This window comes from Ipomoea triloba, chromosome 7 (genome assembly GCF_003576645.1).
Source record: "Ipomoea triloba cultivar NCNSP0323 chromosome 7, ASM357664v1".
In the NCBI taxonomy this organism is placed as follows: Eukaryota; Viridiplantae; Streptophyta; class Magnoliopsida; order Solanales; family Convolvulaceae; genus Ipomoea; species Ipomoea triloba.
The window spans coordinates 1,959,460-2,100,427 of NC_044922.1; the positions used below are offsets into that span (position 1 = coordinate 1,959,460).

At 34.6% G+C, this 140,968-nt stretch overlaps 15 protein-coding genes, 1 long non-coding RNA gene and 4 other non-coding genes across 29 annotated transcripts in view; 9 read left to right on the top strand and 11 right to left on the bottom strand.

Annotated features, from left to right (window-relative positions):
* Positions 1–136: 136 nt before the first annotated feature.
* LOC116025627 (serine/arginine-rich SC35-like splicing factor SCL30A) lies at positions 137–3,982 on the bottom strand. 2 transcript variants are annotated; one of them, XM_031266929.1, is made up of 6 exons: positions 3,885–3,982; positions 2,389–2,554; positions 2,111–2,188; positions 1,105–1,266; positions 795–851; positions 137–637 (listed from the first exon to the last, which is right to left on the bottom strand). In XM_031266929.1, the coding sequence occupies exons 2-6, from the start codon at positions 2,532–2,534 to the stop codon at positions 352–354; spliced, it is 729 nt and encodes a 242-aa protein (XP_031122789.1). In that variant the 5' UTR covers positions 2,535–2,554; positions 3,885–3,982; the 3' UTR covers positions 137–351. The 2 variants fall into 2 exon arrangements, with proteins under 2 accessions (XP_031122789.1, XP_031122788.1); XM_031266928.1 differs by having other exon boundaries at positions 795–932.
* Positions 2,816–2,895, bottom strand: LOC116026373. Its single transcript, XR_004099841.1, has one exon. It is a non-coding gene; the product is annotated as a small nucleolar RNA Z102/R77 (small nucleolar RNA).
* Positions 3,983–5,750: 1,768 nt separating the features above from the next.
* LOC116025779 (protein pleiotropic regulatory locus 1-like) lies at positions 5,751–9,811 on the bottom strand. The gene is made up of 17 exons (XM_031267115.1): positions 9,491–9,811; positions 9,376–9,400; positions 9,140–9,260; positions 8,843–8,921; positions 8,566–8,628; positions 8,275–8,359; positions 7,952–8,044; positions 7,775–7,838; positions 7,555–7,640; positions 7,360–7,461; positions 7,148–7,231; positions 6,907–6,967; positions 6,746–6,812; positions 6,565–6,642; positions 6,403–6,467; positions 6,188–6,265; positions 5,751–6,091 (listed from the first exon to the last, which is right to left on the bottom strand). The coding sequence occupies exons 1-17, from the start codon at positions 9,607–9,609 to the stop codon at positions 5,919–5,921; spliced, it is 1,443 nt and encodes a 480-aa protein (XP_031122975.1). The 5' UTR covers positions 9,610–9,811; the 3' UTR covers positions 5,751–5,918.
* Positions 9,812–28,398: 18,587 nt separating this feature from the next.
* On the top strand, positions 28,399–32,004 carry LOC116024962 (IQ domain-containing protein IQM2). The gene is made up of 8 exons (XM_031266005.1): positions 28,399–28,548; positions 29,226–29,827; positions 29,917–29,982; positions 30,091–30,179; positions 30,267–30,357; positions 30,448–30,684; positions 30,812–30,913; positions 31,006–32,004. Exons 2-8 carry the CDS (start codon positions 29,270–29,272, stop codon positions 31,789–31,791), a joined length of 1,929 nt encoding a protein of 642 aa, XP_031121865.1. The 5' UTR covers positions 28,399–28,548; positions 29,226–29,269; the 3' UTR covers positions 31,792–32,004.
* A 5,589-nt stretch (positions 32,005–37,593) lies between these two features.
* On the bottom strand, positions 37,594–37,666 carry TRNAE-CUC. Its single transcript has one exon. It is a non-coding gene; the product is annotated as a tRNA-Glu (tRNA).
* A 982-nt stretch (positions 37,667–38,648) lies between these two features.
* On the bottom strand, positions 38,649–38,721 carry TRNAE-CUC. Its single transcript has one exon. It is a non-coding gene; the product is annotated as a tRNA-Glu (tRNA).
* A 2,191-nt stretch (positions 38,722–40,912) lies between these two features.
* LOC116024920 (importin-5-like) lies at positions 40,913–49,733 on the top strand. The gene is made up of 20 exons (XM_031265956.1): positions 40,913–42,142; positions 42,562–42,765; positions 44,190–44,294; positions 44,374–44,439; positions 44,532–44,696; positions 45,010–45,084; positions 45,196–45,350; positions 45,703–45,838; positions 45,919–45,988; positions 46,089–46,216; positions 46,298–46,354; positions 47,023–47,208; positions 47,312–47,404; positions 47,553–47,638; positions 47,724–47,790; positions 47,874–47,940; positions 48,079–48,215; positions 48,624–48,715; positions 48,889–48,955; positions 49,079–49,733. Exons 1-20 carry the CDS (start codon positions 40,913–40,915, stop codon positions 49,241–49,243), a joined length of 3,351 nt encoding a protein of 1,116 aa, XP_031121816.1. The 3' UTR covers positions 49,244–49,733.
* Positions 49,734–53,309: 3,576 nt separating this feature from the next.
* On the top strand, positions 53,310–54,218 carry LOC116025429 (ethylene-responsive transcription factor RAP2-11-like). The gene has a single exon (XM_031266654.1). It carries the CDS (start codon positions 53,310–53,312, stop codon positions 54,216–54,218), a length of 909 nt encoding a protein of 302 aa, XP_031122514.1.
* Positions 54,219–56,764: 2,546 nt separating this feature from the next.
* Positions 56,765–61,343, top strand: LOC116024707. 2 transcript variants are annotated; one of them, XM_031265680.1, is made up of 8 exons: positions 56,765–57,049; positions 58,435–58,572; positions 58,793–58,898; positions 59,244–59,426; positions 59,658–60,251; positions 60,346–60,417; positions 60,496–60,564; positions 60,956–61,343. In XM_031265680.1, the coding sequence occupies exons 2-7, from the start codon at positions 58,522–58,524 to the stop codon at positions 60,555–60,557; spliced, it is 1,068 nt and encodes a 355-aa protein (XP_031121540.1). In that variant the 5' UTR covers positions 56,765–57,049; positions 58,435–58,521; the 3' UTR covers positions 60,558–60,564; positions 60,956–61,343. The 2 variants fall into 2 exon arrangements, with proteins under 2 accessions (XP_031121540.1, XP_031121541.1); XM_031265681.1 differs by having other exon boundaries at positions 58,444–58,572.
* A 4,660-nt stretch (positions 61,344–66,003) lies between these two features.
* LOC116024008 (mitochondrial dicarboxylate/tricarboxylate transporter DTC-like) lies at positions 66,004–69,572 on the top strand. 2 transcript variants are annotated; one of them, XM_031264894.1, is made up of 7 exons: positions 66,004–66,230; positions 66,639–66,722; positions 67,087–67,148; positions 67,978–68,339; positions 68,833–69,047; positions 69,130–69,259; positions 69,292–69,572. In XM_031264894.1, exons 1-6 carry the CDS (start codon positions 66,111–66,113, stop codon positions 69,184–69,186), a joined length of 900 nt encoding a protein of 299 aa, XP_031120754.1. In that variant the 5' UTR covers positions 66,004–66,110; the 3' UTR covers positions 69,187–69,259; positions 69,292–69,572. The 2 variants fall into 2 exon arrangements, with proteins under 2 accessions (XP_031120754.1, XP_031120755.1); XM_031264895.1 differs by having other exon boundaries at positions 69,130–69,248; positions 69,280–69,572.
* Positions 69,573–70,933: 1,361 nt separating this feature from the next.
* LOC116025948 (mediator of RNA polymerase II transcription subunit 13) lies at positions 70,934–87,135 on the top strand. Of its 5 annotated transcripts, none has more exons than XM_031267350.1 (23): positions 70,934–71,073; positions 72,708–72,852; positions 73,515–73,588; positions 73,734–73,873; positions 73,953–74,039; positions 74,253–74,340; positions 74,413–74,496; positions 74,633–74,710; positions 74,804–74,883; positions 75,905–75,983; positions 76,186–76,506; positions 77,431–77,490; positions 77,583–77,817; positions 79,295–79,543; positions 80,147–81,520; positions 82,161–82,434; positions 82,513–82,642; positions 82,944–83,031; positions 83,187–83,265; positions 83,778–84,067; positions 84,435–85,488; positions 85,586–85,957; positions 86,117–87,135. In XM_031267350.1, exons 2-23 carry the CDS (start codon positions 72,829–72,831, stop codon positions 86,731–86,733), a joined length of 5,877 nt encoding a protein of 1,958 aa, XP_031123210.1. In that variant the 5' UTR covers positions 70,934–71,073; positions 72,708–72,828; the 3' UTR covers positions 86,734–87,135. The 5 variants fall into 5 exon arrangements, with proteins under 5 accessions (XP_031123210.1, XP_031123214.1, XP_031123211.1 ...); XM_031267354.1 differs by having other exon boundaries at positions 82,161–82,338; XM_031267351.1 differs by having other exon boundaries at positions 79,298–79,543.
* An 8,059-nt stretch (positions 87,136–95,194) lies between these two features.
* Positions 95,195–95,265, top strand: TRNAG-GCC. The gene has a single exon. It is a non-coding gene; the product is annotated as a tRNA-Gly (tRNA).
* Positions 95,266–98,593: 3,328 nt separating this feature from the next.
* On the top strand, positions 98,594–99,126 carry LOC116024922. The gene is made up of 3 exons (XR_004099541.1): positions 98,594–98,832; positions 98,936–98,985; positions 99,096–99,126. It is a non-coding gene; the product is annotated as an uncharacterized LOC116024922 (long non-coding RNA).
* Positions 99,127–99,135: 9 nt separating this feature from the next.
* Positions 99,136–101,505, top strand: LOC116024923. Its single transcript, XM_031265957.1, has 4 exons — positions 99,136–99,331; positions 100,162–100,444; positions 100,560–100,637; positions 101,219–101,505. Exons 1-4 carry the CDS (start codon positions 99,156–99,158, stop codon positions 101,267–101,269), a joined length of 588 nt encoding a protein of 195 aa, XP_031121817.1. The 5' UTR covers positions 99,136–99,155; the 3' UTR covers positions 101,270–101,505.
* A 3,882-nt stretch (positions 101,506–105,387) lies between these two features.
* LOC116026023 lies at positions 105,388–109,088 on the bottom strand. The gene is made up of 7 exons (XM_031267463.1): positions 108,515–109,088; positions 108,215–108,301; positions 107,849–108,106; positions 107,069–107,233; positions 106,909–106,962; positions 106,665–106,811; positions 105,388–106,328 (listed from the first exon to the last, which is right to left on the bottom strand). The coding sequence occupies exons 1-7, from the start codon at positions 108,701–108,703 to the stop codon at positions 105,951–105,953; spliced, it is 1,278 nt and encodes a 425-aa protein (XP_031123323.1). The 5' UTR covers positions 108,704–109,088; the 3' UTR covers positions 105,388–105,950.
* Positions 109,089–123,130: 14,042 nt separating this feature from the next.
* On the bottom strand, positions 123,131–123,796 carry LOC116025867. The gene has a single exon (XM_031267237.1). The coding sequence runs from the start codon at positions 123,570–123,572 to the stop codon at positions 123,255–123,257; it is 318 nt and encodes a 105-aa protein (XP_031123097.1). The 5' UTR covers positions 123,573–123,796; the 3' UTR covers positions 123,131–123,254.
* A 655-nt stretch (positions 123,797–124,451) lies between these two features.
* LOC116025574 (receptor-like protein 46) lies at positions 124,452–127,938 on the bottom strand. Its single transcript, XM_031266845.1, has one exon. It carries the CDS (start codon positions 127,357–127,359, stop codon positions 124,888–124,890), a length of 2,472 nt encoding a protein of 823 aa, XP_031122705.1. The 5' UTR covers positions 127,360–127,938; the 3' UTR covers positions 124,452–124,887.
* Positions 127,939–128,034: 96 nt separating this feature from the next.
* Positions 128,035–130,414, bottom strand: LOC116025575 (protein MET1, chloroplastic). The gene is made up of 7 exons (XM_031266846.1): positions 129,937–130,414; positions 129,660–129,766; positions 129,315–129,412; positions 129,131–129,207; positions 128,791–128,911; positions 128,573–128,632; positions 128,035–128,438 (listed from the first exon to the last, which is right to left on the bottom strand). The coding sequence occupies exons 1-7, from the start codon at positions 130,314–130,316 to the stop codon at positions 128,298–128,300; spliced, it is 984 nt and encodes a 327-aa protein (XP_031122706.1). The 5' UTR covers positions 130,317–130,414; the 3' UTR covers positions 128,035–128,297.
* A 355-nt stretch (positions 130,415–130,769) lies between these two features.
* Positions 130,770–135,732, bottom strand: LOC116025350 (ruBisCO large subunit-binding protein subunit beta, chloroplastic). Of its 3 annotated transcripts, none has more exons than XM_031266558.1 (15): positions 135,587–135,732; positions 134,636–134,881; positions 134,391–134,516; positions 133,918–134,055; positions 133,729–133,824; positions 133,313–133,555; positions 132,981–133,215; positions 132,718–132,887; positions 132,552–132,629; positions 132,388–132,459; positions 132,177–132,281; positions 131,966–132,058; positions 131,749–131,841; positions 131,187–131,310; positions 130,770–131,060 (listed from the first exon to the last, which is right to left on the bottom strand). In XM_031266558.1, the coding sequence occupies exons 2-15, from the start codon at positions 134,873–134,875 to the stop codon at positions 131,047–131,049; spliced, it is 1,827 nt and encodes a 608-aa protein (XP_031122418.1). In that variant the 5' UTR covers positions 134,876–134,881; positions 135,587–135,732; the 3' UTR covers positions 130,770–131,046. The 3 variants fall into 3 exon arrangements, with proteins under 3 accessions (XP_031122418.1, XP_031122417.1, XP_031122419.1); XM_031266557.1 differs by having other exon boundaries at positions 135,576–135,703; XM_031266559.1 differs by having other exon boundaries at positions 135,560–135,692.
* Positions 135,733–137,037: 1,305 nt separating this feature from the next.
* The window catches only part of LOC116026154 (probable serine/threonine-protein kinase PBL16), a 4,512-nt gene continuing 581 nt past the window's right edge, over positions 137,038–140,968 (bottom strand). The window contains exons 2-6 of the mRNA XM_031267616.1: positions 139,637–139,944; positions 139,133–139,268; positions 138,241–138,377; positions 137,668–137,791; positions 137,038–137,532 (exon numbers count right to left, since the gene is read on the bottom strand). Of these exons, the coding sequence (XP_031123476.1) occupies positions 137,144–137,532; positions 137,668–137,791; positions 138,241–138,377; positions 139,133–139,268; positions 139,637–139,944 (1,094 nt within the window). The 3' untranslated portion in view covers positions 137,038–137,143. The remainder of the gene's footprint in view (positions 137,533–137,667; positions 137,792–138,240; positions 138,378–139,132; positions 139,269–139,636; positions 139,945–140,968) is intronic.

Here is a 140,968-nt window from a genome sequence, read left to right on the forward strand (position 1 = left end):
ATTGACTCAAATAAAGAAGACAAATAAGACCACTCCCATACTAATAACTTGCCTGGCCACTAGGAAGAAGGAACATTGGTTGTCACATCCACCATTTTGGTGAAAAAACATAACAAAATGATGCAGAAGATTATAGTGTCAGCAAAATAGAAATAAAGGCGGATGTTTTGCACAACAAAGTTTTCACAAAACAATCCATATATCCTTTGTGCATATAACTAGTCAGATCACACACAAAACATTGTATTCTAGAGTAGAGAATCCTTGACGACATCAAAGTACAACGTCACTACAGAATCAAAATATAGCTCGAAAGACAACCATGCTACTACAAAGAGTCTAATAAAGAGTTCAGTTTCTTGGAGACCCATCCCTCTCTGGGCCAGCCCTTGGATAATCCTGTTGATCAAAGTGTCTACCCCTGCCTCCATTGTTAGGGCTCCTGCTTCTGCTTTGGGGAGAATGCCCCCGCCTAACAGGACTTCTGCTGCGACTCCTCGAGTATGGTGGTGATTGCTCCCTAACTGGGGTTTGGCTACGGCTCCTTGACCCATTGTAAGGTGGAGAGCGTTCTCTCACTGGAGAACGGGAGAATGACCTCTCCCGGCTGTACCTCCTCTCCTCGGGCGAGGCAGACCTGGAACAATTGTTAGTCAGCATAAAGGAAATGAGTAAACAAAGGGGGTGGAAGTATTTAGACATTTGCTGGGATGTTGTATGATTCTGGGCACCCCAAACCCACAGGCAGAATAGTAGTAGTAAATACAAAATCAAGAAAATGTTTTACGACATACCTTGAGTATCCCTTTCTCTTAGGGGAGTAGTACTCGCGGCTGCGTGATCTTGCATACCTGGATGGTGGAGAGCGTGAGTAGCGAGGGGAGTAAGAATAGCGAGGAGGAGAACGTCTCCGGTCATAATTACGTCCACCCCTATATAGATTGTGGCAATCAAGAAAATGAGACTAAACAACACAGTAAAAACCAATTTTTGAATTGTTACAATTATCTGAGCATTAAATTTTACATTAGAATTTCACATCATACTATTAAACACAGTTGAGTGGAACGGAGATATGGTAACACAAAACTATGAAAAACAAACCTGTGCTCCCTAGCTCTCATTTCATTAGGCTTCTTCCTGTTCTCCTCAGCAAAAACAACTGTCAGCTGCCGACCTTGAAGAATCTGGCCATCCATCTGATACTTAGCTTCAGCAGCATCGTCAGGTTCCATGTATTGGACAAAACCAAAGCCACGTGGGTCACTGCAAAATAGAAGATGGCAAGGGAAGTAGGAATGAAGAAGACAGTCAGTAAAGAGATCCTATGATATGCCACAAAGGAGTAATCTAAAAGAGCAACAGCTAGAATATTGGGTGCTGTTTGACAGGTCAGGAGGTCCTTGGTCAATACATCAGCCTGAGAACTCTTTAGTTTAGGTGTGAACCTAAATCTAGAACCACAAATTAAGAGTAGAAAGTGAATTTTAGAAAGCCAACAATGCAATCAAGCTATGAATGGTGAAAGCAGTTCACTGATTAAAAGCCTAACAACGACACCTAAGAAAATTTTACAAATATTGACTGAAAATAAAATGAAATGAAATAATAATAATATAATCCCAATGAAATGGAAGGCCATCGTAAGTGCATAAGCAAGCACATGGCTGCTGACCTTGGAAGTATCAGTTTTAAGATGACTTGAAATTCTTCAAGACTTCAAATCTTGAAATCTTCACATTGTATTCATTTCCAAATTTGTTCCAACCTTCACTACCATTAACATCACCTTGAACTCTTACTACTGATTGATGTCAACAGAACTCTTACTCTACTTGATATCAACAGAACTCTTAATACTTGATTGATGCCTTCAAAACTCTTTTTCACTGCTAAATCTCAACAATTTTAATAAAACAAACCTAACTTAAATATCAGATGAGTAAAGATGAACCCACCATCATATAAGCATCCACATTACCAGACTTGAATAGTATAGAGTTTACACTTATTTCCTGAAAATGTATGACTAACCATTTTTTTTCAAAAAAAAAAAAGAAAATCCACGAAGGCAAGAAGATGAATACAATGAGAATCAATGCAAGCTCACCCAGTGTAGTAATCTCTTGGCAAATATATGTCCTTAAGAGGGCCAAACTGCCCAAATGGCCTCCGCAGATCTTCAGGCCTGCACCAAATATCAGACGGAAATATGCATTCATGTTCATGAAGACAAACTATTGAACAAAGGCATTACAAAAGGGCAGGATAAAGCACACAAAACAAAAGGAATGGCATGAAATTTTATCAGCCCAAATCAAAAAGTTGTTAACTAATAAAATGTGAACACTAAATGAGATATGAAATGAATTGGGTTATAATGCATACCGACAATCACGGCGAAGATTACGAACTAAAAGACTAGTTGGGCCATCTCTGGCACGTCCACCATAGCGACCTCTGGGACTAGGGCTCCTTCCCCTTCTGCCATAGCCACCTCTAGGTGGTGATGGGGTGTAGCTTCTTCCCCTCATTTTGTAGATTTATGTAAGACCTAACAAGGTGAAACAGACAAAATGAATAAATTAAACAAACACACAAATGATTAGCCAAACACCCAAAAAAATTATATTTCCATCATCTTTGCATACAATGAACTGCCTTGAATAAGTTCCCTTTTTATTTAAATCTGAATTATTATTAGTTAGTAACTATTACTGGAGCATAGTTCTTTACTAAAAATAAAAATTTTAAAAAAAAACATAAGTTGCAGACCTCAGATGGTCTTAACGCACTACATACAGTGGGCAAAAGAGAGTGATCAGCTAGAGCTAATACATGATAAAATGCTATCATTTCAGCTGTCAATATGATTGAATATTCATCATTTCAATCTCTAAGGCCCACAAAAATACAGTGCAAATGAGTTTGAAGTTAAGAGCCACACTTGTAGAAGTTTTTCAAAAAAACCAAAAACTAATCAGCAGCTTATCAAAAAATAATACTGAATAATAACAGTACTAATAGCTAATCAGCTGCACCTTGAAAGTAATAAAGAGAATGATCAGCCAGTACGAATACATGATAATTGCTATCATATCAGCTATCAATATATTAGATTAATCATCATCCCATCCTCTAAATCTTAGAAATTCAAGGTGAAGTGTACATAATGGCAAGTAAATGTAGCCCAAGAACTTGCAAACAAAAAACCATATACTAATGGAGAAAAAGAAAAGAAACCTATTTGTATGCATTTGTCAATACAAGTGACCAGCCAATAATACCAGCTTGCATCAAGGTGGCATGGTGCAGAAACCAAACAATAATTCATGTAGCAATATATTGGTAAGCAAATACAATTGTATTACCACCACATGAACGCACAATAAGAGTATAATTGTTCCAGCATTTACATATAATAGTTATGTACAGTTTCTAAAAAAGCAGACAAATTAATTTAAAAAATGAATGCAACTCATATGACAATATCTGTGTGATGGGTGAAAAATAGGTTCAAGAATCATGAAAATATGAATAAAACAACAAAAAGTGAATGATGGATGCATTCAATTAGCCGCCAGGTGAGCTTTCAAACTGTTACAAAGTTCCATAAATCCAATTTCATCCTCGAAAACCAAGTTTCGTCTAAAAGAGAAAAAAAAAAATTAACAGCTTTAAACCTAATTTGATGCGGGTTTGTCCACCTTAAACAAAACGAGAAAGCTAATCCCTAATTAAGAGCTTCGAAGCAGAAAACAGCAAACAATTTATAGAAACGCAACGATAACTTCTAACCCTAACTTCTACACAGAATCACGGATATGTATAACACCATACGCTAAAGGAGGTTCCGATTAGAGAGTTGAAGGCAAAGGAATTACCTGAAAGCGAAGAACGACGAGATTGAAAACGCTGGCGAGAGAGAGGGAGACGGCGATAGGAGATTGAGAGCAAAAGACGGGTCTGATTTAGGGCAAACGACATGTTTATATAATTGCAGGAAGGAACTCGTGTGGCGTTAAATGCACTTTGACCCCTCTAATTTTCCAATATTGCACCATCACTCCTTTACCTTTGTATAAATTATTTTCTCCCCCTTTCTTTTGAACCATAAGCCGCAATTCGTATATATGATTCGTTAACTGGTCAACACGATAATGACACAAACAAATAAAACTAAGCATGAACATGATACGTTAAGGTTGACGGGTTGATATTCTTAACACGAACACGATTTGTAAACAAATTGACACAATAAATATATTGTGTTAATAGGTTTCGGATCGTTTTGACATGATACGACATGAAACCCGTTTAAATTCGATAGACATATTAATATTTTAAAAAATAAAATAAAATTTGAAGTAAAGTTATATTAAATCAAATCATAACATTAATAAAATGATACAATAACATTAAAAAATCATAATTGTAAAACTCTATCTAAATTATCGTGATCGTGAGAGATTCTTAGAGAGTAACCATAAGAACACAACTTTTAAAGTCTTTATGGATGTTTAGTTTTTAACTTTTTTTGTGTGAACAGGTTAACACAATAATATTAATTGGTCAAACAAGTTATTAAAATGTTGAATGAGTTGACCCTTTAAAACACAAAACATACGAGTTCTTAACAACTTGTAGAGTCATCAAAACGAGCTTAGCCCGTCGGTTTAACCCGTCCCGCCCTGCAAAAAGGACGAAACGGACTTTGATAGTTTGGACCCGTATTTTAAAGGGCTTTCTAGCCCGCCCCTACCTAACCTGCGAGCTTGACGTGACGGACTTGGCAGGCCGACAGAGGGCCACCGAGCCATATATATGAATTTTGGTTTACAGTTTACGAACTACAAACCAAAATTCTTTTATATATATACATAATTAAAACATTTTTTAGATATTAAATTAAATACAACAATGTAAAACTTCGAGCCCAACCCAATCTTTATATCGTATATCCTAATCCAAAGATATAGTTTGCATGCTCAACCCATCTTAGCCGGCATGGGGCTTCTCATGGCGGGTTGGTATGCCGTGGAAAGATGGACATGTGTCTACATTCATATGCACTATACTTTACATTCACATACACTATACTCTACATTCACAATTTGTAAACTCCATATTCACACATTACAGGATTATATGTTTACTAACTATACTCTACATTCACATACACTATACTCTACATTCACAATTTGTAAACTCCACATTCACACATTCAAAACTCTATATTCACAGGTCCTATACTCCACATTCACAACTTGAGAATTCCACATTCACACATTACAAGGCTACAAGTTGCTAGAACTTTTTAACTCTATTACAGATTCACACATGCATAACTCTACATTCACGATTTCTATACTCCATATTCACAATTTGAAACCTTCACATTCACACATTTCTGGGCAACTCTACATTCACGATTTTTATACTCTACCTTCACACATTTTTGGATAACTCTATATTCAACAATATGTTTACTAATTAAAAAAAAAAAAAAAGAAGCCAAAAATAACGTAGTTTTGGACCCAAGTCCACCTGGGTCCACAACATAATTTGCCTCTCATGGCATCCCCTCCATTTAATTTGGGCCAATCAGATTGGTAGATTACTTATATTTTTTGAATATAAGAAATTTATTGTTTAAATTATGATAATTTAAAAAAAAAAATTGATCTCAAAATTTCTTATAAAGAGTTTCACACTTTTGTGATGAAGTTAAAAGGTAAAATATATACTACTTCACTTTAATTCGCATATCATTAGTTCTTAATTTTGTTGGATAATGATCCATCATGAATATCATACAACTACCTTGATTTTTTTTTAAAAAAATGCACATAAAAAGCTAAGAATATATACAATGTTTTGGATTGTGCTTTTCTGTGGAGTATATTGTTATCATCGGATCAGAAGCGACGCATATCTCTGGGAGGCTTAAAATGAAGAGGGTGAGTTTCTGGGGTGGCATTTTTATCCTCTTTCCACATCTTGATGGTCTTGTCAGCCTCACAAGTGATAAGCCTGGTACCAGTAACATCATAGCTGAGTGCATAAATGCCCGCTTCACTTTCCAGTGACCCTGTAATAATCACAACATAGAAGGAGCAGCAAATCAATCAATACTGTATTTTGTTTAAAAATCTTGATCAGAGCCTCGGGTAGGCCGGGGACATACCTGGTTGAACAATAGTTTGCGCTTGCTGGAAATTGTGGCCGCTCTTCCAATCCCAAAACCACAAGCTTCCATTATCACCTTCATACAGTAAAAGAGAAATTGAAGGAATGAATTTCATGACAAAGAATAGAAATGGGGCAGTACTCGAGTTCAACAACCCCCCTTTTGGAAATTTTAACATCATGCAACTCAAATGCAAAGTTCAAATTTCTTACCTCCTGTAGCCATAACACCCTCATTATTAACAGCCATGGCATTGATGATTGTTTTCTGCTGAGAACTGTAACAAGATAATGTCGTATTAGAAAACAATAATTGCTTCCAAGTTCCAAAGACCACATAGATGAAAATTAGGGTGGGTATGCCACAAATCTTACAGCATGTTGTGCAAAAATTCTCCTTTGGGGAGGTTGAATTTTTTTATGTTGTCAGCAGAGGCAGACGCAAAAACATCCCTAGACCAGAGAAATGGATATCAGTCATATGTGAGCCCAGAAATGAGGAACAAAAGAGCAAGTTTGCAGAAAGGCTAATGAAAAAAAAAGTGCATATACATACTCCTTTGGATGCCAAGCCATCGCCCTCACAGATTTCTTGTGGTGTGTGAGTGTTGCCATAGCCTTACCTGCCAAGCACACACAATCATCACCATTAACCACAAAAGTGAGCAACAAAGTTACTTATCAAGTTAGATGGTGTCAATATCCATAAAATAGTACCATATCTAAGGTCCCATAATTTTATAGTTGAATCGTGTGAACCGGTGATGACCTGAGGATCCTGAAAAGGCATAGTTAAAATGTTAGATTAATTAATGTTAACCCGCAGATAAACCAATTAGAAAGAGTGAAAGCATGGCAATAATTATACAATTATTTGACCTAGTCTCAAGCCTTAAACGTGACTAAGCACAACTAAATGCCTCAACAAAAGAAACAGATGAAGAAAAAAAAAACTTGCCAGTTTTCGAGTAAAAACAGAGCAGACAGTGTTCTCATGCCCCGACAAAGCATGTATTTGCATCTTGGTTCTGCTGTCCCAGACCTGGAAAATCATCAAAATAAGCAACACAGAATTTTATGACCAAATTTATAGAAATTAAAGTGGCTCAAATATCAATTACAGAGCAAAAATTAGGACACTGGATGACAATCTTTAAAGAGACAACATACCCGACAGACTGAATCACGACCCCCAGTGAACAAGACATCCATGGCGGGATGAAGAGCTAAGCAGTAGACACCACTTAAATGTCCATGATAAGACCGAATCACCTACAACACAAAAAGTGTGACTATTATGTAATCACATTCTTGACCATGATTTATACCAGAATGACTTGATTCATTTCTTAAATCTTAACTAACCTTATTTTGTTCTAGATCCCAGCATTTTACTTGTTTATCATCACCGGCAGAGAACAGGCATGTATTGCTATTGCTAACAGCAAGGCCTGTAAAAAACGATAGTTGTTAATGCACTGCTGGAATTTTCTGTTCTCATTTTTGCCATGTCCAGTTAACACAAAAAAACAATTAAGTATCAACCACAAATATTCCAGAATACAACAGAATTTGTAAGACAAACCTCTTATTTGTTCAATATGACCAGTAAGAGTCAGCTTTAGCGTTCCAGTTGCTAAATCCCACATCTTGCACCAGAATAGAGGAACCAAATAAATTTTTTGTTAGCATGTCTAATCCAGTCTCTGCCTGGCCCATATCAAAAACAAAAAACAATATTTTGAGTTTTTGAGTTTCCTACCTTAATAGTTCGATCAGCTGACCCTGTACAAAACCATGAATTAGCGGGGTCCACTGCAACAGACCGCACCCAACCCAAATGCCCACTGATCACCTATACAAACATGAAACATCCATCAATTGCCAATCATACATGAAAAGCTGACAACCTAAAAAAAGAACATAATAATGATAGGCTAAGTTACACAGGCAGACTGGGGGAAGGGGTGTCATACTGCTCAATCTACTGAATATGAGTGCAAACAATCATACTTTTCAGTAATTAATGGGAGAAAGTAAGTTGCTGACCCCCACCTCCCTAAGAAAGGAGCTCAAGTTACTTACCCTGTAATTCTTCCAGGGAGAATGCCACACAGGGCGTGGCCATTTACTTGGTATTCTTTCCATTATTGCAGCAGTTGAAAGATTCCTGAAAGAAGAACAAAATAGTATTTTTTTTAAGTATATATAGGATATGGCCTATATCATTTTAACCCAATGCCTGAAAAAAACCCAGCAAAATTCACAGAGAAGGTTGAACATAAAATTCAGAATACAACAAATTAGGCTAGTGCCTGATAATCCATCTAGTATAAGGAAAATACTGTAGAGAATATAAGGAAATATAACTGAGACCTTTCAGACGAGGTGTGTTGTGATGGAATAACTGCAATACTTCTACTTGATAACCCATCTGTTCTGTAAATGAAAAGGCAACAGATGAAAAGTGAATGTGAATCATTAAAATCGTATGACTTGTTTCCCATTTCATATTGAAAGCAGACATGAGACAATATCAACCTTGTTAGGAGGTATATCCAATGAAATTTAATACAAAGAACATGACTCTGGAACTAGAACAAAAGAACGAACATGGAATACCAAAAATAAAGGCAAAAAAAGGATAACATACGTGCTATTTGGTTGCAAAGATGGACCAACAGCCTCATTTTTAGGCACCCCCTTCGGTGGGTCTCTTGCATTTTCTGGACCTGCCAGGAGAAGCCAAATGCAAATTAAACAACAGAACTACCTTACTCATTTTAATAATACAGTTCGAAATTCTCTATGATAAACGGATCAACCCTGCCAAATCTTAATGATTGATGTAGAAAGGGTAAACTTTCTTTGTATATCATTCAACACATTCAAAACAAGCACCATCGCAATACCAAGTAAAAATCTACCAAATCAAACAGGGACACTATACCTGGAAGAGAAAGGGCATTTGAAGGAGCAGAAGCCTTTTGTGCTTGATTTTGGGCAGCCGCATTTGAATTAGAATGAGGTTGAACTCCTTTGCTTGCTATATCTCCATACTCAATATTCAGCTTAATAAAAAAAACACACACACATTAAAATCCTCCGTAAAACTGCAGCACGATTTTGCACAAAGGCCATAGAAACTCAACCAAAAATAAATAAATATCAGCATTATCAACTTACCTTATGAGTAATTCGAATCTTCTTGCTGCGATCAAAATAAACAAATAAACGAATGAATATCACAATTATGGTTACAGAGAGAAATATGTGTATTGTATTAAGTTTGAAGGCGTACCTTTCCGGCGCGGGAGGGGGAAAGTGGCCGTGGAGAGGAGAGAAGACATCCATAGCTCGCTTCGTTGATCGAAATGTGAGTTTCCTTAGAGATTGCGGTTCTGGTAACTCCAACGCCATCTGTGCGAGCAAAAGGTCGGTGCGAGAAGAAGATGGTTTGCGCGGGTTGAGCTGGTAGAGACCAGAGAGTAAGGACCAAGGACGTAGGGCTTATGAATTGAGTAATACGTTCAATTACAGCGTAAGTCTTTGTTTATTCGAATTACAATATTTGATTAGAGAGAATTTGTAACGGAAACCTAACTCTTACGCTCGGGGCAAATTATAGAACATTAAAAGGGAAAGGGCATCCGTTATTCTAGGTTGGAGGTCTTTATATAGTTTCTCAATTGGTCATCTCTTCTTTAATCTTCTAATTCGATTTGGATAATTTGATTATCTAGTTGTTCCATTTAATGGATATGGTGCTCTAGCCCAATTTACTTGGGTCATTTTAACAATGCATAAGCCCAGCATTTGGGCCTTTCCTTGTACAAAGCGTTGGGTTGTTGGATCTTACAATCTTATGTGTCCATATAAGTTTGCATATAATTATGTTATTGCTGGGAATAATATTTCAAAAAAATATTATTGTTAAGAGTAAGGGTTAAATAAATCATTGAGTTATATGTGAAATTGTAATTGATCTTTAAATAATTTATAATTATGTAATTAAATTAAAAGTGACATATACTCTCGGTTGTAAGCTGATGTGGCCAAGTCCACACAAATACATATTTTTCAACCGTATTTGTGTGGCCAAGTGTTCGGGTCTTAATTATTTAAGTGTCAAAATGCTCTTCAATCCAAATTTGTAATTCAAATATATATGAAGTTTGAGTAGGTTATGTGTTATATATCTCACTTTTTTTTCTTTTTCTTTTTTTTTTTTGTTTTGGGGTTCGTAAGTCAAAAAATTTGTTTATTTGATTAACAATCATATCCTAATAATGAATTGTTGTGTTCGTCCATCTTGCCAACCAGCCAGCTAATTATTGGATTTAATTTTAAGTGTATGATCGTAGCATATAGTGAGCAAATGTATCAAGCCATTGAAGTTCTTATACAAGGTTCATATCCTCTCCACCAATTATTCCTATTCATGCAATTTCATAAGTAAAATAATGCATACCTACATATACATACACACGCATGCATATACACACACACTGTGTGTGTATGTATGTACTACATAGTACATTTTGCCATGCCACCATGAAAAGTCATAAATTGTGTTTATTTCAATTCCCAAAAGGGAGAGGGTGACTGAGTGGGTGGAACTTTGGAACATGACTTTTGTGTTAAAAGTTTACGAGTTCGATTATTGTCAATATCATATTGGTTGACCCTATTGTAGAAGGATTTTTTAATACAATTTACCTCTCATGTGTGATTTGCATATTATATTACACAGTAGTGGAGTTTAGTTAGTCTACACTTTTGGGTAGTGCGATTATCTCTCTTGTGTAGTTTTGAGACTATTACAGTGTAACCGAGTTTCTCTCGTGGCACATAGTAGTTTGGTATCTCATTATCATCCAAAAAAAACTGTTTTTTCAACTTATAGAAATGTATAAATAAATATGTTGGATTACAAGTGACTAATAAAATTAATAGGCTTTTATACTTTTGACTTAATTTCAACTAAAATGAAGTAGTCAATGTTCAAGGCGGTGCATAAGTCAACCACCAAGCTAGCTATGGGAATCATGGGGAAGTTATTTAATTCACAACTTGAAAAATAATTACTTCTCAAGTTGTCGAGTAATACTAGATACATTTTCGAAAGAAAAATTGTCGTCAAACGTAACGTATTCTAATTGGTTAAATTATGGAATAATTTATTCAATAAATATTCAAAGGTAATGCATTTTGATCGATCAACTGTCAAGTAAGCGAAAACCAATAAATCAAAAATGTAATACATCATATGAGATTTATATTGTCGGAAGTATCTTGATCAGGTATACTATATTGTCTATTGATGAATGGTCATTCACGTGAGGCAATGAGTTGCATGGTTTGACTTTTGATGTAATTGTTAATAAATCACAATTTGGGCCTAATTAATTAAGGTGATTAGTGCTAATGACACACCAAACCGTGGGTTGGTACTGTCACAAGCCTACCTAGCTCAGGTAGGGTTGGGGCAGCTTGTCACCTCATGTGTATAACCCTAAAGAAATAATGAAGTAATTAATCTTTAATCACACAAAAAAGTTGCATGCTGCATGTGGTTCCAACAACCTAACCTTAAATCTTATCCATTTAGATGGTTTAATAATGTTTTAGGACAATAATTTGGGTGGTTAAGGTTACACATTAAGACCCATTGTGGGGTTGGTAAAATGCCCCATTACGTAGCACACAGTTAACCGAGACTCTATGTATTTCTATATATACACGCATAATTGTGGGCAATTTAAATTGAATTGGTCAGACAGTTAACTTGTTACGTTAATCACAATATTTCAAATTTGATTTCTTGTAAGTTTACACATCGACTTTCTAGATTTGAGAAAATAATGTAATTGAACATAATTGCATGCATTCGCACACTAAAATTTAACTGCTCAAATTATTGAAAAGATATGCACAAGCTGATTATGCATTTAACTTTACTTTCTAACTAATAATTCATCGATAAATTAAAATAATTATGAATTATTTAATTTACTCACAATTATAAGCTTTATCATGAATTTGTTTTTATTTTATTTTAAGCTAATAATTCTTAATAAAGTTATAAATAACTATATCTGATTTATTTAACTTTATAATCACAAAATTTAAATGTGTGTATATATATTTTCAAAAAAAAAAAAATGTGTGTATATATTTATAGAAACTAGGTTTTACCTAGTCTAGTTCACCCAATCCATCAATATTGGCTAATCAGGCCTAACGGCATGACCCATTAAATGAAGTACCACATCCTCTAAGACAAAGACATCTCTTAATTATTTTTACAGATATACGATACGTGTCTTATTCTCAAACTCTATTTATGACCTGTTTATAAATTAACTACCATACAAACAAATTAAATACCCAATTTTCAAAAAAAAAAAAATAAATAAATACCCTGCATTGACTAAGCATGTCACGCCCACCGAGTTTGACTAATATGATTTTCGCTTAAGCTACTATACACTTGTAATAAAGTTTTAACTCTTATAATGAAAGACCTACATACTTTAATGTTCTTTAATCAAACTCTTATAAGGAAAGGCCTACTTTAATGTTCTTTAATTTGACATATACGCGTAATAATCAATCTTATAACAGTTTGTACTTATAGTTACATTAACATTTCATCTACGTACCTATATTGTTGGAACTATTGCTAGTGTATATGTATTACTTGGTTTATAAGATTTACAAAATATAGAACACACACCCAAAAGTCCACACGGCCTTTGCACCATTTTTTCTTGACGGCACTTCGCTGCAGTATTTGAAGGTAGATGTTGACAAATGGTCCCAACAACTTGTTGCACAAGCTCTTTTGAATTGGTTTCCGATGACCCCTTCCAGCTTGGTTGACAAGTTATTGTATTTATGCCTTCTTTAATACTTAAGTCAAGCAATATTTTGAATTGTAAATTTCGTCACTACAATAACTTGTCTAAACTGATAGTTGAATTGCATATTTATGTTTATATATTATATATATGCTTAACATGTCCCCTCACGTGTGCGAGCCGATTACTTTTGATGGGCTCCAAGCAAAACGTATGACCATAATTCTTATTATGTACATTATGAACATGAATTTATACGTTATGAAGTCAAATTCTGTATATTAAAGCTGTAAACCCTGATCTATAATATAACGATTGAGCATATAAACCACCCTCTATATCTCCTAATTCCTCGGCCTTTCAAGAATTTACGAATAATTTTTCAAGAACTCACCAATGATCTTGCTCTAAGTATGATGTGAAAGTCAATCCGGAGCCTTACAAAAACCGTCCCTTTCCGCCTAGTTTATAAAAATGGACGGTGATGCCGACGGTTGTTGGCCACACTGGGGGGTCCATAATAAGATTCTAAAGACATTTTGCTAGGCCTTTAATCGCACGGTTGGATTTGATTCTTCAAAACACATCGGTGGGGCATGTCGTCACCAGTCTGGCCCACAACACGGGAACAAGAATTACCCTTTTCATTGACTTCTTCGATTCTCCTCGTTTTCCGACAAAATCATGAATTACTACGGTTAAGGCATTGACCCAGCCAAATCAAATCTTTTAAACACTCGATCAAACAACAAAACCCAATCTTTATCTAGATTTGAATTGATCAAACGCAGATTAAAATGTTAAAATAAGTTAATAATAATAATAATAATAATAATAATAATAATAAGTCCCTAAAGCATTGGTTTAGTTCATACAAAAGTCGGTCGCAATTGAAATTTTGTTAAGTGACATACTAGGAGTTCGATTTTGATTATACTCCTTATACGTAGAAGTGTATAGATTGCTGTTGAGTCTAGTCAGGATTCAAATTAGACTCCTCTTGCGCATAAATGTACAGTTTGAGAATGAGTCTAGTAGAGATACCTCTTTTATTTTATTTTATTTTTGCTGGGCCATTGGTTTAATGAATAAGAAAAATCACTTAAAACTTGATTCTAACGATACGGTAATAGTTCAATTGATATGTGTGCTCAATATTTGCATAAGTGTACAATTTAATATTGAGTCTAATCGTAAAAAATGTTTTAATGGAGGCCAGGTTCCAAAACCCCTCTAATAATCAGATTTTAATATGAAAAGGTTGGATCATAATTAAATCCCACAAATAATATGAGTAGTTTTTAATATCGAATTTGCTTTTCCATAAAGTTAAGGGAGAAAGGCAAAAGTTATGCATGAACAGTTTTATTTGTTTGTTTTCTAATAAAAACAAAATATGCAGTTGCTTAAAAAAATTAAAAAATGCAGAGCAAGGAAGATGGCAAGCTGGGTGTTTCAGCCTCTTCGCGGATCTCGCAATCGGAGGCTCCGACCAATCTGTTCAGGTTGAGAGCTAGGTGGTGTTGTTCCGGTGGCTTGAGACTACTTCGCGATTTGCAAAGATGAAATAGGTGGATGAAGAAGTCAAAATTCCATTTTTGCCCTCATTTTTTACGACCAACTAACGGAATACCATTTTGGCTTGATTTTCAATAGTTGGAGGACCACATTGGATGCAATTGAAAGTCGAGTTACTAAATTGAGAAAAGACCATAGTCTGAGGACTATTTTGGGAATTAACTCTTTTTCTTTTTAACAATTAAACATATATCATAATTACAAGTAATTTCCACCACAAAAGGTGGGAAAACAACAACACTTCACTTTCTATGTGGAGTGGACACACAATTCACAGCTGGAACTTGAAGCCATGAGATCTAGGGGTTGTAAATTAATTTTAAAGATTCAAAATTTAATTTAATTGCCAAAAAGAAAAACGTAAAAGAGAAGAGAGATAAAATTTGTTGGTAGAGACCAGAGATCTCGAAAACATTTCCTTCAAAAAAAAAAAAAAAAAAAAAAAAGATCTCGAAAACCCACAAAGGTCAACACGAATTAACGTTGAATTTTACATGTAATGTAGAGCTGACTTGTCGTGGTACGATGCTGTACAGCTGGATATATACAGTATATGTATGGTACTGCATCTGCAATTCTGCATTAATACTGACATATATATAGTATTTTCCTTTTTTTTTATTATTATTATTATACCTACGTTATACGCCATAACATACTGTTTTGCTTACGCTATATTCTCACTAATTAATTAAGCCTCAGACTATAAATAATATATATCTGTAGGGTTGAAGTAATTAAGAATATTCACTCGGATAAAAATTTAAAGGATTAGTTTAATGTATCTGTTTGATAAATTAATAGTTGAGAGTTTTTGAAAAATAAACACAAATAAAGCGGGCCAATTTTATAAATATTATAAATTAAAAAGTTTACAATAATTATAAAATTAATTCATTTTTTTCACTAAAACTCTAAACAACGGATGAATCTTGATGGATGATTATAAACATTCCTCACTTTTTTTTATAGGAAGGCTATGTTCACATTTGAACTATACAGATGCACACACACAATGATTATATGAGAACATGTGTACTAATCTCATTCGTCTATATAAGATGATCAAGTGTTGAAAATTAAGCAACAAATGCAATCATATTTCTTTAATTACGACGATACATGAATTGGTCGATTCCAAACAAATTACTAAATATGTTATGAAACTTGTGCAACAATTCTTTTATTATAATGATAATAATACATCCTTAGAGTTAGAGTATCAATAGTTTTGACACATTAACAATATCACACACGTCTCTTCACTAGTGTTGCTTGTTAAGCTCACGCTTCGTCGCTACGTACTCATATATCTGTTATCTCTTGATTAATTAGTTTACCATCTCGTAAAATGTAGATATCGTTATAATATTAAAAAAATAAAAATAAACATATCATGACTCGACTTATTTTACCTAAGATTTTAAATGTTATTTTAATTTTTTAAAATAATAAAAAACATAACTACAATCGTTATTGAGAGTGCACAATAGATAAACTTCGTCACCCATAATAGTCTACCAGATAACGGTGGTTTGGGAAAGCGTCGGTGCATATATGGCTATGGGGATAGAGGTAGCGCGTTTTGGTTTGGAGTTGGAACAACATAGATGACGGCAAAAGAGCTGTCAACATTTATTGTGCCATCCAACTATACAATCTCTTTCTCTAATATAAATTATTCTCTATTGACTTCATCAATTGCATACCATATTTTCCTGTTTTTTTTTTTTAAGGTAGTAAATGTTGAGGATGCAACTTACTTAACTAAATCAATCTATCTGCTCAACAGCTAGCTAGGCTTATGGGCTACAAGTTACCTAACATAATTCCATCATTATAAAATGAATGTCCTACCTAAAAAAGTATGACTATTTCAACTCTATACATTATGTTAAGAGCAACAATAGTGATAAGAATTTTACAAGTATTTTTCAAGATATACAAAACACTTAAATAGTATAAGAAATGAAAAAAAAATTAATTAAGATGATTCTCAGTGGGTGATCATGATAATTAATCATCTCAATGGGCACGCGTAGGGCATGCACTCATCGGGCAAAGTTGGTGCACGCAATGCACACCATCATTTCTTTTTTAAGTGTCTCAAAACTTGAATAAACATTCAAACTAACACTAAACCATTATCCGTTGATCCACCCCGGCAAAATAAGACTAATATTTATTCTTTTTATTTTTTAAGAATAAAGGATTAATTCATTAAATCACGTAGAAGAATGTCTACAAGAAAAGAAGGAGGAATGTCAAACCATTCCCCGCAATCTGACTCAGAAAAGGCCTCCCGTGCAACAGAATGAGCAGCACAATTCGTAGATCGCTTTACAAAATAGAAAACAACATCATTAATCTCGGATGCTATTTCTCTAATATCATCAATCAAATATCCGAAAGCAGAATTAAAAGAAAAAGAAAAAAGGACTTAATCATTTCTCATTTTGAATATGTGCCAGCAACTGTTTGGGACAATCTCAAATTTTCATTGATCTATTTAATTTATATTTTAAAGAAGCATTAATTATATGATCCAAAATATATATGGGTCTCCCTCTGTGTTGCTTTCAATAATTTGTTTAGAGTAAAAAAAGAAAATTATTGGTTTCTTTTGGGTGGCACACCTGCACAACTTGGAATATTTTTACTTGTAATTAAAGGTATTGTTCGATCTGTTAACCCAATAAATAATGAACCATAAATTTAAAAATTTTGCAACTTTCCCTCCGTACTACGAAACAAACTAAATATTGAATTCACCTTAAATAAATGACTTAAGGATGAAACATGATTCTTATACTAAAACGTCACGAATTTTATTCTTTCCAATAATTTTTTACTCATGCTCGTCACACTTAATCTTCCTAATACAATTTATCTTTCGTGTGTAATTTGCAAGTTATTACATAATAACAACTTTTACTCAGTGCATATATTCAAATGGTGATTGAAGTTTTTGGTTGTCATTAAAAAGAAAAAAGAAAACTAAATCTTGAATCGGTCATCGCTTTACAACGAACATATGTGTCACATAATAATGAGAAAATAGTTATAGATTAAGATCCGATTTAAAGTAAGTTATTAATAAAATCTTAATCTTAGTCTTCTACTTAATAAGGATGAAACGTGTTACATGGTGCTGTATTACCATAAATAAAAATTTAGATAATAACGTAACCAATCAAGTTGATCGGGTAATTGATTTAGTAATCATAAAGTTTCAAGTTTATCTTTCGTGGGAGTTATCTATTGACTTGTTTAATTATATTTGAACCCGTCAATTAAAATTAAAGGGCGAATTTCACTCATAACGCACATTCAGATAGTAGCTACCAATTTTCCCATAAATAATTTAAAAAATTAGAGGCTTAATTAGAGTTAAGTAACGATATTGTTTTGTTTTTTGTTTTTTTTTTGTTTTTTTTTTTTTTGGAGTACAAGTAACGATATTGTTAATTATATTGTTTTGTTGTTTTAATTTTTTTCGTACACACAATGTAAGGTTCTACAATATATATATATATATAGATAAATGGGTTTTCATGCGGTTGACCTTCTCAAGTGCAGTTGTGCGGTTGCTAAGGTACATGATTTGCTTTCTTAATGTGCGTAGTTTGTGTACGGTGCGTCGGCTTAAAACTTTAGGTACACATGGTTTGTGTTCTAAAAGTGTTTTGTTTGTGTGCTTAAAGTGTGTCATTTTAATGCTTAAAGTGCGTCAATCACACAACCGCACAGTAAGTCATCTCTGGACCAGAACCCTCCACACACACACATATATATGTGTGTGTGTGTGTGTATGTATATATATATATATATATAATATAACTAATAAATTGTGATTAGTCTTGTGAGATGATGAAGTAGATACACAATATTCACCTAACCACATTTGTAGCATCATGTCTGCACCATATACATATAACATATATATAATATATAGCAATATATTTCCCTGTGTCCAACTTTAAAGGGAGAGATTCATATACAGATGTGGCACTCTCTCAACCATGGCACATAACATTACTTCTTTCACATGCCAATCCAAACTATACTTCTTTAATTATTCTCCATTATTACAGACCAAAAACTGATTAAATTAAGGAAAACCGAGATTATGTGAGGAACCAACAACGTGAAGATATATTATTATGGGTTAGAGTTGTCCTGTGTGTGAACACATGACATTTTTACGACACACCAAACACGACCACGTGGTTAAACCTGGTAACAACACGTGGAGTCTCATGATGTCAGAACCTGCTGCTTGTACGGTACAACGTACCCATCATTCTACATGTATGTTCCATCGAGAAACATCAATAATTATAAGCTGTATGGTGAAAGGTGAGATTTGATTTTTAACACGAATAATTACAAGTAGGTTAAGGATTTAATTTTTGTTACGAATATAGGAGTTTATGTTTGGATTAAAAGCATTTTGTATTTTAAGTATGTATTTTGGTGATAACTCTCGAAATTAAATTTGCTTGATTTATCTTCTTATAAACTTAATTATGAATGAAAATAATTATTTTAAAAAATGACCAGACTAATAACTTGGTAGTCGAACTGACAAAAAAATTTTAATTTTTAATTAGTTATCGATTATTAGATTGAAAAAATATCAATTGTTCGATGAATCAATTATTAGTCGATTATGGACATTTAAAAATCACATCAACAAATAACCGATAATATATATGTTATTCAAAGTCTAGTTGAATTTATGTAATTTGAATTCGAATAATTGAAATGGAATAATTTAGATGAATTATAACATTCAATATTTTAGTAATCATATAACCAATTAAAATCTGAATTCTAATTTCTCAATCTGTTATATCGGTTATGAAGATTAAAAAATTGATATAAGTTATTCAATTTTGTATCAATTACTTCGACCATTGTTTGCTCTTAGGTTTTAGGGTGGATTCATGCAATCTAACGAAGTCGAAAAATCGAAATTAAAAAAAAAAAAAATTATAAGCAGTAGATACATATAGACAAACACGTATATGTATATAATTGCAGAGATTATATTTTTAAAAAATAAAAATTGGGAGTTAGGTTTGCATGGAGATCTGCAAAGTGACAGTTGGACATGACGATGCAACATACTTTTGAGATTTCTTTGGTTTTTGTCAGATCTTTAAAGAAAATGTTGTTTTTTTGGTGAAAGCCTACAAGTCTCAAATCTATGGAAACAAATAGACAAAATGTAGGCTAGGTTATTAGGAAAGAGTTTGACTTTAAAAACATAATATATGACAAGTTAATGTTATTTATAAATTATAACACATACCTATAAAAAGTTTTAGTTATTATTTACTTGTCTGACAAGTAAATGTTATTTATAAAATAATTATTTTATAAAAATATTTATTAAGTACACAATTAATTGTTTTCAAAATAAAAAAGTACAAAATTAATTGTTTGTTATTGGCTGCGGGTGGTGGCCTTCTTTGTCTTGATAAGAATGGTAAATTGTTGTGTGATTTTGTTTTGAAGTTGGCTTATCATGCATTTAGTTTGATAACGAAGTTGCGAGTGATACTTTGATTTGGAGATATATAAATGTATATATAAACTGTAAGATTTAATTTCCTCATATAATATATGTTATATATTAAAACTCTTAATTATGTGATGTAAGTTGATTAGGCTTATTAAGTAGTTTGAATGATCTGAATGACTAGAAGTTGTTGGTCAATCAACATGCTTAATATAAAGCATATAACACATGAATTAGATAATACATTCCGTTTATGGTACCTTAATGCTCTGAATAATCTCATCACAACATCTAAAGTTCTAATCAAGTATGAGACAAAGCGTCTAACCTTTTTACCCGCAGTTCTACTGTTAAAGAGACAACACGACTAAGTAGACACCAACTATGGCACGAGTTTAGGTTTATTCTAATTTAGATTTTGTTAAATAATCAATGTTTAGATTATAATTATACCTACTATAAACTAGATGACTACAGATTTTGGAGGTGCTTAGTTTGGCCTTCATGAGTTCAATCGTTTCTATTGCAAGATTCTGTTAGGGTGATTAAAAAAAATTTGTGTAATGAAAGAAACTCACTGCCATTATTCGAATATGCACATTATATAAACTGAAATACTCAACCAAGATGAGATTTAGGTGGGCGGGTTAGAGAGATAATTGTGGCGGCGCGTAGGATAGATACATGGCCGGAAAACGCCGGATATCCAAACAGGACACCGACAGCGTTGTATTCAAATGTCGTGAGCTAAAAATGTGCGTGTTACGTTGTGAAAGCTAATAATAGTATTTGAACATGCATGCTGCTCAAATAATTGTTATTATTATACTTTATACTTTATACAACATTTTCCAAGCTCCAACTCATAGCAAGTACAAGTGCAATGTGACACAAGTCAAAGGATTTTTTTTCCCACAAAATAACAAGTATGCAATAAAAAAAAAAAGTTAGGGTATCTATATTTTTATCACTTAGACTAGATCTTGAGATTGACCAAAAAAAATTTGAAGAATATAATTACAAGTAGCATAAATTGGTTCAAAGCAAACCAAACACTAAACTGAGACCTACAAATAACAATTAAATTTCGTTCTGCAAATTTTAAGTGCTAAACAGATTGACTCTGTGTGTTTCAATAGGTTGATAAAATAGTTATGAACAGATATTGCATTGTAACAAAGTTAATAGTACTAAAAAAAATGTTAAATAGCAATAATAATAATAATAATAATTTTCAAAAAATAAAAAATAAAAATAATAATAATAATAATGAAATTGGCCCAAAAGGGGTAGATGCGAGTAGGTAGTAGTGCTCTCACAACTGGAGTTCAATCAGAAGTAATAAAGATGCCATCACACTACGTACTACGTAATAGTTGACAAATTTAATTTTCTTACTTGGCTATTATCTTGCAACTATAAACTCTTATCCCTACCTTTTTTTTTTCTTTTTTTTTTTTGGTTTGAGTTTAGTTCAAGGTTTTTAGTTAATTGAAGTAGATATTCTGATGCATTAATCAATAAAGAAAAAAAAAATTGGCGTTGAAATTATTAAATACAATATAATTGCTTAAGTCATATTACAATATCGATTTTTTAAGATAATTGCAGACAACCGAGTCATATATTATTCAATTAATTGGTGATATTTTTGCACTAATTTTATAATAAAAAAATATTAACTTTCAAATATTAAAATTATTTATAATTTCATCTTTAATTTTATCATCTAAATAATAAATATATAATAATAAAATTTTATTCCGTGCATCAGACAAGTAATTTACTAGTACAAAAATTATTTAGATATAATTAGTTATTATAGTGAGCAAATATTTGGCTTTTGTTATTATACCTTTGACTTAAATATATGGTAGGTGATATAAGTGTTAACGTGTGTAATTTAAAAAAAAAAAAAATTTGAATGCCAACTCAATAGTGTTAGGCCATTGTCTCAAAATACACATGTTTGTTATTTTGTTATCAAAATTATATTTAAAGATGAAAATATAATTATTGTCATGTTAAATGTCAAAAATTTTCTCTCCAATAATTTCATACATTTTTTATATCGAATCCTATAAGACAAAGTTATAGATTTCTTATCATAGTGTCATGTTGAATTTCACTATGTGACCGATAGTATGTGTACATTTTTCATGTATAGTCAATAAAATTGTTACAAAAGTAAAGTTAAATTAAATTATTATATAATAACTATATAATTAAATTAATAAAATATATATAAATCACCAGAAAATGACACATAACCTAAGTAGTGACGCATTTATATACTAATCATGTATTTTAATATAAAATTATAAATATATTTATCTAATTTGATTTTTCAATAACTAATTAATTACGTGTATTTCCACGATGATGATGATATCCAACAACAATTGCACGCCAGAATATTCTTCTTTTTGACAATTAAGCTTAACCAGATGCACCTTATTGCCACCATACTTATGTTGTTCTACGGTTTCCCGCCGGCTAATTAACTTCTAAATATAATATTAAAATATATCTGATAGTATAGTTGTGTGAGTAGAGCGTGATTTTCGTACCAGAATATCTCAAGTTAGTTCGATTATGGTTAACGATCTCTCAGTCAAGCACGTCACATAGAGTCTGCCTAGTATGGTTTACATGTCATATGTAGTTTGCAGACTATCACATAGGATGCAAGTCATCGAATACTGGTTGTGAGTTTTTCCTGTCATCAAATATGATTTATCTCTCATGTGTTATTTGCAGACTATTACACATAATTGTGATTTACACAATGCAGGTTACGAGTTTCCATCATCATAAAAAGCCAATTCAAATTGTGGTTTAACTCTTTTGTGTGATTTGCGCACTATTACTTAGGCGAAAGGTTTATTTAGTCTGGTAACTACGAATTTCCTTCTTCATTCATAGAAAATTTTAATTGAAATATATTTGATAATTAATCAATAATTTGGGATGTTATAAATGATGATTATGCACAAAATACATTATAATATATGATAATATAATAATAATATAAGAAAATGTCTCCTTTATATGCACCGTATGTTTGTAGTTCGCAGGCTTTTATGTACACCACTTTCCGACACAAAACGTTAGTTTTTAATTAGGTTTAGAATTGAAAATCTGTTGGTTTGCTTTTCTGGAAAATCGGTGTTTTTGTTTAAGGAATTGGGCACATAATGTTTGGTTGTGAAGTGTAAAGTGCGTTGAGAGTAACTCCATCGTTGCTCGTTCACACTCTCCATAAGAATTTTGGTCGACAAATGTGGAAACTTTTTTCTTTGGAATAGCAAATTTCATTTTGTTCTTTATTTTGAATTGGGTTTTTATCGAAACGAGGAAGAGACTATGAAATAATTGGATTAAATTTAATAAAATAATTTGTTTGGATTGAAAAGGAATGGGTTGTCCGTTTTTATTTTATTTTGTTTTTCTTTAATAATGACAGTAAAATAGTTACCAGAATAATTATAGAAAGTAATTGAACTTTAATTGTTAAGAATCTCAGTACAAAGTATTCAACGTGTTTGTCTTATAAATAAAATCTCCTACTTATATTAGTGCCTCCAACGTTTTTCTGCTCAAATAACGATTATAGTAATAAGGAGTATGTATAATAATTGTCTCCTCTTGAATATATATGTCGGTGTTGGATTAAATGTCTCTGTCACGTGACCGTTTGCCTTCTTTGTTACGTGCATGCCGATTGCCTTCAGGTGGTTTCGAGTTAAGTGCCTATCCAATTATCTTGTCAGATACGAAAATCATACTCTACTCACTTGACAATCATTTTTAGAGCAAGTAAATAAAACTCTTAAAAAAACTCATGATGATATCAGTCAATTATAAATGAATCATTGCAAATGGACAAAAATTTATCATGATGATGTCATCTAATGTGATATTATAAATATATTCTACCTTTTAACGCCAAGATGAGTAAGGTAATTCATAATAACCAATGAATAATAGAGTTTTATTACCACGTCGAGGGTAACAAATATGGAGAGAAATTCTGGTCAGTATAGCTTGATCCATTATGCATATATAGCTAATGAATATAATGAATTTTACTATCACATTAAGAAGTAATAAAATTGGAAAAAAAAAACATTTTTCATGTATTAATTAGAGATTGGATCACCTTATTATTAATGATGATCATATTATAAAAATTTTATTACGGCATGTGAATACAAAGATTTGTTGTTTCAAAAAGTGTATATATAAATTGATGAACTATTTATATGTCGGCTCCAAATTAATGTAGTTTAATTTATGTTGGATCTATATATGGAGGTGGAATTTTATAGAAAGGAGGAAAATAAAATAATGGAAATCGAAGAAGAATATAAGTAAATATTAATTTACATTTTCAAATTTATTTTTATTTTGTTATCTTGAAATTAATGGTTGGTCAATTCAAACACAATCTTTGGAAAAAGTAATAGCCGAGTCCCAAGCCTATCCGGGCAAGGCACCACTCAACACCATGTTGGAAGAAATAAAGCTTTTACTTTGGGCAAGACCATTCTACCCTTGCAACCCCCCTCCCCCCTCTCAGCTTTGGGCGCACACACATAAATATATTGATTAATATCCAATTTAGTCATCGATTATAGTATTTTTCTTTTAATTTAGTCCTAACCAATTTTTTTGTGCATAATTAGATCCTAGATTTTGATGATTTTGTCCAATTGAGTTATCGACTATTAGAAGGGTAGTTGCTAAGGGGATCGCCCAATGCTACCACTATGCAATGCACACGCACCCGCATACTAAGGCTGCAAATGAGTCGAGCCGCTCGGTCAAAGTTTGGCTCGAGCTCGGTCAACTTCAAGCTCGAGCCAACTCGTTATGTAATCGAGCCGAGCTCGAGGTCAAATATTTAAGATTTGTGGTTCGTTGAGCCGCTTGCGAGAAAGAAATAAATAAATAAACATTATATAATATTTTATAATATTATATATACCCTAATATACTTAAAGTTCAAATTCGTGCCGATCTCCAGCTCGAGCTCGAACAGTTGAGCCAAACGAGCTGCTCAAAAAATTTTCGAGCCAAGATCGAGCATCATTTTTCAAGCTCGACTTGTTTACCCCCTTACCGCACACCATGTCCTTCTTCTTTTTTTTTTTTCTTTTTATGTTTTTTTTTTGTAACTTTTCTGAAATATACTGATTTTTTTTAATTTGTAAATGAATCCTCTCTCCTCTCTCTTTTACCTAAGAAAAAAAAACACGCAAATCCTTGTTTTTTTTTTTAAAGAAAGCTACCTCTATGCAGTTAATTATTTAAGTGAAAGTTGATAAAAATATGCCATTAAAATATTTTGTTACTGTAAATTATTGAAATTATTGTATAAAAGTATACATTGAGTAAACTCGCTTTTGTCGAACTCATAATTTTCTAATACAAAAATTGTGCTCAATTATCTGCTCTAATTAGCCTTTTCAAAGTGTTAAAACAACCATTTTAAAGGATATTAATGACTACATTTATAACACCAACCTGTACTTTAGTCACTAATTAAACTCACAAAACACTATTAATCTATGAATTAAAAATGCCTTTTTCCCCTTTATACTATAGGTATATATGCATGTATCTATATATAGACACCCCACAAAAAGGGGTTGGAATTATGTTTGTAGAATGAAATAAAATATCTGTCTTTTTGGACACATATAAACATCCTTGTGTTGGCATTAACTCATCACCAATATTTTATGGGATTTTCCAGTCAACTGGTGGGTCACACTGAAGAATGCATGGAAGTTTCAAATACCTTTAAGCTATCACTTTTCCCTGAATATTCAAAGCATTACATAAAGAAGGAAACAAGAATTGATCACCAACCCTAATTAATTTACCAAACCTAAGCAAATACATCATCCAGACCAATCAACACTTTACATGACCTTATCTTCCTTATCTAGGTGTTGTTATTAGAGATAATGTCTCTAGTAACCACACAATTAATAATAATAAAAATTTTCTATATATGGTACTGGTCAATAATATAACCATATAGAGCATTTCAAATACAGACTAGTTGAGGTGTATCTCGTGATTTACCTCTTACACCAATCTTCAGGGCAGGAACAGTGAGTGATTCTTAAGTTCGGAATTACATTCGAACTTATAGATGGTACTATTTATACTAGTACTTATAATACTTAGTACATATATAATAAAAAATACAATTCTTGTGGGAGTTCGAATCCTACTGGAAACGTAGGTATTCATCGGAGGACTTTGGCCAATTAGTAGTAATGGCAACGACCTCGTGTGCAAAATCATACAATGTGCGGAGAATTTGGAATTAATTGAAGAACTCGTAATTTACCATTTTCGTGGGCGTTGAATCAAGTTCATGAGGGTTCAGAATATAATTTGACAAAGTTGAAAAGTTTGATTTATCAAAAAAATTACATATCTAGCTATACTATTTAAAAATGACTTTAATTTACTAACAATTTAACCTTACACCCTAAAATACCTAGATCCTCTAATTAAATCTCATCATTATGTTGTAACATTTATTACTACAATCATTGAATTATAAATCTATGCATAGAATTAATTTACACTGAAAAATTAACACCTAAAGTCAAGATTTTCTATAACATCAATTGACACAAGTAATAATAATAATATACTTAGTACACTTAAGTTATCAACAATTTTTAACGCACCTAGCGAACACTTGAAATGCACGTGCTTGTTGGGCATGCACGTTGCATGCACGAATACGCAAGTTGTCATATGATTGTTTTACTCTAAAAATCATGCTAAAATCAAATTAATTGAGTAATCCCACTCACTTTTTTCTTCTTTTTTATCTCATCTACCCCATAAAAACTCTGATAAAAACAAAATAATAATAATAATAATAATAATAATCAACGGATGCAATTAACTTTTAAAGCTTTTTCAATACACTCTTGAATTGTACTAGATGCAAAAAAAATACAAACATTGGTCAAGAGTCAAGACATTAGAATTTTTAATAAAATAATAAAGAAATATTGGGTTGCATACTAGTAAAAAGCTTGGAGGCTAAGCCAAGTTAGAGTTAGCCATGACATAGGGGGTTAGTGAAGGTTGGGAAAGTGCAATAATTACATCAGCGGTGGCGATATCAAAGTTTAAGGTAGTCAAATGTCAATACTCACTACCTAGGGAGGGTTAATGTTTGTCTGCTTCAACACACTACAAATTGACTTCAACATAAAATACACTGAATTTGAATATTCTTAACTACTCCTTTAATTTTCCCTGTTTTTTCCAACACACACACACACACACACATATTTCTTCCAATTTTAAAGGAAAATTTCAATTATTTTAAGATATATTTATGCCCAAATGTATTTTATTTAATTTCATGTAATTAAAGCAACTTTCATAACCTATCTTTAGTATTTTATTAATATGCATAGTTATTTGAATCAGTCGATTATGTTTCATTGTTAGTCAATATTAAGATGAAGTCGTGTTATTTAAAACAAGTCGCAGTCAAGATAAGTAATATTATCTTAAGTTAATTATATAATAACTTAATTATTTTACGATAAACAACTCATGACGAAGTGAATTTCTGCATTTGATATCCTATTTGACACGAACATGATTATATATAGAATCGGGTTCAATAATTCGGTTAGAACGTGTAGACTACTCTCATACGCCAACCTATGATGGTCAATGACTAGAAATTAAAGAAAATGTAAAAATGTGATGATATTTTTGTAATTACAGTGGTGCATTTGAAAACACCTGATAGTGCATCTGCAGATAACTAATAATACACTTATATACACACATGATCGTAATTACATAAATATCATTACTTTTTTTTTTAAATTTTCAATCTGAACTAATGAGATTAATTTACACGTTATCATAGAACTACTCATTCTCATCTGATTATATATAAATGTATAGTTGCTTAACATAAACTCATTTGGGTAATTTCATCCCAATTTAAAAGAAATGACAAAGAATGTAAAGTGTCATAATAATTCCAATTTGTATATAATTTCGTCGCTAAAAGTCCAATCCACGTGCCACCCCGCCCCCCAACCCCACCCACCCTGGCCTCCGCAGCCTCTATGCCCTCACCACTAACATAACTTCTTCATCCTTTGTGTATGTGTATATATAGGAACATGTATCTCTCTACAACTCCTCGTAAAGGAAGCTAGGAAAGCAACGTGTATACCTTCAAGCGAGAAGAAGAACTCTCAGAAAAGGAAAGAAACCCAGAATAGGAAGTGAAAGAGAAAAGGCATATCAGATTGCTGTGGGAATTTCTTTATCCAATCCCATTGTATTTTTGTTGGTTCCCAAGATTTTACTGCGGAAAAGGTAAAGCTTTTATCTTTTTTTGCTATTTGGTCTCCTTTTTCATGTCTTGTTAGCTTTTCATCTATCTATGCCACTTTCTGTCCTGGCCTCATGGGCACACTGTGGTGGTGATTAGTGAATTTGGATGAAATCATGAAATGATTTCTGGGTTTGTATTTTTTTTTTCTGGAAATCTTGTTGTTTTGGATAGTTCTCTGAGAAATGGGTTTCTGGGTGCTGAAAATGGGTGTTTTTGAATGGCTGTGATTTGATAGTTTTGGTTGTTTAGATTGGAGTTTTGGTGACAATTCTGTTCATATAGAGATTGTTTTATTCAGTGGAATAGTTATTTGATCCAATGGTTATTTCAGGATGTTGAAGCCTATTGTTTGTTTTCTACCATTGATTCTGCCTTGTATAGTTTATGCAATGCCCTGTTACGTTGTTCTTAACTGTGAGACCTTCATCCAAAAGATTTTTTTTTTTTTCTTTTTCTTGTTGGGTCTGACTGTTTTCTGGTGATTAGTTCATGGCCAAAGAATCAAGACATTGGAGAATATTGGTTTTAGGTTTTAGGCTTTTAGCATATGACTGAATATTTGAATGTTCTTGATAGGGATATATGTTAGAGGTTCCTAGTTTGACACTTTCAATGGTTATGTTCAAGTAAAAGTCTAAAAAGCTTTGATCTTTGACAGGTTCCCAGGTATCAGAAACTGATTGAGATCTGTTCTGAAATCGTATGGGGTTATTGTTTTCGTGTCCATTCGCCGCTTACAATGACATAGAGAATGGCCTCCAATCTGTCATTGTAAAGTCCATAAACTTTGGAGGAGATGAGCAGAAGACTGTATTGCGATCTGTTAGCTTTAAAGGCCAAAACTCGGAGCCAACAATATTGCAATCGGATGGCTCTGGCAAGATGTTGGTAGAGAAGACGGTTAGCTTTAACGCTAGAGATGGCTTGATGATAAGCAATGTGTGTGTTAAACCTCGATTGGAGGATGAATTCAAGTCTGTGGCAATTGGGGTGGAGAAGAACACTGAGATGGGGACTCCAAAATCGCCCGTTGTGTATACGAGCAACCCCAAGCACGAGGCTGCAATAAAGTTGCAGAAAGTGTACAAGAGCTTTCGAACGAGGAGAAAGCTAGCGGATTGTGCAGTGCTGATCGAGCAGAGCTGGTGGAAGCTATTGGACTTTGCAGAGCTCAAGCATAGCTCGATTTCGTTTTTTGATCTCGAGAAACATGAGTCTGCCATTTCTCGTTGGTCACGAGCAAGAACTAGAGCTGCCAAGGTATATTATAGCTTTATTTCGATGTATTATTGCCTCCATTGTGATTGATTTTTCGATGTTTTGTAACGAGCTATTGCTTATTTATGCAGGTGGGTAAAGGCTTATCGAAAAATGGCAAAGCCCAGAAACTCGCGTTACAACATTGGCTCGAAGCTGTAAGTCTTTTCTGCATCTTAATTTCGTGCCTTCCTTCCCTGTTCCCGCTAGAATATATGTATTGTTGGATTTGTTTCTGATTTGAAGAATTTTTTCTTGTTAAACAGATTGACCCGAGACATCGTTATGGACACAACCTCCATTTCTATTATGTCCAGTGGTTGCATTCTCAGAGCAACGAGCCCTTCTTCTACTGGTAAATATCTCGATAGCATTAAGATTTTCACTTCTTTGTGAGAAAAGAACATAAAAACTGATTTCCCATTTTTCTCCACCGATGCAGGTTAGATATAGGCGAGGGGAAGGAAGTTAATCTCGTTGATAAATGCCCGCGGTGGAAGCTTCAGCAACAGTGCATTAAGTACCTCGGGCCGGTATGTATCAGTTTCACCAATTTTATTTTTGCTAAGATAAGATGCATTTGTAGCCACAAAAACGTTACTTATTGATAAGTTCTTTATTAGATGGAGCGAAAGGCGTATGAAGTTGTAGTGGAAGACGGGAAGTTCTTGTACAAGCAAACGGGAGAGCTTCTCGACACGGGTGATTTAAAAGGCGCGAAGTGGATCTTTGTCCTCAGTACCTCAAGAACCATGTACGTGGGGAAGAAAAAGAAAGGCTCGTTTCAGCACTCGAGCTTCTTGGCTGGAGGAGCTACACTGGCTGCTGGGAGGATAGTTGTCGAAGATGGAACATTGAAGGTATTGTTATTATACAAATCGAGAAATCGAGACCTCCTTTTTTCAATTTGGACGTTTTCAGTGAAATAACTATCATTCGTTTCAACTTATAGCTGACAAATATGTTTCTTTGGCTAATTTCCAACAGGCTGTTTGGCCACATAGCGGGCATTATCGTCCCACACCAGAAAATTTCCAAGACTTCATCTCGTTCCTCAAGGAAAACAATGTCGATCTCACTGATGTTAAGGTAGGCCAGAAACTAAATAGATATGATTATATCCCTTTATTGCTTCGATTCTAGCTGAATAGTTACTAATTTTCGCGTTTTTATAAATTCAGCTCGACTGTACTGATGAGGAAGAATCCATTGTCATGAAGAGTGGAGGACACTCGAGAAAAATCTCCTCCGGAGATGATCTTCCCGAAAACGGTTGTTTAGAAACCGAAGAGATTGATGTTGAAGACTCGACTTTAGTGCAAAACGAGGCGAAAGAAAAAGAAAGTGCTGCTGCAGTAGAGTTGCCTAAATCAAGTGTGCCACCCGGTTTTAGTCACAAATTGACGAATCTTGAAATTCCCAGCAAGGACGATTTCTTGGAGAAGCTAAAGAGTGAAAGTCTCACTAGGCCTAATTCAAACGCCTTATTGGAATCGCCCTTGGATGGATACGAATCAACAGAAGAAGTGTTTCCTTTCGAGCAAGACCACGGGGAGCTAAACGTCTTCGTTGGTGAAGAAAGCAAGGAAGAAACAATCCCGGAAGAGTCAATTCTGCAAAGGATTAACTCACACAAAGAAGCAAAATCGTATCAGCTAGGAAACCAACTCTCGTGCAAATGGAGCACCGGGGCAGGACCGAGAATAGGTTGCGTGAGGGACTACCCCTCACAGCTGCAATCCCACGCTCTCGAGGAAGTTAGCTTGTCTCCTAGAAGCGCTCACCGCTTAAGGCGGGAATTCCCTTCAAGGGCATCTACTCCTACGAGTTTAAACCGAGAAATGCAGCTGCCTTGTAGCCTATCTCCTCTCGAGACGAGGAATCGGCCTCAGAAATTGCAATGCCTCTCCAGAAGGCATTCCTCCCCATTGCGTAAAGAGGCGCTAGTAACTCAAAGCGCTTCGTGATCTATGAAACGCGTTTTTTTGATTAGTTCATTCTTTTGTGTGAATAGAAAAAATGACATTGAAATTCTGACATTCTTTTCTATAGGGGAATTCTTTGATTGTTTTTTCTATTCCTTCTGTACATAGCTTTTGTCACAGATGAAAGTTGTAAAATTTTGCTAGCTTTAGCACCCATGAAAAGGGGAAAGAAATGAAAATTTCCACATTTTTTAATTGAAATTATTTTTTCCTCAGTTTCTGTTCTTGCAATGGTGTGCACAGGAAGTTTGGATCTTTACTTCCGCAAAACTCTATCTGTTGTCTGTTTTTTCAAGTGTTCTTTGCAACCTAGTTTAAGATGACTTCTTAGGATTATTAGTTTATGATTTGGTCTGTTTAACATTGGATAAGCATGACATTGACTACTTTTATTAATTACAAATCCAATATTAGTCTTTTTCTTAATTTTTTTTTGGATGGTGATGGAATATGTAGCAATTATCCAATGGTGTGCACTAGGTAAATTTGCTCTACTATCCAATGGTGTGCACTATGTAAATTTGCTCCAGTGTAATAACTCACAAACCACACATGAGAGATAAACCACAATAGGAAGACCATGTACGACTGGCTCGACTAAGAGGCTAATGTCGTAATGACAAAAATCAAACTCGTGATTGAGAATCTTTTGCTTAATCTACTTGTTATATTTCCAAATGTTATCATCTTCTGTAAAAATAAAATATATTATGGTAGCTGATACCTTAACCAAGTTGGTTGGGCGCGGTTGACTTGATAACCACAAGGTTCTAAGTTCGACTACCGAAATTGTCAATTGGTTTTTTCGGTTTGGGCCGATCAGCTATGAACAACTTAGGATGATTTACCTTCACGTGTATGTAGCCCTCTGCTGGCTAGGGTCACAAGGGGCGTATTGGAGTTTCCTTCATCACCTAAATAAAATTAAATATGCTTCGAAAAAGAATGACGGGGTGAGTAAAGCATGGTTGTTATGCAAGGTCACATTCTTGTCAACACCAATCCGTCACATAGGTAAGGTAATTCAATTCCTTCTGGAGCAAGATTCTAAAACCGAGTAATGGACTGAGTCTGATTTATAATAATTCTCTATGGAGTCATAGGAAAGTTGCCAATACAGATTGGATAAGCATAAACCATAAACTATACTGCAAAATTTACATGTTACAAATTCTTGGTTTCATGACTTTTACAGATCAAAAGTTTTCATCACTATTCAATAAGATGCAATTAAGGTTCTTCTCATGTATGTTTCAGAAACCACCATTTGCCAACATGTTTGAAACATGGTATGCACATGTGAAGCTGGATCAAGATTCACAAGAACAGGTTAATAATTCCACAATGCTGTGGATGATTTCTGCTGTTTCTCACCTTTGAAGCAATCAGATGTTAAAAAGTCTGACATGAGGAAAAGTGGGTACATGTTGGATTAAGGAATTGTACCATGTTGTACTATGTTGTATTTAAATTGTACTGCTTATCTATTTTTTAAATGAATTTAATAGTTTAAGACAATTGGTAAGCATGTCACTAATATAACTGTTACTAAAAAGTAAAAGCACACAAACATATATAAAAGCTCGAGCTACCGTGAAAATCACACTTAGGTGAGAACCTGCGAACTAGTGTATGAGTGCACACAATTTACTACAGTACATGAATACACCGCAACTACCCTTAGACATATTTAGATGGTTCATTTGTATGGTTGATTGTGTGCACTCATGCAGTTATCATGTTCCCACTTAAGGCATAATTTTCATATCAACGTTAGTGTGTATATATATATATATATATATATATATATATATTATGATTGATCCAAACTCTTCCAAGTGGTTCCAATAATTCCTGTTTCATTGTAAGGGCAACATCATGTTCTGTTTCTTTGTTTTCACCATTTATTTATTGGATTCTGATTATTTGTTTTTTTTGTATATTTTTGCCTTGCTGGCCTGTAAAGTTCATGTTTTCTTGGAATTGCAAACCTATTAGCGCCCATAATTGGTTGCATTTCTTGAATTTCTTTAACCTCCAATTGCATTATTTTTTTTAAATACCAATTCGGAAAAAAATAAAGAAATTAAAACCCCATACTTTTGCACAAAATGGGGTCCAAACAACTCCATTAATGTCAACCAATCAAAAAAAATGCAGTTTATCTCTCTTATATAATTTGCAAATTATGACTTATCATATGTATACTCTTAAATAATGATTGAGAATTTTTCTTATCATCAAAAATAAACAAAAGAAAATGGATTCCATTAAGCATAACAAAACAAAATGTGAAATCGTAGTTAACTAGTTTCAGGTTGCCAAAATGATTCACCATCTAATTTATAAAAAATAAAAAAATAAAAAAGTATTAATAGTATCAAATACAACCACATACTCACATATAATATTTCTTGTTGCAGAGTTTACTATTGAAATCACATCAATACTCAAATTAATAATATCTGAAATATTCTATACATAATTGTACGCATCTAGTAATATTTACATCATAGAAAAATTCATATTTTTAGTTTTTTTTAATAGAATCATTAATTGATATGATTTGTGAGTGTCATTTACCCATTGGGTGAGTAAGATTCTTGTGCATACAACATTGGGCACATAAGATTGATTCATATAATTTGCAGTGAGCCTTACAAACATTAATGGTCTTGATCTGTCAAATATTTTAGATCCAATCTAATCAAAGAAGTGTGCAAATATGACATTTGTACACTTAGGGTTGTGTTCCAGCTCAGTAGAGTTGCAATGTTCAAGAAATTGTCTTACTGTTACTTTAAGAAAGAGTATAAAATCTTAAATTTTTAATATCATATCTAGAAGTGGATATAATGATAGGTGAATCATCAATAAACTATAGTTGGAGAATCTAGCTAGGAAGATTTTATTTCTATTTAAATTTTGATTAGTTTTTCTATTGTATTGTTTTGTGTATGGACTAGGAGAAAAACTCGTAATCACTATTTGATGGTATATATCAAGTAAATCATGTTTATGTGTAATAGCCCACAAATGACACATAAAGGTAAATTACATTGGGACGACCTTGTCTGCCAGCTCAACCGAGAGAGTATTAGAAAGTATTGTGTGTTATTTATTTACTTTTAGTAAAAAAATAAAAAGCTTTGCATTATAAAAATATCTGTCTCACCCCACTGAGACTCAAACTCATAACCTCTGATTTAGAAGAGTCACTTTATGACACTTAACCACAAGGTCTTTAACAAATATTATAAATATAGAATCTTTAAATGTAAAAACTTCGTGTGTTGAATCTATTATTATTATTATTATTATTATTTTATTTATTTATTTTTGACGTAGTACCAATAATTTGGAGGACAACAAATGCAAAAAGAAAACGCAAATTATATCGTGGACCGTGGTCCACAATGCATTGTGGACCGCGGTCCCAAAACGACGTCGTTTTGATTAATGAAAACAGACGGATGAATTCGCGTCACTCACTTTCTTTTCATATATACTGCACTTTCTTTTCATATATACTGCAATTACATTTCAACACAACTGCAGTTACCTTTCAACACAACTGCAGTTACTTTTTTATATAACTACAGTTTCATTCGATAATATAAAAACACAAAAGTGAAACTGTTATTCAGTATCTGTTCATATACACTGCAGTTACATTTCAACACAACTACAGTTACATTTTGATATAACTACAGTTCCATTCGATAATATCAAACACAAATGTGAAACTGTTATTCAGTATCTTTTCATAGACACTGCAGTTACATTTCAACACAACTACAGTTACTTTTTGATATAACTACAGTTTCATTCGATGATATCAAAACAAATGTAAGGCAATATCTTTTGGAATGAACTGTAGTGTCAATTACGGGGCTCCGTCTCCCACTTACTAAAACGACGTCGTTTTGGGACCGCGGTCCACAATGCATTGTGGACCGCGGTCCACGATATAAGAATTGAAAAGAAAACAGCTGTTTGATTGTCATTCATCCACATCTTAATCCTATACTTTCTTTATGTTTAGGGGACTGTGCATAACATCATCAACAACAACATTAAAATTTCAAAATTATTTGGTATGAACAATATAAAATAGTACTTGATCATGAACAAAAATAAAATATGGTGTTCCAGTGAAGGGAGAGCTGGCATTGATAGATCAATTAGTGTGCAACTTTTTGAATATAATCTGATTTGAAGTTTGCTCGTGTGCGGATTTGGCCACCAACTTCTGGATTTTCTTGAAAGATCAGATTGGACTTTCACAATCCAAATCCTATGAACTTAATTCAATTATTATTTTTTAATTAATTCTTTGTTTAGAGAGAAACCAGCGGTTCTTCGAATATGGTGGTTTCACCACGTTTAGTCATAAATTTCAAATTGATCATTCGTGTTCTTCTGACTTAAGGACTAAATGTTGTGAAACCACTGTACTCGGAGGATCTCATATGATATTAATTCTTATTTAAGGGTATGTACTGGTAAATTTGTTCGGGTGTAATAGTCTACAAACTACATATGATAGGTAAAGCGCACTAAAAAGATCTTGTGTAGTTGTGTGATTGACTCGACAAAGAGAACCATACAAAAGAGGTAAGTTGCATTGGGAAGGTACGAAGTGGGCTCAAATGTTAGACAAAAATCAAAAAAACTTTTAGTAAGGAAACCCCACACTCCCCTATCACCACCTCCAAAAGTATAAGTCAAAAAAATCAATTTGCACCACACATGCATATGAAGTACGTAGCATTCTAGAGTTATATTCATAATCCCATTACAGAATCTCTCCATTTGCACCAAAAACTTCCAAGAAAAGATCAAGGGTGAGCCCAATTTTCCAATAATGGATCATGGTTGATGGGGGTGATGGGCTAGTACAAGGCCCAGTAAGGAAATGGGCTTGTTCCAAACCCAATACCAAGTGAGCCTGGGAAGGGGCGCGATTTAAGAAATAGATGATTTTGTGCAATCATTATACCGTAAATCATTGACTGACATAATATTCATTTTTAATATATTGAGCATTCACTTTTAGTATATTGAATGTTCAATTTTAGACATACTATTTAAAAATAAACATTCAATATCTAAAAAAATAAACATTTATTAGTGACCCACGCTACAATGGGATCAAATCATCAATGCCTTTTGCCTCATCTAGTGAATGGAAACTGGAAATCTATAATCCTCTGCTAATGATTTGTTCCTGTTTGTCTGCCGATATAGAAATGTACAAATCTGACAAGACTAAACAAGACTGTTAAGGGTACAGGAAGTAACAACCTTAAACTTCTTGTCCTAAGACACATGTAAGAATATGAAGAAGTCACCATTCTTTAGCAGAAACACTGAAATGTCTGATTAACTGTCTGAACAATTGGGTTTAAAGCTTTTCATAGCACCCCTTTGGTGGAAAGTATTGTTTACAGAGAAAAGCTGCAAATAATTGCTAAACTGCAGTCCACAGTTTAGGGTACAATACCACAAACATAACAAGTTTTCACTCATTCTGTAGCTAATCTTTCAAAAGTATTATTGTATACAAATAGATCTCATGTTTAAGCGACTCAAACCCTTCTCACTTGAACTAACGTCTTATAGTTGTACTAACCATTTTAGTTTAGCTCCACCAAAATGTGAAGCTATTCATACAAAAGCTAATCAAATTAATCAAGTCCGAAGCTTAATTCAATATTCTTGCGAAGAAAATAAGTAATATTAGTCCGGTAAGAATCCTATTGAAATAGTGAAAAAATGAAATTCCGTTGCCGGGAATCGAACCCGGGTCTTTCGGGTGAGAGCCGAATATCCTAACCGACTAGACTACAACGGAATCCTGAATATTTACGCTGATCTAAGATATTTATTAATGAATAACTCCTTTTCTTCATGTGTTTAGTTTTTTTCTTTTATTTTTTCCGTTTTGATTTAGTATTTTTACTTTTTACAGAAGAGAGAACATTATGGGGACAGTAGTCGTTGAATATTAGCTCAACAAAGACATTTGTTAGGTGTCTTGTGTTTTGCTAATTAACCACCCTCTCTCCACCATGCTTACAACTTGATTATGAATTTGTGTGTGTTTATATATACACGAATGATCATTTTTTTCACAAGTGAAACTTGATAGCTAAATTATCAAACTTAATTTTAATCTTTTACGAGATAAATTTTTGCAATCACAGTCAAGACAATAAAATATTTAGAGAATAATTGATAAAATAACACCTAAATAACAATGCAAAATAAACAGTAAATACAAATAATTGAAGACCATCTCAATTTGCTTATTCAAAGAGGGATCAAAATCTGAAAAATGGTAGATCTTATACTCCTCCTCCTTCATTATTGTATTTTAGAACTCTCAATCTTGTAAGAATTTTAAATATTATATTCAAGTTTGGACTTGAGATATTTCAATGTGAATTTTAATTGCATGTTTGGTTCACAGAATAAGTTGTAACAAAATAATCATTTATAAGAATATGCATATTCTAGTTTTTTATAGTATTTGATAAGTTATTTTATTTTTTAGACCCGATAATAAGTTATTCTCCTTGGCAATGAAATAATTATTCCGGAAGACAATATTATACTATTTTTTGAGTTTTCATTAATATATTATTTTGGTTATACTTAATTTATTTTACCATATAATAATAATCATCATATTATTATTATTATTATGCTATTATGCAATAGGCGTCCTGGAGCATATGCATGATAAAAAAATTGAAGCGGGAAACCCATTTTTTGGGGAAAGAAGGCGGGCCAGGCGGCGACAGAACTCAGAATGAGCTGAAGAAATGCAAAAATTCCGTTGCCGGGAATCGAACCCGGGTCTTTCGGGTGAGAGCCGAATATCCTAACCGACTAGACTACAACGGATTTACGTTGGGTTTGCTGTTTTAGCATTTTTAATATGTGGTTATATATAAATATATTTGTTTTTATTTTTTAAATAAATATATTTGTTTTTATTTTTTAAATAAATATATTTGTTTTTATTTTTTAAATAAATATATTTGTTTTTATTTTTTAAATAAATATATTTGTTTTTATTTTTTAAATAAATATATTTGTTTTTATTTTTTAAATAAATATATTTGTTTTTATTTTTTAAATAAATATATTTGTTTTTATTTTTTAAATAAATATATTTGTTTTTATTTTTTAAATAAATATATTTGTTTTTATTTTTTAAATAAATATATTTGTTTTTATTTTTTAAATAAATATATTTGTTTTTATTTTTTAAATAAATATATTTGTTTTTATTTTTTAAATAAATATATTTGTTTTTATTTTTTAAATAAATATATTTGTTTTTATTTTTTAAATAAATATATTTGTTTTTATTTTTTAAATAAATATATTTGTTTTTATTTTTTAAATAAATATATTTGTTTTTATTTTTTAAATAAATATATTTGTTTTTATTTTTTAAATAAATATATTTGTTTTTATTTTTTAAATAAATATATTTGTTTTTATTTTTTAAATAAATATATTTGTTTTTATTTTTTAAATAAATATATTTGTTTTTATTTTTTAAATAAATATATTTGTTTTTATTTTTTAAATAAATATATTTGTTTTTATTTTTTAAATAAATATATTTGTTTTTATTTTTTAAATAAATATATTTGTTATTTATTTGGGTGGTAAAATATAAAAACCAATTTCAGTAATTGTACTGTACTACTCTGCAAATAATATTCCACCGGCACCCCCGCATCACAGCTAATCAAGTAATCATTCATTTCCTACCTTTTCCCTAATTTGCCCCACCACTACCAATAACAACTTTACCATTATTATCATTATTTTTTTTTTTACATAACCTTTGTATTCTCACCAATAAAAATAAAAATAATAATTTGAATGTTACAAGTTTGATTATTACTAACACCGTCTTAGTCGAATTCATATCATATAATATTTGTAGCGACGTTTATCTCTCTTGTGTCGTTTGTGAGTTTTCATTGTCAAAAAAAAATCACAAATACAAATATCTACGATATCAATAATACTTTATACAATTAGATATATCATATATGATTATATCAATAGTCCCTATGATGATAATAATACGTTGTACAACTAGGCATAACGTATTTAATTATACAAGATACAATTGATAATATTAAATAAAACAAGAATCAATATTTACATAAAAATGATGCTAAAATCTAGTAGATTAGTCGATAGGTTTTGATAAATTAGTTATTAAAATGTTACTTCTTCATTGATTATCCCTGAATTGATTAATCCATCACGAGTTAATAAAGAGTTTGCACAAGGATCAAGTATATACAGATAAAATAGAATAATTACATATTTCATAGTAAATAACTAAATATTATGTGATAATTTTTGTAGGAGAGCATAGCAATATAGAGTTCCATTAAAAACAGGGTTATGTATATTTATAGAGGTAATAAACGTAATTTTATCTATGACATATAATGATAAACGTATAGAAGTTATCTATAACTAAGGTAATTGAGTCTGAATCTATTTAGACTTCAAGTTATCGTATTCTATAACAAAAATAAATATGAAATAAATTTTGTTGTCCAACTATAATGCATAAAAATTCAATAAATAAAAAAATACAAACTCAATATTCAATTATAAAAAAAGTTACTTGTGCTACTCACGATTTATCACATTCAGTTACTATAGAACGCGAAGTTTTAGAATTTAAGATTAGTCAGATGTAAAGTAATTACTATAAGATGATATAGTAATTACTGAATAAAATTTGTTATGTGTAATTGCTTGCCATTCAAACTTGAATTACAAATTGAGAAATTGATAATTGATAAATAGTACAAAAAAATTTGCTAAACCCTGCGATTTGTGTTCCCACTTTTATAGAGTGTGCGCCCGCCCTCCCGCCCGCGTGCAAACCGCTATAAATTCATAGCGAAACACACACGAAACGGTGATTGTGTGTGTGAGAGAGAAAAACCGGAACCCGACGCCATCACCAATTCCCCCCATCTCTCTCTCTCTCTCTGTCTAATCATCTTCTTCTTCTCCGCGAAACCCTAGTTCTAGTTCTTCTGTCGCCATGGATGCCGGGTCGGCTCAGTTACAGCAAGCTCAACTCGCCGCAATCATGGGGCCGGACCCGGGGCCGTTCGAAACCCTAATCTCTCACCTCATGTCCTCCGCCAACGAGCAGAGATCCCAGGCCGAGTCTATCTTCAACCTCATCAAGCAGAACGATCCGAACTCGCTCGTGCTTAAGCTCGCCCATGTTCTCAGCTCCTCCGTGCACGTTGAAGCCCGCGCCATGGCGGCTATACTCCTCCGGAAGCTCCTCACCAGGGACGATTCCTACATCTGGCCGCGGCTATCCGCGTCGACTCAGTCCGGCATCAAATCCATGCTTCTAACCTGCATCCAGAAGGAGGAGGTTAAAACTATAATTAAGAAGCTCTGCGATACTATATCGGAGCTTGCCTCCTCGATTCTCCCTGAGAATCAGTGGCCTGAAATTCTACCGTTTATGTTCCAATGCGTAACCTCCGATTCGCCGAAGCTACAGGAGTCCGCGTTCCTGATTTTCGCTCAATTGGCACAGTACATAGGCGAGACTCTGGTCCCTTACATAAAGGATTTGCACTCGGTGTTTTTGCAGACACTGAATAATTCCCCCAGTTCGGATGTTAGGATCGCAGCTTTGAGTGCTGTCATCAATTTCATTCAGTGTTTAACGAGCTCCACTGATAGGGACCGGTTTCAGGATCTGTTGCCATCTATGATGAGGACGTTGACTGAGGCGCTGAATAGCAGCCAGGAGGCCACAGCACAGGAAGCTTTAGAATTGCTGATTGAATTGGCAGGGACTGAACCAAGGTTCTTGAGGAGGCAGCTGGTGGATGTTGTGGGCGCAATGCTTCAGATAGCTGAGGCTGATACTTTGGAGGAAGGGACTCGGCATCTGGCTATTGAGTTCGTAATTACTCTGGCAGAAGCAAGGGAGAGGGCCCCTGGGATGATGAGGAAGTTGCCTCAGTTCATTAGCAGACTGTTTGCAATTTTATTGAAGATGCTGCTAGATATTGATGATGAGCCTGCCTGGCATTCCGCAGAGGCTGAAGATGAGGATGCTGGTGAAACCAGTAATTACAGTGTTGGGCAGGAGTGTCTAGACCGTTTGTCCATAGCTCTAGGTGGGAATACCATTGTTCCTGTGGCCTCAGAGCAACTTCCTGCCTACTTGGCTGCCCCAGAGTGGCAGAAGCACCATGCAGCCCTCATTGCACTTGCCCAGATTGCTGAAGGCTGCTCAAAGGTAATATCATATGCTAATACATTTTATTGAACTGTTGAATTGCCAATTAGGTTTATTCAACATGCAATTTCTTCCATCAATGCCTCTACAGTATACTAATATACACTACTCATGTTCTCTAATTCTTGTTCTTAATGTAATTGCATATATATCTTCTAGCAAATTGTATTTACTTATTGAAAAAACGTGTTCTTTATTTCTGCTGGGCATCAAATTGTTACTTTTAATTAGAACAGTAATCAATGTATTCCTTATTGTCCTTAAATTGAATTTGATTTCAGCTAAGTATCAAACTGCAATGTTTTTATTAGAACCAGTTGGCCATTGGTCTATCCATGAATAGAATATTGGCCTTTTTTTGAGATTTGGTCTGCTTCTAGATAATTAAACTGAACACCACTACTGCTTTGCTTCTACAGGTGATGATTAAGAATTTGGAGCAAATAGTGACCATGGTTCTGAGTTCATTTCAAGATCCTCACCCACGAGTTAGATGGGCTGCTATCAATGCAATTGGTCAATTGTCTACTGACTTGGGTCCAGATTTGCAAGTTCAGTACCATAACCGAGTGTTGCCCTCACTAGCTGCATCTATGGATGACTTTCAGAATCCACGAGTACAGGTTTGTCCTTGTTAACCTTGGCCTATAATAACTATGTGGTTGTCTAAAGATGTACTCACTCTATCTATTCCCGATCAAAACCTTCTATTTTTTTTGCCCATTTAGGAAAGTCAAATTTTTTTTAAAAGCATCAATGCATGCAGTCAATCACTTCATTGACTTGTACCTTTTGTTATTATAATTTCAAATCCTTATCACACAAGCATCATAGATGGATGACATTGTAACATAAAATATCTCACTTTTTCTTATGTTGCAGTGCAAAGTTTAGGGTCTTCATTTTAATGATTTAATTTAATTTATTGTCAGTTTTTACTGTTTGTTACTCTTTGATATTAATATTACTGTTTTACTGTTAGATGGCTATTGTGCTAAGGGTGTGTTTGTGCTTATATTTAGAGCATTTTAGTGTTCATTGTGATCCTTGATCCTTCCAGGGTCTAATAGGATGTTGAGTTTAGGGTTTTAGGTAGAGTTTGGGAAGACACTTGGTAGCCATGTCTTTGCATCTATTCATGCTATTTCTACTTTTATTTTTTTGGTGGTTGAGTTATCAATCCATTTTCTTCAATCTATGTTTCTTGCTGGCTGGTTGCTGCTTTGCCATAATAGCTTTTCTGTGGAGATAATATAATGTAATATGATGCATACTGCTGCAGACTCCCCCCTCCCTTCCCTCCTTGTTTTCTTGGAATAAGATTCTTATTGAAAGGTAAAAAGGGTAGTGGGGTACCACCTGTCAACCAATGAGGGAGCATAATTAGGGAACTCCCCTTGTAACCACAGGTAAATGGTATGAGGTGTAGGTTTGTAAGTCTCTGAAATAGGCTTCTGCACCCCTTTGTATGAACATTGATCTCTCTCCTTCTGTCTTTCCAAATCACCTATAGGAGGCATATAGAAACCAAGTTCCATTCTTTGTTGCTATTTTGTATTGCTAAAATTCGTCCACCCAATAAGCCCATTTACAGTGAATAACCAAATGGAGGATTCCCAAGGACAGGATAAGATACCAACATTGTATTGTCTAGTTGCAATGAATAAGCTGTGGTTAGTTGTTTTCTTTTTACTGAGAGTTAAAGGACATTGCTAACATTTATGGTTTCCTTCCCCTCAAATTGTTACCTGTTAAAATTTCTTTGCTTATGGTGCTGCAGACTTTATTTACCCCTTTTTTTTTTTTAATAAAATAATGTTTTTCAATTTTATTGATAATTTTTCTGTGGTTAACTTTTGATAGTGCTACACTTGCCTATTTATCCCCGTATTTTGTTTCTTTTGCCTTTCTGATACTACATTCTACTGCCCGAAAAGTAGTTTGCTTTCATCTAAAAGTGGTGTAGAGTTTACTTAAACCAACAGGACCTGAAAATTTTTCATTTGCATTTAATTTACCTGGTCATTTGTTCACTCTTACTGCACAGGCACATGCTGCATCAGCTGTCCTTAACTTCAGTGAGAACTGCACTCCTGAAATTTTGACACCTTACTTGGATGGAATTGTCAGCAAACTGCTTGTACTTCTGCAGGTATTAAACTAGAAAATTGATCCATTTGGCTTGTTATTAATGATAGATAAAATAAACTGATTACTTCCTGACAATATAGAATGGCAAACAAATGGTGCAAGAAGGAGCGTTAACTGCATTGGCTTCTGTTGCTGATTCATCCCAGGTATCACAATGTTGGATTATATATTTATTCTTGATTATTATTGTTCAGAATTTTGGTTTGGATAATAATGTTAATAAACAATGTTCCAACAGGAGCACTTCCAAAAATATTATGATGCTGTAATGCCCTACTTGAAAACCATCCTTGTTAATGCAACTGACAAAGCCAATCGCATGCTTCGGGCCAAAGCCATGGAATGCATCAGCTTGGTTGGGATGGCTGTTGGAAAAGAGAAATTCAGGGATGATGCTAAGCAGGTATTCTGTGGATTCACTAATCTCTATATTCTCTGTATTCTGTCTGACACTGTACTCTGGAATTTGTTTATTAATTTATTTTAATCATGCATGCATGTTAATGTATCATTTCTATGTGAAAGGCTTTATCTGTATTCAGTAGATTAATACTCATGCCTATGGACTACTTGCATGTTCTATTTTCCTCCATTGACTTCTCACTTCCTGTTCAGCAGAAGTGGACATCCCTTTTATCTTGACTTTGTGTTGGTGCCAGAATGACATTTGCCAAAATGTACTAACCATCCATGTTTTTCTGTCTGTCTTTATTAAGGTCATGGAAGTGCTTATGTCATTACAAGGATCACAATTGGATAGCGACGACCCTACTACTAGCTACATGCTCCAAGTACTCTTTTATACCTTTGCTAAGAATTTTCTGTTGTTTCATAGGAGTTCTAACTTTATTGTATATTTTTCCTAATTTGCAATGGCTGTTAATTGTCTTAACCTTTATTAGGCATGGGCGAGGCTCTGCAAGTGCCTGGGACAAGATTTCCTTCCTTATATGAGTGTAGTCATGCCTCCTCTGCTTCAGTCTGCTCAACTTAAACCTGATGTGACTATAACCTCAGCTGATTCAGACAATGAAATTGATGATTCAGATGATGACAGGTCTGCTTCTAGTCTTGATGATTGTTCTGAACCCATGAGGTTTGGTCTGAATATATCAAAAGTCAAGCTAAACTTTAATGACTTTCAATGCTGATTTTTGTTGTGTATTTATGGCACTGTATCTTGCTTTAAATGTCAAACCATTTTCATTTCCAGTAGAAGCTGTCTCATATGTTGTCTGGAATAGTACATTGTATGGTTCTTTTGAAGTTATTGAACTCTTATCTTATATACATCCATTTGAATCTGAACATTTGTTAATGTTCTTGATCTCATTCTGTAAATCTGTAATAAACTTTTATATAACGTAGTGAAGTTTTTGTGATTGTACTAAGATTGTTAAATGCTACAGCATGGAGACAATCACTCTTGGGGATAAGAGAATAGGGATAAAAACAAGTGTTCTTGAGGAAAAAGCTACCGCCTGTAATATGCTATGTTGTTACGCTGATGAGTTGAAGGAAGGCTTTTACCCATGGATTGATCAGGTCAGTATTAATCCATCAATTGCCAATTTCTGATTTGTATGTTTTTTCAGTTTAATAAGAATTTCTGAAACATGGAACAGGTTGCTCCAACTTTAGTTCCACTTCTGAAATTCTACTTCCACGAGGAAGTTAGGAAAGCTGCCGTTTCAGGTGGGATCTGTAATCTTTTTGAAAAATATTACTCCACACCTTCTCTTTCCTCTATAATGCACCTGTTTGATACCATAACTGAATTGCTGTCTGTTTATAGCCATGCCACAGTTGTTACATTCTGCGAAGTTAGCAGTTGAGAAAGGGCTTGCTCAAGGCCGTAATGAGGCTTATGTCAAGCAGTTGTCAGACTATGTAGTACCAGCTCTTGTTGAAGCTTTGCATAAGGTGATGTTCAACTGTAGTTGCGTATAAGTTTAGAATTGCTTAAGCTTTAGATACTGATATTTTACTTGCAATTGCTTCCAGGAACCTGATACAGAAATATGTGCAAACATGTTGGACTCGTTGAATGAATGCTTGCAGGTTGGTCTACATCACAGAGATACTCTGGTTACTTTTCAAAAAAGGCTTACCATAATATGATATTGGTTATAGTATATAATTTTTTTTCGAATGTTATAATTAAATGCCCCTGTTGAGTTTGATTGCCAGTAAATGACGCCCTTACACATCCAAACTATATTTTGTGTGTTATGTTTTAAAACTTGAAGCTTTTTAAACTTGTGTTTTACGAATGCGCTAAGAGGTGTATGCAAGTGCCTTCTTTTACTCCTTAGAGTAGTATATTTTGCTTTTAAAAAAATGCTACGTATGCTATCACTCCAGTCTTTAATTTCTGATATTTAAAAATAGTTGGCAAATGGGATTATTCTTGGAAGTTTATGTTTTACATTGGTTGTATTCTCTAAAGAAATTAGAGTTTAACTTAGCCTAATAGTATGCTCTAGTTAGATCATTGTTTTTCTTTTTGTGGGGTTTTATTTGGACGAAGAGGATTCTTGTGATTTCTTCTTCCCCAACCGTTGTTCTTGTGAAAAAAGGGAAGATGACCCTTCATTTAAGCTGTTGATGCTAGTGTTCCTGCTTTTTCCTTGTAGGTAGCCGTCAATTGTTGTAGGTCTGGCATTCTTCTGCATTTATTGGCTTTTGATGACTTCATTTCAGTAACTCTTTTGGTTGTTTATTTCCAGATCTCTGGACCTCTCCTGGATGAAGCTCAGGTCCGAAGCATTGTGGATGAAATTAAGCAGGTTATAACTGCCAGTTCAAGTAGAAAAAGAGAGCGGGCAGAGAGAGAGAAAGCTGAAGATTTTGATGCAGAGGAGAGTGAATTGCTTAAAGAGGAAAATGAGCAAGAAGAAGAAGTTTTTGACCAAGTATGTTTAATGTGGTTTAACGTATAGTGACACATTATTATCAATACTTGCTGAAAGCTCTAGTGTCTACTTTTCTTAACTTCAATACATATTTTGGCACTAGGTTGGTGAAATCTTGGGTACATTGATCAAGACATTCAAGGCTGCTTTCTTGCCATTCTTTGATGAACTGTCATCTTATATAATGCCTATGTGGGTAAGTTGACCCAACAATAATGCATGCTAACTTTTTATTGTACATTAGAATTATTGTGACAGAAGTTACATAAGATGCATTAAGATCTCAAAGGTAATGGGACAATTTTCTCTATATCTGCTTATTTGTTTGCTTGCTAATAATGTAGGGCAAAGATAAAACTGCTGAAGAGAGACGCATAGCAATTTGCATCTTTGATGATGTTGCAGAGCAGTGTCGTGAAGCAGCTTTGAAGTATACATTCTATGCATATTTGTGTGATTTTGCTTGATCTAATGATAGTTACCCAAACGTAACAGCTTGTTTGTGTGTGATCCAGATACTATGATACATATCTCCCTTTTCTTTTGGAAGCATGCAATGATCAGAGTCCAGATGTCAGACAGGTTCGCAGAAGGCAATTCACTCAAATTCTTTAATGAGATTCTATATCATAGTTGGTTGTTAACACAAAAAATGCTATTTTCAGGCTGCGGTTTATGGACTTGGTGTGTGCGCGGAATTTGGTGGTTCAGTTTTCAAACCTCTTGTTGGAGGTACAATATAAAGATATTCTCACACATATGGTGATGGGAATCTATTTACCTTGTGTTGTGTTTCTTATATCTCTTTGGGGGTGGGAAAAATTGACATATGCTTTCTTAACATTTGGTTTGTGTTGTGTGCTAATGTAGAATCTCTGTCAAGACTTAATGCTGTGATAAAACATCCAAACGCTCTTCAACCTGAGAATGTAATGGCATACGACAATGCGGTCTCCGCACTGGGAAAGATATGCCAATTCCATCGTGAAAGTATTGACTCAGCTCAGGTAAATCATTTTGTCGTAATTTCAATGAATCATATATCTGGTTATTGGCTGCACTTTTAGGAATTGATTTAGGTCTTCTGAAGTTAATGTACTGATTTGTTGAATTGTTATTGAGCACAATACATGCTATAACAACCTGCTTTTGAATTTGACTGAACTTTCACGACAGGGCTTCACAGCTCATATTTCTCTATATGCTCTTATCCAAAATTCTTTAGATACTTTAAAATTTTAGAATAACATTATAATATGTGACTGCTGTGGAAGACATCCAGGTGTATAAGTTCTAGTGTCAAAGTGAGGGAGATGGGACAGTTTAGCTTTACTGTTATCATTGTGATCTGTTGTCCCTTTTGATGATATATTAGCTTATATTTATTGTTATCTTTTTGCTATCTGTTTTTCCAGGTTGTTCCAGCTTGGTTGCATTGCTTACCTATAAAAGGTGACTTGATTGAAGCAAAAGTTGTACATGACCAGCTGTGTTCAATGGTTGAAAGGTAATAGATTAGTCTCCATATTTTATCTGGAATGTCCTTGACTCAACACATACCTAGTGTTTCGTGTTACATTAAGTGACTATTATTCTAGTTTCTACTAGGTTCATTGTAGTAATAAATTGTGACTCAAATGTTACTAGTGCCTTCTTGTCTAAACAAAATCTCTCTTGCAGGTCTGATAGAGAGCTGTTGGGGCCCAACAATCAGTACCTTCCTAAGATTGTTTCAGTTTTTGCTGAGGTTTGTTCTCTTCCCGGTTACTAGCACATTTAGTTATTCTAAAGAGGTAGAAAATTTAGTTCCAACCCATAATTTTGAATCATCAACCTGCCATTCATCATTGGAAAATTTCTGCTTCTGTAGGTTTTATGTGCCGGTAAGGATCTTGCAACAGAGCAAACAGCCGGCCGAATGGTTAATCTGTTGAGGCAGCTTCAACAGACACTACCACCGGCAACCCTGGCATCAACATGGTCGTCCTTGCAGCCCCAGCAACAGATGGCACTGCAATCCATTCTATCATCATAAGTTTGTTATCGGAAGTGGGAACGAAGACCGGCTCTTCTCCACAGTGATGGCTGTGCCCCCTGTAGCTTGAGGTGAATCAATCAAATATTTGAAACATATTCTTTCTCATAAATGCCATTCGTTTGCACATGAGGTCTTGCACCATCAGCCTGGCTTCCGTTTTAAGCTTGAAAAGAATGCGAGCAAAAGATGTATACCTATTTTTGGTTGAATGTGTATATTTAAGAGTCGAGCCCTTGAGGAACATTGTGGTCTTGTGAGATTTATTTATTTTGCCCTTGTATTTTTGTCGAGGCTATGGGTTGTCAGGGAGGCAACTCTTGCCGCAGTTTTGTCCCGTCGGTCTTGTTCTTTTACATTTTGATTGTGACAGAACAAGGATTATAATTACTTCTTTTCTTTGTCATATTGGTTGTGATCTTTCGGGAACGTTACAAGTTGTTAGAGACATCTATTTTTCTTCAAATATATTATTATATATGTTTGTCAACGCTTTCCATTTCTTTTCTAAAAGTACAAGGCATGAATGGAGAAAATATTAAATGATTGAGAGTAAAACTATGGTCGTGTTAAGGTCCTATGTGCAATTTAAGTTATTTTTATCTTTGTGGTCTTTTGTTCAGAGAGTCACAAATCTGGTTTAACTCATTTTTTTTTTACTCACAGTGGTTAAGATTATTATTATTATTATTATTATTATTATATTTTGTAAATTAAAGAGTATTACTATTATTTGTGTTTTGTTCGAGATGATTATAACAATGTATACTTTTAGGTGGTTAATATATGAATAAATAAGATATTCATTTTGTTTTTATTATTTATAAGAATGTATGTTAAGGAGTATTGTTTTAGTATTATTTTATATAATATAATATTCAGTATTATTATAATTTGAAGTGTTTCATAAAAGAATATTTTCATTAAATGGTTAAATTTTTTTTACTAAAGTTACTTTTAACGAGATTTGAACTATTTGTCTAAAGTCATGTGATTTGTTACATGATTAAAACAACCGCAACATTGTTATTATTATCTTTTGGGGGGTTTATAGTGACAAGTAGGAAAGAAAAGAGGAAAAAAGAGGGTGAAAAAAAAAAGGTTGAAACAATTTTTTTTAAACAAAAAAACCTTACGTGCCCAGCTGGCAACTTTAGATTAATATATGATTTTTTTGTGAAGTAAAATAATGCTATAGTTTGTTATAACTTAGAATTATACAAAATAATTATTTATTTTGAATCATCTAAAGTCTGATAAAACTATTAATTCACAATTTCATTTTAGTTTTGTAGAGCAGATTGGGTAGAATGAATTATAAAAAACAATAATTTTATGATATTGGTTAAGTATAATCATGCATAATATATCTAATAAGTAATAACTGTACCAGATAAATTAGTATATTAATGATGATTCTCTTAATCAATATACTGTAAAAAATTTAAAATAAGATACTTTCGTAAGTTAGTAGCTGAATGCCTAAATTTTATCATATTTACAAATAAATAGAAAATATTCCGCCATTTGAGGGCATCTTTCAGCTAGACTAGCTTATCAGTTGGCTTACTAATCCAACAACCTTAACTGAAAGCTACTTGTCTAGTGAATTATGTCATATTTTGTCTTTGGTTGATTAATCAATGAGAGAGATTAGGTGGCCTATGTGAGTAGGGTTCTTATGAAAAGCAGCCTGCTTTTATAAGATTCTTTTCTTGAAAATTTTGTTTAATTTATCAGTTTTAGTGAGGTCTGATATGTCTCCAGGTGGCACAAGTATGGAGAAGAACTAACACACAAACAAAAGTGTTAATTATATTGATGAGAAAAAACAAAGAAAAAAATGCAGGCCTTCGTGATTACAACTTAGTTTTGTTGATATTAGAGCAACCCAATCGAGTTGGTCAAGTGACTTGATAATGACAGTTATGGGTAACTTAAACCAGTTTATTTCTTTACAATTGGATCCGTTAAGGTCTCGACTTAACCCAGAGTTAGCATAATGCACATTCAAGTAGTGGCTGCGAATTTTCATGTAAATCAATGTTTTATTGATATTGATGACAAGAGAAATATGTAGCTACTACCAAAGAGTTTGTACTGGGTAAACTCTGTTTCTGTGTAACTTGCAAATCACACACGAGAGGTATATCATATTTGGAAGATCCTGTGCGATGGGCTCGACCAAGAATTGAATTTGTAACATTTTTGTATAAGAATTGTGTTTTATTCACTTAGTAATCCTTTTATAACTGCAACTTAATTTTATGGTTGACCAAGTGGTGGAGCATTACAACTGTGATGCCTAGTAATCCCCACAAATAATTGACATTCTTTAATATGTAAAATAATAATAATGTTGATCTGGACTACATTTGACTTTTGTTAATTGGTCTCACTGCTAATAGAATTTGTGCTTTACCACCATTCTTTGTTTGTTTCATCATGTATTGGCTTGCATGTTTGTCAATTATTTGGTTTATTTTTCTCTGTTTTAATTTTTATTTTTTGATTGGATGATTATTATTATAATTCTTGATTCGGTGAATATATCAGTGTAAGAATTTTTGTTAATCTTAATCTCACGCGTTTTATAATATTCTTATTATTGGTATATGCATGACTATGAAATTTGCCACTATAGGTGCACGATATTTTTTTTTTCACTACTTTTGATCTTTTCGGTGAAGTCCTACTAAACTTTATCACATGATGACTTGTGAGTGACCAAAGTATATAGACAAAAATGTCCCACGAATATTGTATCGAGCTTCTATTATACCTACAAATAGATATACTTTTTAGAATTCTTGAACAATAGTAAGTAACTAATTCCTCCTTTTTTTTTTTTTTTTTTTTGAAGCGGAATAGCGCAAACATGTTTTCGGGGATACCTGTCACGTCTCACTTTATACGAAAGTATGTCATGTGAATTGACATTTTTGTCCAAAATATGTGGTTGCTCACACGTCACAAAATCTAATGAATTTCACTGAATTTTCACTAAAAAGGCTAAAAGCGGGAGAAAAAAGGTGACTCACAAGTCGACAACCTGAATTATCACACACAAAAAAGGAGAAAAAAAAGTAACAATTTTTGTCTCTAATTTATATGAAATAGTGATTTCAGTCTCTGATCTCAATTATTGACATGAGCATTATTACCCTGTTAATTCTTTTATAATGTGGTAGTTTTGGTTCCTTTTCCATGAAATGACGATTTTGTCTTCTTGATTTGTTAACAAAGACTTTAATGGTTTAGGATCACGTACGAATTTTAATTGACGTTCTAATTTGATATCTCTACATGTGCAATATATACAAAAGTGATAGGCTTTAACGGTTTTTATTGGCGAGAGATCAAAATCATCATCTTATGAAAAATTAGAAGGTCAATAATACATTAATACTCACTTAAACAATTAAGTGACTGAAATCACTAATTCATATAAATATAACGCGAACAACATTATTTTTCTTATTTTAAAAAAATGAAAAAGAAAGAAGAAAAATGAGAGGAGTCAGTAAGTGATTAAGCATGCCGTGCAGATATGCAACATTTGACAACAAACACAAATAAACAACTTTCCTAATATTGAGGTTGTATTGTTGATTACTTAATGATAACCAGTCATATGTCTCATGAAATGGTCCCATAAACCACTTTGATAATTCAGCCAACCACAAACAATCCAACAGAAATTTCAACTCACTCTTAGTCAAGTCTGTCACATGCACGGATCATCTTAATACACTTTACTTCTTGTTATGTGATTTGTGGACTATTACATAAAAATGAAATAATTACTCAATGTACAGTCTTAAGTAGTGATTGCATGTTTTCTTTGTAAAAGAAAAATAAAACTCAAATGTTTAACATTACAACCCAACAACTAAGCCACAAGACAAGCCTCCCATGAAGCTCTTAATTAGCTTTTTGACTATAAATAATGCCCTAATTGTCTCTCAATGCATTTATTTGAAGAAGATCAATCCAACTCTCACACAGCTCACTCTTCCACACCCTTAGCTTTACCTCTTTGCTCCATTCATCTCAATCCTCTGCCATGGACATCCATCTCGAGAAGCGGCGAAAGGGAGAGGGCAACGGAGCTACAAACACAAAGAGAAAGTTTGCAGAACCGGAGACCACTGAGACACATCCTCCAATTTATTCTCCTGCCAAGGCTGTAAGGCAAGTCAAAGATCTCGGCTTTGGAGTGCAAGCCTTCAAGAAGAGGAAGTCTAGGGAAACATTTCCACCAATTCACTCATCCCCCAACACGACTCTAGGGAAAACACAGGTGGGAGCGCTCGGGCCCGGGGTGCAGACCGTCAAGAAGAGGAAGTTCGTAGGGGTAAGGCAGAGGCCGTCGGGGAAATGGGTGGCGGAGATCAAGAACACAACACAAAAGATCAGAATGTGGTTGGGGACTTTTGACACAGCTGAGGAAGCTGCACAAGCCTATGATGAAGCTGCTTGTCTCCTCAGAGGATCCAACACAAGAACCAACTTCCTCAACCATATCCCTCCAAACCCAGCACTCTCCTTAAAGATCAGAAACCTCCTCACCCAAAAACAACAAAACCTTAACAAAACCAAAACCCCCAACAACCTTAACAAAACCCCAAAACCCCCTACTAATCCCCAAACTTTCCCCTCTCAGATCCTTGGAGATAATAATGCATACAAGCCTAACTTCATCCTAGGAGAATTGGGATATGATCATCACCCACAAACACCATTCCTCACGGATTTCGACACGTTTCTCGTGACCCAACACCAATCATCCTCCAGTACATATGAGACCCGCAGTCTGCAGATTCCTGAGCTAGAACAGATGAAGGTGGAGAGGCAGATATGTGGAGGATCAGTGTATGGCGCCATTAATGGAGTGAATGAGTATTGGGAGAATTCTTTAAGTGATGCTTTCTTGGATCTTCCCATGATATGTCAAATGTTTTGCCCAACTTAATTGACAAGTTTGTATATGGGATGAATTAGTTATCTAATTTCAAAAAATATGCAGATATCAGTGTATAGTAGTATGAAGGAAAAAAAGAGTAATATTCATGAAAATCACCTGACCAAGTATCAGGTCCATTAGTTCATTTTGGAGTTTGGACTAAGAGAGGTAGATATTTATGTAGTCTGAAAAAAAAAAAAAAAAAAAAAGAAAAGAAGAAGAAGGTAATTTTATGAAAATTAGGGGCACATGCCCTTCAATTAGATTTTAAGCTCTTTGAAGATAATGCACCCAGGTCATGGGTTCACTACTTATGAATCTTTTGCTATATAAGTCTCTTTTTTATTTATTTATTGATATATGGTATAATATTATAAAATTTAATTGAACTTGACGACTTTGTCGGGACCACGTCCACCATAAATTGAATATCGAAGTACAAGACGGGGTAGAAAAGTGTATGAGTTAGAGGTTAGGACCACAAGCCACTGGACTATGGAGGATTGAGTGAACCAAGGAATGATGTCTTAAGGAGGGAATAAGGGTGCCTATTTATAGTGCGGAGGGCTTTGCGGATGGTTGACAAATGTAACGACATCAGCTAGTCTTCAACCTTGCTCATGCACGTGTCCCCACTACCTGGATGTCATTGATCATCACACCTAAGTAGATGCACGTGTCCCCACTACCTAGATGTCATTGATAAGCACAACTAAGTAGAACATCCTGCCTTTTAATATATGAAATTTGAGTAGTTTGGGTGGTTGGTGTTTGTATTATTGAGTGGGAGGTTGTGGTTTGATGCCCCTGTAACACCTTTTATAATATTTTGCTCCAAAATTTTTTTTTCATCTCATTAGCAAGACTTATCCAATAAAATGACTCCTGGGGTCCCATGACCCCATCAAAACTAACAATGGGAAGTTGGGTTGGAAGTAAAAATGAAAGATTCAGTTATCTTAATATGATTCTCATATCATAAGATATTCATAGGAGTAAAATTTTCCTGGTACATATCATGGGTCTACTTAATCTCATGTCTCCCCCACTTCTGATTAAAAAAAATATTTAAATAAAAAAAAAACAACAAAAAGGTAATAATCTCAAGGCTGCATCCATTGACAATTGACAACATGTCGATTTGGTTATGCTAATTATTGCGTTATGATTATAATGATAACAATAATTATTATATACCTAATTCAAAATGTATTCAATCTTAATCATAAATTATTGGTTTCAATGAACTACAAAGTGTTGTATAAACATTTAACATAATTATTATTTAATCTTATCTATAAATATGCAATTGAGTGGTATAAGTCTACTTTAAGATATGATGAAGTTGGTTATACCTTTACGGTCGAGTGGTAAAAGCCTAATTTGAGTGTGTGTGTATTAATTTTTTTTTTATTAATGAAAAATTACAATACTTCGTTATAATCCGATTATGTGCAATTTTTTGCGAAACTCACCATATGATCTTATCAATACAGGATTACAATGAAGTAAATCAGTAAAAAGGAAAAAGACTATAAAGAGCTAATGAGGTAAGCCAACCTAGATTGTTTATATAAGAAAGTAAGCAAACAGTTCATACATAGAATCAAATTTTGATCCTTGTGCGTAAGCAAAATCTAGCCTATGTGTTCAGATGAATAACCATGATTTACATCGTCTCTGATGCTCTGTCAGATCGGAGTGTGATGGTTCTTGGGATTGAGATTCAACCTTTTGGGTTTTGGGAAGAATAGAATCAAATTTAAAACTTTATGATCAACAAATTAATTATTCGACCAATTTGATTGGAGTTATCTCGTATATTTTTTTTTTTCAAACTATATTTATAGTCAAAATTAATGCGTGGCAAATTTTGGTGACATTAGTCGTCACATAATAAATGAGTCCCAATATGAAAACTCTAACTAGATAATGATACAGAAGTCTCATACCATGAAAGTTCTCGAGAGTTGTATCACATATTTTATTCTGTGTTTATTTTTAGAAAGTGACCCAGTATGTTATCAAGAATACAATTAATATGCTCGAAATGAGTGATTGAATCGATGAAACATAATTCTCGTATTAAAAGATTATGTGATTAATTTTTATCAACTCTTTCTAGGTCAAACCTGTTATATATGCTTTTATTATAAACATGAGCAGAGTTTACTCAATGCACACCATTGAATAGTTGTTACGAGTTTTCCTTATCATCAAAAAAAAAAATATCAGACATGATTTTCGTACACAAATATTATGATTTTAGTTCCACGTACAGATTTCTCTTGTTACTATTATGATGTGAGATCATCTTAAAAAAGTATTATACGTTTGGCGTGAAATTGGTACACAAAAATTTTTAACACATAACACACTGAGAGTTCAAATTAAAACTTTATAATATTATGTTAATAATCTGACCAAGAGTTTTACCCATAAATTTGGTATATTTGTGATTGTTAGTCCACTAGAGAGGGGAACCGGAGAAAAAGGGGAGAAAAAAGGAAGGGGAGGAATACAAGTGGGATTACAGGAGTGAAAAGCATGAGACAGTTGAGAGGATGTGATGTATGTGGACAACGCAGGAACCTTAAACAAATGCCACGCCACCACCACAGTTTTAGCTTTCCCTTTCTTAAATAAAAAGAAGTTGATTTGAATCCAAACATACCTTCTCTCTTCTCTTCTCTTCCCCAAAACTCGAAACTGCAATTCTTTCTTTCAACCCAAATTCCCTCTCTCTTCCTCTCCTATTTGACTCCTCACTCCTCAGGACTCCTAAAAGCTTCAATCTTTTTCACTCCTAACCCCCTTCTATGCTCCAATACAACAATCAGGTGAACGTTTATCCTTCCCATTTTTTTACCCCAGTTTTTGTTTGTTGGGATTCTGTGTGTAAATAATGGGAATTTTGAGTTTTTATTTGAAAAGGGGTTTTGGGTTTTTGTTTTCTTCACATATTAGTTGATGATCATGGGTTTTCAGATTATTTATGATCATGTTAGTACTATGCTCTTAGTGGAATTCAATTCCTTGCCCTTAGCTTTCTTCTATGCTGTGTCAATAGAGATGAGTGTTAAAAAGTGTGCTTTAAATGTATTTGTCACCTGGGATTCCTGGGAATAGCTGAATTTGATGTCTTTAATGTTAGTGGTGGCAGTTTAATGATGTATTGAAGCATGCTGTGTTTTTCATTCTCTGCATAGTTTGGTAAAATTAAGGTTTTTGTCAACAATGTTTGATGTCTTTAATGTTAGTGGTGGCAGTTTAATGATGTATTGAAGCACATGCTGTGTTTTTCATTCTCTGCATAGTTTGGTAAAATTAAGGTTTTGAATTGATGATTGAACTTAGGAATTGCTTTGGCTTCCCATTTGTGGCTTTTGGTTTGGTGTATTGATCTATAGCAAAGTTGAAATAGGGATCTTTGGTGAGATTTATGATGGTTATGTAAGATGAATTAGGTGTTTCTAGTATTCAAAAAAATTAGGTGTTTCTATGTTGTTTTCAAAGAATTGTTTTCTTTTAACACTTTTGTGTGCTAAGATTAGGGGCAATAATATAAGATTAGCTCACTCGCTAGTTTGGACCAAATGTGGGGAATGCTTAAGGTTATTGCTAACGGGATTAAGGTATAACATTGGGAAGCTTCGGTGTAATAGTATTTTGCGCTGAAGGGGGTGCACATAAGCAGTACGGGTTGTCTGGGGTTTTAGTTGTGGTTAGCCTGTAGGACTCGGAGCTAGGAGGAATTGAGCTGAAAAATCATCAGAATCCCGGGAAAGAGATTTGTTTGATGATGTGTGTTTCCTTTTTTTTTTGTCCAAACGTTTTCTAAAAGAATAAAAGCAGAGCTTTTTTCTTCACTGAGTAAATAATAGTGTCGAGCTTTGAAGACTGATGTTGCTGTCTTCTTTCAAAAAAATTTTAGAAAATCTCATTGTAAGTTCTTATATTTGCATATGACTTCAATGCCGGAAGAACAGCCCCTTAGGACCACTATAATATGTTGCATTCATGTCATAATTATATTTAAGCTCGCACATTTCTCTGCTCCTTTCTTTCCCAATAGCCTGCTATTGCTCGTACTTTTCGGTCGGAATCTTATAGCCGCTTCCCTTTTTATCTTCCCGTTTTTCTCCTTTGTTTTGAATCATAAATCTGGCTATGATTTGCATTATTCATTTTCCTCGTTAATAAATTGACATAAAGTGCTTTCTAGTGATTTCAGAAGGTATTAGTGGCCATACGGTTCAAACTACACATTCTTAAATCATAGTTTCTATCATCGGTAACTCAGGGCTAAGACATGTCAGGTGGAGGAGAATCCCGAAAAATTTCGTGTGAAGATTTACAAATGGTAAGGTTGGCTTAGTAAGAAGAGGAACGATCATTTTAATATCAATGGTTACCCTTGTTATCGAGTTTTAAAGCAACTGATGCATTTAAAAAAAAAATGAACCTCAGAAAAATTTGGCCGATCAAAAACTGTGTTTTCTTTAGTTTCGAGCTTTGGATTGGCATATAGTGCTGTATATTCTCGTGATTAATTCTCTAGACTTATGAATTTGTTACTGCAGGTGCAAAATCGTATAGAGCGGTGTCTTCAGCACTACATGAGTCGGGACGAAGTTGTTAATACCCTCTTCGTTAGGGACAATATCGAGCCGAGATTTACTCAACTTAGTATGTTGTCTACTTTTCAATGCAGTCAAGCTTCATCCATTGTGATATTTTTAAAACATTGGCATACGGGAAAGATATCACGTTATATTTATGAGATTTTGTATCACCAGAGAATGAGAATCTCTCCTTTAAGACTTTTTTAGCAGGTTATATTTACGAGACTTTAAAAACTTTGTCATGTCATACATTAAAGCTAAAAATGAGAAACTAAGATAATTTTTCTGATTTTTGTTTTTTTTTCGTGTCTATTGTTTCCCCATATTGGTTTCTCTCGTTTCATGTCTATCCATGCTGTACTTTCATTTATTGTTGATAATCCGTTCTAACTGCCTGCTTCTTATCCAGTTTGGCAAAATCTTGTGGAACAAAACCAGGAATTTTTCGAGGCGTATTTCCAGTATTTGATGCTCAAGGATCAGATTTTGAAGTTCAATGAGTTGCTTTCGAAACAAGCGGCATTAATGCGTCAACCGGGACTGACCGCAATTCCGTCTTTACCTGTGTCTAATGGCTCTCATATTTCACCAAGTAAGGTTTAGGGCTTTTTTTTTCTCTTGATAAGTTTCTGTGGATGCCTGACCTACAAACTTTCAAGAATAATTTGTTAATGCGGGTATGGAATCTATATTTTTTGAAGTGTAGAAATTAAGGATTATCATCATCTACCCGCCCCCATTTTGTGAATAGCGTTCCTGATTAGTTCTAGAGCTAAAAGTTTAGTTAACGTAACTTTCTCACATTCACATGTCCTCTTGGCAGTATATCAGAACTCGAGATGCCATATTGCAGAAAACGTTGGAGCTTCGACGAATCCCGAGGAAATGCAGACTTCTGTCCCGACCAATTTGCCTAGCGCGTTTGGTAGTTGCGGCTCAACTCTTCACCCTTGCATACAACCGGTGGGTAATATGTCTGCTCAAAACGGGAAGGTTGATGTTAATCCTAACATGTTAGCTCACCCCTCGAACTTGGGAATGACTCGAAACAGGGAGGTTGATGTCAATCCGAACATGTTAGCTCACCCCTCGAGCGTGGGAATGACTCAAAACGGCCGGGAGGTTGATGTTAATCCAAACATGTTGTTAGCTCAACCCTCGAGCGTGGGGATTACATCAACAATGAACGGGAATTTGATCAAGTTGGAGCCTAGCTATAACAACCGATCTCCTTTCGATTTCGGCACGCACGGAAATTTGTTCGAGTCCTGTTCTGCCATGGGTGATACTCCTACGTCATTCAGTAGCGTCGAGTCTAATACGCAACACCATTGCGATGCTCTCTATGATGGCGACTCATCTTGGATACGTCAAACCTTCGGTTTTGACTTGACAGCTGAATTCTCTAATAATTCGGGTGCGTCAATCAAACGCGAAGTACATGTAGTAAGGCTAGAATTTGCGTGCTTGAAATTTCGGCTAATCGTAGTTGCCTTTCCTTACCGTTTCAGATCTACTAGAGAACTCCTATAATAGGCCTCCTTTTCTCGCCAACAATACGGGCAACTTGCTTGATTCCAACGGTAGGTGATCGATGCCACCCTCGTTTGTGTCTCGTTGTCTTTGCAGGATTACTCACGTTTTCTTCTCTTGCATGTTAGGGAATATCGAGCAGTTCAACAATTCATCGGGCTTGAGGTACGAAGGTTTCAGCAGTGATTGATCGTACGGTAAGCACAAACGTATAGAATAGTAAGGAAATAAACCGGAGAGATGGTAGAGGGTAGGTAGTAGGTAGGGGTATCAAAGCGGGCTGAAATCCACATGCCAACTCTGAATCACCATGTGGTGGAGCGGGTTAGGGCTGAAATTTTTCGGCCCGCGTTGGGGATTGACATTATGGCCTATTCCCCTCACCATATTGACCCGCTAGCCCACTTTGACACCCCTATAGTTGGTACGGGAAGTATTCGTGTTGTTTTGCTCAATGATTATTTAGGCGGGGAAATTTTGGTTATCACGACCTACCATCTCTCGAGTGACCGGGAGATATGACGATGACATGCCCCCTATACTATATAGCCGCGCGGTCACCATTTCCCCCCGTTTTTCTTGTTGCAGTTTGGCAGCGTGCTCCTAGTTCGAGTTCTTGTAAATCCTAGAAGGATCGAGGATCAAAGATAATTCGCTCTTAGGAATCGTGGGAAATTCGCGCAAAAAAAAGCTGTAAATGACAGCATGAGATGCAGCTGTATCATAATCCTTTGCCCATTGAAGGCTTTCTTTAGCTTAGAGATTGAGTTGACAGAGGCTGGTAGATAGGTGCAACAGATACAATGCAAGTTTATCATATGTAATAAAGTCTAAGGCTGCTTTCCATATTTTGATTTGATGTTTTTAATGTTAGTGTTTGGGGATGTGATGTTGCAGTTAACCTTATTTGTACTTCCCATGCTTTCTCTTTCATTTCCTTCTTCATATCAATTATAATATTCTTATTTTTAGGTGACAGGAAAAACCGTGCAATTAGTAGCTGAAGGTGTGCATGTAAACTTTCATTTTGTATATATAATAGCCTGCCTGTCAACTACATAGGATAGGTAAATTGTACTGGGAAGATTAGGTGTTTGTAAAAAATAAATTCATAAATTTTAGTATAAAAATTATGCTTCACCCGACCATCTTTTTTCTGGTTAATTATAATATTTTTGTCATGTTAGATTGTTAGGTAAGGGAATGTGTACAATGCTTGCCTTGTCACAATAGCACTGTCATATCTGGCATGAATATAGTTTGTGTACAAGATACAAATAGGTTGTTGGGAACATGTTTGATTGTCCATTTGAGTGGTTTTTTTTTCCTTCGGTAAAATTTATGTTTATTTTTAGAGAGTAAAACCCCCTTTTAGAGGATAAAAAATCCAACATGTTAAGATTATGTGCTGTGCATAACAGTTGAGCTTGCGATAGTAGTAATGAAAGGATAAACACTTCAACAACAAGACGACTCTGCTATTAGGTTGTCTCGTCTAATTAATTACCTTCCAAGACAAACATTATTTAAAGGCCTTTGAAACTAATAATGGAAAAGAGAAGAGGCATGTCCACATCCTCTGTCCTCCTCCTTCATCATTTAAGAACTCGACCTTGTAAACATTACAACGAGAAAAAATGATTTCTCTTTTATTTGGTTTAACCTTAAAAGCCTTAAAAGAGACATGGGTTGTTCTTTTTAGATTTTCATGCAAAAAATCTATCTTTCATTGTTGTTTGTTTAAATGTATAATCGTATAATTATTTTAAGAAACCTGATACTATGCACTTAATTTTACTACAAGTGAGTCCAAAACTCACATGTAAATCAAATTTGCCAACACCCTCTGCCACAGGGATCTTCTTAGTACCAGGGCCGGATTTTAGGGCGTGCAAGATGTGCGACCGCACAGGGCCTCAAAATTTTGGGGGCCCCTAGTCCAGTCTTGGCCTAATAGTTAGTATATGTATTTGTGAATATATTGGTTCAAAATTAGGTTTTTTTGCATTTTTCTCTTTGCAAATTTTTTCAATTCGCAGTTTATTTATACTTTGATAGGGTCTCACTTAGTTATTAGCACAGGGCCCCATAAATTAAAAAAAAAACCGGCCCTGCTTAGTACAACTTATCTTCAATAAAATTTACTCAATATACACTATCAAGATAATGAGTACAAGTTTCTATAATGCCTCATCATCCAGAAAAAATCTGTTCAAAAATTTAAACAAAAATTCAATGAATGATGTGATGGTAACAATTAAATAATAAATTTTTATATTCTTAGTTCATTACTAAGGAGTAATTGTTCTGTGGAAATTTTGTTGCATGTGGACCTCATAGTGTTCTCCGAACCAAAATGAAATCTAAACCATTACAACTCTATTTTATATTTCATGATGTGACAACAAGCTATTTTTTTTTTATAGGTGAAAGCCACAGCAGTTTTTATTTATTTATTTATTTACGGAAAAGTCTGAAACAACTACTTAAAAATATATATATGCCAACCCTCGATTGAAATAAGACTAGAACCTATAATTATTCGTTTAAAATGATAGCATTGATGACATCAAATTATAAGGTACAAATTAGTTTGGTTGGTGTGAGCGGTTGTGCATTTTTGTCCCTTAAAAAAGGTCGAGAGTTCAAACCTCCTTACTTTACCTCTTAATTCAGGACAATTAACATTTGTTTAAGACACCTCATGGTCAGATAAAAAAAAATTTATAAGGTACATGAACTTTGAAATCATGCATTTATATATTTTCCATTTATATGTACTAAAAATCATGTGTTTATATATTTTAATGTTAAAATTAAAACCATATTTTATAGCTTTGAAATCAAACAAATTCAGCTATTGGATTCTCCCCATGGACCATACTTTATTATTATATTTTATTGTGCCCCTACAATTATTATTATTATTTAAAAAAAAAAAAAAAACTTTAGTCATAGCCTCCACTAGACTTTAGAATTTGGGCCTCCACTACCCCTCTTGACTCATCACAATCAACTTTAAGCAGCCGCAGTCCTCAGAGCCGCTCTTTTTTATTTAGTTTATTTACATTTTACACGTGATACAATCAAATATTTATATTTCTATCCCCATTCAAATTCATCTATTTAGATTTTACTTTTTGTATGAATAAATATATTAATATTCTAAAAAAAAATCACTTTATGGTGATAACTCGAACACATAAAAAATTGTAAGACACATGTAACACATAATTTATTACTCGCTCCGTCCCATTTTATCTGTTCTACTTACTATTCACTGATTAAATCAACTTTTTTTTTGTTTTTTTTTTTTACGTATTTTTAAATTTTTTGTGTATGTTTTTTTTTTGAGTACTACTGACTCGGTTACAATGTAGTGTCTGTTTGTTTTTTTTTTTACTTATTTTTAAACTTTTTGTGTGTGTTTTTTTTTTGAGTACTACTGACTCGGTTACAATGTAGTGTCTGTTCATAGCTACTTTCTCAACCTACTGAAGCACAAATAGTCAACAGTTGCCGCCACTGAAGCTCGAACCCGTGTAAACTGGGACACCAGATGCCGCTAGAACACAAGGTCTTTGGCATTTTTTGTGTGTGTTTAATAGTACTTTTAGTATAGTTTCTAAATATATAAATTTTGTATATTAGTACTAAACCTAATATTATAAAAATTTGGATTAAAAATAACGTCAGTCAAGTCTCGTTAACGGAACCAAATACATAAAATGAGACAGAAATAGTAAAAAAATAAGAGAATTAATAGTGTGGTAGCGCCAAATTTTTATAATACAATAGGTATGATAATATGGTATGGTATACAAATTGAGTGTTTGAAATGTTTGCATTGAATAAAAATAGTAATATTCAAATCCACCAGTCTCTTAAATTGATAAATCTATTTTTAAAATTTATAAATAATTGGGTGAACATAATCATGACGACAATAACAAAAAACGGTTATGGATGTTGATTGATAACAACTGTAAGGGTATTTCTGGAAATGAGCAAGCCGTATTTTATTGTTTCATGGCTTAGTAAGCTGCGATTCTCGTAAGACGCACGCATTGAACAATTTAACTATTATAATGTTATAATTGCATGAACTATACCTTTGATGCCCCTAAAAATCGCTTAAATTTACATCAAAATGACAATGATTTCGTGGTCTAGTAATACGAAATGACTATTTTAAACAAAAAATTGTGAATTTATCAATATCTTTTTGGTCAAATTTGTTGCATAAAGTGTTTTTAGTACAACTTTTTTATATGAGTTATGAATTATTACGCATAAATGAAATTTATTTAAAAATAATTGTTACAAATTTTTCTCGCGTGATAAAATAAAAATTAAATTTACAATGAAATATCTCGTGAAGCATCGCCGCCAAGGTTACAGCCTTGGAGGGATTAAAAAATTATGGTGTCACGCCAAGATTGAATGTTGAATAAGGTGAAACTACGTGTTTGCCCCTTTGTGATCTACCAATCCTCAAAAGGAGTCATGACAAGCATGCTTGAGAAAATGATAAATGCCGCTAGCAAAATCTTTGGTTCAAGACTTGAAAATTCATCTACTACCTTAAAATTAATGATAAAGTATTTTGTAGTTATTTAAGATCTTATTAGACACGAGTAATGGCGTACGATTTTGATCGAAAAATATATATATAATTAGATCAAACAGGAAAAAAAAAAAGATAAGATTTTGTTATAATAAAGTTATGATCATAGAATTAATTAATGATTTATTTCTTCTAATGTTATTAGTATGCTTATTTTGATGGTTGGGCTATGCTTGGTAATTAATGTTCATGCCCCCACTATTCATATGTGACCATTATGGTCATAAATAATGCATTATATAATATTGTTAACTTTTTTACAACGTATCTAGCATGCACTTTTTACTAGGACCAAGCCTTCGGTGCTAGCCTACTAGGCTAATAACATTTATCAAGTTAATTATCGTAAGTCACTATTCGAGAACTAACCCAAAATACTTCATTTAGTATTCAAGACTAAATTGTAATGTCTTTAGATTATATTCAACATAAGTTACTAAGACTTATATTAGATCTACATATGAATTTTTCTCTTTTTCTTTCGATATAAATAAGGTGTATGATGAAATTAAAACATCATATCGTAACATTATAGCTACATTAAATCAAAAATTATTGAAAAGAAAAAGAAGGACAAATATTAAGCCAGCTATAATTTAAACTAATAAGTTGTCTTGAATGATTGATATTCTATGAGACGTAGCAAACTTGACAAACACATATGTCTCTATTTGAGAGCAAAATGAGGTTGAAATAGTTACAAGAACGACATTTAACCGATAAGATCGAAGCAGTTAAATTGCTCTCACCATATTTTTATTCATTCAACTATTTCTCTAACCGTAATTCACTCTATCACTTACTTACAAGTTATTCATTGTTCTAACCGCTCTAATCTCTCCGACCGAAAGGGTAGGGTCGTAAATACGTGCAAAATCAAGGGGGCAAAAGAGGAATTTAGACGTAGCTGCTGTCCGCACGCCTAACACCTACCACCTTGGGACGCCATTACCCACCATCTCTGCCACCCTGGAAGCACTGCTCACTGCGTGTATAAATTGTATATATAGATTCTCCCTTTTTGCTTTGTTTCCCTCGAGTACGCCACCGCGAGCTTTCTCTCTCTCTTTCTCTCTCTTCTAACATTCTCAGCTGTTTCTTGGAATCTCAGGAAAAATGGGAGAGGAGAAGCCCAAGCCCGTCGGCGGCGTCTGGCCCGCAGTCAAGCCCTTTGTTAATGGCGGTTGCTCCGGCATGCTCGCCACCTGCGTCATTCAACCCATCGACATGATCAAGGTATTTATTGTACTTTACGGATCCTTTGTTGTTACTGTTATGATCCCCAAAAAGAAAAAAAACCATCTTGATTTGTTTGAGAAGTGTTACATTGGAAGACTCTTCAGATTTCAGATCTCAGATCATCCTTAAAAAAAACCATTTTGGAGTTTGGGCTTTAGATATTTTTGGATCATATGATGTTTTTTTTTTTCCCATGAAATGTCTAAATTGCTGTAGAAATCATAGGACAGGCATCTTCTGGGCATTTCTAGCATTGGAAGTTCATAAAGCTTAGATCTTGTCATGGAATTGTTGGTTTTTACTTGTTAGTATTTTTTGTGTGGATTTGCATTAGCTACTGTGTAAAAATGATGCCTTTTTGAAAGACTGAATGTTCGTTTTTCTTTTTCATTTTTTGATTGGTAGGTGAGAATCCAATTGGGCCAGGGATCAGCTGGCGAGGTCACCAAGAATATGCTTAAAAATGAGGGCTTTGGTGCCTTTTACAAGGTTTGTATTTATGGAGCCTTTTACAAGAATATGCTCAGTGTTCCTTAGATCTAAGAGGATGTTCTAAGAATCATTAGTCAGAATTAAGGTAACATAAGCATGCTGGAGAATGGAGATAGCCATCTTATTCATCTGCAACAGGCACCAAAAGGAGCTCAAAACTTAGTACCTAAGATCTTGGAGACTAGAGAATGTTATTAGATGTTTATACTAGATAACTTTTAGATTGATTATGCATGTTCGAGTGATTTGATTGGTATAATGCCACAGTTGATGTGTCTGATTGCCTCGTCTCTCACCGAGTTTGTGTCTGATATTTGTGTTGCTTATGTTTAACATCAATTGTCATTGTTCTGTTCAACAGGGTTTGTCTGCTGGGCTTCTTAGACAGGCTACGTATACAACTGCCCGACTTGGAACCTTCAGGTGAAATTTTATGTTAATTAGAATTTGGCATAGTCACTTACTTTTTCTATTTCTACATATAAAAAAGTCAATATTATACTGTAGTTCCATGATCAAGAATCGTAATAACTGGGAACCTATATTACTAAGATCTTCCAAAACTCCCCTCGAGCTGTGCATTTTCTGTCACTTCTGATGATTGTAGATTTGATCCTTTGCCACATGTAAATTGGAAGATGAGTTGTTCTTGCTTTGATTGTTTGCCTCTTTAGCTTTCTCCCTCCTTCATCTGTCTTGTGTCTGTAAATATGAAAATCTGTTTTTGTGATTATCGAATCGTGGTACAATTTGATCTAAGGTTGTGAGAGTTATAATTAAGAGATAAAGCTTCTGTAATGTAATTGTCTATGTCATGATCTATTCTGTTTTGACTTACGTGCTGTAATTTGTTGGTCGATTCGTTCTTTTTTATTGTTTTTTCTATCTTGAGCAGTCTTTGGTGCTAGGGTCCCCAATTACATAAATTAGTTAGTTACAAAAACACGATATTTTTATCAAAAATGATTAATTTTGCCTGATTTGGCATTCTTGAACACTTGTTTGTTTGAGAACACTCCCCATTCTTGAACGATTACCCATTTATTTGTGTTTTTCTGCACGAGGGGAAGGGTTTATCCTCGTCTATTTTCTTTTGGGGTTTGGGATGGAATTAGTGACAGAGGAGCACAACAATAGCATTTTTTATGTTTTGTATTGAGCATCTGATAGTTCTCATAGGAGATTGATTGATTGATTTTTATTTTTATTTTTTCCCCTTTTTGTTTGCTTATTTGGTGGCTTTTCGCAATAGAATTTTGACGAACAAGGCTATTGAAGCCAATGATGGGAAGCCTTTGCCTCTATATCAGAAGGCGCTGTGTGGATTGACTGCGGGAGCAATTGGAGCCTGTGTGGGCAGTCCTGCTGATTTGGCACTCATCCGTATGCAGGCTGATGCGACCTTACCCGCCGCCCAGCGACGTAACTACACAAATGCCTTTCACGCACTGTATCGCATTACTGCTGATGAAGGAGTTTTGGCCCTTTGGAAGGGTGCTGGCCCGACTGTAGTGAGGGCAATGGCGCTTAACATGGGAATGCTCGCCTCTTATGACCAAAGTGTTGAGTTCTGTCGGGATTCTCTTGGCATGGGCGAGGCTGCCACAGTTCTAGGTAAGATAATTTGCACTTATACGCTTGTGATGCCATGCTTATGACAGTCCTAAAGGCTAAAACTCCCTTCTCCCGTCTATAAGCTAGAATATACTCCTTTCGTCCCATTTTGTTTTTCTGATTCGGTTAACGAGGTTTGACTTGAGTTATTTTTAATTCAATTTTTCATAATATTAAGTTTAATATTAGTATATAAAATTTATATATTTAGAAACTACATTAACAGTACTATTAAACACCCAAAAAATCAAATTTAAAAATAATTAAAAATTACTAAAGAAAATAAGCAATAAAGAAAGAGTTGGTTTGACCAAGAAATAGGGGATGAAAGTATGCAACTTGTTGGATTTCCTTTCACCACGAAATGCCAATTTTGTTTTAGCTTTTTGTTTATAATTTGTTTTGTGATTTGCAACTATAAGTTTCTCTTCGTTGATGTTTATGCCGTTTAGCCAGCAGTTTTCAGTAATAAGATTCCCGTTTTTCTTTCCAGGGGCTAGCGCAGTATCCGGATTCTTCGCTGCTGCTTGCAGTTTACCGTTCGACTACGTGAAAACGCAAATACAGAAGATGCAACCAGATGCCGCTGGGAAATATCCCTACACCGGTTCCATCGACTGTGCTATGAAAACCCTCAAGGCGGGAGGGCCTTTCAAGTTTTACACTGGATTCCCCGTATATTGCGTTAGAATTGCTCCTCATGTCATGGTACGCTACTCTTCCCCTCGAACTAGCTATTCCGGTTTTCACATTTCCTTATCTCTAAGCATCATGTTTTTTGCTCCTGCAGTTGACATGGATATTCCTCAACCAAATCCAGAAGGCCCAGAAGAACATCGGGTTGTAGATCCCTCGAAGCAAAGAAGACCACTCGAGTCGAGCCATGCCATGATAATAACATTGGCCGCGCCATACTAGTCTTTTTTTTTTTTTTTTTTTNCCATACTAGTCTTTTTTTTTTTTTTTTTTTGGTAATTTCACACTATTACAGCAAAAGGACTGCTTAAAGATTCTTGAATTGGATCATTTTTCTAGATTGATTTATGAACTTTTAGGGGTAGGGAGCTGGAATTTTTTGCATTTTCCCAAGGATTATTTGGGAGGATTACTTGCTGAGATTTTCCAGAGAATTTTTTTAGGAAAATAATTGATGTACTACTATTCTAAAGTGTGGTTGTAGGCTCACTGTTTTCTCTGCATCAATAAGGAACTTATGCTTTTATTTGCTCTTTTTATCCTTTTCTCTGTGTGTGTTTTTTTACTGCATTCTGCAGTTTTGTACTTTGGAGCTAATTCTTGCAAGGGTTAGAATACTCTTGTGTGAACTACGGTCCAAAATGATGTTGCTGAATTTTACGAGTTAGAATAATGTACATTATGTGTGAGAATAATGAAATTTGTTGGGTAAGATAATGCATATTATGAGTTAAAATAATGTATTTTATGAGTTAAAATAATGAAACTTCTGAGATAATATAATGTACATTATGTGTTAGAATAATGTATTTTATGTTTTAGAATAATTTACATTATAAAGTTATAAAAAAAAAAATTATAGCGGGTTATGTGAAAAAATGCGCAAAACGACGTCGTTTTAGGATTGTGGTTCACACAATAACTATTGAGCATTCAAGATAGACAAATATATGGACTTCCATGTAGTAAAATTTCCAGTACGTATTGTTGGACCGTATCTTAAATCTTATAAATTTGTTTCCTATGCCCATTATGAGATGAATCAAGTCAATATAATTTCGAAATTTAACACCAAACTGTACATATATGATATATGCACATTAGAAGCTTACACCATGTATTGCTAGACTATTCTATATCTTATGAATTTGTTTCCTATGCCCATTATGAGATAAATAAAGTCAATTTAATTTTAAAGCCCAACACCAATGTACAATATACGCAATATACAAGCTATATTACAATTTTTGGGTGATGGAGAAAATTGAGGTAAACCACACTATGAATGTTTGTGTGACTGATCGATTCAGAGAATGTTAATAATAATTGAATTCGTGACATTTTAGGTAAGAAAAAAATCATATTTTATCAACTTGATCACTTATTTCAAGGCAAAGTTATACTTCGTACTATATGCATATGGCTAGCATATAAAAGAAAAAAAAAAATACAACATACTCCCTCTGTCTATTTAATGTGTATGATTCAATTAACGGGCATTGACTGAAATTATTTTTAATTTAATTTTTCATAATATTAAGTTTCGTATTAGTATATAAAATTTATATATTTAAAAACTAATTATTAAAAATAAATTTTAAAAATACTAAAGAAATTAATAAAAATGAAATTATTAATTTGACTAATGAATGCTAATTATGACATGTAAAATGAGATAGAGAAAGTACAAGTTAACAATGCATTGGTTATATAAATTTTTTTTCCAATCAAATAATGCCATGTGTAATATTTTTTATTTTAATTTTCAATTAGATAATGCTACATCAGAAGAAAAATTTGTAAGAAAAATAAATGAGGATTACGTAGCATTACTAATCAGTGTAATAATAAAAAATTGAAAAAGCAAAAGATAGAGGGAAAAAAAAAAGAAAAACAAATACCCTAATTCTTTCACGCAGGTAGCACCGTACAACGTTGGTTGTTCTATAGCTCCTCTCTAAGGTGCCGTGGATGATGAACTGAATTACCTGAAGATCCTAGACCTAGGGGAAGAAACTCTGCACTGTATCTGTACGAGGTATCAAATCTCTTACTCGTACTCTCATTCATTTGTACACCATTTTTTTATTTATTTTATTTTTTTTATTTTTGGTTTTTTCATTTTTGACAGAGTTGACTAAATTCCTGTTGTTTCTCAACTTGTTGGTATGATTTTGGAGTGTCTTCTGGAATTGATTTTATCTTTCGTTTTCAAAATTTCGTCTTTATCTAGTGCCGGTTGAAATGGTTTATGGAGATTTGAAATTTTAGGGTTGGGATTAGAGTAACTGAATGAGCAGAGAAAATTCTGGAGATTTGTGTGTATCATCATATCCCAAGTGCTTGAATTGTGTTGTGCATTCCAAACTCTAGCTGCATTCACTTCAATTACCCACTTGTTCCTGTTAGGGTGCAACTTATCCATGAAATGATTATTCATCGTTAGAGATTGAGAATCTATCTCCTCAATACTTGGTCAAATGGATTGAACTGTTTCTGTAATTTGTTTGCAGTTCATATGTGCATACTGTAAGTGATTTTAGATGTCTTTTTGCATTTTTGCATGCTCTTATGCTCTCAGAGATTGAGAATCTATCTCCTCAATACTTGGTCAAATGGATTGAATTGTTTCTGTAATTTGTTTGCAGTTCATATGTGCACACTATAAGTGAGTTTAGATGTCTTTTTGCTTTTTTTTTTTTATGCTCTGGAATTTGATTAGTCCATTGTAAAATGCTTAATAAACACATGAAATTCATTGGTTTTCCATCAAGCAATGAATCTTATCTATCTGTTTACAATTACTGATGGTTGATTATAATTTATAATGTTTTTAGTTTCTTAGAACTAATCATTTATTTAATTCATTACTTTTCTAGTACTTAACATTGTTGTTGTCACGTGCACAATGGTTACAGCTAGACAAAATGTGACTTAGTACATTTATAATATTGATGGACTGTATGGATAAAATAAGTTATTGCCATGTGTGCATTAATTACAGCCAGATGAAAAGTGATCTTGCAGGGTGTGTCGAATGCCACCAAGAATAGACTTTCACTTACTATCTGCTTCCATCTTCATTTATATATTTATATATGATATACAATTACAAGGCTTGCTTTACCATGTTTACTAGTAGCATTAAAAATAAAAAAAAAAACTTTTCCTTTATGGCTTTATATGGTTTTTTCTTTGCACGTCAAAGAAATTATTGAGTTGATCAGTGTTGTAAAAAACCGCTTACTCAGAAGCAGCAAACAGAGGGAGTGCCTCTGTTTTCTTTTTTCTTTGGTGATGTTAGAATATAAAATAAACAATTTCTTCTGAGTAGTCAATAATAACCTGATGAAGAAATGAAGAATTGCTGTAATTTTCTTCAGCTTGAAATAGAATACTGATTGTAATTTTGTTTTGCAGCATGGTGCTCCTCATCGAATAAGAATAATAGATACACACACATGCACACCTATCATTTCTTAATATAATTGTCCATCCGATTTGGATTGATGGTACTTTGTTCGGGTCTTCTGTTTAATTTTAAACAAAACTATTTACCTATTGTTCATACTTTTTCATTTTATTGTCTTTTATATTTCTAGTAAAACCATTTAACTATGTTTTATAAATACAATTAATATTTTTTCTTTTCTATGCTTGCCATTTACTCAGTAAAGAAGCTTTTGCCTGTTGCCTGTGAAGATGTGCTCTGGGCTTTTGTTATAGGTCCTTTACTCTAAGATCCAAAGGTCTATGCATTTCTACATCAAGGGGATTCGACAGTTGTTCAGTGATGTGGACAAATGTGTTCAAGATTGTATGTTCCTTGCCTTATTAAATTTCTGTGAATCTCCTCTCTCTCTTTTTCAAAATAATTGCTGAATTTTGTATTTTTGTTTGGAATTCACACGCAGAAGCACTAAAAATGGCATTGAAAGAAAAGTTGCAGCTTTTTTTGAATACTCATATAATCCGTCTTATCTTCTAGTTGATTATCTATAAAACAAGCATAACTCATTTAAAACATTTGTTAAAATTCTAACCTTTTTATTTTGTCAAAGTCCTATCTCTTTCTCTTGAACATATAATATGACATCTCCTGCTTATGGATCGTTGCTGCTTTATTGCTACACTGTGTTTTACTGCATTAAATAGACAACTTGGATTTTACACTCTTGAATAAAGAACATGTTTTAATTTTTGATGTTTAACGGTTTAACCACACTCTGTTTATTTTTAAGAATGATTATCTTCAAGGGGCTTGATTTCTGAAGATATATTTTGAATGGCTTCCAGTGACCTTTATCATTGAATCACATACTTTTTCTCATCGTACTAGTGGCACTTCCATATCTTACTTAAAGAGTTGACGAGTTTATATATCTTCTTTTAGTGTTATAAAAGTTAACATCATGATGCTATCTTTTGTTATATTTGTGAACAGTTTGTAATATGCTCTAATATGTATGGTCTATGCAGGGTGGTTTACATCACATATCGTGGTTTCAGTTTCTTCCTAATGAATCTGAGCTCAATTCTCTGCCTGATAAGAGGTTAATATTTAAAAAAAGTTTGTCATCAAAATCTCTTTGCTTTTGCCTCTGTGTGTTTCTTTTATTTGGTTGCTCTCTAAATGGGTTATTTGTTTTTAGTTATAGTTCTATGTACTTGATATTGCTCTCAAAATTGTTTGTGTAGTGTGAAAGTTGATCAAAAAGCTGCTGCATCATGGCTTGTGCTCTCATCGCATCTACAGTTGCAGAAAGAAGGATTTCTGAGCACTTGGACCAATTCTTTTGTGGGACCGTGGGATCCGTCGCAGGGCCTTCACAATCCAGGTAAATAATATCAGCATAGTTGTTGGATTGATGCATCTTGTTTTTGTCCTCTAATGTCTGTCTGCTTGCTAATTGGCAGATGAAAAGATCAAGCTCTGGCTTTTTCTGCCTGGGCATTATTCGACTGTTGTTGAGAAGGCTCAGCCTGCTGTTTCCAGATTAAGAGGTATGTTTTTGACGTTACTCATTACTAGCTGATAATGAAGTGATTGTGTTGAAATTGAGTTGTTCTCTGTGAGATGGCAATATGGCATGCAACTTTGCTATTGCCCATTTGCACTTTTGGTGTTCAATGCACTTAGGTTGCACATCAGCTAGAACTCCTCTTTTTTTTTTTTTTTTAAATATAAATCTGGAACTCATTTAAATTTTATTGTAGTTCTTGCATCTGGACTCTGGGTGGCTCCTGGGGACTCGGAAGAAGTTGCTGCAGCTCTATCTCATGCCTTAAGGAACTGTGTGGAAAGGTTTAGTCTTGTACTTCCTGTTCTTTTTAAGTGTTTTGCCACTTATTTACTAAATGTGCTTTGAATTGGCAGAGCACTGAAAGCATTGTCCTACATGAGATATGGAGATGTATTTGCCAGATATTATCCATTTTCACATAATGAAGATTCATTGCGGTATGTTGGGAAACTTCATGTTCAGTTTTAACTTTCAATAACATGGTAGACTCAATTTTCTGTATCTTGGATTTGTCTACAACTTATCTTGAACTTACTGCTACAACTGGTTACTTTGTGTTGATGTCTTTGGTAGGAGAGGCCAGCCAGTGATTGAATTCTTCTTTACTTCTACAGAGGAGGCAGTGTTTGTGCATGCTGTAATATCTTCAAAGTTAGTTTAATCAGCTTCACTGAACTGATCATAGGCAAATCATTATTAGCATTACTAATAATTTATAATTGTTGCCATTTTTCTTTTGTTCAGACATGTACGAGCACTTGCAAGTGGTGACATTGAGAAAATATCAAAACGTTCATCACACTCTTCCGGAAACAGACTTCCAGGTTTTCCTTTGTGCTATTATATATTGTTACAGTGTTGCAAGCTGTTTTTTTTTTTTTTTTTTTTTCCCACATTTCCCCTTTCAATTGGTTACATTGAAGAGATTGGAAATGATTTTTGAGCTTTGTTAAGAGTCCCGCATTGATAAAATAAGAGAGAAAATATGGGTTTATAAGGCTATGGGTTAGACTAGCTAATTGGTTGGATTCAATCTTTTAGTGTGGTTTGGCCCATGTGCATTATAGCCCAATTGAGTGACCCTAGCCCAATCTAGTTTATAACAAGCTTGTAAGTATTTTAAGTGTCATTTATTGGGACAAGCATGAAGACTTCTTGACTATATGCATTAAGGGAAAATAGAGGAGAAAGATGCAAGAGCAAACTAGGCTCCATTACTGAAGCACAATCTCTGAAATATGTGTGCATATATATTTTTTATCTGTCTGCCTATATTTATGAGCTGCGCTTGGTTGAGAGTTAAGCAATAATGCTATACTAGTGTATTAGTGTGATTTTGGTCTTCCCCTTTCTCTAATATTCAAGAACAAAATATTAAAGATGCATTATCAAGTATTGTTGCAAAATATTCAGTTACCCAAAGAGAACCTTTAACAAATGCATGGTACATAACAGAAGAAAGAGCAACCTTTCCTAATTTCATTTCAAACCTCACTTTCAGAGTTACCCTAAAACCAGGAAACATTGCTGATAAGTTTCTAACCCATTGTTTCTTTCAAATTACTTGTAATCTTGCCATAGTCAAGTCCATACTTTGCAAACAAGATGCTCTTAGGTTTCAATCATTTTATTTTTTATTTTAAAATAAAGATGGCACTAATTGGTACCGGGGGGGTGCCACCTGTAGCACTGAGTCAAAGATAAAGAATACAAGGCTCTATACAGTAAAAAAAAAAAAGGAACAAAAGGCTCAAGTGCTTTTTGTTTTTTTTTTTTGTTTTGTTTTGTTTTGTTTTTCCCTCACTTGCATTTGGATAAATTTATTTCCATTCTTTGTTTTCACAGTTGTTGTATCACCTCATGGAATGCGTGGGAGGCTTACTGGATGTTGTCCAAGTGACCTTGTGAAGCAAGTATATCTCAGGTCTAATCTGAGACTTTAGCTATATGTTGATTTCTCTCTTCTATGCATGTTAATCCACATAGGCACATATCCTTTTGCATGTTGGAGCTTATGTTGATCATTCTTTTTACTATTGTTACCACCACCACCACCACTACTATAGAGTATTATTATTATTATTATTGTTATAATTGTTTATTTATTTTTAAACTTGCTTGAGCAGTTCTGGCAAGTGTACCTCTTCAAATGGGATTGTGGCTCTACCGTACCATGTATCTCAAGACTCTGGTTGTCAGCTGAGGGGACTGAACTACTTTGTTGAAGTTACCATTGGGTGTCCTGCCACGGGAACTGGCAAGACATTGAGACCACATTCAAATTCACAGAAAAGCCTCCCAGGCCATAATATGGCAGAATCCCAAGCAGTTGCCAAAGTTGGTCAGAGCAGGGCACCAGATATTTGTGAAAGAATGTTCATTTATCCTAGTGAGGCTGTTCTAGTTCCAGTCATGCAAACCGCCTATGCTAAATCATCTCTCAAAAGGTATTTGTATTATGCTATAATAGTCATAATTGCTAAAGTCTTACTATGGAGAATGGAGATTGGACCTACACTATGGATGATGTGATGCCGAATAAGCTTTCTGGCACTTATATATCTCACTTAATGATTAAAAATCATAGCTATGACAACTTTATGATTAGAGAAACAAAATTAAGAGATAGGGACTTGCAAAAATGAAGGACAATAAGTCCAGAAAACCAAACTAAAAAGAAAAATATCATAGTCATTTGAGATGAATCTACTCTACATATTAGTTTACCTTTTCTTTCTTCTTCATGCTTCAAATTTTACACCTTTAATTAGATGGTAAACAAATTGCATATCATAATTAGTGGATGGTGGGATTAGAAGCCATTATCTTAGGTTCTGTTTCATACACAGGAATCAATTCAGAATGGAATAACAAATCAGATGTCTAATTCCGTTCAGGTGTTCGATATGCTCATCATTTTCATCCTCTATTACATTGAAGGGATAGTGATTCCTGTAAAAGTAGGGATCATCAGTGTGTGTGTGTGTGTGTGTATAATAAGATCGAATAAATTTTGATTGATTAATGCCAATTCCCTTAACGTATTCTCTTTAACATTGATTCTGTTCAAACCTCACAAACATTATGGCTGTTTTTTTTTTTTTTTGAATACTATTGACTCTGTGACAATGTAGTATCTGTTCATACATACTTTCTCAACCTACTGAAGCACAAAGAGCCAACGCCCCCACTGGGGATCGAACCTGTGACCTCTCACTTGGGAGGGCCACAGCTATGCTGCTTGACCACAAGGTCTTTGGCACATTATGGCTGTTTAATTACATAAGTTTTCAAAATATCATTCTGCAGTTCAAGTTTGCTTTGTATATGTGGGCAACTAAAACTCTAAAAGCATCATTCTAAACTTTCAGATTCTGGCTACAAAACTGGATTGGGCCGTCATTGTCCGTTTCTTCCTCCTTCATACATTGGTACATCACTAAAGTCATATCTATCCTAAAGTTATAATATAAGATCTCTGTCCTTGCGATTTGTGCCTTATTTTCAGTTCTAACTTCAACAGTGACTCAAAGGGTAATTCAAGGGATGTATCTTGGATTGAATCAAATGGAGTTCGCACTCAGCACGGTTATCGTAGTAGCAGCAATAGCAACAATAGTAGTCTTAGTAGCATTAGCAGCTCTTCAAGTGACAGTGATTACAGGGCAGGTGATCTTGAAGCAGATGCTGATTCTTTAATGTGTAGGCAGTCTGGCTTATCTTCTTCAGATCAGTCACACAACGTTAGTCTTAAAACGGTATTACCTAAATTCATGAAGCAAAAATTATTGAAATTTTATTATCTCTACTATATATCAATAAGCATGTTTTGTGTTTTTCATGTTACCTTGTGTCTTTGCCTTTTGGAGTTACACTAACCGATAAAGAGATAGCTTCTTTTTATTTGGGCATTGCTCAAGTGTTTCTCTATGCTGCTATTCTGTACAATTATTATGTCTAGAACTGTAATTTTACCATGACTTTGATCAGCTTGTTTTACTTGTTCAGTATCAGCCTAGTGCTAGTGGTACCTTATAACTGCTGTAGTAAATACTGTTTCAAATAGGTTACCCTCGATCTCATCTTCCCTATCATTCTTGTGGTGGTACAGCGCTTGAGGTCCCTTCCCTTCGCCCTTTACCTTCGGGTTACTGAATTATTGTATGACTCAGCTAAGGTTCTCCTTAGAGCTGTTCTGCTAGTTTTCCTCTATTGTTTTTCAACTTTCTAAGTTATTTGGTGAAATGTGGTTTCAGCAATGTGACTGACATCTGAATACCAAATCAACTCTTCATAAGAAACTTGTATATAACTCGTCACTTATGTGGATGGTTACTGGTGGCAAATTTCTAATGAAGTCTAATCTTGTACTCTAATGTAGTGAACCTCAAAAAAACAAAAGGCTGAAATTGTTTTTGGTCTCTATATTCCTTGTCACTGGATTTGTTTAGTAATTCTGATGTGAGTTTACTAATTTTTAAGTCATCAGGTTCAGACTCTGCATTTCAACCTGTTAGCCCAACTAAACCGCAGCACGATCATGCTTCCACTAGGGTATCTGATATAGGTTTACAAACAAAGGCCTGGAGTACTAATTTGTTGGTTTCTAGGTTTTTATTTATAGTTAGAAAAAAAAACAAATTGTTTTATATTTTGTTGAACAGAAAATGAAGCCTCTACTGCTATTATTTCTTTTGGGACTAAAAAAAATCTTAATTGATGAATTTCAATAGGGAGTGAAGTTCTACTGGAGAAGAAATCCTTGAAAAGTTAAATGCATAAGAAGATTGACATACAAATAAAAATATAAAATTCCTTATCTTAATAGATTTCGAATGCAGGTCATAATTTGTGATTAAAAGTTGAAATTCAAGTGCTCATGCATCAAACCTAGATAACTTTTATCATGAATAAAATCAACAACGGGGTATCTCCTTAGTTGAGATTGACTAAGATATTGGCTTCTTTAGCAAAAAATATTTTTCCTCATCTTCAGGCCACTTTTATGTTCAAACTCTTGTTTTGGCCATTCTAGGCTTTTTTGTCTCTTGACAACAGTGATCTTAAGATCTTTGAAAAGTGATTACAATCAGCATATATCCCGATTGTATCTACTTAAATAATGCTAAATATGCAATTTATGATCTGTTTTATAATTTTGTTAATTTCCCCCCTCTTTGATGTTCACTGTGCTGTAAACGTTATAACTTTCAAAATTTATGTTATGTTATTTAGCAGGGCTTGAAGCGGCCAATAACAGGGGTTTCGGAGTCTTACTCTCAGGCAGGAGTTACAAATTCACTCAATAATGATTACACTTCCATGGAAGTTGGAAATTCAGCCATTACTGGAGGAAATGATCAGATTGGCCTTCAGTGGGGTTGGGATGATGATGACAGAGGTGGTATGGATATTCAAGCACTTCTCTCAGAGTTTGGGGATTTTGGCGACTTCTTCGAGAATGATGTTTTGACTTTTGGGGAGGTAATTATTACCCTGTTTAAGATTCTGATGGAATGTGATATTGCCTGCCTTCTACGAATTGTGTATATCAGTATGTTTTTGACCAATGTCATAGCTCTTTAGGTTGGAGTTCTCTAAAAGATTGTCCAAACCATATCTGATCTGAATGCACTAAATTGGAAGAATGCAGATTTAATGGCTAATTTTAGCTGGTGGTGATCGTTAAGTCTTTTTTCAGGTGTTGATGAAGGAAAACAATCTCAATAAAGTAGCGGGGCTTAGATATTAAAACACCATATACAACTTAATTTATCGAGCACATACAAATGACAGCAACAATAATTTTGTTTTTTATACAATGAATGGAATTTATACTAGTGGAAACATTGAATCTAACATCCTTACATGTCAAATTTTCTATTTCTATACCTATTCTTTTCATAATGATCACCCACTGGAGATGTTTTAGGTATGCACCCACTAGAGATGATTTAGATATGCTGTTTCTACATGCATTCTATCATTCTTCTTTAATGCTCTATCTATATGCATTGCCATTCTTCTCTTTTGGGTTAAGGGATCTTTGTTTAACTATTTACTTATTTATTTATTTCAATGGTGAAGCCCCCAGGAACTGCAGAGTCCCAGGCTCTTGTGTTTACAGGGGCAGATTGCGGTGATATTGGTAACAGTCCCTGTACATCAGTAATGGATTTGCCAGAGCAGATGCTTGCACCTGTAGGTTATCAATCATTTGATAGTTTTAATCCACCTCCTTCTTTGGCAACAATAGATGACTCTGTGAGCAAGCCTCAAGAAGTTATAAAAGGCACTGAATCTTCATACCAAGTTAACAGCACTCCTGCATCTTCTACTGGGGAGTTTGATCATTTGATAAAGGCTGAAGCTATGATGACATTTGCTCCAGAATATGGAGCAGTTGAAGCCCATGCCAGTGAGATCTCTAACTCAGTCTTTGCAAGCCCATATATCCCAAAATCCCGAAAAGTAGAGACTGCAAATTCAAGCACGAATAGCTATGTATATAGTGCAAATCCGCCTTCTTCTCCTTTGTTTGGTGGGTCTGATGAGAATTCTGGCATGGCTGCAAATTTTAAGACGTCTGCAGGAAAGCATGATGCAACTTCTACCCTTCAATCAAAGAAATATTATACTCATGTTGACTGCAGAAAGGATAGAAATGATAAAAAGTTACCTAACTCTGAGAACTGTGCTACTCAGGAGGCTCAAGCAGCAGTATCTGCATTTTCTGTTTTAGATTCTACAAATACTGTTAAATCTGTCCAGAGCAAATCTGGTAAAACAGATGATGGCTCATTTAAAGCTGAGAATGTTGTCCCATCAATTAAAACTCTCTTCGCAACAGAAGTTGAATGCTTAATGTGCCAGGCATTTATGTGTAAGATACGACATACACTGCTATCATCCAACAATCCTCCTGTTGGTAGCAGGTTTTCTGCAAGTACCATTTTGAGCCAGCCACCTGCTGATTCTATTGTCACAATTGACAATATGTCAAGCAAATATGAGGTGAAGAAGAAAGAATCTATACCAGCTAGGATAGCTGGTGATATTGATGTAAGATTATTAGATGGCTCATTTAATTCGCCAGTTGGTGTTTTGCGTTCTGCTTCTAAAGGCTCAAAGCTGATGTCATCTGGTATAGAAGCCTGTCAATCTGGACCACATAATTCATATGTTGAAGAAAATATGCTTTCGTATGGGCTGAGGCAACCACTTCAAGAGCTTCTTGATGGCATGGCATTACTTGTGCAGCAAGCCACATCATTTGTTGATGTGTCTCTGGATGCAGATTGTAATGATGGACCCTTTGGTTGGCTTGCACTGCAGGAACAATGGAGGCGTGGATTTGCATGTGGGCCTTCTATGGCCCATGCAGGCTGTGGGGGACTTTTAGCTTCCTGTCATTCACTGGATATTGCTGGTGTTGAACTTGTTGATCCACTTTCGACTGATGTAAGCTACTCCGTGCTTTACTTGAAGTATCAACTATCAGTGAATGTGTTATCTGACATGTGCTTTCATGATTTCTATTGCATGAAATTACCATAGTTGATAATTTGAAATTTCTGTATTATGGGCCTATGGTTGAGAAAATGATTCCTAAAATATAATTTAGAATACATTATTCTGTGTCACAAAAGTATTTTGTATTGCAACTGTTATTGAAATTGCATTCCAGCATCAATATATCTTTCTATTCAGACAGTTTTGATTATCCTATGCATACTCATTTTTAGAGTTGCTATAACATGTTCTCTAGTCAATATAGCATAGACTTTATTTTTCATCTTCTTTTTGCAACCCATATAAATTTCCTTATGCAGGACCTTTTATTGTCTTTCTTCTCTCCCAAAGGAAGGCTTTATTTATTTTTCCAGTGTTTATATGCGCTCTCTCTCTCTCATAGAGATTCTCGGTTCTCCTAAAGATGTCTCCTAGTCCTTATTCCATTGTTTTGTGTTGAAGGCTAGTGATTGGTGACAGTTTATTTTGATGATTGTCAATGTGCTTTTTACTAAATTATACTCATCACTGGTTCATGATATTGTTCCTTGTTACACGTGAACTGATATACAGAGCTGTCCTTGTTCAGGTTCAAGCTTCATTTGCAATTAGTTTGCTGCAGTCTGATGTCAAAAGTGCTCTCAAATCTGCATTTGGCACTTTGGATGGACCGCTATCTGTGACTGATTGGTGCAAAGGTCGTGCGCAATCCAATGATTCTGCAATTTCAGGCGATGGATCTTTGGCAGAGTCCACTGCAAGTGCAAGTGAGTGTCCAGATTCTTCAAATACTGTAACTTTGTCTGTTGGGGAACCAATAAGTCCATCTCCGTCATCTGCCATGGGATCATCATCCCTCAAAGGTATGGTAGTGCTCATAATTCTCTGGTCCTAAGTGTCATCTAATAATGTTTGGGTAATTGTCACACTTTGTTGTACAGATGGATCAAGAGGGGATGAAGCAACAGAGCGAAGATTAAGTCAGGATGCTTTATCAGAGTCAGAGCAGCTATTAAATGCGCGGCTCAGACCAACTATTGCTGCAGTTCCATATCCTGGCATACTTGTTGGGTATGAATACTTATAGTAGTTAAATGAGTCTATGCATATTGTTCTTCATTTTATTAAATGTTGCCATAGAAACTCATAGATACATTTTTGCGTTTTGATGATGCCTATGGTGTGCAGTTCTGATGCATCTACTATGGGATAGTTACTTTTCATGATCTTATGTGGATGATTCTTCTAGATTTGCAAGGGATTGGACTATTCTTTTTATAACTTGCTTTTCTTCAAAATTTGAATACAACATGAGCATAACCATGTTTTAGTATGCTTTTTCTATATATAACTAATGCCATTTGTGTAACAGGTACCAAGATGATTGGCTTAAGACATCGCCTAGCTCTTTACAACTCTGGGAAAAGGCTCCTTTTGAACCTTATGCTATGCCAAAAAATGTAAGTTGAGTGGAGAGCAATCCACATATTTGTGTTTTGAGATTCATCTACATGTATACTTGTATTAGTTGAGATAGTGGATTTATGAACAGTACTTAAAATTGTCTTGACAATCAATAACTGAACTGAGCTTCCTCTTTTGCAAAATTTTACAGATGTTGTACTATGTTGTATGTCCAGATATTGATCCCTTAACAAAAGCTGCTACTGATTTTTTTCAACAACTTGGAACTGGTTAGTACATTTCTTTTGGAATATTGTATCTTGCAGTTCTTGTACAATAGAGAAAACCTTAGGTATTATATTTCTATAGTAGATTATAATAGAGGTCTAAAAGGAAAATGTTGACTTTAAAGTGTGATTGAGAACCACAAGAACGTTTACTTTATGCCTAGGTAAAGGGAGGTATCAATAAGCATAAAATATGCTTTGGTCTAGTTGGCAAAAGGATAATTGAGCTTTATTATTGAAACTGCTGAAAACAGAAACTTTGAACTTTAATGATATTTGAAGTGCCTTAAATGGAGGACCTAACATTCTCACATCATTTTGGTTCATATATATAAATATAAGAAGCTCATAAGGTCATAAATATAAATGTTTACATCTTCATTAGGTGCATCAGTTATTGAAACTGTCAAACGTCTCCACAGATGAGAGTGATGCATGTCATTTGTTGTATGTACCTTCGAAAGTGAACTTTTAATGTTCTTGATTTTCTCTTATGAGTTGCTTTTCGTTTTCAGTTTATGACACTTGCAAACTGGGTACCCATTCACCTCATTCTCTGGGAAACGAGATGGAGATAGATTCTGGGAAGAACTCATCTTCTGGTTTCGTTCTAATAGATTGCCCTCAGTCAATGAAGATAGACAGCAGCAGCGCATCTATGTTGGGATCGATCAGTGATTATTTTCTCTCTCTCTCCAATGGTTGGGATTTGGAAAGCTTTTTAAAGTCTCTTTCAAAAGTCCTCAGAACTTTAAAACTGAGTTCATGCCTGAACCCAAAAGATGGAAAAAGTGGTCCATGCACGGTAAGTTGTGATTCTCAAGTTGTGCATTTTATATATAATTGGGTGGTATTTGCATGGAATTTAATAGACTGTCAGGACCGTGGGCAAACCAATTACAAATTGCCATCCTTTAAAAGGAAAACTTGAACTTCCGTATTTGATTTTTGGTTTGAACATTAAAGAAAAATGTATTTTTCTTCACTTTTCAGCAAGAATGTACATGACTAAAACATGCTTTGTATGTTCTAAGTAGAGCTAGGTGGGCAGATATTTATAGAGAACTACAATCCAATTAGTAAAAAATCAGGCTGGATAACTCTAAGAAGATTCCCAAATACATCTCTTTTTATCTAATATGGTTTTGTACATATCCTGAAAATAAAATCAGGTCATCTATGTTGTATGCCCCTTTCCTGAGCCTCTTGCGGTCTTACAAACTGTGGTTGAGTCTTCTACGGCTATTGGATCAGTCATGTTTGCTTCTGACAAAGAGAGGCGATCTACGTTGCACAATCAAGTTGGGAAGGCGTTAAGTTACTCAGCAGCGGTGGATGAAGCATTCTCGAATGTTTTGACTCTTTCGGGCTTTTGTATCCCTAAATTGGTTTTGCAGATAGTGCCAGTTGATGCCATTTTTAGGGTTACAAGCCCTCCACTTAGTGAGCTTGTCATCCTGAAGGACATTGCTTTCACTGTTTACAATAAAGCTCGTAAAATTTCTCGTGGATCCTCTAATGACATGGCTCCATCTTCCTTATCAAGTAGATCACATCCAGTCCTCATGCAAATGACTTCTCCTGTTCCCGGGATGTGGAAGGATTATGGTGCCCGGGGTTCTTCCTTCCAGAGGGAGGGTGAACTCGATGCTAGCTTGAGGCATGGTACTTGGGACAGTTCCTGGCAGACATCAAGAGCTGGAGGAATTGGATGCGATCCAAACAGAATCGGAGACTTTGTTTTCCAAGATGAAATCCGTTATTTGTTTGAGCCGCTTTTCATTCTTGCTGAACCCGGTTCTTTAGATCGTGGACTTTCATTCCCGGTTTCTGGGAACCTTGCATCTGAATCTTCGAAACATTTGTTGGATGATGTTGTAAGTGGAAGCGGAGATGTTGGATCAAGCTCTATGCCCGAAATGTCGGAATCAGATGGCTCTGGATCTTGCCACCAAAAGCTGCACTGTTGCTATGGATGGACTGAGGATTGGCGATGGCTAGTATGCATATGGACCGATTCAAGGGGAGAGCTGCTCGACAGTTACATACATCCCTTTGGAGGAATAAGTAGCAGGCAGGATACAAAGGGTCTACAATCGCTTTTCGTCCAAATTTTGCAGCAAGGGTGTCAGATACTTCAGGCGTGTGCCCCCGATGCTTCCATTGCAAACCCTAGAGACTTTGTGATTGCACGCATAGGATGCTTCTTCGAGCTCGAGTGCCAGGGTAAAAACTTCGATCTTTAATAATGGCTCATGTTGATTTCATATTTGCAATAGTTTTATTGATCATCCGATGCTGATAACGATGTGGCTTTGTGCAGAATGGCAGAAAGCGCTATATGCCGTTGGGGGTTCTGAGGTGAAAAAGTGGTCTTTACAACTCCGACGATCTGTACCTGACGGGGTTACTCCGAGCAGCAATGGAACTTCGTTGCAACAACAGGAAATGAATCTAATACAAGAGAGAACGCTACCGTCTTCCCCTAGCCCACTGTACAGTCCCCACTCGAAGGCTTCTGCGTTCATTAAAGGTGGTTTGGTACAGCCCAACGCGAGGCAGCAGCTAATTGGCGGGCACACTATAGTGGATAATTCTCGAGGTTTACTTCAGTGGGTCCAAAGCATTAGTTTCGTCTCGGTCTCAATTGATCACTCGTTACAACTCGTGGTTCAAGCAGAATCAGCGTCTCAAGGTATCCCTCTATCTTTTGTAATGTTTAGGGCATTTTTTCTCTCTGATGTGTTGTTGCATTTCATTGCTGATATGCGTTATTTTTATTGCTATTGTGAACGATTTATGGTCCTTCAAATCCCGACTACCTTCTAATGTAGCGTCTTTCAAAATTTTGAAGGGACAAATCAAAGCAGTGGCGTTTTAGGGCAGCCGAGTTATCTCGAAGGATATACTCCCGTGAAGTCGCTCTCGTCTACTTCTTCATCCTACGTATTCATTCCGTCACCCAACATGCGTTTCCTTCCCCCCACGATTCTTCAGCTTCCGACATGTCTCACCGCCGAATCCCCGCCATTGGCGCATCTTCTCCACAGTAAAGGCTCCGCAGTCCCGCTATCCACAGGCTTTGTGGTTTCAAAAGCCGTACCTTCGATGAGGAGGGACGCCAGGAACATTTCGAAAGAAGAATGGCCTTCGGTTCTTTCGGTCAGCCTTGTCGACTACTACGGAGGCAACCGCGCCCCCCAAGAGAAAGCATTGAAGGGCGGTGGCAGCAAAGCCGGGGTAGGAAAGGGATTGAGCTCAGAAACGCGGGACTTTGAAACGGAGACCCACCTGGTTCTCGAGAACATAGCTGCAGAGCTCCACGCTCTGTCGTGGATGACCGTAAGCCCCGCCTACCTGGAAAGGCGATCCGCTCTCCCTCTTCACTGCGACATGGTGTTGAGGCTTCGGAGGCTGCTCCATTTCGCCGACAAGGAAGTTTCTCGGCTGCCGGAGAAGGCCCAAGTTTAGGATTATACAGAAAAAAAAATGTAACATATGGGAAATTATGGATGAACTCTTTTTGACTTTTTTGTACTCCACAGTCCACCCTTGTAGAATTAGCTGTAACTTTAAATATACACCATTGAAGCCTGCAGATTGCTGTGTATCATCTGCAGGGTAATATGTTTAGGAGATCTTATAGATTAAGGGTTAGAGGGGAGTAGATCATGAAGATTCTGTAAATAACATTCAGAATATCTATATTCACCATAGCCAAATAGGGTTCCAAACCTTCAGGAGATACATGTGAATTTTGCTGTAATTTTTCTGGGTGGTTAATGTAAAATTAAACAGTTTGTCCTTTGGACATCATGTGGATGGTGTTGATGAACAGTTAATGAATAATTTCATGATAATGATGTCTGATAAGCTTTTGGAACATGGTAGAGTATTGTTTTGGCCATGTAATGGTCTTGCCCACCCTGATATTATACTTCAAAATTTTATAACTGCCTTAAAAGGTGGTAAAGTGGGTGAAATATGATTTTTGTACCTAAAGGTCATGAGTTTGATTCTTGTCAACATTCTTTCGATTGAGTTTGCTTGACAGGATTTTTCTAGTGTGATTTGCGGGCTAACTCAGTGCACACCATCAAATAATTGTTACTGATTAGTGTTAAACGTTGCTTAAAACTCTTTAACATATGTATTTATATAATGTCGGATTGCTGGAAATATTAGATTCCTAGTAATGTTAAATTTCTGCATTTGGTTAATCCGATGTATGTAATATAAACATGTTTAGTTGAAGAGTTGTTTATGTTAAAATGGTTATTTTACATTAATACCCTCAATATATATCATGTATATGAAGTTCAAAAGGCTTCAGAGTGTTCAATGGCCTATTTGTACTTTTTCTTTTTGGTTCAGTAGTCTAATTGCACTTTCAGGTTGCGATTCCATAACATAAAATTAAGAGGAAAAAAAAACATGATAATATGATGGTGGGGCGAATTATTAGTTAGGGACAAAGTTTCCGACCAACCGACCATGCACTCCTGCCGCTGATGAAGATGAAGTTGTATTCTCATTGCCCCTCCCATGTGCACTCCCACTTACCATCTTCCTCAATCTATCTGTCTTCCCATTAATCAATCCCTTAATTGTTTTCACAACACTATCATTAACTTATCCAAAAGTTGTTAAAGTTCTTTTAAGTTGCAATGGTGAAATTTTCTCGCCCTAATGCCCCACACTCTAGACTGCAGACAAAAAAGTGGAAGGATAAATCACAGTAATTTAGCGGTTCGAAGTGGAAGGACCAGTACATGTACATAGTACTTACAAGGTGTTCGACTGTCCATTACATTGGGTGAAACTCATTCACTGTGGCGTTTTTTAGGTTGGAATCCCAGACTTGAGGGGCTAACGCTTCACCGTTCATGCACTTGAAACTAGTGAAGGAATTAAATTGCATGATATGCTTCAGATGGTCTACAACTCTTAAATACTTGTACACTAATACTCACAATAAGGTCAATTTCATAGGTTTTTTTTAACAACATTAGTAAAATTCGAATCATGTACTCTATTGTTAATCCTCTTTGTTCCAGCCATGTGGCCGTTGGGATTAATCTTTAATGATGTTTTTCTATTGCATTTAGGTTTGATTATTTTATTGTTAAGATTAATTAATTAATAAAGTTGTTGGGCAGGTAGAAGTTTAGTTTTGATACATCATTGAAGAAGAGATGTGTGAATGTGTGATGGCATATAGAATCTTATCATCATGTCATACTCCAACTGTCTAATTTCTTCTTATTCTTTAGTAATTTAAGTTTTTTCTTACCAAAAAAAATTGTCACAAATTTTTAAAATTATGATTACTTTGAAGCAGACATTTCAGGTGTACGTATAATAATACTCATGACCTCTTATTTGAAAAATCACTTCGTGTTACTAGACAACAAGATCATTAGGTAACTGTAATTTATATTTGATAAAATTAAAGTTGTAATTCTCTATTTTATATCACTAATAATGTATACTACTAGATTTATTGATTTATTGAGACACATTTATAACTTATCTTTTTTTTTATAAGATTTTAATAGTTTGGACATTGTAAAGCTTGAAGAATGGATGGGAGTTAAACTTTTTGTAAAGCAATATATGTAGTGGAAACTACTTTCTTGAAGAAAGTGGAAACTAAGGTAGTTGTTTGCTTTAGAATTTTAGGTGAGATACAAGTGAGAATTCACATCAATTGATACAATGTCGCAACAAACAAAATATCATTTAGTATTCACCAAAATTGTCTCTCTCCAATGAATTCTCACCCTACAACACTATCTTCTTTTGTGTGTGTATATATAGTGACCGAGTTATTACAAATTAATTATATAAATTTATATTAAGTAGTCAAAATTTTAATAAATAAATTTTTAACTTTTTAAAAACCCAATCAAGAATCAAACTTAAAACATTAATTTTGTAAAAACACACGAACCAATTCAAATATCGCTCTATTATATTCGTTGGGCATATGTATGTCTTCTTTCTCAATAGTTGGATTGAGTAAATTCTGCTCTTGTGTAATAGCTAGCAAATTTCGCATGAAAGATATACCGCACTAGGAATGCGATGGGCTCAACTGAGATGGTATTTAATTGTTTACTAGAATCAAACTCAGTCGTGACACTTTAATACTAGAATCATGTTCTACCATTCGTCAACCCTTTTCATGGTCTATGTACGTGTTCTTAATTCTCCACCAAGTGGTCTTAAACCTCTCTTGGTAGCTAATTATATTATTGGTGTCATTTGGCCTCAACTAATGTAATTTTTAAATACTTTTCATCACCATGTATATTAAAGAAGTGTCACTTTATTATAATTGGATATTGATTATGAGAATAGCACGTATATGAACACTTTGATTTTTATAAATTTAATATAGACGATATATCTTTATCTTGTCTAATGAATGAGAATATAAAAGTTAAACTCAGTCTATCTTAAACTTATTAATTAACATTAAATTATGCCTTAAATCCCTATTAATTTGTTATTATTATTATTATTATTATTATTTGTCATGTTTTACTAAATTTTCTTTATATTGTCCCTCAAAATATAGAAAAAGAGAACAATTTTTAAGAATAGTAGAAAAAAAATAGAACACACAAGTCAAACATCTCTTATAATAATCTAAATATAATATTTAACTTATAAAAATACATTACAAAAAATAAAAAGAAATATACATAAACTCCACCAAACACAATACATGACCTCAATAGTCAAAATAACCAAATTATTACATTAATAATAAAAATAAAAAATTAAAATGAAAAAAAGAAAACCCCATTAAAGCCACAACAATTTAGAATTTAAAAATAATAATAATACAAATAAAACTCAGAGGAAATGAACTGTACGGCCATGGCGATGAGATCAGCTCCTTCAGAGAAGAAGACCGAAAGCGAGTGCTGCTAAGGAGGCGAGGAAGGTGGGGAGGAAGACGGCGGCGTCGGAGGCCGGAGCCGGCGCAGGGCCGTCGGCGGCGGCGGCGGAGAGCGCCATCACCATCATGACCAATGCGACGAGGAAGAGCTTCATGTTCATGGCGGCCTCCATTGTATCTCTCTGCTGTTTGAGATGAACAGGAAGAAGGAGAGAGATGAATATTTGGCAGAGAGTGTATGGATGGCCTGAAGAGTGATTGGTGAGGTGTTTGGGGCCGTTTGGGGTATATATATAGTGGAAACATACCACAATTTTATTTTTTATTTTTTAAATAAATGATGACAAAATGTTATTTAATTGGTAAAGAACATGCTTTGAGATATTATATAGAAACAAATCTCACTCAACTTAAAGCAATGATGGATCTCAGTGTTGCACTATGCTTACTTCTTAGTATGTCAGTCATTTTGTAATTGAGTAAGTCAAACACGCTTAACATAGAATTTTTTGCTATATGGTTGTCATATCCTACTTAAAATCAATTTATGATTGTTATATCTTACTTAAAATCAATTGGTGATAAGTAGGTGAGCATTAACCAATTAACCATATTCTTTCATGGTAAGTCACAACGCCACGCTCGAATCGAGCGAGGGCTGAACTCGGCCAACGCCCAACACAAAAAACACATAAATACATATTTATTATGAATAAAATTCTTAGTAACTAATGAAAAAATAGAGAGATTTGTCGAGAGAAATTGATTTAACAACATATATTATCAATAAACCAACTCTTAACTCTAAGTATCATTTTATTCATGATTGGTATATTCATCAGATATTTTAAATTTACGACATAAATAATATTATATCTAACTTTTCGACTATAGTAATATTTTTATTTAGTGGTTGGCTATCATTCTATCAATTTGACCGGTTTTAATCTCTGCCTTTCCAAATCAACCAAATTTAGTCTTGCCTGACCTTAACCAAAAAGTGTATGTTGACACAAGTAGACGGGGTTTGAATTATTTTTTGCGTCAAACTTTAGGTTTCTTTAGTTAGGATACACTAGAATTCCACACACCGAAAGTCCGAGATTGTTTATATTCGTGTCGGGTAAGACTTTAAAAGAAATGGCTCAAACCTGAATTTTCTAATTAAACAAGACAAAACTTACATCATCTCATTTACACCACATGAAGGGTTTGAATTATTTAACCATGAATAATGCTGATAGTTTAAATCCTTATCATAAAGGGGTTTAATCATACCAGCAGAGGTTAATTAATGTAAGAAAAGGTTGTCTGTCTGGATTAAGGGTGTAATTAATTATTTTAGGCATTATTATAGTGTGTATATATACAACTGGCCTTGCAGGCCTGCTTATATGCCATTTGTACATCTCATAGTGGGTCACCACTACAACCTGTCTTCTTAACCTAACAACTTGACTATTGTGTCGTTTAAGAAATAATTTATGCTCAATTTCATCGTATTAAAATTTCGTGAACTTCTAGGATGCTTATCATCTATATTTTTTAAAATAAATTGGACAGGTTCATCAAAGATTAACTAGACACATCAATTACTTTCTGCAGTTTGGGAGGGCGGACCGCCCGGATACGACAATCTTCAATCAAGATTATTTCAAGGCAGACAAGAACTTAAGTAAAGACACGAATACCTCTATCTTATTTGAAGAATGTACATTTTATAAGAACATTTTTCGTTCTATTTTGTTCTTCGTAAATATGTGTTAACTTTCAATGTACATTTGAGCATGTCCCTACATGAAATTAATCAAATTATGCTTCTAACTTTACTTCCTTTTTTTTTTTTTCTAATTTTTTTCAAGTGTTTTAATTTCTTCGAGAAAATTATAAATTCTTCTTTAATTGTCATTGTCTAGGGATGGGCATATGGGATGATGATTATCTATATTTAAGATGGTTTGTTATTCTATCAATGGTAGTAATCTCGTTTATGAAAAAAGTGATTGAGTGGGTAGAGCATGATTCTCGTACTAAAATATCATTAACTCGATTCTTGTCAGCACCTTCTCGATCAAGCTCATCACACAATGTCTTCCTAATATTATTTACCTCTCTTACGAGAGATTATACAAGATCAGAGTTACAAATTATTACACACTCTCAAATATTAATTAAAAATCTCTCTTGTAATCAAATATTTACTTGGATAAAGTATAGATCTAAACATAGTGGAGGTATCAAATTCAAAAGTTTGAAATGCAGGAAATGATGGTAGGTGGTGTGCATATATCACTCAATTATTAACTATTTAAACTTGGAGCATAATGATCATATGGCTGAGATAAAGTGCATCTCTAAAGTATATTAGTCTTCATTCAACAAAAGGTGAATAAACATTTATTAATGGTTCACATTGTGATGTGGATCATAGATTACATATAATTTACCTGTAGAAATTGATTTTAAACTGCTTCATACTCAAAGTTAAGAATCAAAACATTGACATTTGAATAAAGATAGATGAGTTCCTTATCTGATAGCTCGTTATAATTTTACCAGATATAATATAACATTTATGTCTTTCAGTAGCATAAAAATCTATCAAAAATTTATAATTGTATACGATATAATGTGTCATTTATGTCGTTGGGGACCATAAAAATTCTCTCAAATTAAAATTTTATATATAGGAAATATTTAGTGGATAGTATAGTTTTTCATTGAAATTGGGGCTTGAGAAAATTGAATGTAAAGTAAAGGTGTACGTGCACTTCACGTATATGAAAATCTGGTCCGCTACTATTAACCAGCCGTTGGGGAGAGTGAAATGTCACTTTTATACAACGGGTCGCCCGCCTGCTCGAGTGACGCAAAATTGACGCTTTTTATCCTCCTTCTAGTGGGATGTAAATGAATTGTAATTATAACATAATTGGTTTTTTTTTTTTTTAATCAATAACATAATTGGTTAAACCTCTTAATTATAAAAAATATTATATAGATTCTCACATTATACTTTCTACTTATATTCTCTCACACAAAAGTTTGATGTTAACACTTTGTTTAGGACGCACAGGATGAAGATAACCTATCATATTTTTCATGTCAGGAAGTAAAAGTGAAGTTGTGAAGGAGTAGAGAAAGAGAGTCCATGTAGCAGAACTCTTTAATTATACTTTTTGTAATAAAGTAAATACATAGTTGCACAATGAAAACACTAAAAATATATTTATTGCATGTGAACCGGGTACATTGATTTACCCTAGGCGTAGCTTGGTCAATGTGACAGTGAGTCAGAGGTTTTTGAATTATTTAACTATTTAGTAATGAAAGCAACCAAAAGTCCTCCTTCTAGCATTAAATGCGGTATATAAGGGTGTCAGGGGACGCCATGCACGGGCCTAAACGTAGGCCCAGTACTTCATGGCCAAATGCCGCTAACCATGGGTAATGCTTACGAAGGAGAGTCCCGCCGCTTATAGGTTAGCCCGAGCAAGCCGAGTGCGCCCTCTAGGGAGGCGTCCTTCGAGTTTCTTGATCGGAGAAGATCAAGAGAAGTTGATCGATTAGACTGGGTTACCGGTTCTACGGCTCGACCCAGCCCTACGGCTTAAGGTCCGATCACTGTATCTCTAGGGAAGCTCGGGTAATAATCCTCATCAGTTTGGTTAGAGGGTTGAATTGCATTCCCTCTATTTGAGGAATTGAAATTCATAGTGCCCCCATGAATTCAATTTGGTATAACATAAAAAAGGAAAACAATTTGAAATTACAACATCACCCTTGATGAGGATGCTTATTATTATTTATTATTATTACTAAGGGCATTTTAGTATATTCTTTTTAATTCTCATAAATTATATTCTTGTATATCAAACAATGTAATTTGAATTCTTACTTTATTCTAATATTATTCTTTTCTCACCGAATTACAATTCTTTTCCCTCCTAATTATTTCTGATAGAAAATATATCCCGAATATACGACCCTACGTATCTCGTACATGTATTTGGTATTAAGTAAATGAATTGGACCTATATAAAGGGCCCTTGCCCTTCAAGTTAGGGATTTTTTGGGGGGCCTCCCTCTACTTCTATCTAAAAAGGCATAAAAAGCAATAATGCTCTCTATTCTCTCTTTATGGAAGATCAATCAATACAAGAGATTTGACCTAAATTCTCCCCTTGATTTCATATTTTACATATACTGCTATGTACTTTAATACATATAGGAATTAATCCGTATCAATTTTCTTCCAACCAAATGCCCTGTAAATGAATAACTAAACAGGTGTAGCATAATTCTCATATCAAAATATTATAAATTCAATTTTTTAATTGAACTTGTTGTATATGTTCTTTATTGTGCGATTTCCATCTCAAGTATGATTTGCAGAGTATTATATAGAAGTAGAATTTTTTCAATACATCCGTCGAATAGTAAATGTGAGTTTCTCTCGTCACTCCATAAATTAACGGCTTAACACTTCCCAACCACATTTATCCTTTAAAAAAGTTCATTTTGTAAGAATTAATGGTCTCGAGAAAGTGTCAAAAATCTTGTAACCAAATGACATAATTGTGATTATTCAAAATGTGAGGTCAGATATTCGAATTCCATAACAGAGTCAGTACTCAATAGCAGTCCATTGTTGGGCAAAAGAAGCATCTATGGCAATCTCCATTATTAGGTGTACCCAATGGGACCAGGTTGTCGCTTTCTCTTGGTCAACACTCAACGCTCCACCATTCCAATTTCAAATAATGAAAAAATATTTATATATCATACATTCATACTTACTAGTATTAAATTTTATTAAACTTATCATTTTATTTATAAAATTATCGCAATTCATCTCTATTTATTTATTATTAAAAAACAAAAACAAAATAGTATCGTATAATTATCTTCATGCAATTCCAACCATTTCTATTATTTGTCTTACACAAATCATTCCACGAATTCGAAAGTCGAAACACAATTCACCAATATTCAGATTTAGAGATCCCGCAAAACAACAAGGCACCAGTGGTCTAGTGGTAGAATAGTACCCTGCCACGGTACAGACCCGGGTTCGATTCCCGGCTGGTGCATGTTTTTGAAAATGTTCCTTATCTTACCAAGCCAGCACATTTCTATTTGTGGAGGCCCAATTCTAAACGAATCTAATTTTTACGGATCACTATATATCAGGCAAATTATGCTGTGGACCCAGGTTCACCTTGCAAGGTGGACCCAGGTCCAAAACTACGTCGTTTTTGTCTTTTTTTTTTTTTTTTTTGTAATTAGTAAACATATTGCTGAATATAGAGTTGTCCAAAAATGTGTGAATGTAGAGGTTTTAAAGTGTGAATGTAGAGTATAGAAATCGTGAATAATAGATTTATGATTGTGTGAATGTAGCGTTGCCCAGAAATGTGTGAATGTGGAGGTTTCAAATTGTGAATATAGAGTATAGAAATCGTGAATGTAGAGTTATGCATGTGTGAATCTGTAATAGAGTTAAGAAGTTCTAGCAACTTGTAGCCATGTAATGTGTGAATGTGGAGTTCTCAAGTTGTGAATGTGGAGTATAGGACTTGTGAATATAGAGTTTTGAATGTGTGAATGTGAAGTTTACAAATTGTGAATGTAGAGTATAATGTATGTGAATGTAAAGTATAGTTACTAAACATATAATCATGTAATGTGTAAATGTGGAGTTTACAAATTGTGAATGTAGAGTATAGTGTATGTGAATGTAGATCCAGGTCCACCTTGCAAGGTGGACCTGGGTCCACGGCATAACAACCCCTATATGTCATATGTGGATCATAGTTCATTTCTTATATATTAAATGTTAAATTTTATATATTATGATTTATATTGGTTATATCATGAGTCATAGTTCATATTGTAAGATCGATAAATTATATACACGTTTTTTTTTTTTGAAAGCATATACGAGTTTATTATTTTTAGTATATTACATGATCATTTTTAGTGTTTATCTAAAATAAACTTTTAATATATTAAACATAAACATTTATTAGCGATCTATATTGCGATGTGAATCATAAATTACAATTTAATTTGCAAATTACTACCAACCATGCTTTTCTCCAAGTTTTGGATGGCCCCTCAAAGCCCACTTGAAAAGCCATCTATGGCTCTATGGCTAATGTGCCCTTACATATCCCTTCACTCACAAGTCACAATCATTATAATTATAGACTAACTTAGTTGTTGACTTTCTCTTTTAACAACATTACAAGTTTAAATCATTTGTCATGGATTACAATTTGATTGTTGCATAATTTTAAATTAGTTATAATATAATGTTACTATTTGATATCCAAAGTTGAGATTCAAAAAATAAGAGTTAATACAACTTGCCTCGCTTGGTATCACCTCTTTTCATTTTGCCTTCTTCCAAATCTAGAGAAGGCAATGAAGGTTGGGGGATGGAGATGAAAAGGCGATAACGAGTCGACAAGGAATGATAGCAGTTATGTTGTTGAATTATACAAATCTAGTTTTTAAAAAAAATTAAAGAAAGATGAAAGTTTTTTTTTCTTTAAAAAATGTTAATAATAATTATCATGCCAAATAAGAAATATTTAGTATAAGGTGGCATGCAATCAAGAGTTTAATAGCAAAAAATGGAATTATTAATTGCACGTTTTTATTGAATTCGAGTTCAAAAAAAAATGATAATATCACCCATTAATAGCTGAGAAGAAAACGTTTATGACTGATCGTCTTTCATGGGTTACGTTTTGCTTCAAGGGTGGATTTTTTTTTTTTTAATGACAAGGAGGTTCACAATTACTACTTGAAAGTATGCGTTGAGTAAATCTAACTCATTTGTAATAACTTAAAAACTAAGTCGACAAAGAAAATGTTAACAAAAATCGAACTCATGACATTCTAGTATGATAATCATGTTTCATTTATTCGATCATCCTTTGAGTTATAAGAGTTTTAGGGTTTAAGTTTTTTTTTTTTTTAATGAAGGTTTATTGTAAAAAGTATAAAATAAAAAAATAAAAAATAAAATAAAAAAAGTGGTGGGGGAGAGAGAGAGAGGTGGCGGTAATAAAGCAGGGAAGGATTTATTTATTTATAAAAAGAAATTGGAACGGCAAAGAAGTTTTCAACGTTAAGGTTTTCAAACGAGACGTATGTCTTAATCCTGTGGGCCCGCCCACTTTAAAAACTCTTATCGATGAAGTGCAATTGGTTGTTATTTTATGGGTTCACTTTGTAAGCCGGAGTTGGAGTCGGATTCATGTTCACAATTTTAAAACTCTATGTTTACAACTATAAAATTTTATGTTTACAGTTACAGAATTTTATATTCAATAGTATAAGACAATTTTTGAATTAACATAACAAAATTGTGAATATAGAGCTAAAAAATTGTGAATATTAACTAATGTAATTTTGTATATTGAAATATAAAATTGTGAACATAGATCCGTATCTATCTTGCAAGATAGACATGGGTCCATAGCATAATTTGCCAGGTGCAATAAATTGGGCCATCACAACTATTCAAACTCTTCAATAAAAATCAAAATAAATAAAATAACAATTATAGTTATAAATAGATAAATAAATAATTAGGAGTCACCCTATTCAAGATGATTCAACTCAAATTGTAATCAAGTTGAATCTTACTCAAAAAGAGTAATTGTATTCAAGTTGAATTATATTAGTTTTGAGTATAGATGAACAACAACCACTAATTAACAATAATGAAAAACGGAGGGAAAAAGGCACCATATCAAGCCATCAACCACACAATATTGTTTGATTCATATAATCATATAGCACTGTGTGTATCATAATCACCTTATAATAACAAACTCCTAGTAGCATAAAGCTACCTTAAATGCTAAAAGAAAATAAAATAAAATTTAAAAACTTGATGCATTTTGGATAGTCTAATACGAGTACCTAAGAAAAAATAGGGTTTCATTTTTAGCATTAAAAATATATATATATATAAACTGAAATTTGGAGGAGTGAGCGTGCCAGTCACGTGACTCTTTCCCCCATCAACGACTTTAGATCAGTTGGAGGGAAACCCATCCAGCCGTCCATTCAACATCCCTATTCACATCACTTGAATCTACTATACTCAAATCTCAATACAATAGCAAAAATTAAAATAACATGGTCATACATATGTAAGAGTCTCACAAATCTTTATCCGTTTAATATATCAAGTTAATATAAAATATAATATTTTATTCATAAATTAATATTGTATTTGACATATAAGTATTACATTTCATCTTAATTCGACTCAGGTAATGAATAAAGATCTTTGAGACGGTATCACATCAATTTTTATTATTAATAATAATAATAATATACTCCGTAATAAAAAAATAAATAAACCAAATAAACGGAGAGCGTAGAGGAACAAGAAAAGAATAGAAGAGAGGGGTCTGAGGAGGAAAAGAAACATCAAACATGTTACTATGAATATATCATCATCATCATCTTCTTCTTCTTCTTCTTAATTTCAAAGAAACTTCCAGCCTGCTTTCTGATTTCAAGAGAAAGAAAAAGAAAAGTTTTTGTTTTCTCTTTTGTTTACATAAAAATCCAATCTTTTGTTGGGATTTGCCTGCTTCAACACAAACCTCTCACTGCCCTTTTCTCTTATTGTAATGCCCACTTCCATGTTTTTTCTCTTCATTCCATCTCTCAATTTGAATTATAACAATGGGTCAGTGTTAATTTTGTTCACTTTTTTTTTTTTTAATGCAGCCCAGATTGGAAATCTTCTGAAGTATTCTCCAATCTCCACAGATCTCTTGGTATGTGTTAGTGCTGATTCTTTCATGTTTTGTTTTTAATTGTATTGCCTCTGTAGTCTGTATATTGTGAAAAAAAATCTCAAGTGACCTGTAAATTCTTGACCTTTCAGGTATATACATATATAGATACATACATAGAAGGGGGGAGGGGGGGGTTTTGAGAAGTGGGTATGGATAAGTTACAGTGGGGGAATAGGAAAAGGCTAAGATGCATGAAGGTGAAGGAGTCTGGTTCTAATGGGAAATCAGATGGGGGTTTGGTGAAGAGGAAAATCACATCTGGAGTTGATAATAACAAAGAGACTCATACCCCTCCAGTCATTGCTTCTCCTCATCGTTCCCACAGGTAATTTTCCAGAAATTTAATGATTCAAATTTCAATTGCAGCTCTGTATCCTTAATTTTGATGAGATTTATGTTTGGGTAGTTTCAGGTTTATGTTAACTGCAACTTTTTGTCAAAAAGATTGAGTCTTGAATGTTGATTTGAGATTTTGACCATTTGTGAGCTCTTGGATGAGTTTTAATTGAACTATTCGTTAAACGCTTACTTGGATCTGTGTTTCTGCTGCTCTTTTACCTGGCGGTTTCTTTGAGAAACTGAAAACGATGGTTTAAAAAAACTCTGTAAATCTTTTTCTCCGCGATTGAATGTATATATGTGATAGTAGTTTAAAAGGAAGGATGATGAGTAGTCTATACCTAAAGGAACAAAACGCTAATGTGAAGTACATGTAACTCATCTAAGCTATCTGGAAACGAATAATAATATAATATCTGTCATTTCTTTGTTCTGACTGATCCTGAGAATTGTTTGTTGTTTTGGATTTGTGGTTGTATGTGCCTGTTTTGAATGCTATCGTTTGTTTCTGAAAACGAATAATATCTGTCATTTCTTAGTTCTGACTGATCCCAAGAATTGTTTGTCGTTTTGGATATGCTGTTATATGTGCCTGTTTTGAAAGCTATCGTTTGTTTCTGAAAACGAATAATATCTGTCATTTCTTAGTTCTGACTGATCCCGAGAATTGTTTGTCGTTTTGGATTTGCTGTTTTATGTGCCTGTTTTGTTGTTGTTGTTCCTACTTTTCCCCGCAGATTAGACTGTGGAAAGAAATTTGTGTGATTCTAAATATGAAATTTTGATCGAAGCTGTAATTGGTACTGCACATTGTAGGGAATTGGCGACAACCAGATCTAGTGCACACGAGAGTAGAAAGGCGACAACTTCTTCTCCGGAGAAAGAGGATCGGTATTACACGACGAGAGGGTCAGTAGGATTGGACGATCACAGCAAGTTGCTTGCGAATTCGAAGGAGGAGAAGAAAAAGTTCGTTTGGCCTAAACTACTCGTCACATTATCTAGTAAAGAAAAGGAGGAAGATTTTCTGGCCATGAAAGGCACCAAACTTCCTCAGAGGCCTAAGAAGAGGGCCAAGCTGATTCAGCGAACCATTCTCGTAAGTTTCCAAACACATTTGGTCAAGAAAAACACGCTACACTTGGTTTTGCATCACCTTAATTTCCGCAAACTATCCCTCTAAAACAACATCCCGGCATTCCTTTCTCGTGCAGTTGGTCAGTCCAGGTACATGGTTATCCGATCTGTGCCAGGAGAGGTACGAGGTCAGGGAAAAGAAGACTTCCAAGAAGGTACTAAACCATTACACGCATTTCTGCCTGATTTTTAATACATACATGGTCACTACTCAAAACCTTTCACCTAACTCTGATACCAAATTAAATGGCATGTCCCGTTTCAACTAAAACATTGCCAACACAATAGGCACAATTCTCTCGCTCTTAGGGCCCCCACACCCTAGTCCAACAGGACAGTGGAGGGGTAAATCACGGTGCCCACTAGGTGGGAGGACTAGTGCCTGACCGCCTGGTGCCTACAAGGAGCTCACCACATTGGGTGTAACTTCCACACTGCAGCTGTCAGGGCCCCACACCCTAGTCCAACAGGACAGTGGACTAGTGGAGGGGTAAATCACGGTGCCCATTAGGTGAGAGGATTAGTGTCTGATGCCCACAAAGAGCTCACCATATTAGGTGTAACTTCCACACTGCAACTGTCACTCTGTCAGGGCCCACATGGGCAGTTCAGTTAGTTACTGGATGGTAGATTATGGGCAAGAACTCGTTTAAACTGATAGTGATACTGCACTGCACATTTATATGTCATACAATATATTGTTCGACGCTTATAAGAACACTCTTTGATTGTTCAGAAACCGAGAGGGTTGAAGGCCATGGGAAGCATGGAGAGTGATTCAGAATAGGAGATATGGAAGAAGGCTAGTGGGGATTGATTTTTGAGATGTAATTTTGCCATTTTGATGACCTTGTAGAAGTGGCAAAGTAATAGAGAAGAAAGTTTTGAATGGGTCTACTGTATTGATGGGGTCTTTGAGCATTTTTCTTTGTGAAATTTGATACATGTACAATTGTATGACACCAGTGCAAGGATGTTTCTTCCCTACTTTAATGCCAATGCTTGGTTTCTGGTTTACTTTAATGGCGGCCGGACATTTATATTTATTATTAGCACAGCCGCCACCTAACCCACCACCACCTGTCCGCGGTGGTTGCAGTATAATATGTGTTCACCGGAGTGAATATTGTTCTCTTCCGTTAGGTATCTAAAATTAATGATACATTAATATCAATTTGGTTAGTACTTTGTCCCTTAATTGGGTTGACTCGGTGCGAACAAGGATTAATCTGAGTATAATATGGGTGTCTATTACAATTAGAGTCTGCTCAGGACACCACGTGGTCTAACAAAAAAGAATTAATGATGCCTTTTATTTTATTTTGAATACGAGGTGTCTACTACAATTCAAGTCTGCTACGTGCTCATGATTTCTCATGGTCTAAAAAAAAATTAATGATGCCTTTTATTTTATTTTGAAAAATTCTTATACATGTTAGTAAATTTTACTCTATTTTTATGCTTTTTAGTTATGATTTGTTGGATTTTTTTTTTTTAAAAAAAATTTCAAACATTATAAATTATAATTATAATTCATTCACAAATATTTTGCCAAATGGTCCACTCCAGATGAGTCCAATGCATTATGTATTCAGAGATGGGACCCAATAGCTTCATTAGGCCCATTAGCCCAACACACTCAATCCCTATGCTAAAACAAGAAATCTGGTTTGGGAGGAGTAATCCAGTGGTGAAATAAGATTCTTATATTAAAAGATTATGATCTCGATTTTTGTCAATACTCTCTTAGTAGACGAGACTGTCTCATTAAACTTTCTAGTACAATTTATCTCTCTTATGTAATTTATAAATACATTTATCCAATGTATATCTTGAAGATTGCAAATTTTCCTCATTATCCAAACAAAAAAAAAAATCATAATTTGTGCATCTAATCAAAATTAGACCCACTGGCCTTCATGGGAGCCTTCAATTCATATGATGTAATCATGCGACATGCGAACAGTCGAACATTATCATTCCATATCTTTTTTGAAAAAAAAAAAAAAAAAAACACATTTCTGTAAAATAAGATTGTAACGTAACATTTGTAAATATTACAATCTAATGGTGAAGCAAATTTTACCTTTAAAATTGTCTTTATAACATTTGTGTCTCTCGATATCTCCTTCCTTTTTGGATATATACACACACTCACTCAACTTCAATGAATACCCTTTAAGATGTGCAAAAGTAGTCTTTTTTTTTTTTTTTTAAGGGTTAGACCACGATGTGTCCTGAGCAAACCCTAACTGTAAGAAGCACTTTTAAGCCGTATCATACTCAGACTAATCCTTGTTTGCATAAAAAATATTCTTTTTCTCTCTTTGTATTATTATCTACTCTCTAAATTTTGCCAACTCTTCAACTCAAACTTAGAACATTCTACCTTTATTCAAAATTTTTGAGAAGTTTATTTGAGTGTGGAATAAATTGTTTTAATTGATTGTATCTTGGAAATTTGACGCTTAGTTCTTCTAACAATCTCAGAATGAAGTAAATTGGATTTTAAGAAAAATGTGAATGTCACAAGTTTTGGATATTCGGTATTTGTCTTCGAGCTTGCACATATAAGGCGTATTTATTGCTAAAGAGAGAAACTTCCAAAAACTTACATACCCAAACCTATCCAACTTCGTGTTCATACTTCCCAGACAGAAGAAATACGCTTTGATTGAGGCATACAAGAATTAAACACATCAAGATGTATTTATATTAATAATAATGTAAACTCACTTACTTTTCTAATGTAGTACTTAAAAGCCTTTCAAAAACTCTATTTGTCTATAACTTTAGGTGTACATTTTGATAATTAATTTTTTATTCATTTATTATCTATTGAAGTCTATAATATATCAAATTAATTCTCTCAACTAAGAGAATCTAAATCCAGATTAACTTTACTCGAATACAAAATTAATCCACTCAAAATAAAACCTCTAAATGACTACTTAAATATCATTTTATGATCATACACAAAATTCGACTCAAAAGATCCATAAATAACATCAACTAATTTTGTCTCACATAGGTTCTTATTACCTTAAAGAAGTGATTCGATGCTTCCAAGTATCGTTGATACGAGACACAAGACATCGACACAATTGACTTGGTTTGTCGTTTCAAAAATGTTTACACGAACTATAAATTTCGTCTTCCTCGAGACCGGCCTCAACATTAATTTACTGCATAAGATGGCACAACAATTAACTTCCCATACAAATATTAAAAATAGATTTAGGAAGCCGGAAGAAATGGCAGAATAGATGGAGAATGATTCTTGCCAACATCTTCGTAGTCGGGCTGTGGGACATACTCTCGAGTAATGGTTGCAGTCACTTGCGCGTTTTCCAATACAAAGTTACAAGTTCGACTCTCAATGGGAACGCTCTATTGATTTTCTTGATTTAAGTTGATAAGCTATGAACAACCTATGTTGGTTTACCTCGCGGTTCTTTGCTAGTTAGGGTTACAATTTAGAGTTTACATAGTGCACACTCTTATCCCTTCTTGTCTTCAAGTCATTTCGTCCTTCACGAGATCAAACTATCACCTTCCATCATTGGTCACAAGATAAGGTCATTCACATCCAAACTCCGTATCAAGATCACTTAGAGACTGCTCGCATGGTAGCTCAATTGGTCACAGGGATGAAATTTGAAAAGAAAGATCAGTTGAGTTTCACCAATCACCATTGGCAGTGTGAGAGTAAGTAGAGGTCTAGCCCTCTTAGATACTCTATCGGGTCAAGACGTGACCTTTAATTTGAGATTGAGGATTCAATCTTTTGGAAAGAAAGATCACTTAAAGACGAAATAAATGCTTATTATAAATTCTCAAGTTTTTCTTTCCAACTTTTCTGCATTGGTCCTTGATGGTTTGGACCAAACTTAATATATTCACCACATTTATTCAAACATAATATTAGAATGTTAACTCAATTACATGAATCTGCATGGCTGGGAGTATAAATGAAACTTTATAACTCATTTTTCCAAAAAAATAAAAAATAAAAAATCACATAAAGGTCCAAAGGGGCACCTCCACATGCTCTTTTAAATAGAAAAAATCATCACATTCATATGGAATCCAAAAATCTTTAATTTTGGGACAGCATAACATGGTGGTGTAGGTGGGGTTTGCCTTTTCCCCCCAAAAAGAATAAAATAAAATAAAATAAATGAAGGTATGGTCCAAATGTAATAAAAGCTTTGTGTCTTCCACTCACATGACACTGCTGGGAGATCCCATCCCATTTTCCATTATCAATACATGCACAGTTCTTGACCCAAGACCAAACACACCACTAGAAAGGGTAAAATTACTTAAAACCCAGCCTGGCACCACTAAGTTACCATCCAAAGTGTTAAAAAATTTATGTAATAATTGGATAACCCTATCCAAGCCGGTCGTATGTTAATTTGGTAACCATAAAGTTTTAAGTTTTTCTCTTAATGAAAATAATTTATTAGCTTTCTTGCTTTAAGTTCGTCAGCTATAAATAATCTAGGTTGGTTTATTTCTTTGTGGTCTTTTACTGTCTAAGGTCACAATGTGACATTTACTCTTTGCACACCTTCAAGTAATAGTTGTGAGTTTTTCACGTCACCAAAAAAAAGTATGTAATAATGTTCTGAAAGGGTAACCATGTTAGAAGAACATGATTCTCATACTTAAAGATCACAAATTTGATTATTGCTAACATCCTCTTGGTCAATTATGTCATATAGGATTTACCTCTCTTGTATAATTTACGAACTATTATGCATGAGTAGGATTTATTCGATGCACATTCTCGGATAATGGACATTTCCCTTGTCACATGCCAAAAAAAGTGTATTAATAATAATAATAATAATAATAATAATAATAATAATAAAACCATTGAATTATAATCATGTGATCTTGTGAATCTAAGATAATTATGTGATTTGAAAGGCAGATACAATATGCACCACAACTTTACATACACCAAAGGGCATCTTCCATCCATTATAGTAAACAAAATACTCCCAAGAATGGAGTACTTTTTACAACCCCCAAAAAAAAAAAAAAATACAAAGAAATATGACTTTGGCCACTTTCTTTGAGCTTTCAAGAAACTTGGCCACTTCACCACCCACCATTGACTTACAGGTAGAAAAACCTTTCAAAGCACAAAAGAAGCAGAAAGGTCAAAACTTCACACACACTACAAGAACATGTTCACCCTCTTCTTCTGAATAACCAGAAAAACCGGCAGTCACTACCCGAGGCCTAATCTGAATAACGAGGAAACCCGCAGTCATTACCCGAGGCCCGAGGGTGTTAACTCTTTTCGTTTGCCCGGAGGGAGAAGAACATGTTCACATTAACCACTAAAACTCAAGCCAAAAGAGAAAAGGGTATTAGCTAGACTAGACTGAATGGTACATATTGGTTGAGATGTGAGCATTTGATGGGGATATTTCTGTACTTTTCGTCGACTTTCACGGGCAATTCGAGTTCCTCCCGGGGCCTCCAAAGTAGAAGAAATGGCCCCAATCCCCATTGCTGCCTGTCTGGACATCATAGCAGTTGGACTGCTCTGTGAAGGTGCCAAGGCCTTTGGGGGATTTAAGGTTGTTTGAGCTGTCAACTACTTGTATGTTCCTAAAATAACCCGCCTTCCCGAACCCTTCCTCGGGGAAATGCCCACTCCCCATTTGCGTGTTGGTGTGCTTCCCGTCTGGCTGCGAGTTCACCACCTCCCCGCCCCACTCTATCATCGACGCGCTGTCTGCCAAGTACGAGAACAAGAACGAGGGCCAGTAGCCAAGAACGTAGTCGTTCCCAAACTGCATCCACCAGTTCCCTTCTTTCGGATCCTACATTGTTAAAGAAACGCGGTTTCATCAAAGTGGAAGTGTGATTTTCAATGGCTTTTAAGGGTTTCAGACACTAAAGACACAAATAATGATTCAGAAGTGCAGTAAAAGTGTAAAACCACTTTCTGCATCTCGGTTATTTGGTTAAATAAACATTCTGATCTGCTAAGGTATTTCAACTAATCTACAGACTTTTTAAGGATTCCAGGGTGGTTATGACTTATGATTCACAGTGCAGTAAATACAGTCACATTTGATTAAATCAACAGTCTGCCTATAAGGTAATTGCAACTATTTTACTGAACTCTAGAGAATGTAAATCTTCGTTTTTTTTACCTTCCAGATAAGAATACTGATATCGTACTGTGAATTTCTGTAGGCAGACACGGGAGATATGCTTGCCCCCATTGCAATTTCACTGTTGACTTGAATGAAGCCCGAGCACAGAAGGTTGTAGCAGCCCGTGGCCTGATATGCATCGCTCTGCAAGAGGTTTTAAGAGCCATTAGTACAATTTTATCAATGGTAAAACAATTGAAGTAAACAAAAATTACTCGTGCCAGTAAATCGGTTTACTTACAGTCCAGTAAGTGAACAGCCGCGTGTTGTTGTCACCATACAGGTCCGGGCTGACCTGAGATTGGAACAGTTGTGTCGTTAGGCTCAAAATAAAGAAGCTAATAATTCAATGTTTGGTGCGGTTAATTTTAAAATTATAAGGTTGGCGGGTAATATTATACCTGCCATCCTGCTTCAATGCTGTTAAGATCTTGGCCAAAAGAACCACCTAGTATCCAGATTTGGGACAAGCTGAATTCGTTTGTACGCTGTATTTTGGGCTCCCAAACGTTGATCGTGGCCTTTGCTCCATAGTACCTCTCACCCTCGACATAAGCTATTGCGTGCTGGCCATCCAAAAAACCGACCAAAATTAGAACAACCACCCAAGCTCAACAACACCACAAGCGAATCACAGAACATGTTCAGTACTATGAACAATACTATATATTGTTGCAGCAAGTCAGTTGTCACAACACCACAAGTGAATCACAAAACATGTTTAGTACTATGAACATACTATATTGTTGCAACAAGTCAGTTGTCACACATACACAAGTAAACAACACCGACACAAGTGAATCACAAAACACGTTCAATACTATGTGTTGGGCAAAGGGTGGTGAAAGGCCAAGTCCAGCACCAGGTGGCTAGGAGATTGTCGTGTGGGGGCCTGAAGTGCCAAATCCAGCACCCTCCCTCTTGAAAATGTGGTTGTATAAGTAAATAAAGTTGCGCATTCGCTACTAGCTATAGCTCTACCGTTAAGACTGGCATGTGCTGGGAGAATTGTTGGGCGGAGGCCCGTGAAAGATCAAGTCTAGCACTATATGGCTAGGGCCTAGGAAGCACCAGCCAATAAAGTTACATCTTCGCTACTAGCTATAACTTTTAACTTTTAACATAACGGTAACGCTTGATACTAAAACTAAGAATATACACTACATTAGTTGCAAAACTACCTGATGGCCACTTTCATTGACAAGGTCAGGATCTGTGCCCCTGGGCTTAGCAATGCTCTTATGCTTCTTCTTCCCATACTTCTTCACAGAGCTTGCCCTCAACACATCCTCTCTCTTTGTTCTCCTCACAGGAATGGTGTCCTCAGGGCACTTCCCATTCATATGCCACAACTGATGGATAGGGTTTGTTCTTTCTTTAGTCCCCACAGACTCTTTCTCCACATCAAACACCCCTTCTGGGTGGTAGTTTGGCCTCATCTAACCATTTTCAGAGAACAAAACACCAGCACAACTATCAGAAACTCAGAATAATGGAATGAACAACCAAGAATGCAAGAATGAAGCTAAAATGAGAGGTGAATGAACCTGGATTTTGTGGTCTTTGAGGAATGGGTGATCAAAAGCTGGCTGCTTGGAGATGTGTACACAGTCAATGATGTCTCCATCTGGGCTCTGTCCATTATTACAACCAAATTAAAAAAGTTTAAATTTTTGCTAAGCTCTATCCATTTTCTTTAGAAAAATGGTAAAAATAGAAGAAACAAAATATTAGTAGAACCAAAATACATATGGTTAAAAGAAAGTCTGAAAGTATTCTTTAACCAAAACAAAAACAAAGCAGAACTTTTTTCAACTCAAAATGAGATTAAAGCAAGAAAATAATACCTGAATGCTTTTGACAGGAGCTTTGTTTAGTCTCTTGAGGTGCTTATGAACCTGAAGCTCCTGCCGGGATTCCGCCGGCGGCCGGCCGGCGCAAGATAGAGAGATGAGACCACCGCAGAAATACAGCAAGAACAAAGCTATTCCCACTGCATTCCACTGCCCACCGCTAAAATGCGCAGCACCCACCATTAAACACTCCCCTGAGTTTCGAACTACAAAAAAATCAAGGCAAATAAACACTCCCTCAAGCTCAACTAAGGCACTATGAAACTTCCCGGCGCAGTTTAAAGCTCAGCACGGCGCACTCTGTCGTCAGTCAGCTCCACAGATTAAAGCTGCAAGGGGTATTATCCTGCGCACCCCACTGCTTATCCTACGCACCCGCGACCACCTCAAATCAAGAAAGAACAAAGCACAAATTAACGTTTCTCACTTTCTCATGGGAATGAGAGTGAAGAAGTGATAATATCAGACGTCTCTCTCTCTCTCTCTCTATCTCTCCTCTATAGTTCAACTTTTCTGGTTCTTCGAAAAATCCAATAAAAATGCAGAGATGTGTCTGTCTCTTTCTCTTTCTATAATCAGACGTTTCTCTCTCTCTCTCTCTCTTTTTAATTTTTTTGTTAAATATTCTTTATGGATTAGCTTTTGAACACGAGGGAAGGGTAGAAAAGGAAGGAGAAAAAAGGGTAGACTCTGAGGCGACAGCGGAGGAGTGGAGAAAAATAGAAAATGGAATCCTCTCCACTTGATCTCTTTGTATCTTGGCGTGGGCCCACATTGAGTGACGTGTATTTCCCGTTTTGCCCCTTGGGTTTTCAAACTTTCCTACCGTTCCTCGTTTTTGGTAAGTCTTCTTTTCAGCACGTAAATAATTGGCGCTATTTTTATTTTTTTTTTTGGTGGAGACATAAGTGGTCTAGGTGCACCATATGAGTATATGACTCTCAATTCACTCTTTGCGATTCAGTAGATTGAGAAAGTAATTATAAACAAATACAATATTATAACATAATCAGTAGCACTAAAAAAAATTAATCTCAAGATATGTCTCAATTAACCTATAACATTTTTGTTATATTTTATCACGAAACTCATCATGCCTCGTAAGTTAATAAAAGTGATAAACTTTACAATGTGTTTCAACTAATCTACAACATCTTTGTTATAATTTATCACGTAGCTCATCATGCTAACTATCTATATGTATTTTTTTCTTTAATAATTACAAACTTTTGTTGGGGTACGATATTCGATATCCCGCCACTGTAAAACTAATTTAAATTCAGCTCAATCACACTTGTAAACTTTAACTTTTACAAAAAGGGTACACTAACCTATAATTGTATTAGCTATGCATTTATCAATTACTTAAAACTAATAAGTATTACCAGTTATTACATTTATACGAGTTAAAAGAATTAATTCCAGCAGAGGTCTATTGTCTTTAATAGCAATTTTAAATTTAGTCTCAAACTATTGTTTTCGTCATTTAACACCTAGACTATCATATTTTGGACAATTTTGAACCTTCCAATGAATTTTTAAGTGAAATATAATTTTAGGCAAGAGTATTTTCCATCTTTTCAGTTTTTATTTTATTATTTTCCGAATGAGTTAATTATAGCGGAGATCCCTTGTTTTTGTGTCATTTCCATCATTTCCAAATTTAGTCCTAGACAATTGTTTTTGTCCTTTGACACTCCAAACTATCGTATTTTGGATACCTTTAGTCATTCTAATTATTTTTTCCAGTGGAACTCTATTAAAAAATATATTTTTTTCCCAATGAAAATGAATAAACTTCTTTCTTATTTTCCTTTTATTTTCTCTACAGTTATAATAGATGATTCATAGAGTCCTGAACTAAAACAATAGCAGTGAATAACATTTAAGTTTAGAGTTTAAAATTTATATAAATACTTCCAAAAAATTTATAATATAAATTGAAGTCATTATGAAAGTTCAAGTTTTTTATTCAATAAATAGGCGTTTACTGGCAAGGCAATGTGAATGAATGATTGAATAAAATAAAAAATGACCTGTAATAATTTGACCAGTAAAAGTATTCCAAGCAATTATATTGTTAGTTGTTAGTTAAGACCAAGATTCCACATGTAATTATAGTTAGTTAACACCAAAGATTCAACATGTAATTATAGTTAGTTAAGACCAAGATTCAACATGTAATTATAGTTCGTTAAGAACAAGATTCGACATTTTATTATTATCAGTTCAGATTCATCAAACCAACCAAGTTCAATGTTCTTAAAGAAACTAATTTAAGAGTTCGAAAGGGGTAACCGAGTATGTAAAACATGATTTTCGTATTAGTCAAATATTCTAATCAGATTGTAGTCAAATATACTGAGGGTGTGTTTGGTTCTCATAATGGAATCAGAATCAGAACTGAAATTAAATCAAATGCTTTGTAATGATAATGAATTTTTAAAACATTTATTCTCATTATAGGGTCATACGTAACCAAACATTTATTCCCATTAAAGAACTAATCCAATCAACATAATATAATGACATCCAGAATACTAATAAAATTGAATGATACTCATTTTTAATTCGGAAATGAAGTTTTTAATTGAAGGGTAATCAGATCTCATAATTGTGTTTTAAAAAGCTGTCAACCAAACACCAACTATATATGATTTTGATGATTATCATTCCTGATGTGTAAACCTATCAACCAAACACACTGAGTATATATATTATTTTACTACAAGCCAATGTCAAAATTAGTAAAGATTCAAGTTCCTAAAAAAGAATATTTTGAAATAATAAGGTTGTTCATTTTATAATCTGGACAGACTTGTAACATACTTAAACGACAAGGTTTGCCAAACAATTTGACAAAAAAATAGGATTAGAAGAACAAGGGGGGCATAGAGCTCTGAACTGTACCCAAAATATTGTATTTTAATTATGTATGATTGTGAGCTGTGATTTTACGAAGTCCTAAGTTGTTGGACTACCTCACTACCTTGGTCAAATTTTAAATCTTTAGCTCAAAAAAATAATTAAGTAGATAGAACATGATTAACGTACTAAAAAATCGTGAGTTTAATTTTTATTAATATTTTCCCGATTAAACTTTTCACACAAAATTTTTATAGTATAGTTTACTTTTTTGAATAGTTCGCAAGCTATTACACAGGAACAAGGTTTACCAAAAACACAGTAAGAGGAGATTTTTTTTTTCCCTTAATAAATGGTAAAGTCTTTTCGACACCAAAAGAATAGTTATTACATTCACTGTAAAAGGTTGTCGGAAGGCATCACTATTTACTATGGAGCAGTCGTATTCAACATAATTGGTTGGTTTCTTCAATTTTTTTTGTTACACTTGTTTGAGACTCGTCTCACGGATCAGATTGGGTTAATATAACAATTTAAAAGTCAAATGATCATGTGTGATTAATTTAAAATTTTAAGATTAAACGTGACAAAATTACTATATTCGGAGGAACACATATGAATGTTAACTCTAATCTAAAAAAAATTTGTTCAAAAAAAAAAAGAACTCTAATCTAAAAAATGTTAATTACTCCGTAATTGACTATTCAAACTATTCCGAAGCAATTTCTTCAACTTTTTACTCCCGTAATTACCCTTTGACCAGTAAAATCTCCCGTCCGTGAGACTGCATGTGGTCATCATTAACGTCTGGGCTAACGGCGTCAGCGCCCGCGGCCATACACGTGCACGTCCGTCGGCCGGACGCCAGTCACGAGGAATCTCTGGCGATGCAAAATCTTAGGGCAAATAAATGAAGCAAAGGAGAATCCTATGGATGAGTCAGCACGGGACATTATTTGGATTTTTGGGGCCCCACTCCTTGTACTTTCTACCCTGGTGGTTAACATCTACGGAATACGGATTTTCAACAAAAATATGATGGGATGTTTAGTAAATATTAGCGGTTTGCTGATTAAGCTAGTGAGTTTAACTAGTTGATATCATTAATTGATTGTAGAAAGATGTTTGGTAAATTAGTTATTTTATGAGTAATATTGATTTTGTTACAATGCTGTATCAGTTCATAATTACTTTCTCAACTTACTGAAACACAAAGAGTCAATATCGTCTACATTGAGACTCGAACCACCCCTTCAAGGGTAAATTAGTTATTAGTTGATAGTTTATTACATACAAAATGAATTTTTCAAGTTGTACATTGTGTTTTGTTAGAGGTATAGGGCTGGTGAGGGGAGATGCTGAGATGTATCATTCTCCTCCTCGTTCTGTATTCCCGGCTACATTGTCATCTCTACTCGTAATGCGTATGTATGGCCGTATATATTAAGGTGTATACGGACATGAATACATGTATATACGAAATATGTACACACTACTAGTGGCTAGAGAGAGGAAATGAGGGCTCTCTAGGGTTGTCATCTTTTGGTCATGTCACTCATGGAGCTGTGGGGCTAAATGGTATTTTGCCAGAGCTGCATGGGCCATTTATTGTCTTAGATAATATTGATATGGGGACATGTTTCCATGCAGTAGTGTAGGTCCATGCTACATTTTCAACTCAGAGGTTTATTACAATTTTGACTATAAATGTTACTAGTACAATAATACAATATAATTTTTTATTTTAATATATATATATATATATATATATATATATATATATATATCAATTACATTATTCATATTCTTTTTTCCTCCTCAACCAAGGGATGCTAGTCGGAGCAATGAGCTAGGACTATTTTGCCTATACTATATTTTAGACTATATAATAATTATGAAAGTTGAAGACTCAACTTTTATAAAGGATACATTAAATTATGGTAAAGAAGTCTAAATTAAGCTTAACTTTATTCTAAGTAAAAGTTCAATTGCATGACTCGTACTAATTATTAAATATAAATTAGTCTCGTAGTGATTGAGATATCATATGTATGCAGAATTTTACAATGCCATGTGATTTAAAAGTTATATATTGTGTTTTGCTAGAGGTATACAGGGGAAAATAGTACAATTTGTAAAGTACAAAGTACAATTTTACAAAGCACATGACATTTTCATCCATTGCACTAAAATTTCTCATTTTACCTTGAAACAATTACAAATACTTAATTATCATTAATTTATCCATTGTACATTATATTACTGATAAATTAAAGTGTTATATAAACCATATAAATAATGTATGGTATCACTTTCTGAAAAGATGGTAAATTATTTGAGGAAAAGGAATTTTAAAGAGTAAAGAAAAGCATATAATTTTAGCAAAAAGTCTTCTTTCATGCTTATAATAATTGAAATATTTGTAACAAAGTGAATAATGATTTTTCTTTTGGGGGGTTCAAACTTTTTGCCCCACAAATGCATTATCTGCTTGTAAAGCAAATAGAACAACCATATATTTAGCCGTTAGTTAATGCGTTGATGAGTAATAGCATGGGATACAATGTAAAATTTATTTATACTTCTAGAAGGGAATATGATCGAATAATTGAAACATTATTTTCGTATCAAAAGGTCATTAATTCAATTTTTGCTAATACTATTTCGGTCGAGCCCGTCCCATAGAGTCTTCACAATATAATTTACTAGCCTCTTCAATATAGTTTGCAGGCTATTACACTGGAAAAAAATATACTCATCGCACAGGCCTATGTAGGGATTGTGAGTTTCTTTCAAACAAATATTATTTATAGGTTATTTACATTTTATTATTTGCTACTCATGTTCTTTGCTACTCAAGTTTTGTTATATATATCTTGTTCAATTGACGAGATTAGATTAAAGTTATTAATAATTTTCAAAATTATAAGAAAATAACCACACACAAAAAAAAAAAAAAAAAAGTTAAAGTGACCCATAAATAGTACATATGAAATTTATGTTCATCTCTCTTCAATAAATGCAATCTTTTGATTTATAGAACAACATAAAGAAAGTGAACTAGGAAAGTTTGCATTCAAGTAATTTTACAAAGGAAAATGACCAAGATTTATGGTCGAATTGTATCAGTCTATAGTTTTCAAAATGTTATGAGTTTAATTTCTGATTTTTTATATGTACAAATATAATAAAATAAAATTTTATAAGAAAAATAGTATACAAATTTTTTATATTAAATAACTGTTGTATTATTGTTTTGAGTGATTAGGGAAATTCTCAACCACTACTTAATATTGTGTGTTGAGTTAAACATCGCTCATATATGCATTAGTTAATGACTCTTACTTTGTATTTTTTGATTATTTGTATATTATTTGAGGCTTTGAGCAACTCTATTATAAATTAATTAAATAAATTGCATTAAATGATAACATATTTAATATAAAAAATTTAATACACAGAATTAATCATTGTAAAGTATCATTTGTGGATCAATGTGTCCCATTGAAAAGTTTAGCTAGGTTGTGAGAATTGGATTCTAAGAAGTCAAACAATTTCAACTTTATTCTTTCAACTACTATCAAGTATTGAATTGGTTATCTGGACTAAAAATGACACATTTATAAAATTAAATATAAAATCCATCTAATTACTTTGAAGTTAACCTCACTCTCCTTCCCTCCCCTCCAAAAATAATAAATCAATCAATAGCTAAGAAATTTGTTGGGCGGAGGTTCGAAGAGAACCCAACGTCCTGCCATTGAAACATGGTGTTGATTGCAATGCAAGTATAATGAATAAAAATTGTGTATTTGCTACTATTTATAACTTTTGGGTAATGGTAAGTGATGGATACCCTCGAGTAGGGTACCCAGTCTGAAGCGCCCCGCTACCAGGAGCCTGCAACTCGACCGCCTTGACCGGTAGATGGACCGGGTATGGTATCCTACCGATCCACTTGGTGTAGGCAGTCTGATTGTGGTGCCCGACCGAGTGCGGCACTTAGAGTCGGTGAAGTAAGATTCATTAAGGACCTTTCTCAGATTTGGTGGTGTACTTTCCTATTCTATATTATGCAACAGTTATGGCGGTTCTGGCAATTTAGGCAACCTTCCTAAGTTTGATTTTTTAAGTTTTTCGTGCTTTCCTTTCAAAGGCTCATTATTCTTGTATAGATACCCCATGTGGTCACATTGTAATTGGGTCTAATTTTTATGCAAGAGCAATTACTCTATCCCGTTGCTTTTTACTACTTTATAATATTTTTCTTTATTTTACGATTGTGTTGGCATGCTGTTGGGCTACCTCGTGACCGTAAAATCAACGGTAATCATTTGATTTTGAAAAATAATATTAGAGCATATCACATATTTAAACTACATTAAAAATGAAAAAGATTGGAATAATATTGTAATTTAACCTTCACGTTTCATAACTTATGGAAATCATTACATAGTAACAAAAAATGTTTATTGCATGTTATTTGTTTCCTATCACGTAGTAACAAAAAATGATTATTGTGCCGTTTGTCATTTATTTGTTATCACAGTAACAAAAAAATACGGAGTAATAATTAATGCACCGTTTGTCATTTGTTTCTTATCGCATAGTGACAAAAATGTTTAATGCACTGCCATTTATTTCTTATCACATAATAACAAAAGTGTTTGTTGCACGTTGTTCGTTTCTTGTGTATCTTCAAATGCATGACTTTTTATCTAAATTAATATCATTTAAAAAAAACACACAAAAAAGGAAAGGTAAGGTTCTAATTGCCGGTAAAAATAAAAGTTTTGAGGTTGTACTAGGTGCAAGAGGGACAATGTTTCTATTGCATCCGATAGAAATCTATAAACTTTAAACATTTATTTTTATTCTTATTTGTTGATAACATGGATTTCTCAACTTCACCAGATTATATCATAAATTTACACCAAAGCTCATGATGAAGGAGATAAATTTTAAGTTGCCAAGTGATTCTAGATTCTCTCACCGCATGTACACTTATGCACACAAGAGGTTATCACCATCACTGATTGGCCAAAATCACTCAACGACTCCCCAGTTTTCCAATGTGGTTCAAATATCCACTTTACTGCTAAAAGCAATACTAAATGTCGAATGGACAACGAACCACTTGAGCTACTCGCACTACTACAGAAAACACCTTTAACGTCGGTTTTTTAGCACTTTTAACGTCGGTTAAAAATCGACGTTGATCTGGCCGATGTTGTATATAAATGATACGGCGTCGGTTGTAAAAACCGACGCCGTATGTATTTTTTATTTTTTAAAATAAATAAACGACATCGGTTTTTTGAAAAAACCGACGTCGTTTATTTAAAAAAAAATTAAAAAATAATAAACGACGTCGGTTAATATGAAATAACCGACGTCGTTTATTATTATTTTTAAATATTAAAAATATTTTACGAATCTGCCTAAAACCTGTACAGTATATTTCCAATTCACACATAAGTTTCAGAACCTGTGTAACAAATTAACATTTATAATTCACTATTGATCAAACTAATAAAGTTCTCAATTAATCAAAGCTAATAAACATCACAACTTATCAAACTAATAAAGTATACTACAATAACTAATAAAAGATTTGAATATTCAACATAAATCTCACAATTCAATAACACTAATAAACAACAAGTATTTAACATAAATCTCACCGGATGCAATATATAAAGCCAAAGTATAAATGAACATAGACCACGGTGTGACTAATCACCGGATGCAATATATAAAGTCAAAACATAAATAAACATAGACCACGGTGTGGCAAATCACCGGATGCAATATATAAAGCCAAAACATAAATGAACATAGACCACGGTGTGGCTAATCACCGGATGCAATATATAAAGCCAAAGCATAAATAAAAATAGGAAAAAATCTTACCTCACCACAGAGTTATCCACGTCCGTAAACAAATCTCGAATCTAACTAATTACCTACAAGTATTATTTGTAAATTAGTATAGTAAATTGATATTATTTTATAAAAATACTATTCTAAACAATCTCAAAATAATTTACAATTTATTAAAATACTAAAATACAATAAACATTATTAATTTAAACAACATTAACAATAATTCCTAAATATCAAAGTATATTAACATTCATTTCATAAATTTCGAAATTATTAATTTATAAGCCCTAAAATACATTATAATTTCTACAATTCCAAATATATTATAAATAATTCCTAAAGTACACAAAAATTTCTTAAAATTCATAATTATTAATTTTTAAGCCCTAAAATACATTATAATTCTTAAAATTCGAAATATATTATAAATAATTTCTAAAGTACACAACAATTTCTTAAAATTCAAAATTATTAATTTATAAAGCCTAAAATACACAATAATTTCATAAAATTCAAAATTATTAATTTATAAGCCCTAAAATACAATATAATTTCTAAAATTCGAAATATACTATAAATAATTCCTAAAATAGACAATAATTTCTTAAAATCCGAAATTATTAATTTATAAGCCCTAATATGCATTATAATTCCTAAAATAGACAATAATTTCTTAAAATCCGAAATTATTAATTTATAAGCCCTAATATGCATTATTATTCCTAAAATGGACAATAATTTCTTAAAATCCGAAATTATTAATTTATAAGCCCTAATATGCATTATTATTCCTAAAATATATAACAATTTCTAAAATTCATAATGTATCAAAAAATAATTCGAAATTCGAAAAAAAAAAAAAAAAAAAAACGAAGCTTACCGCCGGCGGAGTCACGGGCAGGGGCGGTGGCTGGTAGCGGCAGCTGGGCGGTGGCTGGGCGGGCCGGCAGTGGCTGGGCGGGGAGGCGGTGGCCGTGCGGGGCGGCGTTGGCGAAGGGCGGTCGCTTGTGCAGTGGCGAGGCTCGGTGGAGGTGCGGTGGGCGGTGCAGCTGCGGCGGTGGAGGAGCGGCGGTGGAGGTGCGTCGGCCGGTGGCTGTGCGAGGATGGAAGTCCGGCCGGTGGCTGCGGTCCTTAGTCGAAGAAGAAGAACGAAAAGTGATAGAAAGAAAAACGCAGATCTGAAAATCTGCTGTGCGAACGGTACTTTATAAAAGCTCTACGGCGTCGGTTGTAGCTACAACCGACGCCGTTTGTTTTTTTTAAAAAAAAAAAAACGACGTCGGTTCTTTAGAAGAACCGACCTCGTTTTATATTTTAAAAAAATAAAAAAAAAAATAAAATATGTACGACGTCGGTTTGAAACAAACCGACGTCGTACATAACAATACGACGTCGGTTCTTTAGAATAATCGACGTCGTATAGTTATCGTAATTTTTTAAAAATTATTTAACGTCGGTTGTTTAGTAAAACCGACGTCGTAAATATTTGACGTCGGTTTTTTAAAAAACCAACGTTATTTAGGCGACGTTAAATGTGTTTTCTGTAGTAGTGTCGTCAAGGCTAACATTCACTTCTTGAGTTCTTGTTGTATATGGTGTAATCAAAAGCTTAGAATTGTGAGAATTAATATATTACTTCCAAATATAAAAAAATTTGCCAAAATCTAAGATATTTTACTTCTACCATTTAAATACACAAAATTCAATATAGAAAATCAAAGGAGAATGAATACATGGTTACAAGTGAGTCAAGTTACTCTGAGCTAATTGAGCTCGATTCAATAAATATTTAAATTTTACTCATCTATTATTGAGTTGAGTTTAAGCTTGAGTAACGAATTGAGTCGAATTTGAATATTTGAATATTGTATTTAAGAATTCACGAATTTAACTGAGTGTGTGTATTATAAATGGTCATAATTGAAATATAATATTATGTTGTAATAAAATTGGGTTATAAAATGTTTATTATTATAATTTTTGTGTGAAAGTAAAAAAAAAAAAAAGATTATATTCATGGTGAGCTCGAACAAAGTTTGATTGAGTCAAGGTCAATTGAAATAAAGTTTATCTAATTCCAACACTTAATTTTTATTTTTTTTGAATCAATCCGAATTTTGACACTCAGATTATACGTTACGAAATATAAGCTTTAAAAAGTACTACCTATTACATTTACTTAAGAATGAAGAATAAATAAGGTTTGGTATGGTGTACTACTATGCATAGTTTGAATTTTGAAATGGACAAAAGGTCAATCATTTAGGCATTGACATTGCATCCGTGCACAATATTTAATGTTAGGTGTTAATAAAAAGTCACCATATCGGTTAAGAGTTTTTGGTGTTAAGAGTGTTAGGTGTTATATGGTGTTAGACTTTTTGAGATTTTTACTGTGTTAATTGAGATGCTGATATTGACACTATTGAGTATAGTAAAAAATGATATTTGAAGATGGTGGACAAGTAAATGTAGCATTATTCTTTTACTTGAAGGTTACGAGTTCAATTTTTACAACACATTCTCGATCAGGTCCATCGCACATTAGGCTCTGTGTCAATACAAAGAGAGAAGGGGAAAAACAATTTTATAAAGTACAAAACAAAATTACAAGAATGTTAAGTGCAGCACAACAATTTTCTATAAAATTTTATATTTGTCACATATGAAATGGTGGGGCCACCAATGGAACATATCGCTCCAGTGAATGGTGGGTCTCTATGTATGTCATTCCAAATTTTATTTATATATCAGATCTTCAAACTTCGCCAAATTATATCCTAAACTTATAAGTTTATACTGTACACTTTTACGCACAAAAAATCTAATATAAACCCAAACTCCTATGATTGAGATACAAATTGAACCCGCAGAGGCTTCTCATCAACTAGAAACTCCCATATTTCCTTAAACACACTTTTTAGGCAAATCATATATATTGGACTAGAGTTTACCTTGGTTCAAAATTAATATTCAGATTTTTTATCTACAATTGATCATTTCTGTACTTGTAGGCTTGTAGTTATCATATTATGTGTCCGTAATTATCAAATTATTTATTTACAAATTTTTATATTAAAGTTCACAATACAATATGAACTATGGTCTATAGTGTAACAATTGCACTTTTTGTTAGCACTAATTTTAGTTCAAATTAGCAAATGTTCTTCATTTTTAATAGAGCCCACCAGCCCAAGCATTTCCTTTAGGTTTGAGCTTAACAAGTTCAAGGCCCACAGTATGGCCCAAACATGAAATGAACTAAACAGTGTTATTACAGTATCCTTTCTCAAAGATTTACCAAAAAAAAAAAGTATCCTTTCTCAAAGTATTTGGAGCCCAACGTGGCCCAGTCCATTCACATTTGGACTTGACTAGGGTTATTTTTGTCATTTCACTATGCAAATTTCGAAACTCATCAGTTTCGTGTTGGAAAATACCCGTTGAACTCTCATGACATAACAAGAATGTAGTAGTGACATGTTAAAAAGGTTACGCTTTAGTTCGATGTCAGTTTGTATTGAGTGATTTTCGTATCTTTGTTTTATCTGTTATATTTTGTTTTCAGACTTTAGTTAAATGAATCTTCCCTTTTTTTAAAAAAAAAAAGTTGTGTTTCCGTTCAAATTGATGTAATTTTATAAGATGTAATCCTGTCAGTTGAAATTTTCTTTAAGACTATTACTATAAAACACTATTCTGATGATCAAATAGGTCATCAGTTCAATTTTTACCAACATTTATCCGGTTGAACATGTCACGCATAATTTTTCTAGTGTGATTTATTTTTCATGTCATTCTGTGTGATTTGTGCACTATTACACAATAATAGAATTTACTCCGTGCGTAATTTTAAGTAGTGTTTGTGGGTTTTTTTTGTAACAAAAAAAAAAAATGCCATTTAAAGATTGAAATATCAAAATTTTGATGCTTTGGTGGAGAGGACAAAAAGATAGGAGACAGGAATCAAGAACAGACGACCTAGGACCCAAGTACTTCTGCGTCACTCCTTTTTGTTCACCACCTTCTTGAGGAAACAAATGTTATTAAATGCATATATAACAGGTTTTTTCTTTTTCTTTTAATAATAAACAACCACCACATAAGTTAGTGATATGAGACTTAAGTGGATCACAAGAAAAATCTTTAGAGAAATTGAGGAAACTGATCGAGCTATCTGTAATTTTTTGTTCAAACTTTTGGCATGGGATTGTCTCTATACTAAATTGAAATATGTGTTCTATCTCAACTAAAAATCTAAGTTGATAGTTAGATTGCACATTTACGTTTATATATTGTATATACTCAATAGTCTTGAACTAATTTTGGTTGGTCACAAAGTTGTAAACATTAATCGGTTTAGAACTAGTTGGGACTAAAATAGGCCTAATCCACCGTTCATGGAATTGAAATTCTACAGCAAATGACAACTTTGTCATTATTATTATGTTGTAAATAAATATATGTCGAAATTATTATAGGTATTATATTATGATGATACCTATTCATCTTTTTTAGTATTGTAGTTATACTGAAACTCTTGATGTATATATTGATTTTAAGGATGAATAAAAGACGATTAATGATTCTTTCTGTATTTTGTATCTTTCTATGTACTCTATTGTATTTTTGAGTTGTAAATTATGAGAGGATTTATCCGTTTTCACAACATTTTATTATTATTATTATTTTGAAAAATTAGGAGGTAAATTTTAAAAATAAAATAAAATAAAAAGTACAGCATTATCTACATGACTATAGCATTTATATTGTATATTACCAAAAAGAAAACTTTAAAAAGGAAATGAAATAAAGTAAACAAAAAGAAAAAAAATCAAAGATATGAATCATTGCATTAAACTCTAACAAATTTTATATATAGTTTTGTGTATATAACAACGAATTTAAAAGAGTTATTCTTGAATGGAACTAATTGAGATTCACTTAGATTATATATTTATTCAAATACTATTATGGTAATTTTACTTGCGATATTATGTTCACAGATTGTGCAATTCCTATAGATAATATGATTACATTCTAAAAGGTAATATGAAATTGTGATAATATAACATTATCTGCAAGATTGTGGCATTGGGGAGTTATATAATATTATCTTAAATTTCTCTACAAATTAATATAATATATACATTATAAATGTCACATAATGAATATTTAAAAGTATGTTAGAATACCTAATTAAATATAGTTAATCACTTTACTTTTCATGTTACTTCATTATTTATTTATTTATTATTTATTATTATTATTATTATTATTATTTATTGTTTGCTTTTGCAATAGTTAACAAATGACACATGAAAAATCTTAGTCGGGACGGGTGACGTGGAACAGGGTGGGAACGGAAAATGGGGAGAGATTTTGGGGACGAGGTCCCCCGTCCCGCCCAGTCCCGTTGCCATCCCTAAATCAACCAATATATAGGCACCCTTTCTCAACCTGTCACACACACTCCTCGAGTCAAGGCAAAAGACATATTAACTTAGTAACCACAAGATTAAAAGTTCGACTCTCTAACAACAGATCAGCTACGAGCAATTCAGGTTAGTTTACTTCATTGTGATCCTCTGCCGACTACTCCTAAAATCATAAGGCAAATTTATAACGTGCACACTCTCGTGTTCTCGTGGAGTGATTGCGAGTTTCAATAGTACTCAAAAAAAAAATAATTGTAAATTCTCTCTAGTCACCTAAAAAGCAAAATACTCGTAAAACATTGTGTGTGGTAGTTCCACCAACCAGTTTAACCAATTTTTTTTTTAAAGATTTTTTTTTCTTTGAGAATTTCACCTAAAACACACAACTAATTCCAGAAGGAAAATTACAACAACCAAAACGAAAAGACAAAAACAAGAAGATAATAATATATAATATACAGTACAGAGACCAATTCAAAAGGGTTTTCATATAATCATCATATAATAATAAAACTTTACAAGAAAAACCACCATTGATCGGAGACTCAACCGGAGCTCGACGAGTCCTCATCGTCGTCGTCGTCGTCGTAGTACTCTAGGCCAGCATAAGGCCGCCCGTAGTCGCTATCGTCGTCATCGGAAGAGGTGTAAGCGTAAGTAATACCGTAATATGGCGTCGGCGGCGAGAAGCAGAGGAAATCCCAGAGGTGCATAGCCATACGGCCCAGCTCTCGGGCGGGGAAACAGAGGACCAGATCCAATAACTGCTCGCCGGGGATGTGTTCCGGCAAGCACGCCACGCGCTGCCAAATCTCGGCGGAAACCGTCGCCACTGACACCAAAAATGCGCCGCTGAACGGCATTTCTCGCCGCCTCTCTCTTCTCCTTCCTGAAACTACTGCTCGTTGCTGCGAGTTTTGTAGATTTGGCTGGATTTTTCCGTCGCTTTTGCGGTCTGCGTTGAATTTTTTCTCTCAGACATTTCGTCGAACACGTTGTGTGCCGTGCCAGGTTCTGTCTTCCATGTTTGCCTGGTTGACCGAGAGAAGAAGGGTAGTAAAGTAGTCGAGCAAATATTAAATTGAAAAGAAATTTCGTTACGCAGTTGCGCTAACTTTTTTAGTAGATGGTAATTATGACTGACATGTGGAATTTATTTATTTCTATAAATAAATGCGAATTAAATAATCAGTTAGAACTACTTTACCAAATCAAATTTTTATCATTAAAATTAAAAAATTATTAATGCAATTTTTTTTTTAATTTTTTCAAGTTAAAAAAGGAAGTAAACAAAATAAAAACCTGAGATATGAATTTTGAGGTTGTGCAAGTAAAAATATATTTAACTTGAAATTGATTAAAAGTATCTTAAACTTGATGATGGCTATTTGGTTTCTATCAAACTTATGTGATAAAAGACGCTTGATAGCTGGCAAGAAGTTGTTAAGATTTTTATAAATTCATGCCACGTTCTTATAAATGTAACGTCTTACATTTTTTAGTATAAAAGTTCTATTTGATCATTTTGCTTAAAAAGAACACGTTGATTATTTATTTGTCCAATTGGTGTGTTTATTAACCGAGTAAATTTTTTATTTTTTAGAAAATTGAAAGTTTTGAAAAATTATAGCAGGAAAAAATTGTCAATAAACATATTTTTAAAATTATTAAATACTCTATAAACATAATTCTACAAGAAAAGAAAAAGTTATCACGAAAGAAGTGGCTAAGTCGGTGGTGCATAATTCAACTAATACATAAAGATATTATTGCCAATACCCTCTCGAACATATAAGAATACAACAGAACAAATACCTTGTACCTAGTCATGATAGCATTACTATATATACAATATCCTTTCACTAGCTTTCATATGCATTGTTCTTTTACTTGTGGATCTATTTTTGGTAGTTTTCTTGGCTAAAGATGGATGCTTTTGCTTCTGCAATGCACATTGCCTCCTCTCATCATCTGTCATCTTTTTTGAGTGACTAGGAAACCCAGAATCACTACCTGAGCATGTGCACTTGGTAAATCCCGTCTTGTGATCATAGCCGGCAAAAAACTATAAGGATGTAAACTAGCTTAAGTTGCCCATAGCTGACCGGCTCAAAGTCAACAAGTCACTCCCACAGAGAGTTAAACTAACAGTTTGCAATGCAGATCTAACTATTGCTTTCAGACAGACATCCTACTGAAAATGCTCCTGTTCTGAGTTGGTGTTCTTTGGAGGCGCTGGCTGGAATCTGTGGGTTCTTTGGGGATGAAAAAGCCAGTGAGGAACAGGATAAAGACTGATAAAAACAGACCAAAAGGGAACCCAATCAGCATTCCTTCCCACACAAACCATACATTCATGGTCTCAGGTTCTTCTGGACTTGAAGGTGGCAAGTCCTGTGGACATGGCACCTGAATTTGGAACCCACAGAGTCCACTGTTGTTGGCATATGCTGGATCAGTGAAGGTGTCCATCTGTCCACCTGCTGGGATTTTACCGGTGAGGCGATTGTTGCTGACATCCAGAGTGCCCAGTGCTTGCAGCTTCACAAAAGATTGTGGGATTGAGCCTGAGATGGTGTTGTGGGACAAGTCTAAGCTCTCGATGCTCTCGAGATCACCAAAACTCGAGGGGATTGTCCCAGACAGGCTGTTGAAGGACATGTTCAGCATCTTCAAGCCTTTAAGGTTGCCTAAAGATGGCGGGATTTTGACTGAAAATCTGTTGCTTGACAAGTCCAACCAAGAATAGATATCACTGGCAGCGCCTGATGAAATCCCTTGGATCGTTCTCTTCCAGATCACGTTCAAGTCTGTGTACTCAATCTTGAAAGTGAACAAGTCCAACAGCGATGAAAATGTCGTTGGTGTGTTGATCATTCCCATCAGATTCCCTACCTCCTGTGGGATTTTTCCAGTGAAGCTGTTGTCTGACAAGTCCAAGATTTGGAGTTTTTCCATTCTGGACAGGCCGGTTGGTACTGAGCCCCGGAGGAGATTGTTTCTCAGATTTAGACTGCGAAGAGACGACATTTGGGTGATGAATTCGGGGAGTTCTCCACTGATCTTGTTGTCATGGAGATCGAGATGTTCAAGCATGCTCATATTAGTCAAATTTCTGGGCAATGATCCAGAAAATCTATTGTTTCCCAAGGCAAGAATCCTGGTTTCTTGAGGAAAGCTTAGAGGGATTTCTCCTGAAAGATCATTAGAGGATAAATCCACATATGCAAGTAAGCCACTGGGATCAAAAACTGGGAATGTATCACCAGAAAATCTGTTTTTCGATAAGTCCAACAACAGCAAACGATAAATGTTCGAGAGGGAAACAGGGATTGTCCCCGAAAACTGGTTGTTACCCAAAATGAGTAACATAATGGCAGTAGCATTTCCAATATTGTCTGGGAGCTTTCCTGAGAATCTGTTTCTTGAAAGGTCAAGAATAGATAAACTTCTGGAATTGAATAGCTGAGGAGGAAGAGAACCTGTGAAATCGTTTTCTGACAGAATGATACTCCCGACCTCCATCTCTGCAAGCCATTGTGGGAATGTTCCACTGAGGTTGTTCCTGCTCAAATCCATGTAACCCAAAGTTTTCTGTGTCGAAATCCAATCTGGGATTTCTCCCTCGAGGCCACAGGATTGAAGAGAGAGCTGCAATAACTTGCACTCGGGCACTATCCTGGCATTGTTATTCCATTTCAGTGAATTCCCACCGAGAAACAAATCCTGCAGAGACTTGATGCCGAATAACCAGGATGGAACTTCTCCTGTGAGATTGTTGTTTTCGAGCCGAAGAGTCTGGAGCCTGCTCAAGTTGTGTATTGATGATGGGATTATGCCGGTAAACTTGTTCTTGCTCAAGGCTAGAGTTGTCAGATTGGACAAGCTTCCAATCTTGGCTGGAATTTCGTCTGTCATATGGTTTTCCCTCAAGTCTAATACTTGCAGCTCCTTTAAATTGAGTATTGACACTGGAATTGCACCAGAAACCTTATTGTTTCTGAGAGACAATATCTGCAACTTTTTAAGGTTTCCAATCTCCATGCTGATGTTTCCGCCAAGGAGATTATCATCGAGCTTCAGTGCCTGCAGGTTTCCAAGACTTCCAATCTCGGGACTCAACTCCCCGGTTAACTGATTACCGCTCAAGTCAAGATATTGCAGGTACCTGAAGTGAAAGATCTGTGGAGGAATAGAGCCACTGAAGTTGTTCTGCATCAGGTCAAGGTGAACCAAATTGGTCAGATTTCCCAATGCCTTGCCTGGAATTTCTCCCTGTATTTGGTTGGAGGACAAGTCTAGCAGCATCAAGGATCTTATACTGCAAAGGGGTGTCAAAACCGCAGCGTTTACCACCACCCCGGGCTCCTCAGATGGCGTTGTGGCCACAAGAGAATCGAGATGGAGACCCGTGACAGTTCTTGAATTTCCGCGGGGCTTGCATATGACCCTCTCCCAACTGCAGCAATCAGACGTGGAATTCCACGTCTCTAATCCATAAACAAAGATTTCGTTTGAAGAGGACGAGTTCACACTTTTAAGGAAGGCGGATTTGAACTCGAGAAGGAATCCCTGTTGATCATCAGGACAACATAAAGAAGCAAAGAAATTCAAGAAAACAACTAGCACTAGCAGGTATTGTTTGGCCATTGCTTAGTGTTTGTTGGACATCAAACACTCCATAGCCTGTGCAAAGTAGCACCATTCTTATTGGAATCATTCTTGATGTGAAATGTAGTAAAAAACTATTACCATTGTGATCATAGCAGTTATTCTTATTAGAATCACTAAAAAAGAATATTATCATTGTGACCAAAACAGATAAAGCCAAGTCAATGAATTGTATCTTTTCTTATAAGAACTAAACAGGATTTGGTTTTAGTGGTTGACTAGTGGGTGAGTCTATCAGTCTATGTCAATAAGCTATGACGGTCTGTCCTTTCTTTTTGTTCTGAGAAAATAATGTCTGGGGAAATCATGGGAAAGTTAATGTCTTGTCAACAGCAAAGTTTGACTAAGTTTTTGTTGGACAGAAGGTTCCAAAAACTAATCACTGCAATTTCTATATATTTTCCCCTCTGCTCTTGTTTGTAGTTAAGGGTGTTTGGTTCAAGCAATGTTTTTGAAATAATGTAACATTCTCGGGAATCTCTAATAGTAATTCAGATACGAATTTCACATCATCAAATGTATCAAATTAAGAGTGACAGAGATAACATTCTCGGGAATCTCTGACAATAATTTTGACATTAAATTCATATACGAATTAAACATCATCAAATGTATCAAATTAAGAGTGACAGAGAAGTAAAGAACATTGAGGGATCTGTAATGATAATTTTATTAGTTTCTTTCAACTCTTCATCTAAAATAGGTACACAAGATTCACTAAGAATACAGTAGAAACAAACAGTTAACATGCACAAAATAATTTCATTCTCTTCCAGAATTCATTTCTAGCTAGCTCTAAGCAGATTAGAAGAAGCCAATGTGTATATATAGTGGGTCCAGAAGCCTTAGCTGACAGATATCTTGATCCTCTTGTGAGCTCATGCGCAAATTCAAACGTGCACATTGAATTGCTGGCTCTACTTTTTGTTGAATCCGAACAAAGATTTAAGCGCGTTGATTGCGTTTTCATTGATGAATGATTCATCGAATTTCTTGAGAAGAGGTTCAAAGTCCTCAGATGCTCTTAGACCAGCAAGATCAGGGTCTGTTCTGACTCTCTGGAAACATGAAGCAATTAAACTCGGATTAGTCATCTTCAATTGAAGGATATGTACTGTCTCAACTAAAGTTTAAGCTGATAGTGAAACTAGACATCCTCGATCGACAATAGATGTTGATACCCGCTAGTTACCTTGAAATCTTCAAATCCTGCTTCCAATGCATCCGCCAAAGCAGACAACCCAGCTTGTATCTATCATAAGACAGATAAAAGGTGTCAAAGTTTACATTTAAAGCATACTAGGTACTTAAGGTAGATAATTTAGAAGAAGATACAATGATCTATTCTTAAAAATTCATATGAAGCCCAGCAGTACATTTCTTTTGTGAGTAAAATATATAATACAGTACCTGATTAAGCTTAGAATAACAACATGCGACGTTGTAACTTGCTACAGCAGCTTCAGTTGGATCTGGTCGTGAACCTAATACAGACTCGAATTTCTCCAATGCTTCTTCATATTTGGCACTCCTTCACCCATCAAGAGATGAAAAAGAAAGTAGAGACATCAGATATCCAATAGTTCAGAAAAACATCAGAGTGCATCATTAGAAGTGTCTGCATTCCTATTGCATCAGAGGAAACCCTTCAGTAATGAGTGCAAAGCCCGCCAAATTGAAAATGCTATAAAACGCTAGGAAATCTTTCACAAAAATGCTGAGAATGAGGCAACGCTACGCTAGCTCTTACTTGTACAGCTGCAGTCCTTCCCGAAGATCCTTTTCTCGTTGCTCTTTCTGTTCTCTTTTCTTCATTGCATTTGCCAACTGAGATCGAAAATAACATAACATTGCATATCAATACAGAGTGAAGAGTGAGAAAAATAAATAAATAAATAACTCCAGCATGAGTCTATGCGAAAAATAGTACTCACCTGAATCTCTCTCACCCTGTCACTAATGAAACCAGCATTCCTTTCTTGTCGAATAATTTCCTTTTCTGACAACTCACCTGTCATACTCTCCATCTTTCCTGACAATATAATAAAAGGCAGTAGCAAACTTTAAAACAAATGCAATAATTTTGAACACAATCAATCCGGTACAGGTTTATGAGGAGAGAGAGCACATAACAGGATTGACAGAATCACAAGTAATACTTGAGAACAATTTGGAAAGACAATTCAAGTGATGTCTCAGTGTATCATCTAGAAAAAGAAAAAGAGCGAGAAGAGAGAGAGAATCCACTTTAGTGCTTCTTCTCAGAGGAGCTAACTTACCATATCTTTTCTCCATTCTCATGAGCAATGGACCAATTCTCTGCCGGATTGTATACATGGTTCTGCCATATTCAGCAGCAGGCCATATTTCATCTCCAAATACTGCACTGCACGATTTATTGCACTGTTCTCATCACTTTATTTGCCATGGATGTCAGTGCATATATTAGGTAAGTATTTACAGAACTATTTATCCATGTTTTGTTTCACTAATCAAAGCCAAGCACAGAGAAAAAGTGTTTGTTGATGAAAAACAAAGAGAAAATTGAAGAAACACCTGGTGGAAATAACCCTATCCCCAACAGTGAAGGCTCCAGTCTTATCAGCTGATCCTCCAGGTGCAATGGCATCAATGTAAGTCCCACCATCTCTGCCCTTAGCGAATTTTATCCCGTACGGCTTCACTATCTCCACCTCATACTCTTCATACTTCTCCTCCTCTTCATTGCCTTCACTTTCCGCCTTAGCTGCCTCCGTTTTCGAGGCCTTGAGCGCTGAAGCTGGGCGGGAATTGCAGAAACTGCTGCTCAGAAATGGGAGATTCACGGACGACTGGTTGAGCTTGAGCAAGGAACACAGAGATGAGGTTTGCTTGCGGGAACTGATTCTTCGTACTGGGGAAGAAGAACACAGGGATGTGCAGCTTGTTGAAGCCATGGATTGATTAGCAGTAGACTGATTAGATTGCTCGCTCACTATGTGTTTGTGTTTGTGCTCGAGAATGAAAGCAAGAGATTACTCTTTGGTCTTCAGTTTCAGGAAGCTGCTAAAGAGGTTATGGGAGTAGTAGTGACTAGTGGCTCCCAATGAGTGATCGAAATCTGTGGTGCCACGTGGAAGCCTGAGAGTGGCTTTGGCTTCGTGTATCAACCGGAGACATTCTTGGATTCAAGAGATGCCAATGGTCCAATTTCTTCCAAGTTCTAATTTAAGGTGTCTTAAGGTAGTACTATCGAATCTATTTGTTACAATATATATCTATTCAGGACTATTTTCTCAACCTACTAAAGAAAGAGTCAATACCGTTCAAACTCATGACATTCATACACTATAAATAAAGAGGTCATTGGAACACTATAAATACATGGTAAATAAATTTAAACACCAGTAAGGAGAAAGAAACAGTAGAACATATAAAAGAGGTAAAATGAGAGAAAATGGAGTGTACACGTTCTATAATACTGTCATCAAATCGTACAATGTGCTTGCAAGTCTAGCAAATTTCTCTCACCGCACCCTGGAAGGCTAAAACCCTGCCAGGATATACATTCTTCCATAAAGAATAACAACTAGATTTACAAAAACTGCTTTAGCAGCCAATTACACAGCTTTGTGGTTCTTATTATCCATCCCGGAGGCATTCATGCCATGTCTCTGTTCATCTTACCTAGTAACCATATCCTGAGAAAGGAAATCACAGAAGAATCTCAGTAATCAAATTAAGAACTCTTTGCAACCAAATATAAGAAATTCAGATGGGGTATCGTATGTGTAATGGAATGGGATTGAAAAGCAGCTAGCAGATACCGGAGTTATCCATGGGGTTCCCGGCCATGACTGGTTCAGGCTCCTTTATCTCAACCACCACACAGTCTGACATCAAGAATGTCTTGGCCACAGATGAAGCATGCTCTAAACAACATCTGACCACCTGAAACAGAGCACACACAAAAGTTTGAATTTTCCAAATAAGGAATTGGTATCAAAAGTTAATTATCATCGAGCTTCAACAATCCATGAAGTTACTACATAGGCCAATCCTACAGGTTTTCAGGAAAAGTTACAATGCGATGTGTTTGTGTATAATAATGGAGCCTTCATTACTTTGGGAGGAATATTGATGAATAAGAACTAGACATTCCTAGTTATTCTACATGTACCAACTATTGCAAGAATGAAGTCATATGGTGTTTATGGGGGGGGGGGGGGGAACATCTTACTGCAAATTGAAGAGCCAAATCTTGTGCAAAGCGACCAAATAAAGATGACTAGAGAAGAGACAGCACTATCCCCAAAAACAATCACAGAGAACACTAAAGAGTAATTATAATAATTCAATTACCAAATATGAACAAATAGAAAATATTACCTTGGTTGGATCAATAATTCCAGCAGCCATCAAGTCTTCATAGTTGCCTGTCGCAGCATTGTATCCATACTTTGGGTTGTCACTTGAAAGCACCTGAAAATCAAAGTCCAATTATATTATATTGATAATTATGCTAACAGCAAAATGAATAGAAACATAGCAGAAAAACAGCTAGAGGATCAAGATAATAATGCTAATTAGTTCACACAGTGTGTACCTTCTCACTAACAACACTTCCATTAACACCAGCATTTTTTGCAATCAACTTCAAAGGGTAACTCAATGCTCTTTTGACAATATCCGCTCCAACCTGTTACCACCACATTTGATTCCATTAAAAATACTTCCAACTAAATGTGATGTCCAAACAATAGCTCAGCCTCAAACGTTATACTCAAAACTGAGCAAAATGAAAAACAGAGACTTGCCTTCTCCTCTTCATTCTCAAGGCTCTCCTTAAGGGCATCAACTTTTGAAGAAAGCCTCAAAAGAGTGCATCCACCTCCAACAACAATGCCTTCCTCAACAGCAGCCTGAAAGTCATGGTATGAAATATCATTTCGCACTCATCATACCACTATCCCAAGAATAAAAGCTATAACCAAAGGGGTCGACCAATCGACACCAAAAGTTTCTCACCTTTGTTGCATTTAAGGCATCTTCCACTCTAAGTTTCTTTTCTTTTAGTTCTGTTTCAGTTTGTGCACCAACCTTCAATATGCAATTGAAACCAAACAATTTAGCACTAACTTGCTTATAAACACAAAAGTTAAGATGATATAAATACTTCAAGTTCTATTAACCTGAATGACAGCAACACCTCCTGATAATTTTGCAATTCTTTCATTTAGCTTTTCCTTCTCATAATCTTGCTCTGCAACCTGCTTGAATAATCATATAAAATTAGATTAAATGAGGCTGGCTAATAGATTATAATTTATAAATAACTGTATAAGTGAAAAGCATCACCTCAATAAGGTTTTTAATCTGTGCAACACGCTTACTGACTTCTTCCTGGGTGCTGCCATCGCCAACAATTGTCGAAGAGTCCTTAGTTAGGACTACCTTGGCAGCATGACCAAGGACATCACTGTCAGCCTTGTCTAAGCTAAGGCCAACCTCTTCCCTAATTACAGTTCCTGCAGCAAGTAACCAAAACCAAAACTGAGATGTAGAACAGATAGAATCCATGCAGTGCACAAGGATACATAAGAAAGATATGCGAGAAATACCTCCAGTAAGAATTGCTATATCATCAAGATACTGGGATTTCCGTTCACCAAAACCAGGAGCTTTGAGAGCAGCAACCTTCAATGCACCCCTAAGTTTATTCACCACCAAGGTTGCAAGAGCTTCTTGTTCAATATCTTCAGCAATTATCAGAATGGGATAACCACTTCTGATGGCACTTTCCAACACATTAATAAGATCCCTTGCATTTGTTATTTTTTTGTCAACCAGTAGTAACTGCACCAACATACTCATCATTACATATCAACAAACCATACTTCAGACATGCATTTAAACAATTAATGAACACTGAAGTTCAAAGAAAACCACTTACCTTACAGTTATCATATTCAACAGCCATTTTCTCACTATCAGTTACAAAGTATGGTGAAATGTAACCTCTATCAAATTGCATTCCTTCTACAACACGTAGACTGTTTTCAGCACTTTTCCCCTCTTCTAGAGTCACGACTCCCTTCCTACCAACTTTGCTCATGGCTTCAGCAATCATATTTCCCACTTCATAGTTGTTCCCAGCACTCACTGCAGCCACATCTGCTAGTTCACTGTCTTCCACCTATAAACCACCAAAATGAAGAATAGTTAGGAATGTAATGTTCAGCAACACAAAGTTTTGGTTTGCCATTTGCCTTTTATTCCCTTTCTACTACTACTACTACATCTCTTGTAAACAGATATAAGCTGGACAATATCAATCACTTGGCACAAGTGAAGTGATAGCTTATTTACCTCTTTTGACATGTTTTTCAGCTCAGACACTAAAGCTTTTGTGGTCTTCTCAATTCCTCTAGTGATCAAGACAGGGTTTGCACCAGCTGCAACAACCTGCAAACAGAATATCAATTTGTATAAAAAGAGTTCCATGACTTACAGCATGTCCATATAATTTGAAGCAACCTGTGAATTTTTCATATATACCTTGACACCTTCAGCAATTAGGCCTTGTGCAAGAACAACAGATGTTGTTGTCCCATCCCCTGCCAAGTCATTGGTTTTGGCTGCAGCTTGTCTCACCAGCTTAGCACCTATGTTCTCCACAGGGTCCTCCAGCTCAACCTATAAGAGATTATCATAATCAGAGTTGCATTTAAATTACTTCAGAACCAAAAAAGGACAGAAATATCTATGTCTACAGTGTAGAAAATAATGGGACAGACCAAAAATATATCACCACTGCCTATCAGTAAATGGAAAACAACAGGGATAACTTGTTACAGTGCCAACCCAAATCCATTTGTATTACTAGACTAGAAAATTTTTTAAAATGTATAATTCATAGATGTGGAAAACACCTGAGTTTGATAACATAAACTTAATTGCCAAACATAATAAAGCAGAATGCACCACTACTAAAAAAAAAAAACAGAGTAACTGGTTTAGATCATATATACCTCTCTGGCCACAGTAACTCCATCATTGACAATTTTTGGAGCACCATACTTGCTCTCAAGAACAACATTCCTTCCCTTGGGACCAAGTGTGACCCCAACTAGATCAGAAAGCTTATTAACACCAATCTGTAACAGCAAAAAATAACATTAACAACAGTCCAGCAAAATTCACAAAAAAAAAAAACAAACAAACAAACAAAAAAACAAAACAAAAATCCACAAGCATAGTCAAAAACAATACTTACTTGGAGTTTCTTAATAGCTGATCCATCCTTATTGAAATACAACTCCTTGGCTGCAGCTGTTATTTGGCAAGGGCGTGTTTTGCGTAGAACAACATTTTTCCTCCTCCCAAATGAGCTTGAAGATATAGAAGCAAGAGATGACAACTTATTTGAAGAAATTGCTAGCCTGTTGTCCTTCATGCAGCTGCTAGGAGCAGCCAATGAACCAGCTGAAGACATGCCAGCAAAGGTAGAAGCCATTTGCACCTAAAAGGAAAACAAGCATATTTATCAAATACTTGCTCCATTAACTAAGATTACACTATGCCATCAGTCATTCCAACCACAAGAAGGTTAACCTAAATATCCAAACCCACAAATACTCAATTCTATACAGATTGTCAGAACTCTGAAGTTTTAACAGTAATCATTTCCATAAAATCCCTTGGAGGTGATAGAGCAACATTAAATTTCTTCCATTGACTTCCTCATTTTACATTTCACAAAATGACATCAAACACAACGACAACTTTCAGCTAAAATGAACTTATTTTTAAAAACTGTGAACATATTATACTATCTCCTAAATAAGAGCTTAGCTGGTTGAATACTGATATTCCAAGCTTACGAGTACTAGATAAGGATCCATTTCATAGCTTAAACTACGCCTCCATTCACGCAACTTATTCATAACACGAAACATACTTTTTCAGTCCAGAAATGACAAATTACAAGGCTCCATTCTCTTCACCGATTTAACAGGCACATATACGTAAACACCATGGCGTAAAACAGCATAATATCCAAGCAAACAGGAACTCAAATTAACCACATTAAACAATAAGAAACAAAACACTTTCGATAAAAACAAAGTCTATCAACAACATTTCACATGAACACATGCATATCTACAGGCACGAGGTATAAGCGTATTTAGCGATGTACCGGAGCTGAGAATCACCGGAAACTCACCGGAAAGCGGAGGCGGAGTTAGGGTTTATCGGATGAGAAGGATGCTAGACAGTAGAGTCGTTGAGGCTAAGAGAGTGAAAAGTGGATACGATTAGGTTTATAATCTGGAGTGCACGAGGCGAGTATGGGTGCGGATAATAGACGGTCGTCGTATACTCCTGAAGCTTCTAAACACATCTCGACCGTTCGTCCTTGTCAGTTCGGAGTTCCCTCTCCCCAATCGTTAACGGCCGTTTAGTTTTGTCGTTCCTTCAGAACACTCTAGAACTTTGGTAGATTGCTGCCCCCACTTGAGTAAATATTTTGACAATGAATTGTAGCTACCCACCCCTTTAATTAGCTTAAATATTGAAATTAACCCCAAACTCTTGGAAATCCTGTTTTCCTTGATGTAGTTTCTGTAAGGGTGTTAGCAAACAGAATTTTCGAAAAAAAAAAATTTTTTTTGTTCAGTAAGTGTTCGTTTATTAAGGTAGATGAACATAAATTAACAAATTTTAAAGCTCAATTCATAAATGAATAAAATCTAAACAGTTGTAGGCTTGCTTGCTAAGAGTTCGTGATCAAGCTCGTTTGTGTTCGTTTAATAATGTCCATGACTATATTCGTTTAGTATTCACAAGTCACAACAATTATGCATATTAAGATGGCAAAAACATGTTTAAAAAATAGATAAATTCGATTATATTAACACCAATTCAATTCAAATTTCTCTATATTTTGAATTTCAATCACTTTTTATAACTCCTAACAGACCTAACTTTGAAATGTAGTCAGGCAACATAGTTTATGTATGGATATTGAGAGATTTGTTCATTGCCTTGTTTGAATTAGAAAATACAAGTTTGGAAGTTACAACCAACTTATAACTTCCTAGCTATAAACACAATATGTTGTCATGCATGAAGGGATGTTGACGCTTTGATATTTTGGGCTGCATTTTCAATTTCAATGTATATGGTTTCTTTTGAATTTTATTAATTGTTTACAACTAATAATTAAGAAAATACATAGTGGGTATTTCACTATTTCCTAATTCCTACCTGCCCCAAAGCAAATTTTTGAAAAAATCCCTTGTTTTAGGTTGGAGTAAGTCAATTATTATTGATTTTTTCATATAATTATTTAATACAAGATTATGAACTAGTAGTGAACTAGAACTAGTACTACCATACAAAGTAAGTATATCACTTGTATTTCATACACTCTCAGTCAAGTTCATCGCTCAGTCTTTATAGTGCAATTTATATTTTATATGTGGTTTGTAGGCTATTATATAAGAGTGAGATTTACCCATGACTTTGTGGTATGGTGGTACGAAGTGGCTCTTCCAAATAGGTCATGAGTTCACCCTTCAGTGGAGGCGATATTGACTCTTTGTGCTTCAGATAGTCCGATTCCAGTGCAGTTTAAAAAAGAAAAACAACTATACAAGCCCAAGAACTGGAACATATGGAAAATCTGTAGCTTCTTTGTTTATATAAGTTTGAAAATTTGCACATGATACAGAGATATATGTTAACACAGGAGAATGTTTCTTGAAAAAACATCATCAGATTAACTGGGCAACTGTTCTTTGACAACTCCATTTGCACTCTCAGTAATCACAGTCATGACAGGTTTATCAGCAGGGACTTCACAAGGGACCTGCAGTGGCTCCAGAGAGTCCACAATGTCTCGCATCAGGGGCCGCGCTTTCGGGTTGCGATTTAGGCAGTGATACGCCAACATTGCCGCCTTGTGAATCGCCTTGACGGGATAATCTCCATCCAGCCTTGGATCGACGATGGTGAGCACCTTTTTCTTCTCGCGGAGCAATGGCACAGCCCAGTCTGTGAGGTTCTGTTCCCGGGCAGGTCTCGATTTGTCTAAGGATTTTCTTCCCGTGAGGAGCTCGAGAAGCACGACGCCAAAGCTGTAAACGTCGCTTCTTGGAGACAGATGGCCTACAGGATGAAAACAGTATTGAAATGACTCATTTTCGCTATGGTAGATAGGTAGAGTATTGGCGGGAGAATTTGAACGCTAATATGTTCCAACTTGACGGGGATTGTTGAATTCTAGTGGGAATAACGAGTTACCTGTCATGATATATTCGGGGGCAGCATAACCGTAAGTTCCCATGATTCGAGTAGAAACATGAGACTTATCCCCAACTGGTCCATCTTTTGCTAGGCCAAAATCAGAGAGCTTTGCATTGTAATCCTGCTCATAAAGTTTGCAGTTCAATTCATATTAAATTTAAGCCGAAGCCAGTGAGACAAGACGATGTGGAGTACATGTTATACTCGTATAGACCAAAAAAACAAATCCGGAAATGAGATTAAACCAACGAGCCTTGGCTGGGTCCCGCATCCTACGGGATGAGACTAAACCAGTCGAGCCTCAGTTAGGCCCCGTATCTCCCGGGACGAGATTAAACTAGCCGACCCTCAGTTGGGCCCGTATCCCAAGGGAGGAGACTAAACCAACCGAGCCTTAGTTGGGCACTCGGGTGCCATTCAAGGGGTATGTGTTATGACAAGGAATTCACTATAAAGAATGCATATTCAAGGGGGCAAGAGATCTCCTAATACTATTAGCTTTCACCCAACACTCTAGTGTTCTATTCTTGCAAAAGCGATACATATAATGTAGGGTTCTTGATAACTAACCAGGTCTAGTAGAATATTAGACGTCTTAAAATCACGGTAGATGACGGGTTTCTCAGCTTCATGCAGAAACGCGAGTCCTTTCGCTGCTCCAAACACGATCTTCATTCTGATAGACCATGGAAGTGGAGGCAATACTCCTGCAAGCAAAAAAAAAAACGTTACACAATTCGGAGTAGTAAGCATCAAAGTTTTTCTAACCCGATATTACATAGACATATGATGATGTTGGGAGTTTTAATATGCACATCTTAGTAAAATATAGCAGACGAGGAGAGAACTCCAGACGTTCTTCAACAAGTGGAGACTAAATAGGGAAATTTCTCGTATTCTAAGGAACATAACTTTAACCCGCAAAAGGGATTTCTGTAGATGCTAAATACCGTGTATAGTATGCTCGAGTGTTAGTGACTGCAACGGGGTCACGAAATTTGAAAAAAGGTTCAGGTTAGCAAAAGGAAACATGATCCTATCCCTTAATATCCTATTCCCTCCCACCAAGCGGGCCAAGGTGTCATGGAAACACTTTTCCTTTTTCCTTTTCACTTTCACTTAAGAGGAGGTTCCAAACGTATTATTTGAGCAGAGGTGGACCCAAAAGGAACATTATACTGTTCCACTTTGTATCAAATAAATCTGTTCATGGTCCACTAAAAACAATGGATATATATTATAGTAGGGCTTAATGGAGAGTGTGATATCATAAAGGTAATATGTAGCAGTAGGAATGGGAGTCAGAGAGCACTTGTCATTTTTTTAATGTTTTGATTGGCCAATCCTCTCGTGTTTCTTGAACTCTTGAAGGATAGCAATTCTGCAGCCCTCATTGGTTCACATAAAAAATGTGAGTAAATATCAAAGCTGGTCATTCTAGACGAAAACCGCAGATACTTACTTGAAAACAAATTGCTTTCAACGCTACCCCGCGCCATGTACTCGTATATAAGCACCCGGTGGTCATCTTCGCAGCAGTAGCCAATCAGTTTAACCAAGTTTGGGTGAGAAAGTTGCCCCAGAAATATCACTTCAGCCTGGTAAAAGTCACAACGATGGTGTAAAAGATCGAGTTTTTAGGATCAAACGTTTATCATTACGCCAAAAGCTCTAGCTAGTAGCAGTTAATGCGCAACTTTATTTCCTTATACCTGCATAGCAGCTAGAACCACATTTTCAAAAGGCAGTGTGCTGGGCTTGGCCCTTCAGGCCTCCGCCCTAGCCACCTGGTGCTAGACTTGGCCCTTCAGGCCTCCGCCCAGCCACCTGGTGTTGGACTTGGCCCTTCAGGCCTTCGCCCTAGCCACCTGGTTCTGGACTTGGCCCTTCAGGCCTCGATCCAACACGAGTAATCTACTAAAATAGAATCTTTGCAATTGGAATGTCTATAGAATTTACCACTTACCAGCCATTCCCTGTGGCCTTGATAGCTGTTATCTCCATCATGAACCTTAACAGCCACAGTAATAGGCTGAAGCCCCTCCCTTAGATCCTCGGTAATGAATCCCTTGTAAACATTTCCAAACCCTCCTCCCCCGAGCATATAGTCTCTTCTAAAGTTTTTAGTAATGGTTATAAGTTCATCAAACGTAAACGCAACCAATGGATTCACAGCAGAAGTGCTACGCAGGTGCTCTACTTCTTCTGGATTCGACGGTAGCTTGGTTTCCTCTTTCCTCTCTTTCTGCGATGGACTCTGATCCTTTGGAGACTCTGAAAGCAAAGCAAAAGAATACAAATAAAACCGAAAAGAAATTAACTTTCCAAGACCATAATACTGCTAGGCCATTGTTACAGCAGCAGGACAAGAGCACACTTCAAACCAGATGCCAAATTAATCGAAAACACTGAAAGTATCAACACGAATCTCTGAAACTTATGACAATCTTACAATTTCCGGTTGGCAAATCAAACATCCAACGAAACAAGATTCGAAAGTATACTCACTCAGTCATAAGAGCGAGTAATCACTACCCGATATAGTATCAAAGTTCAGATTAGCATCAGACCAACAAGGGTTGTATCACTCACATGTTATGATATGATACAATCCATTTTCTTATACAAACACAGAGAATAAAAAAATGTGAACTTTGGGTTTATGTCTGGACAAAAAATTACTACCAAACAGAAAATGTTTCCTAGTACTGCCAAACTCAGAAAAAGGTTGTAAACAGTAAAAAAATTCCTTATTTTTATGGAGTTCCTCAGTTCCCAAAGTTACATAAAAGCCAAAATAAAAAGAACTACTTTATGGGAAACCATGAAAGAACAAGAGAAAGTAAAAAGGAGGCACAGAAGAAGAAAAAAAGGGAAAGATCGTAGAGTACAAAGAACAAATCCACTTTTTTTTTTAATTTTCAGTTTCGACGGACTAATCCTAACCCGCTATAGGAGATAGATAATGAGTAACCCATAGTTCCCAAGATTCCCACCACACTTTTAGCATATGCAGAAAAAAGGCCATCTTTCTCCAAAATTGAAGAGAAACAATCAAGCAAATATAGTATATATAACAGAAACTGAAAACCAGTGATGAAAACTGAAAAGAACTCAGTGAAGATCAGATACTAATGAAGCAGGACTGAGGATTGAGTTTCAGTATGAACATATTACAATCCAAAAATGCAAGATTACTGAAACTGTGAAGCATCATAAATGGAAAGAAACAATTTTTTTCTCACCAAATTGCCAGGGAGGGAAAAAAAAAAAAAGGCACAGAGAGGAGGGGACTCAC

Bases quoted from the DNA above. Each gene is read 5' to 3' on its own strand.
- LOC116025627 (XM_031266928.1), bottom strand. From the start codon at position 2,534: ATGAGGGGAAGAAGCTACACCCCATCACCACCTAGAGGTGGCTATGGC. The intron at 2,189-2,388 runs GTATGCATTATA...TATTTGGTGCAG, and splicing joins AATCTTCGCCGTGATTGTCG to GCCTGAAGATCTGCGGAGGC. The intron at 638-794 runs GTATGTCGTAAA...CAATTGTTCCAG, and splicing joins AAGAGAAAGGGATACTCAAG to GTCTGCCTCGCCCGAGGAGA.
- LOC116025779 (XM_031267115.1), bottom strand. From the start codon at position 9,609: ATGGCGTTGGAGTTACCAGAACCGCAATCTCTAAGGAAACTCACATTT. The intron at 8,045-8,274 runs GTAAGTAACTTG...ATGTTTGTATAG, and splicing joins CTCCCTGGAAGAATTACAGG to GTGATCAGTGGGCATTTGGG. The intron at 6,092-6,187 runs GTATGTCCCCGG...TGATTATTACAG, and splicing joins GCAAACTATTGTTCAACCAG to GGTCACTGGAAAGTGAAGCG.
- LOC116024962 (XM_031266005.1), top strand. From the start codon at position 29,270: ATGGGGTTATTGTTTTCGTGTCCATTCGCCGCTTACAATGACATAGAG. The intron at 30,685-30,811 runs GTATTGTTATTA...AATTTCCAACAG, and splicing joins TCGAAGATGGAACATTGAAG to GCTGTTTGGCCACATAGCGG. The intron at 30,914-31,005 runs GTAGGCCAGAAA...TTATAAATTCAG, and splicing joins TCGATCTCACTGATGTTAAG to CTCGACTGTACTGATGAGGA.
- LOC116024920 (XM_031265956.1), top strand. From the start codon at position 40,913: ATGGATGCCGGGTCGGCTCAGTTACAGCAAGCTCAACTCGCCGCAATC. The intron at 44,295-44,373 runs GTATTAAACTAG...CTGACAATATAG, and splicing joins AACTGCTTGTACTTCTGCAG to AATGGCAAACAAATGGTGCA. The intron at 47,405-47,552 runs GTAAGTTGACCC...CTAATAATGTAG, and splicing joins CTTATATAATGCCTATGTGG to GGCAAAGATAAAACTGCTGA.
- LOC116025429 (XM_031266654.1), top strand. From the start codon at position 53,310: ATGGACATCCATCTCGAGAAGCGGCGAAAGGGAGAGGGCAACGGAGCT.
- LOC116024707 (XM_031265680.1), top strand. From the start codon at position 58,522: ATGTCAGGTGGAGGAGAATCCCGAAAAATTTCGTGTGAAGATTTACAA. The intron at 58,573-58,792 runs GTAAGGTTGGCT...TTGTTACTGCAG, and splicing joins CGTGTGAAGATTTACAAATG to GTGCAAAATCGTATAGAGCG. The intron at 60,252-60,345 runs GTGCGTCAATCA...TTACCGTTTCAG, and splicing joins TGAATTCTCTAATAATTCGG to ATCTACTAGAGAACTCCTAT.
- LOC116024008 (XM_031264894.1), top strand. From the start codon at position 66,111: ATGGGAGAGGAGAAGCCCAAGCCCGTCGGCGGCGTCTGGCCCGCAGTC. The intron at 67,149-67,977 runs GTGAAATTTTAT...TTTTCGCAATAG, and splicing joins GCCCGACTTGGAACCTTCAG to AATTTTGACGAACAAGGCTA. The intron at 69,048-69,129 runs GTACGCTACTCT...TTGCTCCTGCAG, and splicing joins GAATTGCTCCTCATGTCATG to TTGACATGGATATTCCTCAA.
- LOC116025948 (XM_031267350.1), top strand. From the start codon at position 72,829: ATGTGGACAAATGTGTTCAAGATT. The intron at 72,853-73,514 runs GTATGTTCCTTG...TGGTCTATGCAG, and splicing joins GGACAAATGTGTTCAAGATT to GGTGGTTTACATCACATATC. The intron at 85,958-86,116 runs GTATCCCTCTAT...AAAATTTTGAAG, and splicing joins AGCAGAATCAGCGTCTCAAG to GGACAAATCAAAGCAGTGGC.
- LOC116024923 (XM_031265957.1), top strand. From the start codon at position 99,156: ATGGATAAGTTACAGTGGGGGAATAGGAAAAGGCTAAGATGCATGAAG. The intron at 99,332-100,161 runs GTAATTTTCCAG...TGCACATTGTAG, and splicing joins TCTCCTCATCGTTCCCACAG to GGAATTGGCGACAACCAGAT. The intron at 100,445-100,559 runs GTAAGTTTCCAA...TTTCTCGTGCAG, and splicing joins TGATTCAGCGAACCATTCTC to TTGGTCAGTCCAGGTACATG.
- LOC116026023 (XM_031267463.1), bottom strand. From the start codon at position 108,703: ATGGTGGGTGCTGCGCATTTTAGCGGTGGGCAGTGGAATGCAGTGGGA. The intron at 108,107-108,214 runs GTTCATTCACCT...GAAAATGGTTAG, and splicing joins TCAAAGACCACAAAATCCAG to ATGAGGCCAAACTACCACCC. The intron at 107,234-107,848 runs GTAGTTTTGCAA...TTGGATGGCCAG, and splicing joins TCAATGAAAGTGGCCATCAG to CACGCAATAGCTTATGTCGA.
- LOC116025867 (XM_031267237.1), bottom strand. From the start codon at position 123,572: ATGCCGTTCAGCGGCGCATTTTTGGTGTCAGTGGCGACGGTTTCCGCC.
- LOC116025574 (XM_031266845.1), bottom strand. From the start codon at position 127,359: ATGGCCAAACAATACCTGCTAGTGCTAGTTGTTTTCTTGAATTTCTTT.
- LOC116025575 (XM_031266846.1), bottom strand. From the start codon at position 130,316: ATGGCTTCAACAAGCTGCACATCCCTGTGTTCTTCTTCCCCAGTACGA. The intron at 129,767-129,936 runs GTGTTTCTTCAA...TAAATCGTGCAG, and splicing joins GATAGGGTTATTTCCACCAG to TGCAGTATTTGGAGATGAAA. The intron at 128,912-129,130 runs GTAAGAGCTAGC...TGATGGGTGAAG, and splicing joins GAAGGACTGCAGCTGTACAA to GAGTGCCAAATATGAAGAAG.
- LOC116025350 (XM_031266558.1), bottom strand. From the start codon at position 134,875: ATGGCTTCTACCTTTGCTGGCATGTCTTCAGCTGGTTCATTGGCTGCT. The intron at 134,517-134,635 runs GTAAGTATTGTT...TTGCTGTTACAG, and splicing joins CAGCTATTAAGAAACTCCAA to ATTGGTGTTAATAAGCTTTC. The intron at 131,842-131,965 runs GTACACACTGTG...TTTGATTTTCAG, and splicing joins GAAGTGTTGTTAGTGAGAAG to GTGCTTTCAAGTGACAACCC.